Raw genomic sequence first — 113,355 nt, 5'->3', positions numbered from 1 at the left:
GGCAAGGCAGTGAGTGATGTGCTGGGGCCTCACTGAGCGCAGCCCTGTGTTGGGGCTCTTCACCTTAATGTGGTTGGAGTTTAAACCATCTCTTCACAGCCTGCTTTTCAAGCAACCCCATCACTTTTCCAAACTGTAGAAGTTTGCTTGAAATACTTGAAAAACACATTTGCAATTCATTTTGCCAGCTCCTGTGATAGCCCCATTGCTCTCTCACCTCCTGAGTATCCCTTGCATTCCCAGTGCTCTGAGTCCTGCTGGCGAGTGTCATTCCCTGCTGAAACACTCATTACATAAAAAACTATTTCTTGTTGAAAGGCCCAGGCTGCCTTAAATCTCCCTTTATATTCTGTGGTTAGAATGATTGTTTCTGCTTCAGCAACCCTGAGAACTTCCTGGTTTCTGCACAGCTCTCCCCTCTGCAGACAGCTGACTGCTTCAAACTCAGTTCTGTACTTGCTTTCCTGAAATATCAGATAAACGGTGGTGAAGCACTTCCACATGGTGTTAAACAGCAGTTTCTTTTCTGTAGCCCAGCTCTCCTGGGTCTGTGCTGTGTGGAGCAGGGTGGTTGCTGCCCATACCTGCAGTGGGTTTGCTGTGCCCTGTGGTTTGTGGCACAACATGCATTCCAACGGGAGGAAAGAGAGAGGTAGGTCCTCTAAAAACATCACCAGAAACATCCCAAAGCCCACAGCATGGTGCCTTAAAGCACCCAGCCTTTGTTTCCCCTCCCTGGTAACAGATTTCCACTCCACACAAGCAGAAGGGATCACAGCCATGAAGAATATGTGAGGAAGCCAAGAGTGGCACCACGGCAGCCTGGGACAGTCCTGGACGGGTGGGCTGAGGGCTGGGAGAACATTTGGTGGCCAGCAGCTCTCCTTGGGGACAGAAGGACAAGGCATAGATAAGGCACCTTTACCCTCCCACGGTACTTGGCCTCCACCCTCAGCAAGGCCCGAGCTGTTCTGGCTTAGCTGGTTTTTCCTGCCTCCTATTTTAGATGTAGAGTGTTATTAAATCACACCCAACAATCCCCACCACACCTCAAGCGATTAACCCATGGCAGCACTGCCTGGGGAAGCTCTGGACAATGTCCTGGGACTCCCATAAAGCTGAGAGCAATTTTGCCACCCGTTCAGTGGGAGGAAGGTTGGGCTTTTTGCGTTTATTTTTGGAGCAGTAAGTTATTTTCAAAGAGCCTTTCTGTCAGGCTTAGCCGTGTGTGAGCTGCCAAGTGAGCTCCTCCAGCTCTGTGGGCACCATTAGCAGGGCTGCCCTGTGCTGAAGTGATGTCAGCACTTCCATTACAGCACCTTTCCCCTGCTCCAGCCCCCTTATAAGTGGAACATAAAAATCCAGTTCTGGCAGAAACACTCGAGCCAACAAGGAAAACAGTCACCACTTTAACCTGATCCTTGCTAAGTGTATCTGGCTGGGCAGAGAAAGCATGGATCTAAAATATATTTCTCCCTCCCACGCCTAAATCATGAATTTTAAAATCCAGCTGTAGTGCACTCAAATTACTCACAGGGAATTTTTTTTAGGTTGGTTTCTTTTTCGTAACTTACCCGTGGTAAATGAGAAGTGATCCTTTCTCTCCTCTTCCTCTTTGCAAGGCACTTGATTAAAAGTTTCCATTGTCAGTCCTACTAATGAAGGCCACAGTTAATAGTCATTTTAATTGGGCACAAATCCATTGTAGTGCTAAGGGAAGGGACGGATGTCCTTCTCACCACCCTTGGTGACACACAGGATGATGGGGCAGGAATTAATTTAGCTGACGACTCACCAGGAGCTTCCAGCCAGCTCAGCCCTGGCTGAAAGCACCCGACAGCAGAGCAGAGGCACTGCTGGGTTGGGACACAGCACGTGGGGCTGGAGGGAAGCAGGAGTGCTCATGGAACATGTTCTTGAATAGCTGGCTTCTAAATCAGCTGCTGCTCAAGGACAAAGCAGCCCCTTCTCTTGTGGGGACACTTGCTGTCAGCCAGACTGATGGATTCATCCAGGCTCAAACTCCATCTTTTTCCTTTTTTCTTGACTTTTCAGCTGGATCAGTTCCATGAGCACAAGAGTGGAGATAAGGGACTGAGACAGAAGAGTGCAAGATGCCTGCAACCAGCAGCACCAAGGACTTGGGGGAGTTTGTCTCTGAATCCAGCACACAGTGTGTGTACCATGAAATCAGCAGGCAAAGAGAAAGAGCCCATGGCCTTCTCTGCATTGCCACCCCAGATGTGAGAGGAACTGCAGGAAGACCAGTAACAGGGAGCCTACCAACCCTTTCACTCTTACTCCACTTCTGGTTTCAATATTTACATTTTACATGTACATTTTCTAAGCCTAGCATGTATTCCCATACTACCCCAGAAAAGGCAAAGCCTGGAAGCAGATCAGGCTCCAGCCAACAGGAGCTTGTTCTGGTGTGACAACATCTGCAGCTCCAGACTTGCTGAGGATGTTTGGGAGATGCAGAAGGCAGAGGTTCTGTGGAGCCAGGCAAGACAGTCAGCATCCAGCCCAGCCCAGCCCTGCCATCCTGCTTTCCTGGGAAAGGAGTGCTGTGCTGCACGTTCTGGCACTGCCTGCTAAAACACTTTAAGCTCCAGTGGCACATCCTGAAAGACATGTTTTAGAACTGAAGAGAAGTTTCTCTGTGTCTCCTGCAAACTCCTTCTCCCACTGGACCTGCAGCAGTGGGGTAGGAAGGGTGTGAGCGTGGCCATCTGCCACCCTGCTGCCTTTCAGCCCTCTCGTTGGTGTGCGTGGCATCACACCACACACTCTGCTTGCCGTGGGCAGGGATTCTTTTCACAGTGGAGTCTAGTAATACAGGACACAGATCTACAGGAAATGAGGCTTTACTTCCTGCTCATGCAGAATCAAGTCCCATTTGTCTGATTAATTCTGTAGGAATATGCTAACGGGTGCACATTCCACCGCAGGACACACATAATGCCAAACTACCCTGAGAACATTTGAAAGGGGAAACTGGAATTTTGGCTGCTGTGCTCCATCTCAAGCCCCCAGCAGGCTGGGTACCCCAGTCTTACCCTGCTGTCAGCATGGCTGTGCTGGTGAAAGGTCCTTTTCCACCCAGGAGCTGCAGTTTTCCCTGTGCCACCTGCTACAGTGCATGGGGCATTTGGCAAGGCTTTGCTGTGACTTGCACCTGGCTAGAATTCTAGCTCTCCAGGGAAGAATGACATATTATCCCAAGTAAACAAAAACCCTTTCATGGAAAAATAAATGTCAATACCAAAGGTGGGTGAGAGGTTGAAGTAGTGCTCAGAGGACACTGGGTTTCCCTGGGGACTTTGATTTCACCTCTGATGCTGTGGTTTGGCTCAGCACTGGAATTTATTCCTGTTAAATATGTACCTAATGAGACCAGTGACCTCCTGGGAGAGTTGCACCAGTTTTCATCACAGCTGTTCCAGCTTCTGTTAGAGTTTCCATTAAAGTAGGAGGCCCACTGGTCCCATTTCCTTCTTCTAGCTGGGTCTGGGACTGCTCCAGCCCCTAAACCTTAACCTGCTGCTGGCTGGGGAGATTTGCACAGGCAGGTCCACAACTCAGTCCTGTTGTCACTGTGAAATGCTGAGGTCCCCTGTGTGCCTCATGGAAGTAACTATGAAATACAGAGAGATTAAATCACTCCTGAAATGTCATTTCTCTGCCATGAACTTTGTGCCCAGAGCTGAGGTGAATACAGCTCTGCTACACTGAGAAATAAAACAAACCCTATGGTTTTCCCCATCTGTTTATGAGATTGAAATGTAAGCCATGGCTTTAAGGTATGTATTGTAGGCTTTCTTCTTTAAACACATACATATTTTATCAGTGAATATTCTGTTTCAGCAGTCAGGCATGAGCTCACTCCAAAGGCTGTTGCAATTTCGAGTTGTTGCAATTTTGAGTTAAACAGTCATTTGGATTGTGCAATTTCCTAGTGTTTGAGAATATCCCAACAGAGAAGAAACAACAGAAAATGAAAAATGTTGTTTTTTTAAAATCAAATCGATACCAGTAGACTTAAATCCCTCCTGTTCTGAGCCAAGGATAAGGATTTTTTTCAAGGATTTTCTCCTTTTTAATGAGGAAAAAGAAGATCTGCTTGTCTGGTGATGTTTTCTGTCCAGGGCACAAACATCTGGTATATAGGGAGAGGTCAGACCTGAAACCCAGCCAAAACCAACACAGAGTGTGAAAAGGAAATACATCTTTGCCATGTACTGCTTTGTCCGCTGCAGTAAATTGGAAATGAGACTTTTCTATTGCCAAGGAAAAAAAGAAAAAACCTGTAAGAAAAATAAAGTAGTGAAAGGGCTGCTAAAATCTGCCTTATTCAGTGTGTTAACAGCCAGGAGAATTGAACTACATCAGATATTCAAATTAAACATTCAGGATGAAATAAAGCAAATATATGAGAGAAAACACAATTAAGCTCCCCCAGATCCATTTGGGGATCCCAGAGGACAAAGGTAGGAGGGCCCTGTTTTACCACCCAGCAGGATCAACATGAAGTCCTTAAATCTGGGGCCTGCTAATCAAACCCTAATCTATTTCAACACCCCTAAATCAAACCCTAATCCACTCTAATGACCCTAAATGAAACCCTAATCCATTTTAACACCCTGCCAGTTGCATGGCATTGCCTTTATCAGTGGCTGGAGCCAAATCCCACCTACACCCACACCCATTCCCAGCCAAGCACAGCCAAGGGAGCACATGGGGGGAGTGATAAAAAGGCACTTTTCTGGAGTGTACTGAGAGCAGCTCAGCCGAGAAGGATTTGGGGGTGCTGCTGGGTGTGAGACTGGACATCAGAGGCTGGACATGACCCAGTCATGTGTGCCAAAACACATCCCAGTCTGCATGCAGAGGAGCGTGGGCAGCAGGGGAGGGAGGGGATTCTGCCCCTCTGCCCCACTCAGGTGAAACCCCACCTGCAGAGCTGCTCCAGCCCTGGGGACACAGCACAGGAAGGACATGGAGCTGCTGGGGCAGGTCCAGAAGAGGCGACAGAGATGCTGACAGGGCTGAAATACCTCTGGGAGAGAGAGCTGGGGATGTTCATCCTGGGGGAGGCTTCAGGGACACCTTAGAGCCCTTCCAGTACCTAAAGAGGCTCACGAGAAGGATGGGGACCAACTTTTTAGCCTGTAGGGATAGGACTAGGGGGAATGGTTTACAGCTCTAGGAGAGTCTATTTACATTAATTATAAGGAAGGGTTTTTTTATAACGAGGGTGGAGAAACTGGCACAGGCTGCTCCTAGAGGTGGCTCACGCCCCATCCCTGGAAACATTAAAGGCCAGGCTGGATGGGGCTTTGAGCAGCCTGGTGTCGAGGAAGGTGTCCCAGCCCATGGAAGGTTCCTTCCAACGCAAACCATCCGTGATTCTGTGATTCGGAGCAGCGGCAGCTCCGTGGCGTTCCCGGCATCGCCGCCTCTCTCCGGGACCGATGGAAACCGGCAGCGGCTGCCCTCGCGCGGCGGGACCGGGACCGGGAACCGAGCATCCCTGCTCCGGGACCGGGAACCGAGCATCCCTGCTCCGGGACAGGGAACCGAGCATCCCTGCTCCGGGACAGGGAACCGAGCATCCCTGCTCCGGGACCGGGAACCGAGCATCCCTGCTCCGGGACAGGGACAGGGAACCGAGCATCCCTGCACCGGGACAGGGACAGGGAACCGAGCATCCCTGCTCCGGGACCGGGAACCGAGCATCCCTGCTCCGGGACCGGGACAGGGAACCGAGCATCCCTGCTCCGGGACCGGGAACCGAGCATCCCTGCTCCGGGACCGGGAACCGAGCATCCCTGCTCCGGGACAGGGACAGGGAACCGAGCATCCCTGCTCCGGGACCGGGAACCGAGCATCCCTGCTCCGGGACAGAGAACCGAGCATCCCTGCTCCGGGACAGGGACAGAGAACCGAGCATCCCTGCTCCGGGACAGAGAACCGAGCATCCCTGCTCCGGGACAGGGACAGAGAACCGAGCATCCCTGCTCCGGGACCGGGAACCGAGCATCCCTGCTCCGGGACCGGGAACCGAGCATCCCTGCTCCAGGACAGGGAACCGAGCATCCCTGCTCCGGGACAGGGACAGAGAACCGAGCATCCCTGCTCCGGGACAGGGACAGGGAACCGAGCATCCCTGCTCCGGGACAGAGAACCGAGCATCCCTGCTCCGGGACAGGGACAGGGAACCGAGCATCCCTGCTCCGGGACCGGGAGGGCCAAGAGCAGAGCCCAGTTCAGGGGGGCTGAGCCTGCCTGAAAGCTGTGTCTGTAAGCTCAGCCTAAGAGAGCTCAAGGGTGAAAGGATCTATCTATCTATCTATCTATCTATCTATCTATCTATCTATCTATCTATCCATCCAGCTATCTATCTGTTTCCTACCTCCATTACACCAGAGCGAGATGCCAGGTGGCATGAGCCTTCCCTTCCCTTCCCTTCCCTTCCCTTCCCTTCCCTTCCCTTCCCTTCCCTTCCCTTCCCTTCCCTTCCTTCCCTTCCCTTCCCTTCCCTTCCCTTCCCTTCCCTTCCCTTCCCTTCCCTTCCCTTCCCTTCCCTTCCCTTCCCTTCCCTTCCCTTCCCTTCCCTTCCCTTCCCTTCCCTTCCCTTCCCTTCCCTTCCCTTCCCTTCCCTTCCCTTCCCTTCCCTTCCCTTCCCTTCCCTTCCCTTCCCGTTTAGATCAGAAGGCCAACAAAATTTTCATCTGATCTAATTTTTAAATTTTTAATAGGAAATTTGGTATCACTGTGGCTCTGTCTTCACAGCTTTTAGCATTCTGTAAACTCCTTGAAATAAGGGAATTTTTCCCACCTTCAGCTCCCTATGGGATGTGACAAGTGTGCTCTCCCTGTCCATGCCAAGCCCCTCCAAAAGCTGTTGTGTTTAAACGGGTGTGTTATTTCTTCTTGGACCCAATCAACACACACCCCACATGGAAGCTCGTTTTGCTGTTAGATTTATAGAGTATCACCAGATATATAACCCCAAATCACTGCGGTTAAACAGCCTGTGAAATCCCTGCACGCAGAGGAGAGAACACATGAGGACAAAATGGTGAGCACAGCTTTTCCCTGGCGTTTCTAATGCCTGCAGCAAGCGCTGGTTCCTCAGCACTTGGTGCAGAGAGAGCTCCCTCTCCTGCTGGAAATTCTCTTTCGCCCCTGTCCACCCATGGGAGACATTCTATTACCCAGCATTTACAGGGATCAGGACCATGGCAATGTGAGATGCCATAAATAGGAACATTTAAATGGACACAACCACACAGCACTGATAATTTTGTTCATCTCCTGTATTATTTGCAAAAGAAAAGGTAATTTTAGATTTTTTTTCCTACTGCAGAAAGCCTATCCCTGTCAACAGAAATCATCCAGCATGCAAACAATTCACCTGAGAGCCTGTCACTCCACTAAAAAAGCCAAAATACCCTGGAATAATTGTATTTTCTGCTGCAAGGGATCAGTAACCTGGCAGTGTGAAGCAGGTGAGATGCTCCTGTCTGCAGGCAGGTGACCCCGTGCAGTGCTGAGGTTGGCACTGAGAACTGCAGCTGACGCAGGGAGGATTTTCCAGGAGCATCCACATCCAATCTCACCCAGAGTTTGCACTCTGTGTACAATGTCTCCTATAAACAGGGTAAATGCTGGCAATAGGTAGCAAAGGGAGTGGGATTTCAGAGCAGCTGGAGAAATAATTGAGCCTGCATGGAGTGGCTGTGTTTTACCAGGCTGCACCAGCAATTCCGACTGGCTATTTATATTCCTCTGAAGACTTTGCTATTTCCCACTTTTCTTTCTTTTCATTTGACCTGATTTGTAACTAATAATCCTGGCTTTATAAAACGGGAGGTGTTGACATATGGAACATTTTAAAAAGCTCTCTTTCCCAAGTGTCAGAAACAGCTTGCCAAAACGTGGCCATGGGTGTAAATCCTCCTCGATAGGAGGAGGAGTTCAGAACAGCAACGTGGGGGGAGCAACAGAACTGATTGTAACACAAGGTTTTCACTTCCTAGGGACATTCATAAGGGAAAGAAGGAGCCAGTGACAGTAACTGAATCAGGCTGGAAGGAAAATCGGTTGATTTTGGTGTGAATCAGCAATCCAAGAGGAGGATGCTCCAGGGCAGAGCTCTGCCTCCAGCATGCAGCTCAACCCTCCGGGCTGTCCCTGCTGCAATGCACAACAAAACACAGAGATCTGAGAGTCCTCGGGCAGGCTGAGTGCTCGGGGGTCAAACAGTGAGGGTCCCATTGCTGTAGTGCAGAGTGAGATGCAATCCCCCAGACCCCACCAGGGCTTCTATCCCAGATCATCTGAACCTCATCCAAAAAATCCAAATCTCCCAGCTCCCCCAAAGCCTCTGCTGCCCTGCTCTGTGACCAGAGCTGGCTTGCCCTCTGGGTGAATCCACGGATTTAACAGATGGGTGAGCTGAGATGGGGGATGAAGTGTGTCATTTGGGGCAGAGAGGAAAGGGAGGTTTGTCATCCCACTCCTCCTCCACTGTGACCACCCCCTCCATCTGTTGACACTTCAGCACACGATGCCAATTCCAGAGTGACTCTGATCAGTCTGCAGAGCGCTGCGTGTTGATGTTGTGGTTTGATACTTGGAGAGCTCTGTGAAGATATTTAATTAGACAAAATTAATTCCTTTGAGAGCAACCTTCTGGCATCATTTTGGAAAGTGCTAGGAAGCTTCTGTTGTTCTGACACTTGTCAAAAATTGGCATTACCCATTTCCTAATTTATTTTTGAGAGGACAATCAAGCCACATTGCCTCCCAGGTCAAATGGGAGTTGTGACTTGCCTGCCAGCAGCTCTATGAGAACATGAGGTGCCAGACCTCCCCAGAAGTCACTTCCCACAGCTGTTGTCACCCTGAAAAGTTTCCCTTCTGCCTGAGTGGTCGAGTCCTTTGACCTCCTTCTTCCTGTCCCTTTTTTTGACACCTTCACAGTGATTGTGAGGTCTGAGGATGATGAGACAGACACAGTAGGAAGGAGGAGCATCAGTGGTGACCTTGCTGGCCAGCTCTGCAAGGTGACATCACTCACAGCCACCCCACGGGGAATGGGAGGGCAGTGGGTGCCCCTCTCCCTCTCTGCCCTGTCCTGGAATTTCTTGTGGGACCATCTGCTGCTAATTCTGCAAACCTCCTACACATAAGGGCCCAGAAGGGCAAAGTCTTAATATGATTAAACTTGAGGAGATCAGAGGAGCTGTGGCTGCACCTGGTTTGGAGTGAGGAAGGAAATGGCACAGGCTGTAAGTACTGTGCAAAACACACTTTAACCTGCAACAATCCCTGGAAGCCTCTTTTCTTTCACTCTGCACCCATGGGGCTCTGGCTGCTTGGGCCCAGTGACATTGTGGAAGAGCCCTTTGGGCTCAGTGGTTGGCAGAAGGGTCGTGTCAAACTGTGTATCCTCTCACCAGAAACCACTTCTTGGAAACCCATTTTCTGTCCCAGCTGCCAGTCCCCTCCTCTTCTCCCTCCAGGCTTCCACATGGGTTTCTCAGCACCTTGTCAAAAATAAAATGGTCATTTTGAGTGTTTGCTGTGGGTCTGTGTGCTCACACTGGGACAGAACATTCCATGGCTGCCTTGTAAGGAGTGAAGGATTGCAGCAGCACCAATAGGGATGGTGTTTAGCCCTCTCCTGACATAGCCTGAGCAGTGCAGCAGCACAAATGATGCCCATTTTAGTCCCTCTCCTCACTTCCTTTAAAAAATCCACTCATCACACTATAAAGGAAGAAGGAATCTATAGTTAAACACTTAATTAAGGTATGTGTGCAGAGTGCTTTGAAATGGGATGGTACCAGAGTGTGCTGTGCATTTGCCATTTAAATATAGCTGTACACACACCCTCGGCCTCCTGAACGGCTGAAACCTCCTCCTAGCAGGTGATCACAAGCCTTTCTATAATTGAAATGAACTTAATCCTCACAAAAACGTAGCAGCAGCTGCTGTGAAAGCTGTGGCTGCTCTCCAAGTGTTTCTTACATTCCCCTGATCTGTATATTAAAGCGAGACTGATTGCTGCACAGTCCTGCCACAGAGTGTCTCTTGCAAGGGAGCTGCTGCGGTTCAGATTTAAGGGCTTTGTTGTGTTTTTCATAATAATGCTTTTCTCTTGTGTGATGATTGTCACATGAAGATCTGAGCTGCTCAGATATTAATTACTTAAGGCCTGCAACAGTACACTAAAATAAAAGGTAAATACAGATATTGCCTCTCCTCCTGTACACACTATAGAGATACAAGGGTGTTGCCTGAGTGGTGGGATGAAGAAGCAGAGTTGATTTTGGAGGTAAAGTGAGCTGCCAGCCCAGAGGATGTGTGCAGGATCCTGAGAGGAGACAGCATCCAGCTGGAACATATGAGAAATGACTGTAGCTGCCCTCCTAATCTAACCTTCATGCCACAAATCTCTGCCTGAATCCCAATGTGCTGAGGAGGAGCAGGACAAGGAGCAGCTCTTCCTGCAATTCCTGATTTCTCACTGTTGTTTTCACTGCCTGCCTCCTCTCCTTTGAGTCCTTCCTCCTCTCCTGTCCCTGCATCCCACTTTGCTGAGTGGCACCTGACATTCAACAGAAAAACAACGAGCAACCATCAGGCGACTTCTCTGGTAGGAGAGAATGTCATGAGCTCAAACCCAGCAAAAATCCAGGGAAAGGGTGGCTCAGCAAGGTGGATTGTGCCGAGCAGCACCGAGCTGCTGCTCCCCTGAAACCCTGGTAGTAGAGAGGGGGTCACAGTGACAAATCTCTGAGCAGCACAGGAATCGAGGGGGTCACAGTGACAAATCCTGTGAGCAGTGCAGCACAGGAATCGAGGGGGTCACAGGGATAAATCTCTGAGCAGCACAGCACTGGAATCGAGGGGGTCACAGTGACAAATCCTGTGAGCAGCACAGGAATCGAGGGGGTCACAGGGATAAATCCTGTGAGCAGCACAGGAATCGAGGGGGTCACAGGGATAAATCTCTGAGCAGTGCAGCCACTGGAATCGAGGGGGTCACAGGGATAAATCTCTGAGCAGCACAGCACAGGGCTCAAGGGGGTCACAGTGACAAATCTCTGAGCAGTGCAGCACAGGAATCGAGGGGGTCACAGGGATAAATCTCTGAGCAGTGCAGCCACTGGAATCGAGGGGGTCACAGGGATAAATCCTGTGAGCAGCACAGGAATCGAGGGGGTCACAGGGATAAATCCTGTGAGCAGCACAGGAATCGAGGGGGTCACAGGGATAAATCCTGTGAGCAGCACAGGAATCGAGGGGGTCACAGGGATAAATCCTCTGAACAGCACAGCACAGGAATCGAGGGGGTCACAGTGACAAATCCTCTGAACAGTACACCACTGGAATCCAGGTGCCCCTTGCCTGGGAGCGATTTTCCGCTGGATTCCAGGGCTGGCCGGTCCCTGCAGAGCTGGGCTCGGGTTTCCCATCTGTTGTGCTATTGCTGCTGTATGGCTTCGACTCCCAGCATGGAAAACAAGAACTCGATCTTATTCAAAGTGTTCTTCGCCCCAGCCAGCCAAGGCACACGCTCCGGTTCGCAGTGTGACATCCCAGGCTGTTTGAAGGACAGGACAGAAGATGGTGCTGCCGAGCCAACATATTTTAACAAGAAAACTTCCCGGAGCTGTTGGGGTTTTTGACAGCTCCTGTTCCAAAATAATCTTTGTTTAAACTAAAGAGTTGTCAAGGAGATAAGTTTAAGCAGCACATGAGCTACAGGGAAACATCCCACAGCAAGATCAGGAGCAGATGTGGTGAAATATTGATGGGCCAGGGTTCCTAATTACATCTCCTTCTGAGGAGCTGAAATCTGGAGCCTTCCTGCTTTGTATGCTTTGTATGTTGGGATAAAGCGATGGGATCCCTTGCAGAGCTCCATGGGCAATTGGGCTGGGATGTCTGTGCCTAATGAACAGGCATCAGCCTCGTGGGAGCTAATGAAATGTTCAGCACAGAATGTGTCACCTCCAGGAACCGTCTGTGCCTCGCTCCTGGAGTTTAATCCTCTTCCCGAACGCTGCCTGGGCAGCCACGCTCCCTCTTTGCTGAATCTTCTCTGTGTAAAACAACAGGGGCAGCAGGAAGAACAAAAAACACCTTTGATCATCAAACTGGGAGAAATGGTGTGAAGTTCTTAGGCTTTGCTTTTATTTTTATTCTTTTTTTATTTATTTTTTTTTATTAAGGCTTATGTTACCCAAAAAAAAGGAAAATAATTTCCATCCATAGTGTTGGCTGCTTATTTTTAATAGGGAAACTTTATCTCAAACTGAAAACAAGTATAGGAAACTGGTTTATGTTTCACATTCAGGGTACCCTCATGCTTCACAGTTCACCTGCCTGGGAATTTCAGTGCTTTGGTGGAAAGAAACATCCTAAATTCAGACATCTTTTCTAAAACAAATTTATTTGGGAGCTGTAAATAAAGTGGCTGTAAAAGAAGGGGCTGTCTCCCAGAATTTAATTTCTAACTCCCATTGTAAATACAACAGAGCACAGGGTGCTGAGCACCTAATGCTCAGTGGGACCATGTTCTGCTTTGTCCATGCTTGGTGAACCATGTGTGCAAATCAGAATTCATGCTGCACCTCAGCACATCTCAATGCTGTGGCCTGTGCTGTTAATTCCTCTAGAAAAGGTGCCACACACAGGCACAGATGATGATGGCCATCAACAGTCAGGAGCCTTCACTTCTGGCCTTGACACCAATTTTCTGGGTGAGCTCAGTGGAGCCACTGTGTCTTCTTGTTGTCACATCTCTGGCTCTAGAGCAAGAATAATATTTACCAATTTTACAGGCCACACTAGAAAGATTAATTAGCTAATGTTCATTGAGTATTTTGAAGACACAAAGCAAGAAATGCATATTATAAAATAAATAAGAGCAGTGAAACCCTCATGCATCTTTTTTCAATAAATGCTTATATGCCATTCTCCTACATCTTCTATCAATCCAAACTCTGGCACTCTCAATACAGAATGGTCTGGAATTGCCTCAGTTTCCCCACTGTGTCTCCAGAACAAGCATTAATTGGGATGATCACAAGCTTTTACTCATTATTTTGTCCCAGCACTCCTGAACAGTATGGGAATGTGTATATGCAGATCAAACACAGAGACACCAGGCTCAGGGGCTGGCCCTTGAGCCTGTAATCCAAAACCACTTAACAGGAGCCTACATTTGTTAAACGGGCCCATCAGTCTTCAGCTGTTCATAGAAGAGCTGAAAGCAGAGGAAAAGGCAGTGAATCTTTCAAAACATGACAGCGTTAGAGGCCATCTTTTCCTGCAGCTCCTGTATTTCTCTCAGCATTTTCTGTGCAGCAGGTCATTATGAATTACTAATTACCAGAGCAGGCCAGGCAGGTCTGTCGCTGACCTGCTGTGTAAGCTGGGAAAAAAAATGGGTCTGTCCCCTCTGCATTGACTCTGTGTAAAATACGTGCTCTGAAGAGGCTTGGAGCTTAATATAGGTCTTGTTAAGTGTTCATAAAAGATAGTGAAACCCTTAGATTAAGAGGTACACCAGAGGAGAATGACAGGGTTATAAAATCCATTCCTACACATAACTCATATTTATATAGGGTCTTTCAATCTAACAGATCCCCAAGTTTTTTTAGCATAACACCCTGATATATACTGTGTTCACTTCACCTACCAGTTCAAGGCAATCTCCTCTGAAGTGAAATGTGGCAGCTGTTTAAAAGCCCTGAGCAGTAGTAAGTTTAATAATAGGAAGGCATTTATATGGTCTTACAAACTTCAAAGAGTTAATTCTCTGCCCCTTCAGGAGGCAGACAAGGTTTATTATTCCCATTTCACAAAGGCAATATAACAAGAGTGGACAAGAGTGGAGGAAATCTGCACTCCCACAGATTTATAAAGCAAAATTCTGTGCATGAGCCTGAAGTGCTTTTAATCCCACATAGAGAAAACATATCAACATGTCTTATTAAAAAAAAAATTCCTTTTCTAAAAATAATGATGTGGAGAGAGCTCTGATCTGGATTCTAACACCTGCCACTTCTGGTGAAAAAAACCCTCCTCAAGCACGTGTTGACATAGAAACACCATGGTCCACAAATGCTTCTGTGCCATGAAACAAATTGGGCGCTCAAAATATACTGCTAAGGATCAGACAATCTGTTTTAAGAGGTCCCAAGAGTTACTAAAACCCTCTTGAAATAGAGCAGCAGAGAAAGCTGCAGCAGCCCCAGTCCCAGAGGTAGGCTGGCATTGTTCCCCCACCACATGCAGCTCCACTGTTCTCCCCAGCTGGCTCCATCACATGGCAATGGTGCTTCCAATGAGCAGGAAAAATCCCTTCTGTTATCCCCAGAGCTTCTGCAAGATGGTCCTGAACTTGGGGAAAGAAAGTTACAGAATTGCTTGGGTTTAACCACTTACTCATGGGGAACTGGAGTCCCATTCTCAGGTGATATCACTGTTCTCTATCATTTCTTGAGTGCAGTCCTGATGCAGGATGAAGCAGGAGCTAAAAGGAACATCGATCCCTGAGGTCCCAAACACCTTTTCACTTGGCAGCACAGAAGTCTCCAGCTTTCATTCCTCCTACTGTTTCCCAGCAAGGATTTGCCCTATTGCAATTTCCACTCTTATTTGCAGGTCAAAATGAGAACAACCCTCTTTTAGACCACTTTGATCCCTCAAAATCTGCTTGTCACCCCAGAGTGCATAGCCTGTGTCATGGTCTGTGCAGCCTCCCTGCAGCCCAGGGCAGCTTTCAGCTGGGGTTGTAAAGCTGTTTTCACCCAACAAATGCATCTGGAAAATCTTCCATCCAAAAGCCAATCCCCTGCAGATGCCTTGAATCGCCCCTGTGAGCGATGCTCAGGGCTGCTGGAGGGTGAGCTGTGGCTCTGTGTCTGGCAGGATCTAGGACAGGGAACTGGGAGAGATGAACTGACCCATGCCGAGCATCATCAATCCTCCAGCAAAGTGATTTCCATCAAGGAGCACATTTGCTACACGAATCACATCCCATTCATCACTGCTGCTGTCTGGATGTGACTCTGCCAGCCAGGGCTTGGCCTCTCTCTCTCCAAAAAGCCCCTGATGTGCTGTACAGCAGCTGGATCAGTGCTCCTGCCTGACTCATTGCCCCCTTCCTCACTTCTTGGGAGCTGTGGGAGCTGCTCCTTCTCATCCCTCATGTCCCTGGATAAAACTGTGCCTCCCCTGCAGCCTCTGCTGTGGAAGGGTGGCAGGGAAGGAAGGGAGGATAGTCAGGGAAAAAAGGGATAACTTTAGCACTGTTGGCACCATGCTGCAGGCAGGTCCTGTGCCCTCCGTGCCCTCCCTGGAGCTGTGCAGCCAAGGAAGCTGCTCTGAGAGCAGCATGTTCTGAAAAGCTGCTGCAGGGCTCTGCCAAACCACCTGGCCTGAACTCACTGCCTGAGGCTGACACTCCTTTAGGCACATGAAGGAGGATGTAGAGCCCAGACATCAAGTGTGGGCCTTTCTGACACGGTGAAACTCAAACCCAAGAGCAAAATCATTCCTTACTGCTGTGGCACTGAGCTCTCAGCACAGAGCTTCTCACCTTCAGCACCATGCAAGTCAAACATGCCACCAATCTAGATGATGGCCCAGGGGAGGAATCTCCTTGACATATTTGATGCCTTATGAGACAATGCAGATGTCATGGAGGAGATCCTGTGACTTTGATTCCTTGGCAACCTCGATGCCAGGAGCCTGAACGTGCCACTGGCTCTGGGCAGCATCCAGCCACGTTCATCCAGGGCTCCAGCCTGGAGAGGGATCAGCCCAGCTGTGCTGGTGGCCTTGCTGGTGACAGCAGCCCTGCATGAGCCCGTGCTCTCCCTGCCCCATGTGCTCTGTGATGTCCCAGCTCGCAGGCAGTGCTGGTTTTGCTCTGAGCCCTGAGGATTGAGTGTTATGAAATGTGTTCTGCCCGCTCTGGCTGACGACGTTGATTTCTGAGGCTGACAGGGAGATTTGCAAGCTTAAGATGGTTTACAGGTCCTTATTTACAGCTCACAAGATGAAGCCCAGACCTAGACACCCGTATATTTGTGCTCAGAGGTTGAGCAAGTAAAGGAAATGTTTAAATATCTCTCCCTCCTCTCGATTCCCTGCCTGTGGCATGACTATCCATCACAGGTACGAGTGTGATGATGGAGCTGGCTGTGTCTCCTTCACTGATGGCTCTGGGGAATCCCTCAATCCACATCATGGTGTGTGAGTCACTGTCCTGCCCATGGAGAAAGGCGTGGCACAGCCCTAGCTGGCTGAAATGAAGGCACAGAGGGAAGCCCAGGTTGTTCTGGCCACAATTTATGGGACAAGGCAGTGGGGCACAGGCACAGGATGCTCCAGTCTTCAGCTGGTGTTAAGGCAGCAGAACAACCTCCATCTGAGGAGCAAGATTTTTCCATTAAATAAATCCTGCAACTTGTTCTTTCTTTTTCTCCCCTTCCCTCTTTAAATCTGAAAGAATCCCATTTAATCTGTAGGGAGCTTTTCCTGAACAAAAATCCCCACCAGGCTTGACCCTGACCTTTGCAAATGGAAATATGAAGTAGTGAGAATTGAGAACTGAGAGTCAACTGGCATCTTTGCTTTTGCTGCTGAAATAGAGCAGGTCATTTCACATTTCTATTATGAGCCTCAGATAATGGGGAAGAAAATTAGGTAATTCCATTTTTTGGATTAGTTGGCTTTCTTGTCAGCTGGGAGATGAGATCTGATGTATGTGGAGAATGACTGGAGGCACAGGATGAACAGAACAGCTGGCCACAGATATTGTTTGAGATTCTGTTTCTGCATGACCTGCTCCAGAGATATCAAAAGAGATTGTGGCTGTCTCCCCTGACAGTCATACCTGTTTTCCAATGCTGACTTCAAAGCAGTTGCTCTGCATTTGCCCATATTTGAATGAGTTGAGAATCTGGACCATTGTTTAAACATAGTCTTGAAACTTACCTAAGCTTTGAAATGATTGAAAATGAGTTATGCATGGAGACATGAAAATTAAAGTACATCAGAGAACCCACAGGCAATAGCAAGATGTGCAGGACAGGGAGCCTTGCCAGAACTGGCAGGTATTTGTTTATGGGCAGAATTAGAAGCTCAGTTAGTTAGTTCAGAGTGCAAATTGCCCCATGAAAGCAGGGCCTCCTCATCACAGAGACTCAATTCTCCACACAGGCACATGTGAAAAGAAGAGTCTGAAAAATCAAGAGCAGTGTTAGTTTAAAAAAAACAGAAAACCCCCCCAAAGATCACTGCATGAAACATCAATAAGCACAGCTAGGAACAACAGGATACCAGGCAATCTTTAATCTGAGGGAGAAAAAAAAAAAGACACAACCAAATGTCTAGAAAGCAAAGCCTGATTAAATTTAACAATAAGTATTTTAAAAAAAGAAAAAAAAAGCAGTATGTGTGATTAATCAAGCAAAGTATTTGATTTTCCATCTCCTGGGGTCTTCCACTCTGGACATTCTGGAAGAGATGCTTTAGTGGCACCTTAGCAAGCTCACTCAAGGATTGAAAGGAACACATTTGATGTTCTCATGCTTCTTTCTGATCTTAAAAATCAGTGAGCCTTTTTGGATTTGGTAAAGCACTTGATAATATATCACAAAATTTAGCTCTTTGGATGATCTGAATACAATAATCCATGGACCAAATCACAGCTGAGTGGCAGCAAAGAATACTAAACAGGGAGTGATTCTGCTACAGAATTATGTTTATTAGAGCATCACAGAGATCAGGTCTTTGGTTTCTACTGACATTTTTATTGATGACTCTAAGGAGGGATTAAACAAAAGGATGACAGGCATTCACACAGTGACATTAAGTTGAAAGGGATCACAAACACCAGGCTTAGCTGAAATATAATGCAAAGGAATCTGGATACCAGACACTTGGGGCAAAAATACCCCAGTGCAGTGAATGTGAGACCTGGGCAGATTGAAAGTTTCATCTCTGCTGATACCTATAGGCTTTAAAGGTGATGCTCATTAGGATCATGCCATGGGGTGAAAATCCTAGGAAGTGCAGTGTGTGGGGAGATGTTCCATGAGAAGCCCTAGAGATGTGATAAACAACAGAGACCTTCAGCATTTCTGGCAGGCAGGTCATTTAATAAACATGTCTACCAAGAATCTTCTCTAATAAAACTCGATGTATCATTTCCGTTCACCGAGCTGGTGTCATGTCTGCAAGCTGCACACGGCTTTGTCTCCTCCATGCATTAATTTCCATCCAAATGCCCAGGCTGAGCCTCTATTAGCCACCTCTGTAGACAAGAGTGGATTATTCAGGGAAGCGTAACTAACTCTCTCTTATTTCCCTGAAATCTACACTCGGCTCCTCTGCTGGCAGATGAGAATTTAGAAGTGAAAAAGACTACTGTGTTTCCTTTGGTTTAGGTGTTTGGAGCTGGATTTAAGGAGGGATTCTAAAGATTCTAAACAAGGTTTTGTGGGCAGTGTGCAGGCAGTCTTGAGTTCCCTGAAACCATCTCCCAGCACCTCTTGGTTGGAAGAGAAGGGGGCTAGGACAGGGAGAGGACTCCTTGGGACACTTTCAAATGAAATTTGAAATGAATCATTGATCTGTAAGCGAAATGAATTATTGATCTGGGGAAACTGGGCAAATTTAGCTGGTTGGAGCCGCTCTTCTGTGCAGTATCCCTGCCATGCTGTGGCATCCTTCCCTTCATGACACTGCCAGCAGCCAGGGAAGGAGAGTCCAGGAGAGGATGGAGCAGTGCAGCCAGGGAACCGAGACAAGAAAATCCAATGGCAGATTGCTTTAGATGTCTCCAGAGCACCCAGTGCTGAAGGATTTGGGAGCAGAGGAATGATGTTTGCCTGGCACTAGCTAAAGCCCTCCTGCCTGTGGAAATGCTGTCTGCATGTTTCACTGTTCTGTGACCTACAGTCCTCTCCCACCTCACCTCTGACTGAATCTGATACAAACCCATGTGCAGAGCATCCTGTGCCACCACTCCATCCTCACAGGCTGGCACTGCTGCCCAGTGTGGCTTTATCTCTCTGTGAAATAAAGGTCATTTTGGTGTTCTGCAGGTAGTGAAGCCTTTGAAGAGAGGCTTTGAAGTACACTATAGAAGTAGACATTATTACTCACTGCCCAGGGATTTGGAGAATGTTTAGTCTGATTAAAAAGGCTTTGCATTCTGCTGGCAGGAAGCATGACATAAAGTGGAAAATTTTTCTGAGCTGAATTCAAATGAGTTGATTTTTCTATCAGCCCTTCTCCTAGAGAATGGGTACGCTGTTCCCTGCACTCGATGAGGCTTCATGCTCTAGCAAGGTTCACTCTACCAGTAAGGATTTGAATTTAGGGCTGAAGTTTTCAGGGGTTTGATCTGAAATGGAGTTTATGGTACACTGGAAGACAGTAAGTACATCTGGCTCGGGAGAAGGGCTCACAGGGTTTTTGGTGCTCAGGATTTAGAGGCATGGCAGATTTGGCAGGGACAGGAGTTGGAGTAGGGACTAAATTAGCAAATTTTCATAGCTAAACCCACTGTGCATCCATAGGGAGGATTGTATGTTATGTTTGGCTCCAAATAGTGCTATCAGACTCCAACTTCATAAACACCACATTCTTTCACAGGTGTTTGGGTTGGGGAAAGAAAATTGTGAGAAACAGGATAGGTTTATGGACTAGACATCTTTCATCTGAACTGCTCTAAACCTATTATCATCCCACAGGTGAGGAAGGGTTTGTGGCACTCTGCTGATAACAGCACTGACAGCAGATGTTTAGTGCCAGGCAAATTCTTCACAACCAACCTCATTTGAGGTGCTGTTTCCAAAAATCATCAGCTGTATTTGGGGTGATGCTGAAAATATTGTAAATGGTGTTTCAGGAAGCAAAAACAAGAGATGGGTAGAAATTGCATCTCACAAAGGCTGCCTTAAGTGACAATTTGTGTGGTAGCAACCAACATTTATTTAGTTGATTTGAAAGGAAACAAATACATTTTACACCCACTCCTCTTGTGTCAAAATTTAGTTAAAAAACAGGTTTGCTGCTGAAGAACAATCAAGACATTTTCCCTTTCTGCTTTGCTTTTTAAAGGGAATGGAAAATAGGTTGAGGTTTTCTCACAGTTATGAGAAACCTGAATCTTCTCAGCAGCTTGATTCCTTCCCCAGGTGTCTTTCTGATATTTGAATTAAATACATGATAACAAGCAACAGCAAATTTTTGGCAATTTAAGAAATAATCCCTCCTTTTCTGATTGCTTATCTTTTATTTTTTGATCTATTAAGGTTATAATCATACAAATTCTCCCCTCATCCATACAGACCCTCCAGCCACACAAAGATAAAGCTTCGTGATGCTAAAGTAAAACCAGAAAAATCCTTCTCTGGAAATCACAAGGACAACCAAACAAAAACTCCACTAACAAACCACAGGGTTCAGCCCTTTTAGAAAGCAACAAACTGCAGTGAGAGCTCACGGATTTCCTGCTGTCAGCACACCTTTTGGTCAGCACACCCTCCTCCTGATACTCATCTTGCCACGAGACACTCTTAGGGCTGCTTCCCACTGGGGATTTGGAAGCCTGGCTGCAGATGTTAACAGATGTTTCCCCACTTTCCCCAGAGAGCAGGTGCCACTTGCACATCCATAATCCCCTGTGAGCTGATCCCTGTAACAAGATGCCACAAGGATTTAATCTCACAGCTTCCAGGGGAGCTGCTTCACACTGAGAATTATTCCAGGCAGCTCAAGATCACTGTCCTTCCAGGGAGAAGGGGCTGGTGCTGGGATGACAGTTACAGGCTCAGCTCAGTTAAACCAGGATTAAACTGCTGCTGCTGAAAGGGGCAGTGTGCCTCACCCCTGCTCTCTGCTCAACTGGGTGCTGGGATTCCTGGGAGCTGCAAACAGATGTTTGGCCAGGTGTGTGACTCCAAACAACTCCCTCTCTGGTAGCCCTTTGGGGTGGTTCATGATGTACAGAAGAGCACCCAGGGGCAGCAGCTCCAAACCTCAGGCACGGTGTGGGACAGGGAGAGTGCATCACCAGTCCAGAGGCACTGCCAGGGTGAGGGGCTCCACATGGGATGGACACAGGAGTGACAGGGCCCCTCTGTGCCCCTCAGCCTTTTGGAGACTCCAGAGGGAGTCTGCTGGTGAGGGCTGCACAGACACCCCGAGCTGCTCTCACAGCAGCAGTGACCACGACGTGTTAGAGCAGCATCCTACAAGGGCTCAGCTGCTTCTTCTGCCTCTGCAGGACTTCTAAGACATGGGTAAGGAGGTACTGATGGATGAGAAGCACTATCACAGCACAGATATTTCCCCTTTGAGCCGGTCTGACTTATTCTCCTGCAATGACAAAATAAGTGCCATGTCTGACGATGCTTCAGCTGCACTGGGAGATAGTGTAGAGGTTAAATCCAATTCTGTTTATTCCTTATCCCGGTCACTTGCAATTCTGGATGGAGTCCTGCTACTTGGCAATCACTTGAACATCATCAATGAACCTCTAAAACTATCTGAGGCTGCAAGATTAGCTACTACCAACCCAATGAGTTTATTTAATGCAGCTGAAATGAAGAAAACCAGTCCAAGGACACAATTTGCAAATTATCTTTAAAATAAATAAATAAAAAAAAATCCAAAAAAAGGCTTGAATTATTTGTCAGTTTGCCTTCAGGTTGCACTTCAGCAGGCCAGTCAGGACACACTGCATGAATAGGCAGTGCAGCAGTGGGAGGCAAAGTCATAATCGGCTTTTGTGTTCTTTGATTATTGTTATCCAAACTAAACAAAGATTTGTGGTTTACTGCTGTCCTTCCTTTCCCTGTTTTCTTTAGATTAACTGCTACACTGCAACATTGGGTATATTAGCAATATTGTAGAACCTACTCAAGAGATAATCTCTGTACCCCAGCTTAATGACTGCACCAACCTCGTTTAAAAGGAATCTGCTGCTTATCACAGACTTAAATTACAAGCCTTTTGCAGCAGTAGCACTGGCTTTTAATGTCTGCAAAAAGCCATAAATGTTTTAGAGGGTTATAGAAATAACAGGCTAATGTAATGTGCTAACTAGGAATGTGCAAAGACTTGTCCAAGTATATCAGGAGCTCCTGTTTGCTCTACACCACTGGTCTTTACTTAGCAACAGGACATCTTTGCAGCCCTTGGACCACTCGTGATAGATGAGGCATTGCAGTTTTACTGCACTGCTGGCTGAGGTTATCTAGCAATAGTCACTGGAAGAATGATTAAATCTTGCAATTACCCTGTGCTCTCTTGTCTAACATCCAAGCTCAAACACCCTCTGATGGAGAGGTGATTGCTCCTTGAATTTGGGTGTCTGCTAGCAGCCTGGCTTTTTGGGTTTGAGATGTCAGAGGTGGGCTCATGGAGCACAGATACCTTACCAGCTCCATTTTATTCCCTTCCTTACTGGACCCTAGTCTTTTCCAGAAGGTGTACTACTTCTGCAGCAAATCCTTGGGCATGTAGTTTTCCTCATTTTGTACACATTTCATTTCTCTCACAGAAACGCTTATTTATTCCTGCAAATCCAGCCTGCCTAAATCTGACGACTGAGCTAGCTTCAACTCCTTCGCTTATTCCTTCTCTGCACAATTTCTTGCAAATTTTCCTCTATTCTGAGAGCTAAAAATACATCTGGGTGCTGCCTGGAGGCCATCTGAGAGCACAAAGGAAGGGGCAGCCCGAGCTTCATATGCATTGCTAAGCAGTGCATGAAGAGCCTTCCCCACAAACAGGGTTGCTCCTCTATCAGACATCCATAAATACAGAAATCTGCCATTCCCAGAAGCAATTGCATACAGAAATATGCTCACTCCTTCTATTCAGCCAGTACAGACTCTTCTACAGAAAAGGCAATTGCTACTGAGAGCTCCAACTTGTAATGACACCGAACAGGTGTAACTGGGAAGAAAACTCAGCAGGGAGAAAAGCTGCACCAACTCTACCCCTGCAGCCCACAGAGCCTTCTCCTCCAGCAGCGTGTTTGTGTCAGGAATGAAACTCAGGCTCCATCAGAGGGGAAACCAAATACTTTCTGCATTTTTCACTGTCTGAATTTCCTCTCGATTTCTCAAAGTCGTGTTCTTCTAACAAAGCTCTTGGGAGCACTGGCTTTCACAGCCACCACTGCTAAGGAGGAGATGAAACCAAGATGTTGCTTCCTTGTTATCCAAGTGGGACTCTTTGTCCTACATACATGGAAAACATGACTTACTAGGTAAAATCCAAACCCCACAAATTAATTCAGATCCCCCAAAGATGACTGTTCAGATAAAATGTTTATTGTAGAAGGGCTGGTAAACTCCCTTTGCTCTCATTTATTATTGCTGTATTCAGAACAAACCACATGATGTCATTGAAGAACAGGGTTGCGAAATCCCACATTCCAGACCAGGACCCAGGAATGATTCCCAAATTAGGCAAATGACATGTGAAATATCAGTAAAGCATCTGAGGAGGAAAAAAAAAATAAACCTACAAAAAAGCCAAACCAAAACAAGAAATCCTGAAGCCACTTGAATCAAATTATGCTCTCCAAAACTGTTGTGTTAATGGCTCTTCACCTCCGATATATTCACTCAAACTGCGGGAGGTGATTCTTGTTTTGGAAGTCCTTCACACGTCTTCCCTCATCCTATGGGGAAGCACTGCTCTGCCAGAAGGATCTGCCAGAGGCTGGGTAGCAGCTGGCAAACATCTCAGAACAGGCAGGGCCAGCAACAGGGTCAGTGTTTACAAATGATAACTCATGTGAGCAGCGCTCACACCACTGTTTGGGAAATAGCCCGCACCACCAATCTGACCTCCTGCCCAGATGGAATTTTTACTGATTTATTTATTTTATTTTTTTTTCCTGAACAGAAATAAACCAAGCCCCACGTTGGAAACTGGGAAACTGCACAAAAGTCAGCAATGAAATAAAGTCGGAACAATGCCCAATTCAGACGGACTAGGGGCCTTCTGCACAGTGTCCATGTCAAAATTTCCTCATCCCAAGGAACTTCCTGCAAAACACACAGGATGCTTTTATTACTGAGTGGGTGGCATTTGATACAGCATCCCAACTGGCCAGGGAGGCCAACGAACCAGGCATTATTTCACTGCTACCTCTCCAGAGGGACCCTGCCCTGCACATCTTAGTCACACATATAATATAGATTATACCCTGCCATGCCAGCCGTGAAGTGCAGACTTTAATAGGACAGAAATCAGCTCTTTCATCCTTCCCCTTTGTTTTCTGTCATTTCAGTGGCAAGGTGCCCCTCTCCCCACATACAATTATTTAGCAGCAATGAAGCTCTTGCTAAAACTGAACACTGAAAGCAAAAATAAGTTGTGTTTGGCAGTATCGAGGCACAGGCACTTTGCTCCCTCATTTATTCCTCACTTTGAACAGTGTGCAGTTTTGGGTTCTACAATATAAGAAGGATATTAAGCATTAGAGAGTGTTCAAGGGAGGGCTATGAAGATGTTGGAGGGTCTACAGAAGGGTGGTTGGTCATTGGAACAAGACAGGTCACAGCACCGAGCCTGACAGAGTTCAAGCAGCATTTAGACAATGCTCTCAGGCACCAGGTGGGATTTTGGGGGCTGTTCTCTGCAGGGCCAGGAGTTGGATGATCCTTGTGATTCCCTTCCAGCCCAGGGTGTTCTATGATTCCTATAATTCTATGATTTATGCTCCCTGTCTGGCTTGGCTGATGGTACCACTCACATGCTCAGTGCCGCAGGACAGTCTGTAGAACCATGCCTGTGGTTTTCTCGCATCTTACATTTTCAAAGATGTGAAAGATCTGTGAATACACTACCCTGGAAGCAGAGCCCTGGTAATCAGCAAAAAAGCAAAAAGGCATAAATCTGATGCAGGAATTGTTGACGTAGCAGCTGGGCCGTGCTGACCCAGCAGCTCGGGAGGTCTGTGCCCTGTTTGATGGCAGTGTGACCCCTGTCATTGTTCTGCAGCTGGGCCGATGCTGTGTGTTGCAATTAAAAGTGGCCACAGGAGAACAGAAACAGAGAGTTTTGTGGAGGGGACCCACTACGACCATTGAAGCCCAACTCCTGGCTGTGCAGAGGTGACTCGAACGATCCCACCCTGTGCCTGTTGTCCAAATGCTGCTGGAGCTCTGTCAGCCTCGGTGCAGTCTGTTCCAGGGCTCACCATCCTCTGCTGAAGAACCTTTTCCCAAAATCCATCCCAGGCCTCCCCTGCCCCAGCTCCAGCGGTCCCTCGGGTCCTGTCTCTGGTCACACAGAGCACAGATCGGAGCTGCCCCTCCTGGCAAAGCTGCAGCTCTGCCCTCACTCTGCTCTCCTCCAGGCTGAACAACCAAGCGCCCTCAGCCGCTCCTCGTACGGCCCCTCCAGGCCCTTCCCCACCGTGGAATCGCACTTGGACCCTCTCTAATAAGAGCTGTTCGTGCTGAGCGAGGGAGCAGCGGGGCAGAGCAGGGCCTGAGGCAGCGGGGAGCTCCGGGGGCAGAGGTTGCGGAGGCTGCGGCGGTGCCTGGCCCCGGCTGTGCCCATCCCCGGCGGTGCCCATCTCCATTTGTGCCCATCCCCGGTTGTGCCCATCTCCATTTATGCCCATCCCCGTTGTGCCCATCCTCATTTGTGCCCATCCCCGGCTGTGTCCATCCCCGCAGTGCCCATCCCCGGCTGTGCCCATCCCCGGCCGTGCCCGGCCGCGGGCCCCGGCGGCAGCGGGAGGCGGCGCCTCTCGGGGGGCGGGGGCCGGGCCGGGCCGGCCGGCGCTGCCTTCCGGGGCTCAGCGCGGCACGGCCGGAGCCGGGGCAGCCGGAGCGGGCAGGATGCGCCCCGCCGCCGCCCCGCTGCCGCTGCTGGCGGCCTCGCTGCTGCTGCCGCTGCTGCTGCCCGCCGCGCCCGCCGCCCGCGGCAGCCTGGAGCCGCCGGCGGGCAATGGCAGCCGCCCGCCCGCCGCGCCGGGGCCCGGCAACCACAGCGGGGCCCGGCTCAGCCCCGTGCCCGCGATGCTCCGCGATCTGTCCGCGCTCAAAGCCGCCGTCATCGGGGCCTGCGCGCTCACGGCCGCGCTCATCGCCTGCCTCCTGCTCCGCGTCTTCAGGTGGGGACCGCCCGCGGCAGCCCGGGCCCGGCGGGGCAGGGGGACACCCGCCCTCGGGGCCGGAGCGGGGGAAATCCCTCCTGTGTGATTGTTTCATTATTTATGTATCAATATCTCGCTTATAATAATGCATTATGTAACCTGCTGCTGATGTGTTCAAAGCCCGGCCTCAAGCACGGCGTGTGCGGCTGGCCCAGCAGCCCTGAGGAGCCGTGCGGGGCTCCCGGCCTGGCACGGAAATCAGGGCAGGAGCTGCGCTCCAAGCGGCATTTCCAGCGCTGGGCACGGTGGGCACGGAGCGAAACGCGTGTTGGAACAGCGGGGATAGCTTCTGGTGGTGGTGGGCCGGTGGCATGGGTGCCCAAGCACCAGGCACAGCCGGAGATGCTGCCCAGATGGCGAAGTGTCACAGCTCCGTGCCCGGCTGCTGGGCAGGGCAGGAACCAGACGGGAACAGCTGGCGCTCGGCGCAGGAGGAGGCGAAGCCATGGCTCAGGTGACAGAAGCAGTTAAACAAGTGGAGTTGGCGAATTCTTCCTTGTTCTGTCTTCAGGCAGCTCTTTGTGCATGGCTGAATGCTCTGCTTGTCCTGCTTTGAGCTAATTCCATGGAGGAAGGGCAGTGTTCACCGTGGTAGTATTCCATAGTGTGGTCCATAAACCGAATTGATTGGGGCTGATACTTTCTGAAGAAGTTGACATTTAACTTACTCTACTTAAGTGCGTGCAGCAGCTGGCAAAGGCAATGCAAATAAATGTGCTCATAAAGTGATGTGGTTTGGGAGAGCCCAATAAAATGTTGAAGATTTTTTTTTTTAATCAATATGTTTCCTTTTTAGCTGTACAATGTTGTCACGGACAAACAGCAGAATTGGTAGAGTTTATATGAGCTAGGATAAGGAAGTCCATAACTAAGGCTTTTCATTCTACACTAAGTTTCTATTCCTAGTTCTGTGTGATCTTGGCGAGTTTATTTTCTTTACCACAATTTCTTCTGGGTATAAAGCAATGTCTTGTGTCAAGGAGACCTGGCTGAACATTGGTAGCCAAAGAAGGCAAACTGGTAACCTTTAAAGGCTTCCCTATACCATTATCAGCAAAACCAGGTCCAAGTTAAAGTCACCTTGGAAAGATGGATTTATTCTCCCATGCCAAAGTGGTCATTATACAGCTGACCAGAGTTAATGCAGCATTAAAGATATGTTAAAATAAACACCCTCTGAGATGTCTTGTATATCTTTGGTAGAGCCTGCTGGGGAAGTGGAAAATGAGCTGTTGGCTTCTGAATATGTTTCTTTATCTGACAGAGCACTTGTTTGTAAACAGTTGTCCCAGTTGCAAACGAGACAAGAATACCAACAGGTATGTTTGTACAGCGTCACACTTGTAGCTGACAGCACAGATCAGTGGAGATTCTGTTGCAGAAGAGATAAGGGATTTACCCTCAATAAATGTAAAGCTTTTCTCCATCTGAATACGAGCTTTGTTCACACTTAGTCAAAAACATTGAGATTTTTTTTCTGAAGAGTCATGGATTCCTATTAAAGAGATTTTGCTGAAATCCAATCTTTGATTAAACTTTCACTGTGAAATTGTTCTGTGTTGCTGGAAGTAAATTATCCTTTTATATAGGTTGTAGCAATGAAATAAACCAGTGATTAGCCAGATACTGTCAGAGGCATCGGATTAATATTTTATACATTTTATTTTTTTACATAAACTCATTTTTACATGTTTTTCTGTTGATATTATTTTCCTTTTTTGTTTGAGTAGGAGTAGATATATTTCTCTAGCTTTCAGCTCAGTTCTTAAGGCAACACTCAGAGATTCCTCTTCATTCCTTTTGGAAACCTTATGCTCTGAATTCATCTGATGGTCGTGTGGTTCAGAGTGTGGTATCACCCCAAGGGGTCTGAATTTCCTTTCTGTCTGTGGCTGCTGGGGTCTGTGAAGGCCAGCCAAGACTTTGCTATTTGTCTGCATGTGGCAAGATCTAATTTGCTATCGTATTTATTTATTTATTCTTTTTTTGCAAGCTCAGTCCTGGGTTTGCTTTCATTCCTAGACCTGTGGGCTCTGCATGCTCCCAACTCAAAACCATTTCCACAACAAACCAAATTCCATGTTATTCTCAGTCAAATAGTTGGGTAGTTTGCATTACCAAGAAACACAGTGTCTTGCAGCAGAATGTGTGAGGCTAAACTGACTCTTTGATCTGTGTTTTGGGTTTTGCCTTTTTACCTCAGTGTTCTGCCCTGTTTCCTTCCCCTGGTGCAGCTCAGTTCATTCCACTGCAATGCAATTCTTGGGATCAGCTCACAGGAAACAAGTTTTTCAGATGTGGCCAACTGTGCTGGTAGACCATGTGCCTTCTAGGGAAATCTGATAAGTTACTTTTGCTCCATTGGGCCAGCTGAGAGCGACCCAAAGCTTTAGTTGCAGAAAACTGCTCTGTAAGTGTTTGCATCATGTCTTGCCCTGCTCTTTAACAAACAGAATCCGGGCTAGAAAGGCTGTTGTATATCCAGATTTTTAGAGAAAAGCTTCCTGCTTATTTTGCATCTCATTGCTTTTTTCTTCTTCTTCAATTCTGATTTCTTTCTCAAATACCACTTTAAGCTTAGTTTTCCAGTAATAGCAAAACTGGTATAAATGAGACTGAGCAGAGGTTCAAGCATATGATCATAAGATACAAGACCCTTTGTTCTATGAGTTGGACAGTTGCTCCAGGCCAACCAAGGCTTAACCCCAGAGAGCTGTACTGATTTAAAATTAAAGAATCACAGACCAGTTATAGCACTCCAGCAAAGACAAGGCTTCTGCCAACAACAGGAAAGAAAAACTTTGATAAATTACATTAAATGAAGAAGAAAAAACACCAAACAAAATAAACCAAACATCCAACCTCAAAATGTATATCTGTGACCTATGTTGAAAGCCATGGGCAGTCAGCAGCATTGATCATGGAATCATAGAATCACAGTTGGGGTTGGAAGGGATCTCAAAGATCACCTCATTTCAGCCCCCCTGTGTGGGCAGGGACACTTTTGCTCCAAGCCCCATCCAGCCTGGCTTTGAATACTTCCAGGGATGGGGCAGCCACAGATTGTTATGGCAGCCTGTGCCAGGGCCTCACCACCACCCTGACAGTGAAGAATTTCTTCCTAATATCTAATTTAAATCTGCTGTCTTTTAATTGGAAACCATTCTTCCTTGTCCTGCCACTATGTCCCCCATCTCCAGAAAACACAAGGACTTGGCTTAGTGCTTCAACTTTGTTGTATACAGCACAATCCAGAGAGCAGAGATACCAGAGAGATCAACAGTAATGAAATATTGCTGGTCTAATTCATCAGCTGGTTGGAAGCCTGGAGTTTCCTGAGGTTTATATTTCCTTTTTTATTTTTAACTGCTAAGGGAGGCCATTAACAGGAAATAAACTGATCCTAATTCCATTCTGCATTTAACATTGCTGCAGTTCTAGGAGGGACTGGCTTAATCAGACTTCCAGTAAGTACCCTATTTAGAAGGGATAAAGGGTTTTGTTTAGCTGTTGTTTTTTTTTTTTTTCTTTCCAGGGGATGGTCCTCTCCCTCTACATCTCTTAGCAGGAGGTAAAAAATGTGGAGACCTCACTCTCTCTGGGTCAGGAAAAGAATAATCTTTGAATGTCAGGGTTGTGGACTAAAATAGATTAGAGGCGTAAATAATACAATGAACCAGTGAGTTGATTGAGCACTTAGCCCACCACATGATGCCTCAGAAAGGAGGATGAAGTGCTGCATATGACTGGTGCTTGATCAAAATAGCCCCCGGTCAAAGTACAGGCACAAAGTCAGCGTTCTGCTCTCGGAGAGGGATGTACGGCTGATTTTGGGCGGACCAGGCAGGCCCTGATGTGGTGTCTCAGCACTGGGTCTGCAGTGAAAGGTTAATGTCCCTGCCCCCAGTTAACCTGGGTTTTCTTTCCTCATAATTCTGGGCAAGACCTGTAGCATTCCCTTCTAATTACAGGGGGTGGCTATATCAGCAGAAGCAACAGGATTTTTTTAAATGGGAGATGTTTTTTCTGTGCTGAACTACCCAGAACTACTTCTATTCTGGCTAAACCACTTAGGGAGTGCATTGTCATTGTGCAAGGGCCACACTGTGACCACAGCTTCCAGCGTGCTTCTTGTTTGCTTTTAAAAAACCCCACAAAATGAATGTGGCTGGAAAGGAGATGCTGTGTTTGTCCATGAGGTCTGATGTGTCCTGATCCTGTCCAGGAGGTCTCCAAAGTTCATGAAACATTTGTATTCTGTAGTTCCTGCCTGTGCTGCTCTGCTGATTCTGCTGCCTGGTCCTACCTGCTGAATAAATTTAGAGCTTTTCCTTTCTGTCATTTTTCTGCTGATGGTTACAGGGATCCCACTGAGGTTCAGGAGTTTTAATGTGAAAGTTTCCTGACAGGCAGCCTTATTCAGTGTGCATGTAGGGAAACTCCAAGGCTTTCCTGCAAAGTTAGCTCAGATAAGCCTTCTGCTATTTATGAAGCCTGGGGGAGCTGTGCAAATGAGCAAATGAGACTGCTGGAAAGCAGATTAATGACAAATTAGTTAGATAATCTGGGGTGGAATAGATGGAGAAAGGGGGGGCAGGGGAAGACCTTTTTGCCTTATCAATGGCAAACAACTGGTTGTAGCAGCTTAGCCAAAAACCAGCAGCAAAATGAACTTCCTCCCTATCCTAGATGAACACCATCATTAAGTCAGGTTGTGGGGATTAACAGGTCACTGTGCAGTGAGTACTGCACCAGGTCCTCTTGAAAGTGTAGCCCAAATAGACGAATTAATGGCTGGAAGCAAAAAGATTCTAGTTTCCTGTTTCTAAAAATATCTGTTCTGCAGTAATTTCTTCAACCACTCCATTATTAACAGTTTTAAGATGAGCTCTGTGGAATAAGGTACATTTTCTAATGGAGGGAATGAGGGAGGAGGGGTCTCAGTAGAGTGGGTCTGTTACTTGGGCAGGAATTTAAATGGAACCCGTGGTATCCCCTTGTAGCCTGGATATGTATGTGTGTAAAGTGGTAAAGCTGTGCTTGGTTAGTTCTGACAGGTTAGTCTTGGTCTATGTTTAGGCTTTCCAGCATTAGTAAATATTTATTGTAAAAACAATGTTTTGCTTGCAAGAGGAGACTTCTCTGCATCACTTTGCTGCTAGATTTTAGCAGGGAAGCAGAGTAACAGAGAAGTGGTTTCAAAAGGATTTTCAAGTGTTTGGGTTAAGAGTCCTACTGTACTGGTTATAAAATCACTTTTTTCAACAAAAGCAGTAAGAGAACAAACCACTCCGTGCCCAGCAGCACAGATAGCTCTAAAGATTGGAGGTGACTTTCTCCTCACTCCTGATGCAGCCTCAGCCTTCAGAAGAGGGAGGAAATGCAAACTTGCTTTATCCCAGTGGCTGGGACCTGTTTGTTCAGCCTTGGACTACTGCCCAAAAGCAGTGCTTGGCAGAGGTACTTACTGAGATTTCCACATCAGAGCTGGTCACTGATTTAAATTTCCTTCACTTTAAGCTTGGAAGGGACCACTGTGGTGGAGGTGCATACTCAGGGCTGGAGTCCCAGTGTCTGCAGGGCTCACACCCCAGTTCCTGTTGCTGTGTAACTCTTTAAAAGACTTTTTGAGGCAAAAGCTGTGCTTTTGAATCCGGCACACCTCACATGATGTGCCAGGGTAAGGTTTCTTGTTGGTGAAAGTGCTCTTGGGATGTGCTGACTGCTCAGAACACTACCTGTGCTTACCAGAGATCTGCTGGGCTGCTGGCTTGTGCCTGCACCAGCTCCCTTGTCATGCTTGGCAGGTAGCAGTTTTATTTGCTGAAAGGTGTAGGGGAAAGTTCTGCATTTTGTTAACCAAAACCATCCACTTTTCTCCCTGAAAAACTTCTCACTTTTTTCTCCATCTCCACTTTTCTCGGCCCTGCTGGCTGAGTACACATCAACATGTTCTTGAATGTATAATCACAAAAATGCATTCATGCATGAACAGTGTGACCTTCCTAGTATGCATGAAAACAGTAGGTGAAATAAAAAAAATGGACCCACACAATTCAAGCTAGAGAAAAAATAAGAAAAATAAGTTGAAAAGCTTTATTAGTTGAAAGTATGTTAGAAAATAGATCTCTCAGAACTGTGAGATGTGCAGGTGTGTGAGTATCTCTGTTTCCAAAGGAAGGTAAGGCTGGTGTCTGTGGGAGGAGAGGTGGTAGGTAGGCTAGCTTTAAACAATGGTTGATTATTTTTCATGGCACTTGCACAGAAATTGAAACACTGAAACAGCTTCAGATGAGACTCAAGGTTGTTGCTGTGGGAGTCCTGAGCTTGGCCTGACTGCAAGGAAAGCGAGCAGGCAATTTTGTACCCAGACAGCATCACCTCCTTGCTCCTAATCCTGCCTAGAACATTCCCATGGCTCAGCAGGGCTTAACCTGTGCTTTCTCATCTGAACATGTTCACTAAACCAGTGGCTGCTTCAGCTGATTAGGGGCATGTCTCACTGAGTGAGTGTGGCAGCAGGAGCACGTGGGGCTGCCGTGTTCGTGTGCCTGCCCTGGTGCCAGAGCATCTCTGGTTTGTCAGCAGTGGGAAGACTGACGTTGGTCTGGATTGCAGCTGATGGGAAACTGCTCCACACACACAGGCACCAACAGTGGCCTTGCAAAGGCAGCAGGAGGGGACAGAGGCTGGTTCTGCAGTGTTCCTGTTAGGGGGGTCTGAATCCAGCAGTCAGGGCTGGTGGGAACAGCCTCAGCCTCTCCAAGGAACACTGTATAAAGGCAGTCTGTCCCACCTCTGTGTTTCAGGTCTGGCAAGAGGATTAAGAAGACCAGGAAGTACGACATAATCACCACCCCGGCCGAGCGGGTAGAAATGGCTCCTCTGAACGAAGAAGATGACGAGGACGAAGACTCAACAGTGTTTGATGTGAAATACAGGTACTGCTGCCATGCATCCAGTTAGACTTGCTCACTGACCTCTTGTTAGTGAAGACAGCTCTTTTATTTCTCTGCTGGCCTAACTTGGCAGGGATGAGGCAGTCACAGTCTCTCTTTGCCCAAGCGTTTTCCCTTTGTTTTACACTCCTCAGCCTATTCCCAGCACATGCTGCTCTGTCCTTCCCTGCTCCTGCAATAACCCAGTCACTGCCCCGGGCTGTCTGCACTCCTGTTTCCCCTGCAGAGCAGCACAACGGGATACACGTGTCCCAAATAGCTGACAGGGTTTGACAGGCTGAACTTCCCCTCTCTGGGCAGCTGCTGGCAGTCGTTCCTGTGTGCTCACACTGCATGGAGGGCTGTGGATCAACGGTTGGGATCCAGGGCTGCTTTCCCAGGCACTGAGCCTGGGAGGGAAATCAGAGTGAATCTCCACAAGATTTGTACCAGAGTGCTCCTGTGTTGGTCTATGACACAGAGAGGACTGTGGGCCGTCACTGATGCTGTTAGCAGTTATCCCTTAGCAACAAACTTTCCTTAAATACGTCTGTCTTTTTGAGATGGAAGTGGTGTGACAACCCAAAACTTCTGCTGCCTATTCTGGACCTGAAGATTTATGGCAGCAACTCAGCACATAAAGATGCTGCTTGTTGATTTATGGCACCAGGATATCTGCATCTCTTATTTTTATTTGCATCAAACCATCCACACTATTCGAGTTGTGTTCTAATCCAAATAAGGCCTACTCTAAAATCTGTCCTACTTTGGCTGAAAAAAGCTCTCCTAATTATAAAAATGCAGATCTTGAGAACTTCTAACTGGAGAGTTTACAGACTTTACTCACATTGCCCATCTTCTAACTTTGGAAAAGGGGGAGCACCACATCAGCTCTGTGCCAACATCTGAACCACACACCACCATATGCTCCACTGGTAGTTTCCCAATCACTGCATTAGTTCTCCGTAAAAAATCAGGAAATAGTTGGGAACCATGAAACAATGGAGCGTGTGAGTCAAACCTTTATGTGTAAACAATTAGTTCTTGGTTTAGAAGATCCTATCAGTCCTTACCTGACTTTTGCTGTTCCCTGTAGGTGCCCTGTGTTTGCTCTAATAATTTCAGTTTGTGCAGTTTGTACTTTGGGATTGAGCTTTGTTAAACCCAGAGTGCAGAGATCTGAGTGGCCATGGCTGTTTAAACACCCACCATGTCCCACCCTTTTTCTTTAAACTCTAAACTTTCTCTGTGAACTTTTGGAAATGGGATCTGAGGGCTTTTTCCCCAAAGAGTAAGAACAGAAAAATCTCAATCATGGCAGTGCTTCAGGGTGAGATGTCTAATAGTGAAATAGTGGATGAACAGAGAGAGCTTGCTGGAGACCATTTGTCTCCTGAGAGCTGTGTTCGTGTTATCTGGCATTGCTTCCCTGGAGCAGGAGCTCTGCTGCTGTCACTGAAGGTATCAGCTCCTCCTGGGTCCCTGTTCTTGGCCAGTCAGTCATCTTTTCAGCTGTGGGAATTTCTCCTTTCTGCAACAGCTATTAAATTGTACATTTTCTGCAGTCCTTGATGTTTCAGGCATTCTTTTGTTTAGCTCAAACACAGCTGCTCTGGAGGGGGAGATGATCTTACAGACAACCCTTAGCAGTGCTGGTTTTGGGAAAGCTGCTTTGAGGATACATTTGCTGCAGAAGGTGTCAAGCTCTCTGGTTCCTTTGTGCAGGCTGGAGAGTATATCCCAAACAGTTCACAAATCCTGGCACCAGTAAAGAGACTCCTTTGCAAATTGGAGTTGCTGAGTTTGACCATTGACAACCCCATTAAACTAGTCAGGACTCTTTTCATGGTGCTTGTGTTCAGATGGGAAGAGAGGGCTAGAGCTGCAGAAAGGGCAGCTCAGACTTGCCCACAGGGAGTCAGGGAACAGACTTGGAACAGGTCTTCTCTTGGGGTATCTGCTCCAGTCCACCCCGACGCCCCAAGCTGGTATTCATGGTGTGGGAACCTCTGAGCTGGTTTATTTGAGGTCCCCTCCCATTGATGAAAGATCTGTGCTGGCACTTGCATCTGTATTTGGGGGAGTAATTGAGATTCTGTGCTCTCTCCCCGTGTAATGCAAACAGTTCTCTAATTAAAAGGCAGTTGGTGTGGAGCAGCAACAGGGGAGAAGCGACATTTACCTCTCCAATTGGTTCTTGTGCAGTTAATTTTCTTTCCTTTAATGCTTTGTCCTTGTGCAGATTTGTTTCCAGTCTTACATGAGGCATCAAAGAACAGCAGACAGTGTAAATTGGGCTGTTGGATGAAGGTCGTTGCTATTTTTTTTCCATTTTTTTTCAGGAGTCTTTAAGGTTTTAGTCTCCCAGTAAAGCCCCCCCTGGCTTCCCTTGGGCAGTGGAGCAACAAGAAATAACCACCTTCATCCAGTAAGGCAGACTAATGAGACCACTTCAAAATCTTACCCAAACAGTCCTTTCTGTGGATGCAAAAAGACACCCACTGCTGCCTCTGTCGAATGTATGCTGGATCAGATCCCCTCTTTGCAACCTCATTTCAGCAGCAGGGAAGCAGCTCCCTCAGTAGCCTCTAATTCTGCAGGCACAATTTCTGTGTGAGAAGAGGTGGAAAGTATAAAACAAAGATTGTCACAGAGTAAAAGTGCCAGATCACTTGGACATGGACACCTCCTTTAAAAGCTTATTGGAAACCACTGTTTTAATGTGTATGTTTCTGTGTGCATTTGCTCAGGTGTTGGGAGAGGCATTTGGATAAAAAGTTCAGGAATTATTCTGGAATTATTACAGAGCTACACAAAGAAAGCAAACTGAGCAGTGGAAGGAGTGTTTGTTTCTTGATCACCAATTCAATCTCTGCTGAAGGCCATAAAGCATTCTTGTCCAGTTGGTTCCTGGACCATATTGAACTGTATCCTGAACTATATTGGTCATCATTTCCCAGCTGTCAGATGTTTTTTTCAAGTTTTATGATGGGATTTGCTGCACATCTTCAAAAATGAGTTAGTGGAAAGCTAAATCCCATCCTCCATATGTGCTTTTTCTCATCCCACAAATAGATTTTGATTTGAAGATTTCCTTCTCCTCTTTGCTCCTTTAGCACTTTCTTTCAGGAAGGCAAGGGGAATTTGCTGGGGTTCTGTGATCTCTGTGATGGAGCTAAGCCATTGATTCATCAGGCATTTGGCACTCAGGGATACTTGAGTAGAGAGCTGGGAAGTAAAGTAGGTTACAGGCAAACATCTCCAACAAACTGGTATCCATCCCCCACCACAGAGCATTCTGCTTGCTTTGTGTAATAAGAGAAAAGAGATTAAAACAGCTGCAAAAAGAACCAGTTTCTGAAAAGGTAAATAAAATTGTTAGCTTGTTAAGCTTATTAACTCTAGCGATGCTCGTTGGGGGATTTCTTGTCAGCTTCAATAGGAAACTGAAAACAAGTTCTGAATAAATTCCGTGGCGCCTTGCACATGAAAGGCTTTGAAAGCACTTCAGTAATCTGGGATATCAGCAGTGACTCCTCTCCCTGCTGACTTGCAGCTGTTGGAGGCAGCGAGTTCTGCTCCTGCTCCTCTTGCTGAGCCCAGCTGGGGGAATTTCACAACTGTCCAGGGCGGTATGTGCCATGTGAGAGCCCAGAGCTGGGGAAGGAACTTGGGATTTAAATGCTAGTCCTGATGTCAGACTCCTAAATAGATACTGATAGAAAGTTTTTCTTGGGGCAGATTGAAGCCTCTGTCCTTCCTGTCGGCTGGGTAAAATTCCTCAGTTTGTTTTCCCTATGGATTGTCATTTTTCCCTCTAACAGCAGCGGCACCAGCAGAACACAGAAGCAGTTTAGGAATGCATCTTATAAAGTGCTCTTGAGAGGAGAAAGATTTATGTGTAAGGAGCAGTGGCAGGCTGAAGGAAGAGGGCAGGAGTATTTATTCAACCACTGTGGGTCTAAAGGGCTTTTGAGAGCTTGCAGGATATTTCAGAGGAAAGACGCACCCACGTGTAAGGCTGGATTCTGTATTCATCCCTTTTTCAGGCACTGGTAGCACTGAACTACCAGAAGAATAGAAACAGATAGAGAAACATCTTCAGCACAGTTGCAGGGCTCAGCCTTTGATGTACTGGAGTCTTGGGAGTCTCTGTGAAATATGGGTTACAGTACTGGTGCCTTCTCTAGGACTACATCCTTTCCAGATCCTGACTGCATGTGCAGCTCTGAGTGGAGCATGGAATTGTTCTGTTTGTTACTGTGAGGTGTTCACTCTCAAGGGAGCAGCTCTAATGGATTTTTTTTTCCAGTGAAAGCTGCAGGCAATTCTGGATGATGCTAGCTGAATTGTACTGGGGTTTATAGCAGCTTATTTTTTTTTCCCCAGCAGGCAGCAGTGACAAGTTGTGTGTAAATGGAGGGGTATCATTTATCCTCATCTGAAGGGGGTGCAAATCACCAACACAGGCAGCAGCTCACTATAAATACAACAAATTGCCAAAGCTTTGGTGCTGCTGTTAAGGATTTCCCATAGGCCCACAGCAGGAGAGAAAAAGAGATAGTCAAAAAGCAATTTTTGCTGGGTTTTGAAGGCCAGTTCTTTCCCAACTCTGACAGTTGTTTCGGAGCACACCGTGTTCTGCTGCTGTTGCAGTCCTGTGGGAGGGCTCTTGCCTCCTTCCTGGAGTGTAACAAGTTCCTGTTGAGGTTTTTCTTGAACCCTGAAGCAGTTAAGGCAGTAGGGTGTCAGAAGGAGTGTCCACAGCAAGGAGGATGGTCCATGTGTGTTGATGGGTGAGGGGTGCACTGGTGTGGAAAAGCTGTGAGGTGCAGTGTGATTTCATGTGCCTTCCTGTGCACATTCCCTTCTCTGCTCTGCACAGTGACTGACCACAGGATCTTCCAACATCTGGGCTTTGTCTCATCTAACTCTGCTTTTGTCTTCCCTTGGGATCTCTTCTCCTGGCACGGCACTAACATCCCATCACTGCCACCAGATGCACAAACCGCTGGAGGGGACTGGTGGCAATCCCAGTGAATGATGCTGCCTTTTCCTTTGTGGCCATTGGGATTTTTATTTTCCACTTTGCACGTGGGTTTTCATCTCTGCCTGTGAGTAATTTTAATTGCAAATCTCCAGCTGTGCTCATTCTTCTGCTTTCCAGGTAAAGCAGCTCCGTGGAGCCTCGGTGCCCTGCAAGACGTCATTCTGCTGTCGAGGGACCTGCTGAACCCATAACTGTGAAAGGGGAGGCTTTCATCTCTGCAGCATTACAGCCAAACCAAGCCTCACCTCCTCGAGGTGCTGTTTGTGCAGCAGGCTGTGGATCTTCTGACTAAAACAGCACCATTTGGTTCCCTGGTGTCCCGACTCCTGCGTTGGAATGGCCAGAGTTCCTCTTTGCAAACTGGGCTCTCTTGCTTTAGGGGGGCTGCAGTGTCTTCAAAGCATGACAAGGTGCAGCTCCTTACAATCTAAATAAATTCTGCAGAACGAGGAAGACAAGGAAGATTAAACTGAGCTACTCCAAGGACTCATCTTCTAAAATCCTAATTCAACACTTCAGTCTCTGTTACGGTCATTGTTAAACGGATCATGTGTTTAAAAAAAAAATCAAGAAGTATTTTTGGGCCTTACAGAGGTGACTTAGGACTTAAGATGGTAAAAATGTAAGCCATGCTGAAATGCCACACTATGTTTGGTGTAGGGTTTTGGGTGGGAAAGGGGTTGGGAGGTTGACTCATGTAGGAAATTTTCTTGACTTGCTACTGATATTTTTTTTAAACAACAATTGCACTAAGTTTTCATGATGACACTCTCATTGTCCCAAGGAGCTCTGATCAGATCAACTTCAGTAAGTGAGACCACAGGGAAATAGGATGAATCAGGCATGCTCTAAACTACAACAATCTTGGATTAAAGAAGATATATTTTTGTAATTTTCTGCCCTTCCACTGGGAGTAACACCAGTGTTTTGTACTGTCCTGTGCTGACTGTAACTTGTCTACAATTCATTACCTTTTTCTAAGCAAAGTAAGTCCTCATGTGGAATGATTGGATTGCAGAGAGAACATGTCTTATTTTTCATGGAAGCTTCATGTAAGTGATCTTATTTTCTGTCAAACTGGAAGTTTTCCCTTACTACCTGCTTGACAAAGCTCATTTAACTCAAGGACACATTTTTAGCTGTTGCTCCCTGCTGTGCTTTGTGCTGCAGAGGTCAGAGCTGTGGGATGACACTGTGGGAATTAGATTGCTGCATCTGGAAAGGTCGGGTTTGGGAGACCACAGGCATCCAGGCATTCCAGGCCAGTGGTAGGAAGGGCAAACCTAACTGGGTTAGTTTCTTTACTTTGTGGTTTTCCTTCAGAGTAACCACAGATGAAGTTAAGACGTTACTGTTTACTGCACTCCTTAACACCTTCAATTTTGGGTTTTTAAGCTGGCCGGAACCTTGTTTTTCTTGGGGAGCACATATTTTCCAATTGTTTTAGGATTGTCCCACTGTTTGCTTGACTCTGTCCCAGCCTTGCAGTTGAAATCCCTCAAGGAGACTGCAGTTTCTGGCAAAGCACCAGCCTTGCAGCAGGCTGCTACTTTTGGGATTTTTATCTTTTTTATTTAAAGCCCTATTGAGATTTGAGGCTTGTTGAGAAACCAAACTGCGTTGTCATCATACTGTGACCTGCGCCAGTTCTGTGTGGTTCCCCTTGGCCCTTCAGTCAGTAAAAGGAGGTGAGAGGGATTTTTTTTCCTTTCCAGCAGCCTTGTGCATTCATCCCAGCAGCTGCCATACCACAGCTTGCTTTCCCTAGCTGTGACTCAGCAAAGGCTTTGCAGACAGCCAACTCAGCCTGGGTGGAAAAATCCCAAAGCAGACTGTTGTGTTAATATTAGTCATCAAGGCAATATAAAATGCTCTGTTATTTTCATTCATGGAACAGTTTGAGTCATTCAGTGCCACTGTTACCAAGCCATGTTTGACATGTCAGAGGTGAGGGTGGGCTGGGCAGGTTGCTCTGGCTGGTAGGAACCACAGGGAGCAGGGAGTGAACAGTGCTGCATTGCAGGGTGAGGTGAGGTCTGGAGCTCCTTCCTCACCTCGGTAAAACAGGTTTCAGGCTGGATGCTCCAGAAGGAAATACTGAGTTGCTTCTGCAAAACTTTGAAGGCTGGGAATTGAACCTCTTGGGCAGACCAAACCCTTTTGAAGTCAGAGAAGTGGCGATGCTGAGAGGAGAGAGGGAGGTTAAAAGCTTTGTTGGCATTTGTGGAAGGAGGGGACAGGATGAGGTGGCTGCCCTGTCTGCGCAGGCACCATGGCAATGAGTTCATGCCCACTGTCCTGCCACGCTCATTAAGCTGAGCATCAGGCACTCTCAGGGTGGGGGACAGGGAGTGAAACCATCTCTTTGCACAAACAAAAGCCAAGACCAAGTTATGTAGGAGAGAGATGAGAAGAAAAGATGCATGAAGGGCACTTCTCCCTTCTGAGTGCAAGTGGGTTTTTGAAATCTTTGAAAAACTTTGAAAGTTTTTCTAGCAGCTTCAGGTCACTTGCTGAGTCAGGCTGACAAAGCCTTTCTGCACGCCTTGCTTGTAGCTTAGAAAACAAAAAAAATCCCACTATTTTCACAACATGTGCAAATCTCAATGGTGGACAGGGACCAGATATTTAAGATGTTGAAGGTGGAGGTGGTCAGTGGCAGCTGGGATTTCCTGGCTCCTTGGGAAAGTTCCAAACTGTGCCATAAGCTAAAAAGTGCTTATAGGGAAGCAGCAGCTGCTTGGTAGAAATAAAAGTTTAACTTGACCAGTTGCTCACAGTCATGAAAATAATCCCAGTGCTCTGTCTGATACTCAGTTGCTGTTGCAAATGTGAGGCAATGTTTACCTCTACAAAACTTGCTGTATGTGATTTAAAGTGTCTGGTTAAATATTCTATAGCTATATTTAGTTAAGATTTTAAGAGCACTTGATGTGACTCATCTAATAGTATATATATATGAATATTTTTTTAATTGTAGAAATCAGTTTAAAACATAGTTTTAATAATTTGAACTGTTTGGTTCAGGTAGTTCTAGGAGTTCATCAGAGAAGAAATAGCCATTAACCACTACATGAGTTTTTTACCTTAATGTTCTGTGTATCTTACACTGCAGATTAAATCTGATTGTGACTGTAACGTGTCTTAGTATCTGCTGCTATTTTCTGTTGCGTAGTCAGACTTGCTTTGTTCAAGAGCATTTTAAAAGGCATATTTTTTTGTTACAGAAATGAAAACAGAAATGTTATTACAGCTGTCTGCCTGCAGCTCACTTACTGCTTACAGAATCCACTGACTCCTGGCTGAGGCAGAGTATGTGAGTCAGAGGCTTTTCCCTTTGTGCAGGTGGAGGGAAAACCCTGCACAGAATTGCAGCTCTTTACTCCAGCCACAGCCCTGTCACCAGAGATAACACTTGAGAAGCAGAAATCAGTGTGCCGTGCTTACCTGCAGAACTAAGCACACAGATAGCTTTGTTATTTGCATTTCCCCCCCTTTTGTTCCCTGGAAGTTGCAGAGATGACTGCAAAGCTCGTTTAGCACACTGACACTGTGATCCCCCAGTGTTTATCTTAAGGCCAGACTTACTTGTAAGAGTCTACAGGCACTAATGAAGCTTGAACACACAGACACTAATTAACTCACTTTGTTTATGACTGTTCCCTCTAATTCCATGTACATGGTATAATCTCTGCAGGGTGGTGGGCTGTGGTTTTTGTTAAAGATTTTTCCTTGTTAGATGAGTTTCTGCTGCTGCAGTTTGTGTGTGAGGAGATATCAGGACCATGTGTTCAGTTTTGTGCAATTGCTTTGAAGTTTTTTAAAAAGAATTTGTCATTGTGACCAAAGCTTCTTTTTAAGGAAAAATTGGTTGTGTTTGAATGGACTTCATGTGTTTCAGCAGAAACTGCCATCATTAAACATGTTCTTGAAATCCCTGTGCTGTGTGTTATGTTTAAGGCAGGAATGGGAAGGGGGTGAGGTGGATATCAGAGCGCCTGTGTGCTCCATTATTAGAGGGTTGCAAGTCCCTTTGTCCTGTGACTCAGAATCAGAGCCTGACAAGGGGAAAAATCTGTTTTAGCAGCATGGTAGAGGAATATATTTAATCACACAAGGTCCCCATCAACTATCAGGAAGCTGGGCTTACTTCTGGGATCAAAAGGCAGAATCCTCTGCAGTAGGGAAGGGATCTCAGTGCCTTTGACTTTATAACCATGTTTGGTTCCTCAGCTGTAGCCCTGTTGTCCCAGACTCTGAGCGACACTGGGCCAAGCCCTGTCCCCTCTCTGGGGTGGCCAGGTCACACCTCAGCTCTTCAGCAGATTTCCTTCCCCTCCAGACTTGCTTGATGAAGTTGCCCATCTGAAGCAATTTTGCCTTGTGGCTTTCAGGGCATGGCAAGATGATGAAGTGCTGGAGATAAAGATCAGGGCAGTCCACACTTGTTCCACACTTTTGGCAGCTCTCAGAGAATGTTTTCCTCCTGGATATGGACAGCAGGCACTCCTGGGCTCTGGAGCAGCCACAGGACAGAGTGGTCCAGCACCCTGTGCATAGATTAGCTGTGCCTCTCTCCTCTGCCATGTACCACAGGCTTTTTCTGCCTTGATGTCTTCATCTCTTCAGGATCAGGCTAAGAGTAATTCAGTGCTGCAGACAAGAGGCAGCTGCCGTCCCACCTCTGCCTTTTGAATTATATCCTGCCAACAAAGTGAAGCTCAATCTAATTCAAAGTACCCAAAAGAATCCTGTCAGCCTTGAGCCAGCTGTTGAGCAGCTGAGCTGGTTTGTGTAGGAAGCTGTAAGACCCCTCAAGGTAAGCTCTAGCCTAACTTTGGCTAAGCAGGACAGGCTGCAGGAGTGAGGATGTGACAGAACAAAAGGAAGAGGCTGCCATGGCTGATGTACTTACCTTTGTGATGGGATCTCAAGTGAAAGATGAGCAAATGACTTGTGGAAATTATTACCTAAGTAAGAGCTGAAGAGCTGAGTTTGATGAAGGTGATTTCAGCTGAGGCTCAGCTTAGCCCTTTCTGAATTTTGACATGGGGAAGCCAAAGCTGCAACAAAGATTTTCTCAGGTAAGTCTTAATACATATATTTTTTTTCTAAATGGATCCCATTAAGGGGATGTTTCTGCAGTTATCTAGAAGAGTTTTGCATGGACTGGAGTACAGCACAGCTTCCCCTCCCCGTGGGTGGCTGTTACCACCCTCGTACAAGCTGCTGCTCTTATTAGCAAGTCTGTGTGCAGGAGAGGGGTTAAGTGAACAGAGCTAATTCACATTTACAGCCCTGGCAAAGGCAGGGGGGTGTCTTCCTTGTGTCTCAGTGTCAGTGATCTCTGGATGCCTTGATACTGATAACTACAAAATTGTCAGCCATGTGTGGCAAATGCTATCAGGGACAGGAGCTGAACACGGAGATGATTGGAATCATGCCTGACAACGAGCTCTGTTAAGAGTATGAAACAGGAACAGCTCTAATTGCTTAAGATGAGTATTCTGCAACTAGGCTGCACAGAAACACTGAGGATAGTTAATCTCCCTATCAGCTGTCAATTACCAATTTTGAAGAGGCCAGAAACTCTCCTAGCTATGGTTCAAAACAGACACCCACTCTAGGTTGGCTCACTTCTGCCGTGGCCATTTGCTCACAGCATGTTAGATGAGCCAAATATGTTTCAAAACAGTACTTCTAATTCATGGCAAACAACTCTTCAGCTCAAGAAAGCAGCATGGAAGGCGTGGCTATTGCTTTTAAAGCTGAGAAGCAAAGGGTGTTAAAAGTCCAGATGCAGTTTTTGATGGCTTAGGAGACATAAAGCTGATTTCATGCTGGTGTCTCCAGCCACCTTGTTCCTTCACTCACCTCCACGATGGGGACCAGCACAGGGGAGCCCAGCTCCCTCCAGCTCCATGGGGAGAGCCCGCTTAGTCTGCAGATGGACAAGGAAGGAGAAGGCAGGTCCTGAGGAGCTCGAGCAGCTGCTTCAAAGCTTCAACCAGCATGTTTAATCTCTGTCTTGGAAGATGTTACAATCCTAATTGCCAGGTTTCAAAGGCTGCCAGCCCTGGCTTGAGAACACACTCCTGGTTGCTGCCTGTCTCTGCCCAATCCATCCTGCCCAGTGATGGAAGGAGCCCACTGATCTGAGTGTGAAACAAGGACAAGGACTCAGGTTCCCTGGGCAGGGTTTCAGCTCTGTCCTGTGTAGATGGGGACTGTTGGGTTGAAGGATGAGGAGGGATAAGGATTAGATGACCTTCTGCACCACCTCAGCCAGGGTGATTTATTTTAAGGATTTTCTGTGAAGGGTTACACATCATCTGCTGAAAGCTCATCCTGACTCCTCTGAGCTTCTTGCAGTGGTTCTTTCTAGATAATTTAATTCAATGTGTGTGTTGTAATTCTGTCCTATCAACAGTCTAGCACCAGATACCTGCCCAGGACCTTTGCCAATTCCAAAAGCCAAATGATACAGTCAAAACATCTTCTGTGACCTGTGCTGAGCAGCACAGAACACCCTTGGGGACTTCTCTGCCAAGTCTAAATGCCACTGAAATAACTGTGGCACAATTCTCTCTTGCATCCAGATTGGAAAGAGATCCTCTCTGGCCTGTAGGATCACAGAAGCCAACCTCCCCTCCAGACTGGCTGGCCCTGCTCACAGTGAATCCTCAGCTGTGAGTTTCAGATGTGTATTTCTTGCCAGGGAACAAGTCTGTTAGAGGGGCCTCTGTTGTTGTGGCTGGTCCTCATCAGCTCTTATGCCAGCCCAGAATAACCACTGCACTGCTGCTGAGCAAAAATAAACTCTTTGTCATCAATTCCTTGAAGCATCACTTCCAAATCCTTTGCCTCCCCCAGCTGTTTCCTCTCCACAGATTTCCAGACTGTCTGTGCCTTGATACAAATATATTTATCTGAAGAAAAGCTCTTCTTTACAGACACACTTCTCTCCCTCTGCCCTCAATTCATAAAGGTTTAAGCTCAGGTCAAGAACATTTGACATTTCCCCACTTCATTTTGCCTGGCTGTCAGCAGAGTTGTCTCAGGAGTGCCTTTTGGACTGTGTCTGAAATTACCTGGTTCTCTCCATCTCCTTGCATAAGGACTCATACAGCACAGCTCCCAGTGGCACTGAGATGATTCTCAGGTAAACAGAAAAAACCCTCAGTCCATTTAGGCAATGTCTCCTGTTTCTTTTACTGTGTGTAACTTTCTTTGGGTCAGACCAGTTCCTCTTGCTGATGGTACAGCAATGCTTTCAGAGCTCAGCAGTGAATGCAGTGGTCCCTGCCCTTCTTATCCTCCTGCCCCTTTTTCCATCCAGCTTCCCATGGTATTTCTGCCACCAAATTCCCAGTTTCCTGACTCCCACCCCCATCTGCTGTGTGTTACCTGCAATACAGATTAGCAATGCCCTTGTGGACAAAGGAAAAATAAATCTCTTCATTTGGGGCTGAAGAGGAAGAACTTTACTGCAGCAACCTTCTGATGAGGATGGGTCTTGCTGGAAAGGCAGGGGTTACCCAGAGCAATGCTGAGATGCTCAGGAGCTGCCATTTCCATGTCTGACACAGATCTGGAACTGGATCATCTTCAGGGTCCCTTTCAATCCAAACCACTCTGTGATTCCATGATTCAAGGTTCCAATCTGACCTCCTTTAGTTGAGGCAGGAATATTTAGGTGCTGCTAGCACTCCTGAAGCTTGCTAAACTTAAATAAAAGAATGGTCCTGCTCAGGGGGCTCACACACAGGGCAAGGCTCTTGCTGAAGAGCTTCTATTTAATGAGCTGTTCAAATGAAGGACACACTCTGTCCCTCTGCTCGTGCATAATATTTTTAAAATCACATATTTGCAGTGCATTGTTCATTGCTGTTCAAGGAAACAAATGATTTGCTTTTAACATAATCACTATCAGAAATAAGTTATTCAGCGTTTACTGCTTGGAAGTTAAAAAGGGAATCTGAATTTCTTTTTGTTCCTTCCCCTTTTTTTATAATAGATATACAAGCTGCAGGGCACACTTTTATGCTCCTGTAGCCAAGATTTTATAGAATTGACTAATAATCTATTTTGCATATTTATAAACACTTTATTATTTATTAATGGTGCATTTCAGGAGTAAATTTATAATCCTGCCATGTGATCTCAGCCTTTTAGAGAAAAATGGTTGCTCGTGTCAAAGAGCTGGAAATTAGAGCTGGCATAACAAAGAAATGAGTGAGAATTTCTCATTAGTGTGAGAGCAAACAGGCAGGAGGATGAATACACCAACACGAGGTGCACGCACGGAGATGTCAAATGCAGAGCACAGCACTCAAGATGTATCAATTCCTGCTGTGTTTGCTCTAAACCCACAGGAGCACAGCACAGCCCTTCAGCCATGGAAAAGCACAGGCTCACTGTGCCCAGTGCTCACTCTCCAAGCTGGCATTGCTGCCCTTGGCCACGCCACCTCTGCGCATTTTAACCTTCAGGATTTTGAAGAGTCCTGATGTCCACCTTGGTGGGTTCAAGAATATCAGATGCAGGTGACCAATCTCCTCACTACTCCTGGAAGTCACAGATCCTTTCTTCCATTTCCAGTGTCAAATCTGGATGTCTCAGGCATCCCCTCTCCACCCTGGGCATCATCAAACTGCTCAGAGAGGGGTGCCAGGAGCAAACAAGCACATGTACAAATGTAATTTCTGATACCAGCATTATTTCACTTAAAACCAAAACACCTTCTGTGTACCCAAAACAAATCCTCTGAGCTACTTTTTCTGGCTTACCTGTCTCTGGGAATCCCCTGGAGATCTCTGTGGTCAGCTGTGGAGCTCTGCTGGTCTCATAGCTGACAAAACACTTCCCAACCACCTTGTACCACTTGCAGTGATTGTTCCACTTGTGCCCTTTATCATTTTCTGGTCCTGACCCTTCCTCCCTCCAGTCTCATCAGGCAACAAACACCTGCCAAGTGCTGTCCTTCCTAGAGCTGCTCCTCACTCCCCAGTCACTCTCCATGAGGTGCAGGTGGAGGAGGAAGCCTGGTGAAGAAGGCACAAGATCCAAACAGAGCTTGTTTAAAGACATAGCATTGGGCTGAAAGTTTCTTGGTTATTCAGATTCACCAAATCACATCCCTTTATGTGCAAGGATGCTGAGGCTGCCCCAGTGCCTGGCCCATGGATGTGCTTCTGGGGAAACATATCATTTTTGGAACCCCTGTGTCCAGAACTTCACAATACAAAATCCTCCAACAGCTTCAGTGGCACTTTTCTTACCCCAGAAGATGTTTTCTCCTGGCTCCTTCCAGCCATGAAATGAATGGCACTTCCTTCCTCAGTGCCAGGGCAGGGTTATTCAGCCGTTTAACTGCGTGGCTGGCCTTGGAATCGCTGCATGGATGGCTGGCTTCCCACCAGGCTGGGCTTGCAGCTTGTGCCAACCTGGGCAGCCTGAGCCACAGCAAAGACCTCTCAGAGCTCCATCCTTTAAGCTGGGCTTCCCAGGTCAGCCAGGGCATCACCACTGTGCACAGAGGGCTGCAGAACCTAAAGCTCCCACAGCCTCGGGTCAAAAGCCTGGGAACCACATGTGTCTGTGTTTGCTCCAAAGCTGGCAAGCAGGGAGTGTGTAGTGAGGTCTCTCTTGGTAAGGGAGAGGTGATTAATGAGCCTGGCTCATAAAAGCTGGGAAGGAGAACTGAGGAGACCTGCCAGGCTCTTCATCAGCAGAACAGGCAGCCGGGCACAAGGTGGGTCTGCTCCTGTCACGGGGAGCTGCTGTGCAATTTGCCCTGTGCCAGAGGCATCAAGGTGCTGCTGCTGCTCTGGGGCTAAAGCCTCTGAAAGGAGATGTTTCCTCTGCTCATTTTATTTTATTTTTCTGAAAGGAGCTCGGAGCGTTTGGAGTTTTCTTTGATAGGATTTTCAGAGGAAGCAGAGCGAGCGGCTGTGCCTCGCCTTCTGATGGGGAGCAGGTGGGGAAGAACAGAAGCAGAGGGGAGAAGGTGAATGGAGCCTCAGTTTGGCAGATCCGAGTGTAGCAACATGTCATTAATGCCACCTAATTGCTCCCTGCACCTCGAAGAGTGTGAAAAACATTAGCAGTAATAGCAGCTCTGTTATGTTCCTCTTTCGATGTGCTGTCTAAAAAGGTGAAATCTGAGGAAGAACACGAGGAGTTTTAGGTTTCCTTTGGTATTTCATTTTTGTGCAGGACCTCAGAATACTTCATTTCAGCCTATTAAGGGCTAATAAAAATGTGTGCAAACAGAGGAAACATATATAGAGCTCACAAATATTGAGGGTTCGGCAGGTGCACTGAGCTTTTTTACACCATGTGTGCGACTCTCCCAAAAAAACATGAACTGCTAGGTCAGAGACCAAGAGCAGAACTAATTCTGCTGTCTTAGAAGCCTTGTGGGGATGGAGGTGGAAGGTGCAGGGGAAACAGCCTGGCTTGAAGCACTGGGGAAGGGTCTGCTCCTGCTGTTGAGGTCAGCTCAGCCCCTGCTGATGTGTGTGTGACACAACCAATGCATTAAATCATCTCTCCATCACCTCCAGCTCTCTCCCCGTCACACTCCACTGCCTGGCTCTCGTCACTGGGGTGTTTGGAAATGTGGTGTGGCACCTCCAAGCACCCAGAGGATGTCACAGCTTGGTGTCATTCAGCCTGCATTAGGCTTTGGTGCAGTGGGGGTGGTGGGTGGGTGGGTGCACAGAAGATATTCAGGTGAGATGCTGGAGTTGGTCACACCTCACCCTCTTTTCCTGCCCGGGGCAGCCTGCAGCCTGCAATGTTCCCCCTGTCACAGGGCATTTGCCATTGCTGCTGCCAGGAGATTCCTGGCACTGGCTGGGGAGCAGGGACTCGCTGAGAAGGAAGAACTTGGTGTGGCAGCAGCCCGGAGCAATGGGAGGTGAGAAAATCCTCTTGCACTTAAGGCAAGATGCCAAGCTGAGGTTTCACAGTTTGCTGAGAGTGGTCTTAGCAATGACCTACATTTGTGCATGATATATGGGATGCAAACATGCCCAGGACATGATGGAGGAGCTGGGGAAGGGCAGGGAAGGCTCTGGGAGGCTGTGCTGGTCAGAGCCAGACCCTCAGGTTGGGATCAGTGCTGCACCAAGCTGGGATCCCTGACCTGTTTTCCATCAGCCAACAGCAGCATGGAACCAGTGCCAGATTTGGCTCTCCCTGGGCAGCCTCAGAAAGCTGTGGGAGGCAGGAAGAGGACATCAATAGTGATTTGTCCAAAGCACCTCAGTCTTGAAATAAACAGTTCAGGAGAGAGTGTGGGCTATTTCTGTTCCCCCAGCTGTTCAAGCTGTGCTGTATCCTTGATGCCAGGCTGTCCAGGATTTGGAGACATTCCCAGGGTGAACATCATCGCCCTTTCAGATGTTTTTGTGTCACTGAAAGGCCACCAAGCACAGCTAGGTGACCTGGGTGGCTGCTGTGAGCCCAGGGTATGAAGGCACCAGGAATGATGCTTTTTTTCCATGCCTTATCTCCAGAGTGTACAAGGATGCTGCTTCTTCTTCTTTCCCTCTTTTCTCATGCCATTCCTCCTCCTTCCAATTTGTCTTTCATCTTTAGCTTGTGAAAGGAATTGCTAATAATAATCTAGGACCATTTAAAATATCCTCCCAAACTTACAGAAAGTAACAGGCATGTGAGAGCTTTTCCTTTCTCTCTGTGCACAAAATCCAGTCAGTGTGACTCATATTTTCTGGGTTTCCTAGGTGTGGAGGTGATGTGATGGATGGTGACAAGGTCTGAAAGGATCAGTGAAAGTGGCACTTTCATAAAAGACAGATGAAGCATATGAAGGATTCCCTTATGCACAAAAAGCACCTAGCAGGTTTTTTTTTCCTCACCTGTGTGAAGAAAGAAGAAACCTGGAGTGAAAAACTTGCCTCCAGTGAAGAAACAGCAGAAGTGCTGCCAGTGGCAACCAAGGCAGGACATTTTTGGGTGCACAAAGATGATCTGAGGGTGGGAGCAACTCTGCTATGAATGCAGGCTGAGAGCACTGGGGTTATTCAGCTTGGAGAAGAGAAGGCTCCATGGAGACCTTATTGTGACTTTCCATACCTAACAGGGGCTTTTATTAAAGAGACTGGGTTTTACAGAAGCAGATACTGATAGGAAAAGGGGCAACAGCTTTAAACTGTAAGAGAAGCGCTATAGATTAGATATTAGGAACAAATTCTTTATTGTGAGGCTGCTGAGGCCCTGGCACAGGGCTGTCCCATCCCTGGAAGGGTTCAAGGCCAGGTTGGATGGGGTCTGGGTGACCTGGTGTGGTGGAATGTGTCCCTGCCCATGGCAGGGGGCTGGAATGAGATGATCTTTAAGGTCCTTCCCAATCCAAACCATCCTGTGATTCTGGGATTCCACAATCACTGCTGGAGCTGCTGCCTGCCCATGCCAGGGGTGCCCTGTGTGGGTGCCCTCTGCTCCTGCCAGCCTCATCCAACACACTGGAAAGACAGCAGGAGTGCTAAAATCCCTTTTACTGTCCATCCTTCTCCTGCATAGCAGATGAGGGCATGAGTACAGCTAGTGCTGAGTGAGGAGATGCTTTTAGAGAGCATTTTTGGCTCGGGCAGGGCCTCTCTGCAGCCATGCAGGACATGCCTGGGCTGGCAGCATCTGCTTGGGCACGGCCAGGACTGCCCTCCTTGGACACCCAGGCAGAGCAGGGCACTCGTGTGTGCATTCCAGATTCAACTGGAGGCTGGAAAGCATCAGCACTGGCAAAAGGGGCTCATTTGGAGCTGTGAATGTAGGTCATGCTGAAGATCAGGACCCACATTTCCCAGGTTTGAAACTGCAGAATTGAGGAAGTCACAGACATGGAGCAGTGTCCTGCTGCTGTCCCTGCCATGGGGGAAACCAACCTGCAAGGTCCAGAACAGGAGGGACATGGCCTGTTCCAGGGAAAGCTGAGGTGCTCTGGGCTGGTTTGAAAGAATTCCAGTTTGTAAGGCAGTGCTGTGTTCGTGCTGAAAGGGCTGTGAGCACCTGGAGCAGCCATGGGATGGGGAGCCCAGGGTGTTGGTGGAGTTGTCTCATTGTTTCAACAACAAGCAAACCTCACTTCTGTGAGAAAAGTTAAAAGTCTTGCCCTAGGCCAAGCTGGTTGTATTTATCACAACAAAGAAGTGAACCAGGATCTCTCCCCATGAACTGCTGAGTCCTGCTCCTCTTTCTGAATCACAGCTCTGTGTCTCTCCCCACCTACTCCTTCCAGGCCCATGTTCTGCCCTGCTGCTGCTTCTGCCACTCCTCAGGCTCTCAGGCATCCAAAAGTCAAAACACTGGCTTGAAGGGGTTTGAAAAGATCTCAAATGAGGCTTGTTTATTTTTTCATTAGTCCTTATTGTGTTTTATATAATGTTGACTCCTAATTAGCATGAGGATCTCATTCTCTGCACATCCTGCAACCTGCAAGGTCTTCTGGTTTGGGTTTGGAAGCGAAAAATGAGTGTGGACTCAGACTCAGGATCTGGAGCTGCAGGAAAAAACACTCTTTGAAGGCATATGAGGCTCAGAGGAGGATCACAGCATCTGAAGAGATGTGCTCAGGTTGTAAGGGCATCACATGAGAGCCAGAGCTATCCTGCCTGCTCCAAATGCATCCTCCTGGGGTGTGTTTGATGCTGGAGAACCAGAGCATGCTGGACTTCAGGCTGTGTGGAGGTCAGGAGCCAGGGCACAAACAGTGTTCTGGCAGATTTGGGTAATTATCAGCCCTTTGTGAGCCCCCAGCAACTTGAGCTGCTACCTCTGTGCAACCTGTGTGGTGTCATCAGGCTTTTCAGCATTTGCAATTACCAAAGCCTTAGCAGGGGATCAAGTGTTAGATCCCCTGTTCACCTGCCTTGACGTTAACTGAAGAATTATTATTATAATAAACATTTAACTTGTTTTTTAAGCCTTTGGTGCAGAACATTTTGTAGAATTTGACTGCAAATCCAGACCCTGTGGCTTCTGTCAAAATACTAAATACTGAATTCTCTGCTTGCCTCCCTTCTGACATCATTAATGATAATAATCATCCCCCACAGCTGCTAATCCTCTTTGCAGAATGCTCTGCTGAGAGCCGAGCTGAATCTCTTCTGCCCTGCATATTCTGCAGTCATTTGTATCAATTTGATATGACCATGGAAACGACCTGGTGGGACTCCAGACTGATGGGAATGACCATGGGAGATGCAGGGCAGCAGAGAGGAGCACTCTCTGCTCAGGGATGGCTTAACCAGGCTGCTGTCCCCCAGTGTTGGGTGTCCTGTCCCCTCTGTGCTGGTCACTCAAACCAAGCCACCCCAACCCTGCAATGCCCAAATTGTTGTTGGCCAATGCTGTGAGGGGATGGCACAGCCACATCCTGCTCTCCATGTGAGGAACACCATGGCAGAAGGCCATGAGCAAGGATTTCCCTGAATCCCACCTCAAAGTTCCACATGTCCTAACTTCTTTTATTTTTAACACGGGCAAAAATCGAGTCCGGTTGCTGTGTCAGAAACACACCCAGGCAAACAGAACCTGCAGGTGATTAGCCTGACCCCCTGCCTGAGAAACCCATTTATTTTTCACATCTATCTCCTCTTGATGTGCGGGTGTTATGTCTCAGCTCGTTTCATGCTCCCCTTTAAAACCACCTCTGGAGTGATGGGCGCCTCAGACTCACACTTGAAGAGGGATTGCAGCATCTCTGGGACAGCCTTTGCCACATTCATCAAGCACCAGTTTTGGTGCAAATTCAGACCTCAAATACTCCCCTGTACAGTGGTAACAGAGATTTTTTATTTAATGTTCTACAAGAGCTTTAACAAGGTGGGCTACTGTTCCTCCCTCCCTTTGGAAAATCAAGAGCTGCAGCAGATACTGAGTTATGTCCTCGAGTTCACACATTTTTAAGGGCTGCCCAGCACCACCAGGGAAATAATTCCCATTACATATACTTCTGATGAAACTTCAGTTCTGCGTGCCTGACATTTTCCATGGGAATTATATGATTTCTGCAGATGTTCTTGACTGGGAAAAAAATTAAGAGGACCCAACCTGCACATTTCAGGCATATTTATCCAATCTGTGAGATGTCTTGTGGACCCCACAGCCCCACAGAGAAGGAGAGGAGCACCAGGATATGTTGGATCCAAACTGTGGTGCCAGTGGGGATCTTCTCCAACACGTGGGTGGATGTTGAACAAACTGGAACGTTTCCAGCCAGTTCAAAATCCCCTTTCCTTATTGTATTTGTGTCACTTTCTCATCTTTGAAATGTGTGGTTTTTGTCTCCATTCCCCAAAAGGCAAATGCTGAGACACTGCAGTGGAAATGCTCTCCTGCCTGGTGGGTGGGATGGGATCAAATTGTCAAAGGGATGGAGCACAAGGATTTTCCTGCTCACAGGTCTGCTGCCTGCTGCAACAAATCTGTGCTCTAAAAGATTGTAAATTTGTGCCCTGTCTCTAAGTTTTGAACTGCCCACTCACTCAGCTTTATAATTACTGAGGTGTCCAAAGAGAAATAGCTTTTCCTTGTGGTCTGTAGAAGATTCCCAGTGTTAGTCCTCTGGCATAGCCTTTCCCCACTTCTCCCTCCTGGTTTATCACAGCCCTGAGATAAATTCTACAAGGCTCATTCTTTCTTTGTTTTGCTTTTTTTTCTTTATGAAATGCCTCGTGGTTCTTTCACCAGCACACTGTAAAACCTAATCATAAATAATTAAAACTACAGCTGTCAAAATAAACTGCTGAAGCCCATTTTGGCAATGCTATGGAATATTATCCTAGCAGGCTTTGCGGGGGCAGTTGGATTTTTGTGTGCTGGCAACCAGAGCCTGGCAGTGCCCTGCAATCAGCCATGAGTTCCCCAGTCATTAGTTCAAATTAGAGCAGCTCTGATGACAAGTCGATGGCAACTCCAAAGGCTGAGCAAGGTGCAGAGTGCCTCTCCTCGTGAGCAGAGCAGAATGGTTTATTTTGTCCCAATTTCTGAGCAGAGGAAGGGCACAAAGCACTTGTGTAACGCTGTGTTCAGATGGGCTGGCAGCCTGGAGAGGGACAGCAGCGAGCACGTGGCTTTGGCCAGAGCAGCAGAAATTCCAGCAGGAGCCAGCAAACTCCTGGCATCTGCACAGGGCTGGAGCTCCCTCGTGTTCTGCACACCATGGTCCCACAGTGCCCTTTCTTTGGGCTTCACTTCAGATCCACCTTTTCCTCATCTTCTCCTTCCAAAACAAAGCTAGGGAGACTTTTTCCCTACAGATATACACACGCTGACTTGGACAGGTCCAGTGGTGTGATGTGTGCAGCAGAGTTTGCAATGGGAGCATCCACCTCAGAGACCACAGGGTGGGGCAGAAGTTTCCATTTGGAAATGGAAATTTCCATTTTCCATTTGATTAAATCTGCTGTGGGAGGCTCTGGCTGTCAGGGTCTCTGCTCCCACCAGTACAGCAGCAGGAACAAGCCCTTAAGACCTCCTGGACCTCTGGTTTCCATCCCAGCTGTCAGACTTACTCCCTGGCTTCTACCAGGAGCTGCAGCCATGCAGAAGATGAAAATAAGCTGTGAGTGAGAGAGGGATGTGAGCTCCAGGTAAAGCTGAGCTTTGCAAAAATGGGGGAAAGGGGTGCTGTGAGCTTGAACTACTTTTTTTTTTTTTTTACAGGGCATGCTATTTGTGAGGGTTTTGAAGTCACAGCTCTTGAACCTGAGATTATTTAGGTTGCTCAGCTTTCATTAATGCAGCAAAAGCTGTGAGTTTCTAGACCTCATGGTTGCAGGGGAAAAACTTGAAAGGAGACCCTGAGAACCAGAAAAAAAGCATAGTAAAATAAAAAATAGATGGCATACAGGAAGATTCTCACAGGTATTACTCCAAAAGCATTCCCTGCCACTGCCTTGCTGCCTGATCTGTGTCAGGTCACTCAAGCCAAGCCACCCCAACCCTGTAATACCCAAAATGTTGTGTGACAGGCTTTGGCCAAACTACAGAGCAGCTGCTATCACTGGACTACAAGCTGCATTTTTAAATGCCTGGATTTGGCTGTGGAGATGACAGCACCCCCTCCATGGCTCTGTTTTCCTTCTGTGTGGAGTGAGGATAACAGCATTGGCTCATTGTCACAAATCACATGGAGCCCTTCGTCTGAGGTGGGAGGGGGTGTTTCTCAAAGAACCTCAGGTATTTTGGAAGCATAAGTCCTGGTGAAAATCAGTTTGCAATTAGTCTTAGATGATTTTTGAAATTATTGTTTCTCTGCTGGAGGGTGAGGTCTCATCCCTTACACAGAGTTATTGCTTTCACTCCAGAACAGGAGCTTTTCTTGCAAAGGTTTTCCCCAGCTCCCACCCAGTTAAACAAGCCTTTCTCCAGGTCCTGCAGACCTGAGGCTGGACACACATTTCATGGGAGTGACCTCTGGGCACTGCTGATGCTGCTGCCTCCTCAGCCAGGAGCTTTCCAATCACTGCTGCTCTTGGATTTCTCTCCCTTCAGAGATCTGGCTGAGCCCTTTGAGTGGCTTTTAAATGCCACCTCCCCTGGGACTTGTTAAATGCTTTGTCAGTGCCCATCTCCCTCTGCAGGGATGACCTTTAACTCGTCCCTGCTGTTGCTACCTGACTCAGATCACCTTGGAAGAAAGGTTGCCATGGCGATTTCATATTCAGCTCAGCCAAAAAACCACAGCTTCTGTATCTTATTAAATGCTGCCTTTTGAGGACCCTGCACATGGAGAGCCAAGGCCAGGGGTTGCCTGCATTCACTGCAGCCAGGACTTTGGTCACCAGGAGTTTCCCTGCCAGTCAGCCTGGCTGTTCCTTACCCCTTTGCCAAGCCAAATGGTTTTTTTTTTTTTTTTTTTTCCATGCTAAGATACAAACTGAGAGTTTGAAGCCATTAGTATTACTATGAAAACACTCCTCTGCAAAATGTCAGTCTGCCTTTTCAAGGGGATTTTTCACTGCTCTAATCTAAACCGCTCTGTCAAATGTCAGGAACGGATGTTTAATGAGGATCAGTTGGAAGCCTTAATTGGATGGGTATTCAATGGGCTTCCTTTTTTGTTTTGGTTGTTGTTTTATCCTTGGGACGCTGTTTTCACAGAGATCCTCGTTAAATTTTAGAAGCTAATCTCCATTTAAACTGCAAGCTCAGGGAACCGTGGTCCTTGGGGGCTACTGGGAGCCACGGCTGTTGTGGGCTTTCATTGAATTTGTGTGGAAGACAGAGAGAAAACCATCCAGAGTGCTTCTGTGGGAGCAGTGAGGACCATCTGGTGGCACAGGCAGTTCTCTTGCAAAAAACCTAAGTAACACACATAGAGAAAACAGCCTAAAGGCACCAAGGTCATGGAGGAGGTGGAGAAAGAGCCCAGGAGTGTTGTGGTGGCTGGCCCAGGGTTCCCTTCTCCAATGAGAACAAGAACATAGAGACACAAGGAAGGGAACCAGCTCACAGACATATCCAGAGGCATCCATCTCCAGAGGGACTGGCACCCCAGCAGTAGGCAGCAAACCCTTGATCCTATCCAAGGCCATGGACAAACCCAAACCCTCACAATCCCTTAAAACCAGCCAGAGATGATGCCTGCATTGCCTGCAGCCACCTCTCCAGGCCTCATTAACTCCCTTCCATCCTGTTCCAGTGTTTCCCTGCTGTCACCTCTGTTGGAGGCAACAGGTGCTGCACAAAATCATTTTAGTGTGCCTGTCACCAAGCACCAAATGCATCATGCTCTGTCATCTCAGAAATTACAGCTGAAACTCCTCTGAGCCATCCAAAGATCGTCCCAGCCCAAATCCAGCATTCTCATCCCACCTCCTGGCGTGTGATCCTCTCCCAAACCTCTGGCATGTGCCGTGTTTCTGGCAGACAGATGTACCTGATGGGGAAACAGGCACTTGGCAGATCCCAGAGCAGCATGGAACCCCCTGCACTTTATTGTCAGTGCAGCACGTGCTTCCTGACAGGAAACCTTTCCCAGAGGGTTTATTTCTCCATGTGAACTTAGTGTCCTGAGCTCCTTTACACGAACAATTGTTCTTTGATTTTCTCCCCCCTCTTACAGAACAATTTATAACAGATGATTGTTAAAACATCCTGGTTTCCTCTCGTTGTGCTTTTATTGCGTTTTTAATTAAAACCTTGGGAAGACCATAAAAGACACATCACAGATGTGAGTGTTTCCATGCCCTGTTTCACATTAAACACCCATAAAAACCCACACCCCCCTCCAGCCTCTCCCTGCCCCCTTTGGCCCGTGGCACATTCTGGGCTCCACTTTTTTCACAGGCCCTTTGGCTTGCAACTGGCTCCTGTTCCAGCACACATGCAACACCTTCCCTCCATCCCTAATTGCCTTTCATTTAACGCTTGCAATTACCAAAATTGCTTCTTCCAAAAATAAACCACAGAATGCTCAGAGCTGCCTGGCTTCTCAGGCGGTTTTCGGCCAAGAAATTCGTGCCCTCCTGGTCTCTCCTGGGAGGCCCAGGAGGAGGCTGGCGTGCTTGTAAATCTGCCCTTTCCATAAAATCTGAGAAAAGGTGCAGTGAAAGCCGTGCTGGAGGCAGGTGAGATGCTCAGGTTACAAATCACAACGCCTGCCCGGCCATTCCGAGCCATTTGTTATGGTGTCTTAAGTCAGCAACCTCGACAACTCCCCTGGTCTCCAGCCAGGAATAAAAGTGCTGAAGGAAATCAGGCCACGGTAATTTCCCCAAACCCCAGAGCTAACATGCATGGCAATTAATTAATTTAGTGGAGAGAGGTTTTTTCTCCTGCTATGAGCTCTCCCAGGGGCTGCCACAATAGCCCATCCCCTTGGCGGTCATCCCATGGCTTTAATCTTGTGTCCCGCGCAGTTCTGCAGGAAAATTCAGCAGAAATATTTCCAGCATGGTGCCTGAAATCCAGCCTCTGAGGCCCATCTTTCAAAGCAGGAATGTGACCTGAAGAAGGGGATGGAGTTGTGGTGCTGCTGGGCTGCAAGAACCTCTTGATTTCAGCAAGGTCAGGACAAGTCCCACCACTGCTCAACATGCTAGGACTTGGAGCCTTTTGGGGCTAATTATTTGTTTTAAAAGAACAGAAAACATCCAAGTCTGGTGTTTGTGGTTAATAAAGAGCTTGTAGGAGCAAAGTTCATTTTCCCTAGAGTTGTTTTAGTCATGGAAGAACTTCAAGAGTTCTTTCTCCAGCTTCCTTGAATTTGTCATTGAAAGTTGCCTGAATTATGCCTGCAAACATCTTTAAATCTGATCACAGATGGAGCATAAATGCCATGTTATTGATGTTGAAGGACACAGCTTACTTTCTGGGGAATAATACATGGGAGGAGGCTGACACAGAATTACTAGGATGATTCTTGTTTTGTTTTCTTTTAACCATGTTTCCTTCAAAGCTTCCATCCACAGCACAATACTCACCCACCCCCATAACTAATTCATTATTTTACAGCAAGTAAAATCAAACAGGAGACAAATGATTGTTGTTTAGTGCCATTAGTTTCAATGGCTTTGCACAATATTTGAGTCATTGGCTCTCATCTTGCTTTGGAGGAATCCCAAATCTGGATGAATCTACGCACATTATAAACCATCCATGGGGCCAGGCCAGGCCTGCCTGACAGATGGAGGTCCATATGCTTTGGCTCTGCACCCATATGGAACACTAATGTGCAGTCCAGGAATAGAGCATGCCTCCTCTCCTCTTCCCAGTAATCTCCAACCTAAAGAGTTTCCAGACACAGGCTGAGTTAAGCAAGTTCATCTGGAAATGGTGCAGCAAGACACGACAAGACTGATGCTCCAAGCATAACATTTTCCTTGCTCTGTGGCTCCTGCTGAAGCCTAAATTACAACATTTTCTAGAAAGCAGTGCGTGAGGCTTTCCAGAGCACTGGTTAAAAAGCTCATTACACTGCTCTAATGTGCTTTAACCTTTGCTGCCTGGGTCGTGTGAGAACACCGAGTGCTCCATCAGCCCAACACGGAGCAGCTTCTCCAGGCAACCAAGCCAGCAAACAGCTGAGGGTATTTCACAATGCCTGCGAGGATTTATTTGCTGGAGGCTCAGGATTAGTGTCAGATGGCCTGCCACCATCTCAGCACAGGGGGACTTAACTTTTATTGCTCCAGCAGAGCCATGGGTTTGTCCCAGCTGCTTTTTGGGGTTCAAGGACAGTGTTTTTTCCTAATCCATGCTCAAACTCTGTTCTTTTCTCCTGGATACAATCAACAGATACTGCTCCCTTCTATTTTGAGCAGGAGAGCATTAATTCAGTGCCTGCACTGGGCAGCCTTCAAGGAGTTTAGGATGACATCTTCCTGACCATTCCTGGGGTCTGTTCTCCTCCTGCCTCTGTGCCTTCTTCAGGGGGTTGGAGATAGCTGAGGATTCCCTCATTAACCAAGCAGCAGATATTTCCATCCATGTTGACATGATTTGCTAGCTCAGAGGTGCTCAGTTGTTTCCACAGAGAAAAATAAGATTAAGTAGCAGTGAAGAAGAGGAAGGCTAGAAAGCATTTGATGTGGTTAAATTCTGCTGTCTGGTGCTGAGGGTGATAGAGAAATGCAGAGAGATAAAAATACATGCTAATAAACCATTCATAAATGTGAGAAACCTAAAAATTAAAGCAACCAAAAGACCAAAAGAAAAATGTAGGGTTTGACAAGGCATTATATTGGAAACCATGGCTATGTGCCTGGTTTTACCTTCCTGACATTGTGGGACACTCTGGAGGAAACCAAACCACTTCCCTGCTGTCCCCTGTGGGTCTCTCAAAGCTTTAAGCTTTAATCTCTCTAGCATGAAATTGGGTTGTTTAAATTTTGAAAAGGAGTGGTGGATTAAAAAACCCAACAATATCTATGTCATGATTTGTAGATGGTGCAACCTTTTTGAGACTCTTTTGCACAAAATTAAAAATGTATTTGTTTTGGGATCAACTGAAATAATTTGTATCATTTAAGTGAGACTGAAGTGCTCAGTGTTATTCCCAAGAAGTATCCAAAATGCCATGGAAAAATGTAAATAACTTTCATTATGCCCTGAATACAAAATAGTGTGTCTTCCTGGTTTGCAAGATTGGTGTCTGAAAAAGAGAAAATCAGTTTTTTTCATAGGACTAAAGAAACCCCTTAGGCAGCTTGAGTAGAAATTAAAAGGTAATTTGAATCACAGTGACTATTTGCACTTTGCTCCCTAATTATCTGGGCTGTGACTGAAGCAGAGGGTTGGTTATTGACCTGCAGCAAGTCCTGGCTGGTGGAGAGTTTGGGAGAAAGGGACAAACTCTGTTCCTGTCCTGTGGGGCTGGAAGGGAGGTGGTGCCCCGGGCAGTCCTGCCTGGCAGTGTGGGAAGCAGGCAGGAGCTGCTGCCACTCAAATCACCCCAGCCAGCTTTAAACGAGGCACTGAAGGTGTTAATGATGAAGGATGGTGGCAGTGGAGCCTGCAGACTCTGCAGTTTGACCAGAGATGTGCTCGGTGTCAGGAGCAGATATGGGCATGATCTCCCCCAGGAGAGCAAGAGCCATGTCACTATATGTATATATATTTTTATATATACATGCCAAAGCTGTGGCAGACTCCAAGGCTGGGATGTAACCCAGCAAACCATGGATAAAATGAAAAGACAGCTAGGCTTCCCACTGTGGTGTGGGGAGCAGGCAGCACCCAGCCCTTATCCCCAGGCTGTTGTCCCCAGGGGCACACAGTGAGGAGAACACTCTGTTTGGCCAGAAGCAGCTTTCAGAGCATTGCCTCAAAAAGCCACGCTGGGCTTAGCCACTTGGAGACTCAAACTTGCCTCTATTTTTCAAGTTCAGGTCACTTTTTACCATCCAAAGGCTTTCTGGCACAAATGTGCCTTAGCCATGGGAGGGAGCTCCCCATCCCAGAGCCACCAGCATCCCCAGTTTGGACCAGCCTCACTGACGGGGGAGAGAAGAGCCAGGGGAGCTGCTGCTGCCATTCAAGGCAGTTAATTCGTGGTGCAACACTGAGCACCTGCATCTCTGCCTAAGTAGCATCAATAGTCTCCTTTGTTCCACTCTTGATGACAGAAGAGCCTTAATTGGGCATGAAGAAATCCATCAAGCAGCAGCTTGGTGCAGCCGGGTCCCCACAGCATCTGGCAGCTGCTGTGCTGCCCCAAAATAGCCCAAATATCATCCACCCACCCCCAGCAGTGCTGCAGGAGGTGAATCTGAACCTCTGCTCGTGAGCAGCACAAGGGCTTGATGGCTCACTGGGGCTTGGTGGAGCCAGGTCCCAGCTATTTGCTGGAAACTGAGATGATAAATTGTGCTTCCAACCTGAGGAGCTGCTCAGAGAACCAGACCAGAGGGCTTGACACAAAACACTAAAGCAAGGGGAAATTATTGGTTGTTTTTTGTGCATATAAACACAGCAGAGACCAGCCTGCATGGCAGCAAGGTGAAATGGGAGCTCAGCCAGGGATTTCAATAGCTGCAGGGTCTTGCTCATGGTTTAATGCATTTTTACAACGGGGGTGGAACAGGACCCATTCTGGGAATAGAAACATCACCAGCAATTTCATCTCCCTGAATAATTTGCTTATAACTTGCCTGCGCTTTGATGCAGCAGCTGCTTCAAGGGCACCAGAAACACAAAAATCCCTTCTCCCATCCTCTTTTCACCCCCTGGCACACCCCTGTTGTGCTGCTGGAGCTCCAGCTCAATAATCTCTGTAGGCACAGCGAGAACATCCTGCTGGCTTTGGATGCCTCCCTGGCACAGCACTGACATCCACCCCACGAGGGCAAACAAACCCAGCCTTCCCCTCTCCTCCAGCAGCACAAGGGGCTCCAGGGTCCCCCCATTTAATCCATGGCACTTCATGGTCTTGCCTCCCCTCTTGCCCTTCTATTCGATGAAAATGCAGAATAAAAATAAAACCCCCGCACGTTTATTTTATTTCCTCTATTTTTTATTTAAAAAGAAGGTTTGCTAACAGCAATCAGTACCATGGCCCAGGCCCCTCCATACATCAGTTGGCTTCAGCAGTCCCTGCAGCTCCAGCCCTGCTCTGTCCCTCCCTCGTGCTGGGGACAAACCTGGGAATTATCTGGCTTTAAGAACCACTCCTAAATCATGAGAAGCTCCCTGGGATTGCAGATTACTTCCATCCTGCAGTTTTACTCTCTGTCTCTTTGTGTCTCAGCTTAAACTGAGGTTCACAGCCAGGTTTAGCTTTATTGTGAAACTAAATTCAAGTAAAAATAATACACAAAAAAAAAAAAAGAAAAAGAAAAAAGGCACCAGGTTAAAAAAAAAAAAAAAAGAAGACATGAAAGAAATAATTTTCTGGTGCTGGAAAGAAACATCCCCTCAGTGGCAGATTAGCCCACATTTATCCACTATAATGTTGCTTATACCTTAATCTTAGCCATCTTCATCTGACACTAATTAGCAGGCTGGAGGCTCCTATGGGTACAGTAGCTTCTATGGCCCAAAACATGAAAGTGAGCTCTTCTCTTTACCACTTGAAGCACTCAGAGACAATGTCAAGTATTTCAGCCCCAAACTGTACACTTTTTAACTTAAAAAACACAGCAGCAGGAGGAGGCCCAAAGGTGATGCTACCCAGCCATGGCAGCAGTGAAGTGCATGCCTGAGGTCTGCCTGTGCAGTGTTATTTACTCTCCCACAAATTAAACCCAAACAGTCCTTGCTGAACCCTGCACTCACCTCCATTCTGGCACTGAGTGCTAATTAGGAGACAAACAGGATAGGCTGCAGAGGCAGAAAATGAAACAGAATCATCAGATCAATCTAGTTACTTCCTTCAAAATCCCCAAAATCAGAGAAAAGCAAATGTGGTTATAAAAAATTCTTTATATTTTGGGTTCTGTCTGGAAGAAAAAAAAAAAAAAGGAAAAGGTTATTTCTATGATGTTCATCACTAGGCAAGCATCCCATCAAGATCCATCTGACATCCTATTTAACTGTTGGGAGTGAGAGATAATTAGGGCTTGAAAGCACTGACAGAGTGGGACTCCAGGAATTCAGCGCTGTGTGCTGGTTCTTCAGGGAGAAACTGAAAATAAATTATTTACACTTGAAAAAATTCCTTGAAGTCCTGTGGTCTTTCTGCTTGGCTGGGTCTAGGCCTATCACCCATATTTTGGCAGTTTTTGGAGGGGGAAAGAAGGCAGGCTGCTTAGCAGGTAACAGTTGGGAATTAGAGGAATTAGAGCTGGATATACTTATGTTTTTCACATGCCCTGACAGATGTTGAGTGTCTTTGTGACCCTACTCAATACCAGTGGTGCTGGTGTGTGGCAGCAAAGCTCCTTCCTGCCACGTTCCAGCATCTCTGCTCCTCCCTACACTGCTCCTTAAAAAAGGAAGAGAAATACACATTCAGCATCCTCCTCACCATCCCCCTGGCCCAACGCTGATGCTCTCATTCTCTGGATGCCCTCACATGTGTGAGTGTCACTGGGATCAGCTCAGCTCTGCTCCCTGCACCTCCTGGAGCGCCAGCTGCAGCCCCAGAGGCTCCTCCTGCTCCCAAGGCTGTGCCCAGCCTGGCACTCTGTGCTGGGATGGATCTGGGCACTGCTACCTGCAGGTCCTGCTCGGTGCCTTGGGCTGTGAGAGCCACCAACAAACCTTCCCTGCCCACCCCGCTCCCTGCCCCTTCCCCTCCCCGCCACGAGCACGGGGCCAAGGACGCCTCGCTGCCCTTGGCCAAACAAACTAACTACCAACCTCGGACCAGTCACGACAAACGGCTCACGTTACCCCTCACCTAACATACCCTCAAAAACCACCTTCACACCTCTGTGTGTCAGGCAAGCACCCTCCGAGTCCAGCAAGCCCCACAGCAAGGGGTCTTGCCCAGGCCAGTCCTGTGAGATGCTCGTGCACCTCTCCTGCCCCTCCCTTGGTGAACACCGAACAGTTATAATACTCAGGTCAATATATATAGGTACCACGTAGATATATTTGTGTCGCCGTCCTGCGCCTCAACGAACCCCGCCAGGCACCACTGTCCTTTCCTCCCCCTCCCCTTCCTCCCGTGGCTGTGCAGGAACGTGGCCAGGGACCCACCCTACGTGGCCCCATCGCACTCCCCCACTGTCAGCTTCAAGGCTCCTTGCTGGTGCAGCGTCTTTAAGGCTTTGAACTCCAAGGGCATGGTGTGCGGGCTGGCCTGCGAGGTGTAGCCGTACTTGAGGCTGTCGTAGTAGTGGTACTTGACAGGGTTCTGGTTCTGGTCCAGGGGGAAGGGCCAGAAGCCATAGAGATAGATCTGGTTGCAGAAGCGGGTGGCCAGGGTGTACATGAGGAGGCCGGTGGTGGGTCGCTTGATGTGCACCTTGTTGGTCAGCCAGTACCTGCAAAGGGACAGTGCAGCCTGTTATCCACCCTGCACACCCAGCACGTTTTCTCTCTCCAGCCTCTGACTGAGATGTATTGGTGATTCAAAGTGAGAGGATTCTGACTAGCAGAGCTCTCCATGCCAAGAAAAGCCTCTCTAGGGACTGCATCCTCCTGCTCTCTGTCTGCTGGCTACATCACACTTGTTGCCATGGCATTGAAGCATCTCATGCCTCGACAATCCTTTATGAAAAACAAATTGCTTGCAACAGTGGCCTTCGGTACTTCAGCCTACAATTATCTTCCAATCAACCCTGGAGATCAATACCACAGACCAAAGCATCCCCATGTCAAGTAGACTCCAACAACCCCTCGAAGCAGACACAGTCAAACACATGCTGATGACTTTCATTGATGAATGAAGATTTTACTCTGACAGCAAACACGACAGGGCTGGAAAAACATCTGCCTTGGAACAAAGGGTCACCAGGCTGAAAGAGCTAAAATGCACTGCTGAGTTCCCATTACACCCAGCGACTGCTGCTGTGATCCTGGCCCAAGATACATCACCACACTCAGCAGCACGAGTCCATCAGACACACAATATGGCACATTGCAATATAAAATGTGAGATATGGAGGTCAGCTGTGCCTGCTGCTGGGAAGCACGTTAGTTTTTATGAGAGATGGCAAAAAGAACAGGGGAAGGACGTAGGGATGTAGTAATGCAACAGCAGAAACTATATCAGCTGTGGTATTTTGGGCTGCTGATAAAAGTTATTGCAGCATCAACATCCTGTAAGAAGATGTTTCCAGTGCCCCATATTTATTGCAAAGGCAACTTATCTGGTTTGCTCAGCAGGAAAACACTGTCAGAAGAGCAAAATCAGAAAGCAAAACGTTTGGGGAGGTAAAAGATATCCCCATCAGGCACACTCCCTCCTCCTCCAGCATGTCTGATGCCCCAGAGCAGGCAGAGCTGTTGCAGCAGCACATCCCACTGTGCCACAGCTTGTCTGAGCCCTTGGACTATTTTTTACAGGTATTTCCAAGGGCCTGAGCTCAGGTGAGTGACTGGCAGGAGCTTGGATTAAAAGGCAGGAGGAAGGAGAGCAGAGCACGTGGCATTTGTGCTCTCAGCAGATGTTTGGGATCCTGAGCCGGGTCCTGCAGTCACAGTGGAGCCCCAGGAAGTGTCTCACTCCTCATTCCCACTTTCTGCTGGCTCCTGAGGGTCTGGTGCTCAGACAGCAGGAACCCTTGGGACAGCTGAGCCTTAATCCTGCAAATTAGCTTTTCATGAAAGCCATTAAAATTTAGCAACCAAGGCACAAAACGTGCTTGCTTGTTCTCAGCCAGATAAGAGAAAAAATTGACTTTTCTGGTGAATCAAATTCTGGAAGCAGAGTGGCTGCCTTGGCATGTGCAGGAAGGGCACAGGGACAGTTTTTTGGGGTGTCACATCCAGGGGTGTTCAAGGGGGTTTAGCAAAGGATGAATATGATATTTTGGGAAGGAGGTCTATGCCTGACTCATGCTGGCATCCAGCATGAAAAAAAGAGAAAGAAACAGGGGGAAAAGCAGTAACTCAGTGGCACAGTATCAGCATTTTCTGTGCTTGCCCAGCCATAGGGCTGAGCTGTGGGGACCAGCAGAGCTCTCTGCAGTGCCACAGCAACCTGCTCACACAGGTAGCCATAAAGCATCCTCCTTGATGAGTTTATGGGTAAGCACATTAGACCCCCTGTGTGCAGAGGGAAATGGGAGATTATCACAACCACTTAACACTGTGAATTAGGGTATCCTCATGCAGCAGGGAAGCCACCTGGGAAGAACTGTCAAGCCATATTAACCAGCTGGCTTTGAGGGAGGACTGTCTGGGTTTGTCCTGTAGATGCTTTAGCCCTTAAACTCTCCTTTCTATCAATTTACCAGCTGGAGTACACAGAAAAATACTGGTGACCTTTTGTCCTCCCAAAATACTAACTTTTGTGTTTTGTTGGGAGGCTGTAAATACTCTATGAACATCCAAGGACCCTGACAGCAAGATGAAGTGATTCTTGCACAGGCCATTCGTGTGACCACCAGTTCAATGCATATTAACAATGAAACAATGTCTGGGTCAGACACTGAAGCATCCTGCAGACACATGCTGTCCTCTGCAAGCCAGCACACACAGAATCCTTACCAATTCCAACAAGTGTGCACAAGCCACCACCCAAAGTGTATCCACCCCCCCAAATGCAGCTAGTGAGCACTCACTTGGTAACACTGGGGTAGGCAACACTGACAGTTCATTTTTTATAATGAAAGTTTAAAACCTGGCTCTTTTATCTGTATTTCCCTTTGTTGCAGGGCAGGGTACTGCAAAATCCTCACTCATGCAGCATTGTAAATTCTAAGTGCAGCTTTGAGAGGGGGTGATGGACTCCAGGCTGTTCCAAACCACCCACATGGATGACAAAACACATAATGCCCAATCCATAAAACAGGCCATGCCACAGCTCCTCCAATTTGTTTACTGGACAGTGAAGGTGGGAAATCCTCTGGTGAGGTCTGGGAAATACTTTGTAATGACTGGTTTGTGATGGGACTGTCAGAGCTGTGCAAACCTTCCTCTTATCTCTCCCACCACTGTCCAGCTGAGACAGCAGCCACAACCCTGGCGCAGGAGAGAACAGCTGGGGATGGAAATAAAACCTAATTAATTCTGTAAATCCAAATGAGGTTGTCTGGGCGCACATGGGATGCTGTGTCAACAGCACACCTTTAATATGCAGGGTCCAGGATTTTAATTAGGAGGAAAGATAATCTCGAAGCAGGCAGTAATTATTTTTCGAATTGGCTACACCAATCACCATAACTATTAACTGCAACATTTTACAGAGAGAGACAGCAATTAAAAGAGAAGAGCAAAGAGCAGTCCTGAAACCCAATACCTCTGTTCTCAGAGCTGTTGTCCCAGTGAGGACCTCCTTCAGAAGCTGGTGCTGTGTCTGTAAATAAACCCCCAGACATGGATGCAGCTCCTGAGATAGGCAGGAGCCTGAGCAGGATGTGGCTCAGAACAGGAACCACGATGCTGCCAGGGAAAAACTGCCTCAGACAGCTCTGGTTTCAGATCATGATAGTGACAGATGGAAAATGCCATCAGATCTTCAAGGCCATCTTTTGTAAGGAGGCAGCCTAGACACAAGCCCTAACACCTTCTTGAACTGAGACTTCAGAAGAGCAGCTCAGAGAGTCTCACCCTACAGCTGGGAGGTGGTTCTGGTTGCTCCTGATCTCCTAATCCTCAACTGGAGATGATCAGAAGTCTCCTAAGCAGAACTGCTGCCAGTTCTGACCATCAGTGAATACCTCTTGTGAGGAGGCTGCTCTGCAGCCACAGGGAAAGAAAATGCTCTACTGGAAATTAAAGCCCAGTGGGAATCAGGAAGGAACACTCTGAAGCTGCCCCTAGGAAGCCACAGCTGCCACCCCAGCCAGGGAAGGTGGCAGCCTCCCCACTGCACACCTGGAGCATGTGCCCACCACACTGAGAGTGCTCATCCTCCCCCAGCATCACTGCACTTGGGAAGAAGAGCCTGGCTTGGATTCAGGCTGGAATGCTGGGTGCAAAACTCCTCCCTGCAGACAGCATCCAAGGACTGCTAGAGAGGGCAGGGTCCTGCTCTGGGCTTCCCAAGCACCTCCTGACACGCCTGAGAAAAACCTACAATAACTTGTACCCTCCAGGTAAGGGTTAACCCACAGGATAAAATTAACAGAAAATCAATTGCCCTTATGAAATGAATAAAAGACATAGGTCAATGAAGAAATCAAATTTCAGCAGTATCAGCTGCATTATTTCATGATACAAATCAGAATAGCTGAAATAATGCAATTTCAGACTCTTTCAAAGGAGCTAATTCATAAAGTGTGATATAAACACAAGCTGTTGTGGAGGTGCTAGTCCTTGACTGGCAGCAGTGCATTATCAGTCTGCCACACACATCCTGCTCCAGTAATACCCAGGAAAAGCAGGCACAGATAACCAGAGCAGTGCCCTGGCTGATGCTGGTGCAGGAGGGGACAGGATCTGCTGGGGCAGGAGGGGACAGGACAAATCCCAGTGCTGGGTGGATGGAGATGAAGTGCTGGAGCCCAGAGAGCAACTGGTATCTCCCCATTCAGCTTCTTCCAGCCCTCTTCTGCCCAGGTATTGAGTTTCCTCTCCACCAGAACAGCCAAGAGCCATATTCAGTGATGAGAGCTGTGCAGGACAAGCAGGAATGGGCATGTCCCCATCCAGATGCTAACACTGACTCCAAAAAGTGCATCCAGTGTCAGCTGGGCTTTATCCACAGGCTGGACAAAGCACAGACACCAAACTCAGCCTCCTTGTCCAGACTGGATCCAGACCATGAAGCCCAGTTCTGGTTTTGGTGACTTGGCACAAGCAAACCAACTCTGAGCCACAGATTAAAAACTCTCTTTTCCTCCAGATCTTGAGCTCTGTGATGCCTTTTCAAACACATATGGTGCTCAACACTCTCAAGTTAAACAGACAAAAAAGGAAAATAATTGAGAATAACCTTATTTCTTTCACCTTTCCTTTCTATGCCCCTTCACTTCTTTTGAAAAAGAAAAGACTAAATCTTCCAGATTAACAGGAACAAATTAACTCTCTTGGGCCCCCTGTGCTGACACACCACAGCTCAGGTTCAGTGTGCCTCAAGTGCAGAAGATGTGAGGATAATAACTCACACAAAGGTTTTATTTTTTTTTTTGCAGGATAACCACTGATATAACCCACACATGGCTTTATGGGGTGTTCAGAGCTCTCCTTCACATCCCACTCCAGTCACACACTTGTGAATGGTTGTTTTCCTTCCCTACACCCTCCTTTCCCTCACCTGAGTGCAGGACCACAGTCCTTAAACCATTTATTTTATGTTTAGGGGAAGAGCTTTAAGGCACAAGACCCCAGGGCAGGTATTTCAGAGAAGCCCTGTGAGGCTGAAACTCCATAAGGGAGGAAGCACAAATTAGCTGGTTTAGAAAACCCACAAGTGGGTGATGCTGGCCTGACACTGCTGGACACAGCAGACCCAATCTTGAGACAGAGGGTGAGAAAAGCTGTGAAAAGGAAAAGCAGGAACTTAGGTTTGATGTGTTAGAGAAAAGCAGAGGTTGTGGAGGGATGCAAGAGAATCCAACAGGTCAAGAGAACCATCTGCACACGTCCTGTGTGGCTGCAAGTGAGGCAAAGGATGTTGGAATGGATGTGGCACAATGGGGACATGAGGTGAGGGGCTCCAGGTGTGGGTTCCCACCACAGCTGATGCTTGGGAAAGGCACTGTGCCCTGAACTCAGCTGAAGGCTCAGCCCCTTTTTGGGTGAGAGGACCCAGGCAGACACCCAAGGCAAAGGTGAATGCACCCAGTGCCTGTCAGGCTGCAGCCCTGAGTGCTTGTGGCACCCTGTCCTGAAGAGCCAGCTGTCACAGCTCTTTGGATGTTAAACCTAATGGGACACCTAGCCAAGGAGCTGGAAGGTTTATTGATTTTTAATTTTTTTTTCCTCTCAAGAAGCCCTTAACAAAATCTTATGGGACTGGAATTGGTTACTGCCAAGAGATGCTTGTGATGGACACAGTGAGAAATGCTGGACCAGATCAGCAAAGTGAAACGTGTCCCTGAATTTGCTGCAAGGAGTGACAGACAAACCTCCAGACACAATTATTTTCCCTCTCTTCCAGCACTTCATGTTATTTCTCTAACAAAAGCTGCCTGGCAATAGGGATTACAAGGCTTTCTGGAGACACTAACAGGCAACTTATAAGGGGCTTGCTTGCTCCCCAGCCAGGCGAGGAGCAGAGGAATTCCCCAGGGGATGTTTTATGGAATTGCTGCGAAGTAAGGCACGCACACACCCTGCAGCACACAGCACTGTCCCCAGGAGCTGGCTCCCTGCCACCAAACTGCCCCCTCCTCAGCCCTGGGGGTCACCTGGCTTCCTTCTGAGCTCCTCCACTGGAATGCTGAAGGCTCTGTCCCCTCCTGGTGTGAGCTGAACTGACTCTATCCAACTGCACAGATTATCCAGAGCAGCAACACAAAAAGCTATCAGCAAACATTTAAAGCACCCTCACAGCTAGAAAGGTGATGTCTCAAATGATGCTGTTAAGGACAACAAAACAAAATGCTTTTTACTTATCTCAGCAATGCACCCTCTACAAATGCCCCAAAATACACCGAAAATTATAGGAAAAACGCTCAATTGCCAATGAAATGTGTTTTGGTTTGAGGGAAAGCAGAGCAGGACAATAAATACCGTGGTTCAAGGAGGAGTCAAGGGCTCACAAATGTGTTTTACTGGTAGCAGAGGAAGAAAAGGCAACACTTTCGTGGCCAAATTGAAGTTGGCTGAGATGTCAGTCTTTGTAGAAAGTGCTATTCCTTGGGAAAAAAAAATATAAAGAGGTGGCTGGCTGAAAAACCTACCCCATTTCTCATTTCTTTGTGACTTCCAAATCAACTCAGGGTAGGTGATAAAAGGTATTTTATCCAAAAAGGGAGAAGAAGGGACCTCTCTGCAGCAGCACCCCACTGCAGCACAGAGGGATGAGCTGTGGGGCTTTGTGGATTATCCATTCTCTGCTGCACACCACATGCCACAAAATGTATTTGTTTCACAAATCTCAGATCTGTCAAACAAAAGCACAGTGCTATGAACCAGCACAGAGAGAGCTGGAGAGACAGAGGATGTTGTTGGAGACCATATCCCTCACAAGCAAAAGTCTGGGATGATCATAGGAATTGGACAGTGACACAGAAGATGAATAAATTCCTATAAAACCCAAGTGATTCTGGTCAGCTTGAGCTGAGGAAGGACTCCCCACCCCAAACCACATCATATCAATTACCCTGAGCAGATGGTCAAGACAACCCTGAGAGACTTCCCACACAGCACTGAGAGCATCAGCCACCTCCCTCAGCTCATTCAGCTCTGCCTGAGCCACTCTCAAATCCACCCAGGTCCAAACCTGAGGAGGCTGTACCAAGGAAAGGGTTAACACTGACTCCAGCCTTCCCCCAGAACCACACAGCTTTTTGCCCCCCAGCCCTGGGTGACCCCTCTGTGAGCTCCTGGGCCAGGCCACAACACAATGGGTCAGTGTTGAAGTGCTCCCATCAGTTCTGGCTTTCTGAGGGGGCTGCAGTTTTCATTAGATTAATTGCTAATCAGTAGGCATCCTTGTTTTCCTGCTGATGTGTGAGAGCAGGAGGGCAGGTCAGGCAGCAGCTCCCTTGGCTTAGAGGGCAATCCCTGATGAGGATTAGCACTGGCCTCTGTGGTTATAATTGAATTAGTGCTGCCTCTGTGCTGCCAGGAGCCACCTTCTCCATTCCCCAGCACAGTGAGCAGCCCAAGGGACAGGACTGAGGTCCTGCCTGTATTTCCAGCCAGGACCTTGGAGTTTGCCATCAGCAAACTGTCCAGCCACGTGCTGGTGCCATGTTCATCCCCAGCACCCCCAGCTCACTCCATGTGCTTGCTGGTCTGACTGGCTGCACCCCTATGAGCCCCAGGAGGGTTCGAGAAGCCCAAACTCACACTCCTTGCACGAGACCCCAGTAAAGTCCATGGTTACACTAAAATGTGCAAAAGGAAGACAGAGCTCCAAGCCACAGGGAGAGCAGGTGCACTGCTCCCAAAATCCCTGACCCCCTCCAGCCAGGCAGGTCCTGCCAGCCACAGGTGGTGGCTCCAGCACTGCTCTGCTGGAGCTGCACAGGGACAGCCAGCGTGCCAGCCAGCCCAGCTGGAGTGCAGGGCTGTGGCACAGAGAGGCCAGGAAGATGTTGGGAGTTGGAAGATAAGCTCAGCAGCTGAGCTTGTGGAGGCATCCTCGTCTCCCATAGGAAAGCGATGCCTAACCCTTGCCAACTCCTCTGCAAAGCTTCCTATGGGAAGTTTCTGGCACTAGGAGTGGTTGCCAGCACAGGATTAGCAGCCTGTTGATTTAGAGGGCTTATTACAGGAGCTTAATTCTATTTTGACAGATGAAAGTAAGTCAATTATAGCTAGAAATAGCTCCGAATTTGGGTTGTGGGATTTTTTTCCTTCCTCTCTTCCTCTTCTGTGAGTTGTGGTATCATTTCCTTCCCTTTCTTTTCCTCAAAGCCAGTGTTTTCTGTGAGATGCCTCTCTGGCCCAGGGAAGCCTCCAACACAGGCACTTGGGGCAGATGTGGTGCTTGCTCATTATTGCTGCCTGTGAGGCACCATGGCACCACTCCACTCCTTCCAGCTCCCCCAGGCTGCCCTGGAGCCCCTCCTTGGGCTTGCTCCTGGCAGAAATGACCCCAAAACCTGTCCCCACCCCCAGCACTGACACACCACCTGAGCTGGGACAGAAACACCCAGCAGGGACCAGCTGACCTGCAGAGATCAGACTCAGAGGTGTGCAGAAGTGCTCACAGAAATCAGGAACATTAATGCTGAGGCTTAGATGTGGGAGCACCAGCTACATAAGGAAATTCCCATCCTGTGAGATTAACGGGGTCTAGTCAGGATCAGAGGACAACTACTGCCATAAGTCATCTCCAGCAAAAGTCACTGTCTGCCTGAACTCCCTAAATGCCTAAGGAATCATGATCTTCCCAGAGAAATATAACACAAAAGCCAGAGCCTGCCCCATTCCCAAGTCATTTATATGAAAATCTCACCCCTGGGGCTCTCTTTCTTTTATAACCTCCTCATCTCCACCATAACTGTGTCTCCTGCACACCCCAAGATGCAAGCAGAGAACAGAAAGACCCTTTCCTTCCCTCAGAGTAAACCCAGTCACCACCAATTTATCTGATCAGCAGGACCAGACCATGTCACTCCCTCCCACCCAGCCTCACACAAGAGCTCCTTGACTTGAGCTGTGTCAGACTTGTCCATGTCACTGAAGCACAAGGTGACAAATCTCACTGCTAGCTCAGTGCACACATTTCTCCAAGAAAAGCCCTAAATGGGGAGTTGTGGTGACACCCCAGGAGAGCACTGGAGGTTTGGATATTGCTGAAAGCCCTCAAAGAGCACAGCCCCTGTTTAAGGTGGTCTCCAGCTCTTATCTAGAGCCCATCCACCACCCCACCCTCAAGGTCTGCAGAAGGAAACAACCTGTGTTTTCCTTCAGCACAAGCCCAGAGATCACTCTCCCAAACTCCTGGAACTCCTGGGAATCAGGAAATCCTGGAGCACAGCAGAGAGGCACTCACCCTCGCACAGCGTGCAGCAGGCGCAGAGAGGGGTAGGCAGTCCTGACGTTGATGTGGTGCTTCAGGATGAGCTCATTCACCCACTCCACTCTCTCCTTGCCCCCCTTGGCCATGAAGGCTGGGATCCAGAGGATGCTGCCGTTGAGGCTGTGCAGGCGCTGCAGCAGCTTCTCCCTCCAGGTCTCGTTCACCAGGTCCTCGAAGGCGCGCTGGATCACCGAGGGGTTCATGGTCACCAGGTCTGTCTTCATGCCCACGTCCTGGGAGTACTCCTGGACAGGGGCCAGGTTGCACCTGCAAGGGGAAACACCCAACAGTTCAATGGGCTGAGAGAGGGCAGTGAGAGGCAGGAGGGGGCTGTGATGCCAAAAGCCAGGGCTGGTGACAATGTGCCCATTCGCCCGCGCTTTTGGGAGGAAGAGGAGGGAGAATGACCCTCTGCAATAAATTACTGATGATGAGCCAAGCCAGCATCCCTCAGCATGATGCCACATGCACACATGTCCCCCTGGGACAAAGCTGATGTCACCCACAACTGTGGTGTATCATGGATGGTTTAAGGGAGTGGTGGGGCTTCTGGTGCCACCCAAAAATAACATCAGCAACAAAGCTCCCATGGCAGATTTTAGACAAAACAGCCTTTGCTACTCAAGGAAAGCATTTGTCTCTTAATTCCAGCCCTGCTGGAGTAACATTATCCCAAAGGCCTTTTCCCCTCCTAGTGAGTCTCTGCAAACAGCAGACCTGGTGGCACCAGTGGTGATACTGACACCAGCAGGAGGGGGATGCCAGGACATGGTCTCATCTCCACAGGGCCTGCCTGTCTGGAGGCTGTGACCCTCTGAAAACACCTTTTCCTGTAGTGTTCATTGGTGCCTCCTCTCAGATTGTACATGTGGGCACAGGATGTGTACTTGGAGCTCTTGTGTCACACCAACATGAGGGCTGAGGGCAGAGGGACAAACTGCCAACAAATCACCCTGGTTGAGTGGTTTCCTGTGGTTTCTGTGTCTGTGCTGTGCACATGGCACAGGGGAAATTGGCAGAGGGAACCAGCTGATGGGGGATGCAGAGAGATGCTCCCTCAGCATCCTAAAAACCAGAGGGTACCCATGTGTTTGCACACTGAGTGTGTGCTGTGGTGTTTGACAGTGAAGTTACAGTATTGACTGAGCAGGAAATGCATCCTAACCATCTGCCTCAGTAATCAGCCATTATTGCTGTTTTCCCTACTTACAGATGGGGAAACTAAAGGAATGGTGGAAAGAAAATCCAGCTACTGGAATGGGGGCCCTTAGATTGACTCATGACAGGAGTGAATTTAGTAAAAATAAACATTGGACCTGTATCCTGGACACAGACCCAGTCACTGGTCACTGCCAGCCCTGCTGAAAAGGGGTTGCCTGAATGGAGCAAATCTTCCTCAGGAAGATGCAATTTCCAGCAGTGGCTCAGACAACCTACACTGGGAAGTGTGGTCGGTGCTGTGCCAGACCTGCACTAGCACCCGGCAGGGGAGAACTTGCTGAAAATCCCCATCCTCACATCCAGAAAAGCTTTTCTCCTGCAATTTTCCTGCCTGACATGAATGCCCCTCACTGAACTTTGCCAGAACCACAATAAGCAGTTTTTCCCTCTGCTCACTTGTGCTGCAGTTAAGGATAATGCTCTATCCCCTGTGGATAGGCTGGAACTTCCAGCAGCCAGGCAGCTGGAGCAGCAGGGTTTGAGTGGGGGACAGAGGTGACATTATCCTCATTCCCACGTCACGCCAGCACCGCCTCTGTGAGCTGCTGATGGATTGGGCTGTCCTCGTAATAGACTCACCAGAAAACAAATGTCTGCATGTACATAAATCATCTGTGGATTCCACAGCCTCACAACTAACTGGGGCTTCGGGCTGGGAGGGCAGGAGCTCCTCCTCTCCACTTCAGACACCTCCAGCAGTGAATTTGGTGTGTCCCAGAGGGGCTCAGGGTGTGCAGCTGCAGGGACAATGGCACAGGGGACAAAGGGGACACAGGGGAGTGTCAGACCTGGGCATGCACAAATGTGGTGCCAGGGCATCGTGTGGTGCATCCTCTGCTACAGGGAAGAAGTGATTTGGGGAGGAATCATTTGTGAGAGGTTTGTTTGCAAGAGGACAAACCTGAGAGGAGGTTGAGGGGGGTTAATGGTGCCCCATGAGAAGAGACAAGGTACACTTGCAAGAACTGGGGAGCACCTGGAGATGAGTGGAACATTTTCAGCAGGATATTTGCATGGGTGAGCTCTGTGTGTGCGTGTGGGGCTGTGAGGCTGTGCTGCCCCAGCTAACCAGGATCCCTGCCCTGCCCCACAGCCCCTGGCTGCACTGGGAGCAGTCCCTACCTTATGACAAAGCTGTGAGCATCGATCTCAGGGCCACAGCCACTGCTGAGCAGCACCCCTGAGTTGCCCACGATGGCACAGGTGGGGAACTGCTTGCCCTTGAGGGGAGAGGTGCGGGGCAGCAGCTCGTACAGGTTCTGCGAGACGTTCATGGTGCTGTCCCTGTCAAACACGTAGTGGATGATGTCCCCCGGCTTCAGCGTCCCCTTCAGCACTGAAATGTCCTTCTCTGCATCCAGGAACTTCAAGATCTGTTTCCTGAGCACAAGGAGGAAAACAGCCTTATCAGGTGAGGTACAGAGATAATCTGGCTGCCCTCACTCTCTGGCCAGTCCATCTGGCCACGCTCTCCAGGCACAGCTTACAAAAGGATATCTCCATCTCAATCCCTGTTCCCTCTCCACTCATCCCTGCCTGGGGCAGGCTACCACTCAGGCCACCATTAGTGAGGGTCTCTCTGAGTTTACCCAGGCAAGAAGGTCTCCTTCTCTCTGTGACCCATCACTTGCACACACAAAATCCCCTTGGCCTGAAAAACAGGGGCTCGAGTGCTCTTTGTTTTGTCATTTCCAGGCCAGCTGGCTCAGCTGGGAATTCATTTCCAAGCAATTGCTTATAGATATGAAGACTAGCTCAGCAGGAGATAACTCTTTTTATTTCTTCCTTGACTTCTTTAGATGATACAATTTGCCAGCTTGCACTGGAGAGGACCAAATCTGTCTCTTGTCCTATAGGTAATTACCAGTACCTGATCTTCAAAGAGAGTGTCTGGTTGTGTCTCCATTTGGATGAGGCTGGTTTAATGTTGTGCTTAATGCTTTCATTACTTCTGTCAACAACAGCTGGAGACGAGGAGTCATTTATTACTACTTCAGCTCTAGAGAAAAGAAAGTCGGGGAGAGGGAGACAGAATCCGTTAGCATCCCAATGGCACTTCTAATCACAGTCTTCAGCTCTGGCTGCTGGAATTCAAACTTCATCAGAAAAGCAAAATTGTAGTTATTAGCTAAACAAGAAGTGAAAGCCTGCTGGTATTCTGCTGCACTCAGAGATCCTTAAATACCCGCTCACTCCATGAACACAGACTGACAGGCACAGCTCCACACAAAACACACCACTGCACACTGAGCTGCAGGAAGCACGCACAAAAAACACACAGTGACAGGCTGGCAGATGGGTACCTGCAGAAAGACACCCCAAAGCCCCCAAAATTCACTAAGAAACTTCCTAGCCAAAGTGGCTGCTCCATTGCCTTGTGGTCACACATGAACATCCCAAAGTGGATCCAGCTCAGCTACTGGAGAAGATTAAAATCCTCACCAGAGAGGAGTAACTCTCTCTTCACACAATGGAGAAACTAATTCTGAGCTGTTGAGTGCTACCTGTGAGACTGGGCTGTGAGTATCCTCTACTAAAGAGGGGCAGGTTGGCTCACTGGAAACTTTTTCCCTGCTTAGAATTGAACTCAAGGATTTCAGCACCCATATCACCTGCTCCAGACCAAGAAATGAGCAGCAGACAGATGCTGGAGATCACTGGAGACCCCAGTGTTTAATCCCTGCTCAAAGGAGCAAATCAGCCCCAGCACTTCTGTGACATTTAAATCAAACTCCATGAATTGAAGGACCCTCTAAACATTTGGTTCCAGCCAGCTGCCCTCCAAAAAGAAAAGCCAAGCATCTCATCAAGAAGCTGCATGTGTATCTGCAGACCCAAAAAAGCCTTCACACTTCAGAGCACTCTGAAAACTACACAGCCAAAGCACTCACTATCAGCTAAAGGGAATCTCCCTCTCCACTCCAAAGGGCTTTTCCCAGCTGGGAAATGCTTTGTAAATAAATACATTTATATAAAGCATGTAGACCCCAAGGAGTGAGCAGGGTGAGAGATGGGTCAGAGGTGGTGGCTCAGGTTCATGGACAAACATCCAGCTCCTGGGAATGCATCTCCAGCTCAGGGAAAGAGCTCCCCAGGACACACTGTGGCTCACACTGTATAATGCTTCAAAAAGGCAAGGAAATGTGTTTATAAATGCTGGCTGCCAGTGTCCTGATGTGTGTGTATACAGTACCTCTCCAGAGGCTGCCAGTCTGTTGGATTTGTTTGCTTCTTGCATTTTGCTGCATCACTCATGTCTTGGAAACCTTACCGAGAAGGTGTCAAAAATCATAATGGAAGTAGGGTAAAGCAATCCTGGGAATAACTATATTTTTTTTGGTTCTGTCCATTTTCTGTGCTGTGGTCACAGGGGCTGACATCATCACAGAATGATGGTATCACTCTTCCTTGCATGCCACCACGAAGCTTTTCAAATGTGCCACTTGGCAATGCTGGGCTGACAGGGAATCATTGTAAAAATAACCCAGAGAGACACTGAATGGGGCTGGGATGCCAGGGAATGACTGCCACAGAGGGATGTTACTGGAGTGCACTGCAATAAAACTGGAGCTCTGATCCCAAACACTGTGATCTCTCCTCTAATAGCACTTAAAACTATGGAAAATAGCATCTCTATCACTGACTTATTTTCACAATAAGTAACTCATTCTCTCAATCACCACAACTTCCAGATCCTTGGTTATTTGCAAATGATTATTGCACTGAGCTGGAAGAAGGAGGGGGAGAAATGATTAAGAAAATGCAAAGCAGAAGTGAAAAGGAACAGATACATTTGCTAAATAAGAACAGCACTATCCAGCGAAGAGGAGAAGCAGATTAATAGCTGCCTTACAGCAAAAACAAATGAACACAAAATCTAATTTACAAACCTATTAGATTTGCTATGTAAGCTGTTCACAGCTGATCTGATTGTACCTCTGCCTCCAGAACTCCTGCAAGACAAAGGAAATGCATTATTTATAAATCCAACTCCTTTCTGCCAAGCATTGTTCAACAGTCAGGAGATCCTGCTCTGCAGGACTCTGAGCAGAGACACTGCCACACCGCCCTGTCCCACCCATCCAGAAGGGAGATGTCCTGATCCCTCTGAAGGGCATCCCTCATCACTGCTGCCTGGCTGTGACTGTGAAACCATTCTGGCAAAGAACACCCCGAGCCACCCCAATTAATGCTAGCTGTGTGATTTAACCAGCCAGCACTCACACCTGGTCTCGCAGCCCTACAGCTGCACTAAACACAGCTCTGCTTCTCCTCATGAGCCAGGTGTTAGCAGGGCACAGAGCAGCTCTCCTCCATCTCCAGGCTGCCCATGGACTTTCCCTGTCCTTTCCAGGCAGGGACTGAATGATCTGGACAGGATTCCCACCACTCTCTTCACCTGGGTTTTTAGCTGAGAACACCCAATATTTCTATTTTATGCAGATTGAATGACCAGCCTCCTTGACTTGTGAGACCTCATAGTCATAGTGCACCTTCTCCCAGCTCCCAGAGACCCAGGCCAGACTCAGAGCTCCATTCCAGCCCACTCCAATCCTGTGGGTGCCTTCAAGCCCCTTCTCCCCACCTCTGGTGTAACCTGGCTGAAGCTACAAGGCCAACTCACCACACGCTGGAGCTGAGACCTGAAGTGACAGCAGTGTCACTGCCATGGCCTGACAGCACACACAAGGACAGATGCCAGACCAGTCTGACCAAAACCAGCCAAAGTTTCCAGCACCTCTATGATTCTATATTGAAGAAGAGGTTGGACCAAGCCCTTCAGAAAGCCACACCATTCACACGAGCTGTGAATCCTCACTTAAATACACACAAATATTAGTCTGCATCTGCAGAGCTCCTTCTTGCTTTAGCTTGCTGTTTTCAAAGGGGTTACAAAGAACAAGTCACCCACCTTGTGATGCTCAAGGGAGGTGGGCTCCCATTCAGACACATCTTAACCACCATGTACTCACTGCTCTGTTTTATTGTCCCCACTGAACAGATATCCCAATGAGCATACTCATAAAGAGAACCCAATTCTCTTCCAGCAGAAATATTGCTGCTGAAAAATATATAATGAAAATGAATCTTAATGAAAATGTATCTCAGGAGAATGTATATTTCTAAAAAATCTCAAATGCATTAGACAAAAACGAAAGAGAAAAAGCGCGGGTGAGTGTTTGGTGCCATTAAAAAGGATTTTCAGACTTGCAGGGTGTGACATAAATCCCCTCATTAGGCTGAGCACAGCCCTCAGCACCACGTAACATCAAACCCTTGGAAATGCCACCATGGTTTTCCCCTCCCTCCCTCCTGCCACAGACCATCCACAGCTGAGTCAGAGCGACTCCTGCTCCTCTGTCCTTTGACACCCCTGAGAGCCTGTGAGCTGTTTCATTTTTTGGTGCATCAAGGGAACAGCAGGACTGGCTCATTGCTGGAGCCCAGTGGCACTGAACGAGGCTCCACATTAATGGGGTGCACAGCAGGGTGTGGGAGCAGACTGGGTTAGTGTGCAAACCACACACCTCCTCAGAAACAGCTCCTCTGAAGGAGCCTTCCAAATGGGATTCACACTCCTTCACACTTGCTGTAGGACAGGAAAAGCTTAGAGAAAGAAATGCTTTTTTCCCTTGAATACATGCTGGTTCACATGTGAAAGGAAAAAAGGTAAATTAGGAAATAGAGATTATTCCCTAGGTGTTAGCTCATACCTCATCTGGTTTTGTGGCTACAGCAGGAAGGATTCAGAGCACCACAAGGTATCATTCAAATGCATTTATCCAGTCTGGCTCTACCTGCCACCAGGGACAGGTCTGTGTGTCTCCTCCTGGAATCAAGGCAGGGGCTGGGGCTGGAGATGCTGGATGTGAGGAAGACAAGTTGAGAGCACCTCTCCCAGCTGCCTGTGTGCAGCCTGGTGGGGAAGGGGACTGGCTGCCAGCTCAGAACCCCCTCCAGGACAGCGTCAAGGGCTCCTCTTTCCCCCTCACACACTGTGAAAGCAAAAATATTGCAATGCAGAGAGAGGCACAAAGGGTTCTGCTGCCATAAATGAACAGGGAGGGGGCAGCTTTCTGGTGGAGGAGAGCAAGGCTGTGCTAACCATCTTCCCATGGCACTGGGTCACTGCTCTGCTGGCCAGCAGCAGACACCATGCTCTCCTGGACACCTGAGATGCTGGCAAAGACACTGCTCCCTGTGCCAGGCTTGGTTTCTCTCTCCAAGACAGGGAGACAGCCCAAAGCTGGGATATGATACTTGGCTGAAGGTCTGAGCTGGTTTAGTGGATCTTAAAATGCTCAAAACTGTCAGTCTTTTGGTGTTTGGTGTGTCACACTACAACTCCAGGAAGTTTTCCCTACAATAGCTCATCACCAACAGACAAGCCAGTACCCCTGTACACCTTCACTTCCCCCACCTGGGAAGAGGAAAACATTTAGAAATGGAGGGTACTAATTAAGGATCAGATGTTAAAAAAAGCCCAAACAAACAAGCAAACAAAAACTCCAGTCCATTTTATTAAACCTTCCTGACCTGGAGTTTCAAATCTCTTTGCTTCAAAAGGCAAAGACCAACCTCGATTAAAATAGCACAGATAGCATTGATTTTGAAAAGCTTTCTAGTGCTACACTGTGTTTGGACTGAATTGCCTTATTAATCTGGTTGTTATCAGTTTCATTGTATAGCCAGCTCCACAAAGTAACAACCTGCTTCCTAATCCTATTATTTACAAAACATTTTTCTTTGGGCTTCTGTTGGGATGTTTTCCAGTGATAAGTTGCACCTATATGTGCTAATGCCATCTTACTGACTTATGCCATCTTTTTTCATTTTCACTGAGATTTTCAAGCTGCATTGCCACTAAGATATTATATAGGTCAAAACGTTCTGTGCTCAGATGTAAAGTGACACTGATCTGTATATCAGACAATGTAAAAGAAAAATTGTCTTATGGTTCAGGTCCAAATTTTCTTGGATGAATAATTTGTGACAAATCAGGTATGCAAAGACTCTTCTATTCACTGCCTGTGAATGGGCCTGTTTAGGGGTTTTGCTTCTCTTTTCATCATTTCCTGCTTCTTAAATGCTTCTCTTAATTGTTGCTAGGTGAGTTCGGTCTCGCTTCGAGCCACTTTGACACGTGAAATCAAAGCTGCTTTGACTGAACAAGTAGGTCACAGAGCCTCCTTGGGTGAGCAGATCTCTGCACACTTCACATGTCCACGTTCCCAGGCTCACAAACTAGAAAATGTGTTTTCCATGGGTGTTTCACAGTGCCCACCCCAAGCCCTGCTTCCCCCAGCAGTGGTGGCAGGTGAGACACATGGGAAGCAGGCATGATAAACAGGAACTGGAAACTCCTGCCACACCCAACCACCCATTCCACAGCTCACAGAATGATTTGGGTTGAAAAGGACCTTAAAGATCATCTCTTCCCAACCCTCCTGCATTCAACCACATTTGTGAAGCTCATTCCTGGTGGAACAAAACCTCTTCCTGACCTTGGGAAACCCAAGTCCTCCTCTTCTCCCTCCTCCACACAAAAGTTATAGTCCTTTGGGGGATTATTAAACTGAATTCATCCACCTGAATTCCCCAGGAAGAGAGTTCAGAGTGCCACAATTTTTACCTGAGGGTTCAAAAGACTAACATCTACTAATTAGGTTTTCACAACCTGCTTTTATATTAGGTGCATTTTATGATCCTTGTTTTACAGCTGGGACACTGGGAATGAAGTGACTTGGCCCTTAACACCAAAAAATGAGTTCCACAAGCCAGAAGCAGGAACTGTGAGCTTCCAGCAGACCTGTCCTCTTGAAAATGCTGCTCTTTACTTGCTGAAAGTGGGTATGGCTATTGCTGGGTGAGAGGGCTCAGATGACCATGGGAATTGATGTGCAAAAAGCAGAAGCAACAATCTCCTGAGATGCTTGCAGACTGTGCCCATTGAGGCATTCTGTATCTATTTTTAAAAAATAATAAATCACCACCTATATTTGCTTTGCTTTTTAAGGACTGCTCTGATGTTTTCCTCTACACCAGAACTGCTATTTTCTATCTGAAGAGCACGATGCCAGGCTTGGCTAGAGACCACCCACCCACAATCACCATCCTCCCACCCCAGGGGCTTTCCCTGAGGCAGCCAAGAGTGGAGGGGATGTGGAGTGGGATGCTCACAGCCCCTCTGCAGGTTCCTGTGTTGTGGCCAGAGACCCTGTAATTAACAGTTCTGGGGAAAAGGATACACTGCCCAGCCACTGGAAATGAAGGATATAGATGGCCCTCCTCCTCCCAAACTTTAAAGATTTGCTCCTGCTGAAGCTCACAGCGCTGTGAAATGTGGATTAGGACACAGGCTTCAACCTTTCCTTCCCCTTCCCTGAAATTCAGGGTTTGTGTTGAGAGCAGCAGGACAGCAAGCACTTCAGGGCTTTTGGGGAAAAATGTTACATTTCCAAGTTGTCTATGAAAGAGAAATAATTGGCTTCCAAATGCCAACCTGTCCAGCCCTGCAGGGGGGACAAGCAAAAGGCATCCCAGGAGGCAAAAGTGAGAAGAAACTGAGCACAGAATCCAACCTGGATTCCTTGGAGATTGTGTCCTGGTTTTCCATCAGCACATCAGAGTATGGCTGAAAATATGGAAAAAGGACATATTCATTGATAAGTCTCTTTGTGGGCTTCTGACTAGACACTCCAGCGGATACTGTGGAGTTCAGGTCAAAATCCACCCATATCCATCAAATGCTCTGCTGTCCCAGGAGAGACAAATTCGAAGAGGAAGAGCTGGATAGCCCCACATGTAAATAAATGTGCAAATCAGAAACAAAAGCCAAAGATGAGATGTGATTGGGATCAGAGATGCATTTCTGAACCTTGAGATCCTGCACTCAAACACTCCACTGTGCACTCTCCTGGCACTGTCCCCCCTCCAGGAATGCTGCTCTTCCAGGCTGCAGCACCATCTCACCTTCCTGCATCCCATCTCATAACACACTGGGGGAAGCTGGGACATCAGACCCTTGCAGGCCATTCCTGTGACATTTCACCAGTTGTTTTGGAGGCTCTCTCACCCTGGGATGTGGAGGAGACTGTGATGAAGAGATCTGGTGATTGCTGGTGGTAGCTGTGGTACCCACACTCCCCAGGCAAAGCAGGGGATTAACTGGGAAGACATTTCTGAAGCAGTTTGCTAGGACAGAAGATCCTGCAATATATCTTGGTGAGATGCTCAAAATTGTGCTTCAGTGTGTTTAAAAAATCTCACTTGATTATATTGTCAGAGCTTGGCAGCTCAAGTGTCAAAAACTTCCTAAATATCAGGTGCTACTTTTAGTGTGCCAAGCTTAATTCTAGCAAGTCATACAATTGCATTTGGGAAAGTGTGTCCATATTATGGCTTTCAGAAACATCAGCTGGCCCAGCTGGGGTCCCAGTGCAGGTCTGGTACACGAGGAGCAGCCAGGCTGGCAGTGCAGCATCCTCCAGCAAGCACCAGTGGGGCACCAGCCAGTGGCCTCACTGCTGCTCATGGCACTTGTCATGGCAAGTGCAGCTCTGTCAGTCCCACACAAAGCAGCCTTGTTCATTTGGTCACCTCTTTCCACACCCCAATCCCACCTCCACAACATCACCCATCCTGCAGGCTCCTTCCCAGGGACCACAGGAGGGTGGGACAGTGGGGGGTGCTCAGCATCTCAGGTGGTGACAGTGGCTCCACCTCAGCTCCTGAGTAAATGTGAGCAGGGTTTGACCCTGACACCTCTGTCTGGCTGCAGTCACAGTGTGTGATCACTGCAAGGGTCTGCTGAGGACACCATGGAATAAGAGTTTGCAACACAGGCATCTATTGCTTAATGAGGAACATGCCAATTAGTCTGAAACACTTCTGAGACAAAGCCAGTGACAAATCAGCAGGAATGGTGCAGCTCTGACAACAAATGGACACGAGGCAGTGGCAGAGATGCCTGTGGCAGCCTGTCACCAGGACACTGCTGGGGACCACCCTGCACTGGGGTGACCAAACCCCTGTCCCTGCCTTGAGTTTGGGCCAACCCAGTGTGAGCTTTTCCTGAGCCAGAAAAGTGTCTGTCACACCCGTGGAGTGTCAGCTCTCACATCCTCATGCATTTGCCATCATGTCAGCAGGGCCTGACTCAATCACCTCAAGATGTTCTTGTTCTATCACTGCTCTAAAGACAAAATACCCACAGGGCTCAAACATCAGACACTTCCCCCCTCCTTGTCCTGCCTACTGGTAGGACCTTATTCCCTCCTTCATCTTTAAAACATTATTCCTGGCATCAGCTCTTTTTCTCTGGCTGTGTTAATGAAATAGCCAGTGAAGACACAGACATAGAAGCAGGCAAAAACGATCCAGTGAAGAGCTTGGATTGGGCAGTGTGTGTGTTTGTGTGTTTTGTATAATTTATTTTCTTTCTCTTCTTTCCCTTCTGGAAGAGAGAAGGTAAAAACCCCAAAAGTCCAGGGAAGATCTAGAAAGTAGTGAGACAAAAGCCTCACTGCTTACAAAACACGTCTACACTATACATTTGTCCTGAGATCATTTTTTTCTGCTAGCAGAGCAGAGCTCTCAGGGAGCACAAACAGCAGAGCATCAGGCTTGCAGCAGAACCTGTCACCCTGAGCATCCACGTCCCAGAAGCCAAAAATCCCAGTGGCTCCTGCAGCATCTTGGGTGTCACATGCCTTGGGAAATGGTACAACATGAAACATTGTCATATGGGGCTGTGGGCCCTTGGGCTCATCCTCCCACACCCCTCTCATCTCTCTTCCCAGTGCTCTGTGCAGCACACTGGAATACTGAAGGTCTCGTGTGGTTTCTTCTTCCACTGTTGATGTTGAAGCTGAGGACCTGTCCTGGGCAGAGACACCCTCCTGGGGCAGTTCTGCTGCATGAGCAGCCTCAAAACAACACCTGGTGCCTACACACAGAGGGCTGGGAGTGCTTGGGAGAGCTGCACCCCACAACCAGCAAAGGAGCCAACCCAGGACCTTCACAGGGATGTGGATCCCAGATCACAACACTGAAAAGACCATGGTGGCTTCAGAGCTCAACCTCCTCTCTCTTCCCCTGCTCACAAAGCTTACCACTGCCTGGATTTCCATGGTGTAGAAGTTTAATTACCCACTGAGCAGCTGCTGGCTGCCAGCTGAGTGTGCCTCTGGGTGACTGAAAAGGTGCTGGACATGCCTCACAACCATGCCTAGCCCTTGCAGGGGAAACATGGCCCTGCTGTAGCTGCTGGCTGGGAGGTGAGTGACTCCTGAAGGTGCTGGCAAAGCCTGGCTGTAAGAACCATCCATGTATTCAGAGCTGTCAGACACATGGGTGATACCTGGGATGCTGTTTGGCTGAGGATGCCTTGAGAGAGCACTCCAAAACTGTGACAAAATGTGCTGTAAAGCAGCTCTCTATGGAGAGCACTGCACGGGCAGGGACAGAGTGCTCAGTGTGAAGGTGAGCCTGGGGTGGGCTTTGTGTTTGTTTGGGATATTCCCAGGGGATTTCTGCATGCAATAACAAGGACCTGATTTGCAATAGCAAGAAGCATTCAGACATAAGTTTGGAGAGAGATCTCACCCCACACCACTGCCTCTGCTCAGCAGGTTTCAGCAGAGCTGTGCCCGTTTCCTGAGATCAGTTCTTTCCCTTCCCAATCAGAGCCAATTCTGCTGCTGCTGATGAAGATGCATCTCCCAAGGCCACCACCACCATCAAGGCTGCTGCCAGCCAAGACAGGATTTACAGTGGAAACATGAAGAAAAAGGAGCTGTAAAGATACTCTCCTTTATTCCTTTCACTTTTTCTTTTTTCTTTCTTTTTATATTGCATTGCAAGGGATTGCTCTGCAGTGGTGTTTGTTGAAGGACACCTCAAACCCTGCACCTTCAGAGAATTTACTTTGCCAGGGAACTTCCTTGTTTCCTGAGGCAACTGGGGATGGAAGCCAGAGAAACGGCAAAATAATTATTGTCAAAAGTTGTACTTTGGGCTTATTTCTTGCTACTGAGGATGACCCAGGCCCAGGGAAAACAAATGTGGGAGGGAATTGGAAGAAGTCTAATTTTGGTTTGGAGCAACTGGTTTTCACAGCAACTGTGCCTGATGTATTTAAGTAGTGCTATTGTCAAGGATGAAAAAGCAAAACAGAATCACAGAATCATACAGATTAAAAATATCCTTTAAGATCACTTAGTCCAACAATCAACCCAAGACTGCCAAGTCCAGTATGAAACTATGTTCCTGAGAGCCACATCTACACATCTTTTAAATGCCTCCAGGGATCATGACTCCACCACTTCCCTGGACAGCCTGTGCCAATGCTTGTCAGACCTCTCAGTGAAGAACTTTTTCCTACTATCCAATCTAAACGTCCCCTGGTGCTAGATGAGGCCATTTCCTCTTCTCTTATCATCAGGACAGCCTGAAAGCCCAAGGAAAGATAAAGGTGCTCCCGTTAAATGCTTTTCCTGGAAGATCAAAAGCCCATCTGCCACGAGAGAGAAAACCAACCCCTTGAGTCCATCTGTGCCTGGGGAAGGATGGGGGAGCTGGTGATGCCTGGGGAAGGCTGGAGGGGCTGGTGATGCCTGGGGAAGGCTGGGAGGGGTGGTGATGCCTGGGGAAGGCTGGGGGAGCTGGTGATGCCTGGGGAAGGCTGGAAGGGTGGGCTGGTGATGCCTGGGGAAGGCTGGTGATGCCTGGGGAAGGATGGGAGGGGTGGTGATGCCTGGGGAAGGCTGGGGGAGCTGGTGATGCCTGGGGAAGGCTGGGGGAGCTGGTGATGCCTGGGGAAGGCTGGGAGGGGTGGTGACAGCAGCAGGGTCTGCTGTGTCACTGCTGGCCCTGGTCCCAGGGGATGTTGAATCACTTAACTCACCGTTTAGCTGCTCAACAAGCCTTCGCTAAATGAGCCAACACTCCAACTCCTTGCTCTCTGCTGGGACAGAAAGGTTTCCTTTGCCTTCCCGACTGGAATTCTGCACTTGCAGGGTTAGAGGTGGGACACAAAAAGCCCATCTGGGTGAAACTTGAAACCCTTCAGGGATCTGCTTTGTTGTCTTCATTGCTCACATGAACTGGCCTGGCTACAGCAATAGTGCATCCAAGAAGGGCTGGCTGATTTGCATCCTCCTCACCAGCAAGGTCAGAAACTTCCTCCTTGGGGGTGTTGCAAGCTGCTGACAACCAGTACTGAACTGTGGAGTAACTTCTCAACTGACCTGCTGGAAATCCCTTAGCTCTGGCTTTTCTTTTTTTTGTTCCACTGCCTTGCTTGGGGGTCTGTGAGTGCTCTCCATGCTGCTGCTCCCAGCCCTCCCCCCAGGTACCACTGCTCCCACCACTCCCTCAGAGCTCAGCTTAAGGAAACAAGCTGTGGGTATTCATCTCCCTCAGCCTGCTCCAGGCAGGAGCACAGGGGTTTGGGTTTGGTTTTGTGGCAGCCCACCCTGCAGGGCTGCAGGAGGTGAGGCAGTGCTTCATGGGGAGCAGAGGGAGCTCTGCAGCCACCCTGAAATCAGCTGCTCAGGTTATTGTCAGAAGAGCTGCAATCAAAGTCTACCCTGAGTATTTTCCTACTCAAATCAGTGCTCCAACGTTGCTTTTATTTTCCAGCCTGATGTGTTACGGAGCTTTTATCAGAGCCCTGCCATACCCAAGGAGTACAAAGGTCTCCTCTGGCTCCATTTACTTGAATACTTCCAGGACTGGGGAATATTGTGGGCTCCTGTCCTGCCGAGAGCTATTCCTCCTCCAGCCCAACCTGGATAATTGTTGGCTTGTGCACACCCACTGTGAGAGCACACAAAAGCACTTCTTGGTAGAATGCAGCACTTTCTCCAGCACAACTTTCTGGTGGAGAGCAAGTCTTAGACTAACTCTGGGCTGGGGGCAGTAAATCACAGCCTGGCAGATATAAGCAGGACATTTACACCCCATGGACCAACCCTGACAAGGAGCATTACGACTACAGCCCGCTCATAGCAAGCACAGCAGCCTCCACAAAGGACATAAAATCTCTCTTCCCCAGCCTTTGAAAGGCAGGCACATGAGAAAAAGGGCACATGAGGAAAAAGTGGCAATTTACTGACAAGCTCCCAGGCAGGCAGGCCAGCAATACAGAGACTCCTATTCATCACTTGGAGAACAGAATTCCTCTTGTAATCAGGATGGAAAGGCATATGGTCTGGGCTGGCCGGGAAAAGGTTGACTCATATTAAGACCAACCCATTACCAAGTGTCAAGTGCTCCCTAAGATGGCTCAGACGCTAATTCCAGGAGTCACCTGGTGGCAGCGGGTCACCAGCTCCCTCTACAGACAACCGGGACACAGCCGGACCCTGCAGAACCGCAACAGCAGGCGCGGAGTAACAAAGACAGTCCCCTTACACCGGAGCAGAATTCTCCTCCTCATCAGCGGCAATAATCGCCCCACTCGATGCCAGTCCTTTGTTTGGCTGTGCCGGGTCCGTCCCATCCCGGCGCGGATGAAGGAATGGCTGCGATGGCATCAGCGCTCCCCAGGCAGGCGGGAGCGCGTCTTTTGTTTCCTGCCAGCCAAACAAAGAGCGGGAGCGGAGCATGGAAACACAGGCGCCACCGGGCTGCAGGAAAAGTTCAGCAGCCCGGAACTAGCTGGCTGCTCGGAAACAAAGTGCCAAGACCACTCGCCACGGCAATGCTTCACGGAGCAGCACACGCGGCGAACAGGGCGAGTGTGTCCCTGCCCACCAGCATCCCACCAGTATCCCAGCATCATCCCACCAGAATCACACCAGCATCCCAGCATCATCCCATCTGCATCCCAGCATCATCACACCAGAATCACACCAGAATCACACCAGCATCCCAGCATCATCCCAGCATCATCCCAGCAGCATCCCAGCATCATCCCAGCATCATCCCAGCATCATCCCAGCAGCATCCCAGCAGCATCCTGCCAGCATCCCACCAGCATCCCAGCATCATCACACCAGAATCACACCAGCATCCCAGCATCATCCCATCTGCATCCCAGCATCATCCCAGCATCATCCCAGCAGCATCCCGCCAGCATCCCATCTGCATCCCAGCAGCATCCCAGCATCATCCCAGCATCATCCCAGCAGCATCCCACTGAGATCCCACCGACCCAAGCCACACACCCATAGGTGACACATCCAGACGGTGATGAGGATGCAGCAGGGGGAAAACCCGCACACAGGGATGGCTGTAGGGTGGGAGGAATGGGCTAAGCAAGAGCAACACAGCATCAGGAGAGAGGAGCTGCTGGATTTCCATCCTTGCCCCAACACCTCTTTGTTTCAGCATCTCCTGGCTGTGGCAGGTGTGTCTAGAGGAGTGAGATGGGACTGCTTAAGGCACAAACATCTTTCTTAGAAGCCTCTGGCAGGCAGAGCAGCTCCAGCTGCCCTCAGCTCCTACCTCCCTTCACCTGCGATGTGGGGAACTTATTGTCCAGAGAAACAGCACGGGTTTGGGTTTTTTGTCCTTTTGCCAGCAGCATTATATTCTCTTTTACTTTTTACCTAATGAACGTTTTGCATTTTCTTTCTGAAATGTGTTTGTAGGTGAGAGAAATCTGTTCCCCCCTACTCCCACCTGTACGAGGCACGTTTTTCCAAAGACAATCCAAATCACAGGCAGGGGGCAGGGTACGTGTAAAAGTGGGCAAGCTGTTCGCTCCTCACAATAATTAGAGAGTGTTTCGATGCCAAGGAAAAAGAAGAAAAGAGTGGCACCTGCATTTCCCAGCCCCTCTCAGTGCCACGAGCCTGCCAGGGGACAGCTGGGCAGCTCCTTCCTTCCCTGCTGCACTGACCAAAGCCAGGGTGGTCTGGGGGTGTGAAGGAGGATGCTGAGCCACACCATACAGCAGCCAAATACTCCTGATGTGGGGGAAAGCTGCACAAATGTACAGCATCTCTCAAACCTCTCACAGAGACGAGCTGTTCCCTCCTGGACACAAAGAGAGCTCCTGGAAAACTTTGGAAGGATCTCTTCTCTACACTGCTGTGCACTTTTGCTGTCACACACCTCCTTTACCTACAGCACCTGTTAACAAAAAATGCTGTGATGTGGCTCCCACAGTTGAAACCCCTCTATCATCCCCTGACCTGCTGCAGACCAGGCACTCTGCTTTTCCATGTCACCACAGCAATACATTTCAGCCAGGTCAGAGCACTCTGCTCACCATTCCTGGCACCATGGCAGCATGAAGTGCTCATTGTGCCAGGCTTCTGTGTAAGGTGAGCAGTGTTTGGTCCCTTGCTGTGTTTGGGATACAAAAGCTCATCAAACCCAAAACACTCCAGAGATACAATGGAGAAAAGTGGGTGGGAGAGAACAAAGCAAGAGAAAGGTTCAGTTTGCCCGACTTCATGACTGGATGCTAATAATTAATACAGCACCTTTGCTCTGTTTATCCCTGTAGGGGAAGCACAGCTGATGTGGGCACTGATCTGTGAAAGGTTTGGTGATCAGGTGTATCACAGGGGACACAGCACTCTCCTTCACCCTCTGGGTGCAGGGTGCTCCTCTCCCCTGCCAGCTCCCTCCTGCACTGCCATTTCTGATGCTGTGTGGAACAAGCTGCTCGCTGTTCCTACAGAACTCATCTGACCCTGCTGCCGTCCCTGCCACCGCACTGCTTGGCAGTACTTCCTTGGAGGAACTACAGCAACAAACTCAGATGCCAGGGTTTGGAGATAAGCAGCCAGCAAACAGCCAATTTCCATACAATGTACAGAAAAGAGAGAAGAAAAAAGACACAATACTGGGAATCCCTAATGAACCAGGGTGAAAAACAGGACAAGTAAGGAACAAAACAGAATAGATTTTCAATAAGGGCACAGCAAGTTCTAGTGGGTAGATCCAGCAGATAGGGGAGGAGAGAGAAGAAAGAACAGAAGCCGGAAAAGGAGATGGGAAGAAAGCAAGGGGATCAGAGCAGCCTGTCCAATGGGGAGGATGCATCAGAAGATTTTAATTTCCTTTATTATTATATAGATAGTGCCAGCTCATTGCAGAGCAACAATTCATTTACCCTGGTAACCCACAGCCTGGTGCTGGATGCTTCTGGACAAGGCTACTGACCTTTAAGCACTTACTGCCTGTGGCACCCAGCATAACATAACAATGAAACAATAAACAAACATCATTGCATTTAATTTATCATCTCATAAAAGTGTTTGTTTTGGTGTAACACAGCGGACAAAGCCAGCTGGTCCCAAACAGAAAAACCTTTGTGTCATTTAGGTGCCCTGAGTACACACCACATTACTAAAATTATTTGGTTTTCCACATTGCTGTAGCAAGTTCCTCAAGTTAAAGCAAACCCTCCTCTCTGCATTTGTTCCTTTCATCCCCTAAATTTCCAAGCTCAGAGATGGGGTTTATGGGGTGGGAAGGGTGTTGCTCCTCAGACTGAGGGGCTGCTTTATCCCTGCCACACATGGTACCTGCAGGTAAACACCAACCACGACAGTGATCAGTAAGGGCTGATCACGAAGCCCCTAACGCATCCCACAGTGGGTTAAGGCTCTTAAACCCCACACCAGTGGGTTAAGCTCTCTGCTCCATCACCCCTGCCCAACTGATCCCTGCTCCATCTCTCCTGTCCCACAGACTGGTCCCTTATCCACCTGCAGATTGGTCTGTTATCCATCCCTCCCATCTCCACCACACCCATCTGGACCAGCAGTGATACCTAAGCCCCTTGGGCTAAAACTTGCCCCAGTAACCCTGTCCAGCAGACCACTCACACCAACATCCCACTCACGGACCTGTTCCATCCATCCATCAGCACCTGAGCACTGCCTGTGCCAAAATCCCTCTCTCCAAACCAGGATCTGCTCCAACATTCCTGATCAGGCTGGTACCCACTCCAGCATCCTTATCCAGACCTGGAGCATCCCTGGACTGGTACCTCAGCCTCTCTAAAACGACCTCCACATCTCTAATGGGAGCAGTACCTGCTCCAGCATCTCTGCCCGGACCGGCACCTCTGTGTCTGTAAAGGGAGTGGTACCTGCTCCAGCATCCCCACCCGGACCGGTACCTCAGCGTCTGTAACGGGGCGGTACCAGCTCCGGCATCCCAATCCGGACAGGTATCTCAGCATCCCTAAAGGGACCGGTACCTGCTCCAGCATCCCTGCTCGGACCGGTACCGCCGCGTCTCTAGCGGGAGAGGCACCAGCTCCCGCAGCCCTGCCCGGCCCGGCGTGGCTGCTCCCCGGCCCCGTGCCCCATCCCGGTCCGTGCCCCATCCCGGTCCGTGTCCCGTGCCATGTCCTGCCCGGCTGCGGGCCGGTCCCGCCCGGGGCTCCAGCGGCGCCGCCGAGCTGCGCCGGAGCGCAGCGCGCTCCCTTCCCACTTGGGCACGGCAAAACCCGGGAGAGCCGGAGACAAAGAAACTGTCCGGGCGCCCGCCCCCTCCGCCGCCGCCGCCTCCTCCCCGGCCCCGGCCCCGCTCCGCTGCGCGCCCCTTCCTCCGCGCGGGGCCGGGGCATTTACCCGCTCTCCTCCTCGATCTCCGAGATATCGGCGAAGATGAGGAAACCGACGAGCAGCGTGAGCAGCGCCAGCGTCCAGCCCCGGCACGGCAGCGGCATGGCTCCGGGGCTGGGCCGGGCTGGGCCGCTCCGCGCCGCTCCGCGGGGTGCGGAGCCCGGCGCCGCGTCCCGGCTCGGCGCCGCCGCCGCCCGGCGGGGCCGCTCCGCCCCTCGGCGCCCCCGGCCCGCCCCGCCGGCGCGGGGAGGGAGCGCAGGGGGCGGGGAGGGGGCGCTCGGGGCGGGCCTGGCCCCGCCGCCCCCCGCCGCTAAAGTTTGCGGCGCGTCCCCGCGGCCCGCGCGTCCCGGGGGGAGCGAGGAGCCGCCGCCTCCGCCGCGCCCTGCGAGCCCTCTGAGCCTGCTGCCAGCCCCTGCCAGCCCCTCCTAGCCCCTGCCAGCCCCTGCCAGCCCTGCCAGCCCCGTTAGCGGGCTCGCTCCTCGCCGCTGTGCCGCCGCTCCCCTGCGCCCACCGCGCGGTGCGGCGGGGTCGGTCCTGGCCGGGGAGGGGGTGGCACCGCGCAGGCGGGGCGGCTTCTCCCCGAAAGGACAAAAAACTGGGATAAAATCAGACAGCGGGAAGTCCCGCGCGCGGTGCGGTGGGTGTACCTTCTCCTCCCTTGCGAGGGACGGGCAAGAACAGAGCCTTGGCATGGAAAACACTCCGCTAAAACAAAACAACAAAAAAAAGCTGAATAACTCATCACACCCCGTTCTATTACTATCAATTGCTATTTTAGCAACAATTCTATTTTAACATTTCCTTGCAGTCCTATAAATACTGACTGTCATAACCCCACTGGTCCTGCCATGACTCTAGATCCCGTTGGAGTTTGTGCAGGTAGAATTTATTTGAGGACAAAACTGCAAGGTAGGTGTTCTGCTTCGGAGATGCTTGGCTGCATCTCAAGCACATTGCAACCCCTGCAAACATCCTCCTGCAGACTACAGGCACCCTTGGGTTTTGTTATGGAGAGAAGAAACTGCAGTTTCTACACAAAGTGTGTGAAAGCTGGAAAAAACACAAAAGTACTGGCTGGACTTAAAAACCGCCAAAAAATCAAAGAGCGGCTTTCCCTATATCCCTGTTATCTGTTAATCCAGCGACAGACCTGGAGAGGAGAGGCTCACTGTCAGGGTTTAGGCAAGGCCAGCCTTGCAGAGCATCACCAGATCCAAGCACAACTCTTTCAGACCAAAAAGTTGCTGCAAATCAGAATATCTGGTGATATATGCACTGCCGAGCTGGAGAGGCACACGATAGATTTATAATGCAGCAGAGAGAAGCAGCACAGATGTGTTGAGAGCGAGAGATACTAATTGCTTACATATTTAAAACAGCATCTTTAGTCTGAATGGGAGGCACCATTAAGCAAAACAGAGCTATTAACTGGGGCCACTTGGAAAGCTGCCATTTTCCCTTCTGTGCACGGCTTTTTGCATCAATTCAGAAGTACAGTGTGATACACTGTCGGTGTTGTGTGATTCCTGCCGAGGTGCCTTGCACCAGGATGAAGCTGTCCCTGTGTACAGGGATGTCTAACAGCAGCATTGTGTATGGGAAGGCACACTCAGCCCGAGACTTTTCTCTTTATCTGGATTAAATGGTGGAAGGAGCGCGTTATGGCCCGTGTGCTTTCCTGGGGATTCTGAAACTCTTGTAGAAAGAGGAGACAAACAAATCACCATTACATTTATAGGTAAAAAATACAGCACAGGTGAGTCTGGTACAATTATACTGTGGTATATATGGCAAATTTACACTCCAGTATACAGCTTTCCTAATAGAGCATATTCAGGACCCTGGGGAGAAAGCGATTTTAGGTGGCGTAAGTAGCCCCATAATTTACCTAATGCGTAAATCTGAGAAAAGCCTAATTTTCCTCCTGCTTTATTCATCTTGGACTCCTTTTACCCATCATGTTCTGGAGTTTCTCAGCAGTGTGACTGGCCTGAGGATGAGGGGATGGGATTTGAGGTGACCTTGCAGGTGCAGGGACTGACATTGGGGTTTCCCGAGATGCAGCGGGGCACAATCAGTCCCCTGTGATTCGGGAGCACCACACCGCAGCTGGCTTCTCCTCATACACATCCTCAGGAATACAGATGGAGATATCTGCTCCTGCATCTTTTTTCAGCTCCATCCCAGGTGGTGTCTCAGCCTCTTTTGTCTGATCTTTGTGTTTCAGTTGCCAATCACAGTGTCAATGTGCAAGAGCAGAAATCTCGATGGAGGCTGAGGAATAAGAGGGGGATTGTTCAGTGTATGGTGGGAGTTGGTTTGTCTGGACAAGGACTCGCAGGGGCAAGGGCATCCTATCTGCCGAGATGCTGCTTCTGCTGAGGAGTAGATTTTCTTAAAAGACACGCTGGGATTTGGCTCTGCTCCTGTGTAAGTCAATGGAAATGCTGCTATTAACTGAAATGGAAAAAAAAAAATCCTTGCAGGGTGAGCTGAGAGTTAAGCTTGATGCCCTTCACTGGAGAGCTCCATTGCTAAGGGCTCGCACAAAGAGCTCTGTGAATCCTCTACTTGGTGTCATCTGTTGCTTTATTCCTCTGAAACATGTAGGTCAAAAAAAAAGGTCATTCTTTGGCTGATTGGGCTTCTGACACAGGGACCAGGACCTTGAAGTGCAGCTGGTTTGAGGTGAGGAGGCAGCAAGCTGGATAGAAGATGTAGGAGCAGTGCAGCTTGCTGAATTATTTTGTAATCAATTAACAAAGCTGTGTAACACCACCAAGTGTGACTCTGCGACGAAAACCTTGAGATCTCATTGCACTGCTGAGGACTAAATTCTGCACGGTCAGGAGTCTCACTGCAGTGATAAGGGGAAATTAATATAATAATACTGACTACAGAGAGGACAGTTCACTCTGCATTCACTCCAAGTCCACCCTTTACAGCGTCCTGGCCAGATTTGGGGGAGGAGCAGATAATCCACCCTGATAATGCACCAGTTTCATGCATTGCTCATTATCCTGAAGAACTGCAGACTGCTTTGGAGCAATTGCCATAGTTCCTCAAGTGTTAGTCATTCTGCACATTCAATTCACCATGAATCTTTACATGATTCAGCTTAAACAGGTGCATAAATGTTGCAGGATTGGGTCCATAAGCATCCACAACCTCAATTTTGTGTCTCATTTGTAAGATGGGTTGCAGGAAGATGAGAGAAAACTGTCGCAAATAGACTGTTGTGGTAGAGTAATATGTTCTAAAACAGAATAAAAGCTGATTATATCTTCTAGTTCCTAATAATTTGAGGAAGTAATTCTGTATCTGGAACATTTGCAGTAAATACAATAAGGTCTATTTAAAAAAAAATAAAATGTTAGCATTGCAGCTAAAGTAACTGCACCAGAACAATATTGCATTTTCTGCTTTGTAAGGAGAAGAGAAAAGAAATGGCATTTTTACATTTTCTTTTGACCTTTGAGAAATATCAGGAATATGTAATAGCCACACTCACCGGCAATAGCTCAGAGGATTCAGAGAATAAGAGTTAAACACCTGGGGACATTTACAAACAACTGGCAGAGAGGTGATGAATTTAAGATGTGGGTATGAAAGGCACAGATACACAGAGAGTGCAAAAATAATACATATTTAAAGTGCTTTTAATCTGTGGGAGAAGCATCAGTGAGGTGGGGAGTGACTCCTGAACAAGGCAGGGAGGGGCAGGGAGGATGACCCACGAGGTCCCTGCTGCCCTGTGGCAAACGCTAGGACCTGGTGCAGCGAGGGGTCTCAGGGGACATTCCTCCATCAAATTCATAATGCTGTAAAGCACACATAACCTTTATCGTAGCTGCCAGCCAAAATGAGCAAAGTTTACAGCCCATTTTATACAGCTGAGCACTGCTGTGATGTGAGGAACGGGCACAGGAGCCTGAGTTACCCAGGGCTGTCGTGTTCCATCGCGTCACCCAGCCTGCCTCCCACTGCTTTCCCCAGCCAAACCCTCCCACGAGAGAGAGCTCCCTCCCAAGGGCCGTGGAGTGTCTTTTCCTCCCACCAGGTTCACTGGCAGCAAGGAAGGATGCTGATTCAGTAGGTTTGATGCCCTTCATCTTCTCCTGGATGCTCTTGCTGGTCTCCATGCTGAGCAAGGGATTGGAGAGCACCGACAGCCCATGGATGGAGGGTGCTGGTAACAACCCAGCAGCTTCCAGAGCCACCAGTCTCCTCACCTGGCTTCATCTACCCTTGGGTAAATATTTTCCATCTGGATCCTGAAGTGGCAATGTCCATTAATGAGATGCATTTACCTGGCTCCTGTAGGATCTCCCAGACACTGGACAAGTTGTTTGTCCCAGGCTGGGCAATATGAATAGGGCTCTTTTTTATTTTAATCAGCAGAGAGCTCTGAGTTGCAACCCAAACTGCAACTAAAGTCAGTGAGTCTGAATTTTGCCACATTACAAGGGTCCATAACTTTCTGTGATCCATCCCCTACTGAAATAGGTAAAGAAGCATCCCCTGCTCATCTTCTAGACAGGAAGGGAGAGGCTTTACATCCTTGGATAAAGAGCCAAAACACTCTTGATTTTCTCTTTTCAGGGATTTTTGCCATTGGAAGGAGGATGCCAAGTCTGTCATCTTCTTTGTACCCAGTCTGGTGTAGCAGCAATAAGAAAGCTTTGTTGGTTCGTAAGAAAGGGAGAAGAAAATTAAACTGTATTAATTTCAAGCTCTATTAGGATTTTAAGAAAGTAAAATCAATAGAAAAGGATGGACTCAGTAGGGAACGTGACCTTATTTTCCCAGTGTCTGAAGGGGAAGTGCACACAATAGAGAGATAAAAATACATCTATAAAACCAGATCAGCTTCTTTGATGTTGAAGAAAAGAAGTTAAAATGCTTATGTGAACTTGCATCACTTGACTGGCGTTTAGGAGAAGTGTCTTAAAGATAGAAAGAGCAAAGCCAAAAAATTCCAACCTCAAATCCATCAAAAAATCCCCAAACCCCACCCCATCCATTAGTCCTTTCTATTTCTTTCTCTCTTGCACTAAATTGTAAAAATGGTGTGATCCATGCAATATTTCATCAAATATGACTCGCTGTTGTCAGAGTAAAATGTTTGATATAAAATAAGAATGATATTTCTTTTCTTTTTGGTCAGATAAGCTGGTTTGGATTAATAAAAATGCCACATTCACAATGATATCGATAATTTGCATGTGAAAAGCCTTCCACCTGGTAATGAAAACAATTTTTCAGTTTTGCCACCACTAGTCAGGAGAGATAAGGTCTGCCGTCCTCCCCCTTGCAATTAACCACAGACACACAAAAAATGGAAAAGGGAGAAAAAAGGGAAAAGGGAGAATATGTGTGACAATTGCAAATTGCCTGTTACCTGAACCTGATGCCAAGGAATTGATATTTCCACCTGCAGCTGCACAGCTGGCTCACAAATACAGCCTGGCCCTGTGTGCCTGCCAAGCCAGGCGCCTCCAGGTTGGGAAGGCAGAGCTGGGTGTGTGTTTCTATTGAATTTGTACCCCATGTGAATGGCATTTAGGGGAGAAAACCCCACCCAAAGCCAAGTTTGCACCCCTCCTTTGTGGTTAGCAAGCCACTGGGTGGCAGTGCTGTGTGTTTATGTACACACAAATAATGGGGGCCCCTTTTTGGGGGTATTGTGAACCTGGGTGTGCTTTGCTCCATCTGTGAAGCCACTGTGATGCTCAGGGCAGAAGGCAGGAGAAGAAAGGTGTTTCAGCTTTGAAGAAGGTGGGGAATTGCTGTATCTCCATGGACCTGTGTGAAGCTCTGCAGCCAAGGAGGGTGAGTGCCCAAATGTCACTCCCAGCACTGGAATTCCACACTGTCCAAGCTGTCACAGCCTTTTCTGTGTTTGTCTTGCATGGTCACCAGAGGAACAAAGAAGCCTTTTGCTGATAGTCATGGAACAGAAATGACACAAGACTCCTCCCTGCTCCCTGCTTCTACCCTAACCCAATGCTTCACCCTTTTTTTCTCACCTCACAGAGAAATAATTAACCCAACAAGGCTGTGTTTTCAGTGACAGAAGATGCCCATGCTCTCAGTGTGTACAAAGGATGCACATTTCTTGCACACAACCAGCAATGATTTAACAACACATCCCCCTGAAATAAGGCCAAACTGATATGTAATTCTCACTTGTAATTGTAGATTTGAAGTGGCTGATAAACAGATGTAGGGTTCAGATGCCAAACTGTGACCTCAGCCAGTCTCGAATTTTGTCTTTTATCTCTGATTAAAGCTGCTAAGACATGGCATTTCTTTCAGGTCTGTTTCTGCAGCACCTCCAGCGTGGTATTCCTGCATTTCATGGCCCTGGAAGCACAGGTCATATTTGACTCTAGTTTTGACCTGTTTCAGACTGACAGGTTGGATTAGTCTATACTTGACAGAAAACCAATTACTCTCCAGAGCCATGTTGAGGGGGTAAATGTACCTAGTTTGGGTAAACAATCTCACATGTTGGATGAAAGAACAAGCTGTGTACGGGCACTGCAAGGTGTGAGAGGGGATTTCTAGCAAGAATAATTTGAGATTTCAGATTGTTCCTACCTGTGAGAAGTCAGAGTGAAAGAGAGAGCTCCAGGTGACAATATAGGAATATATAAAGAAGGGAAAATCTTTATAACCCTCCTTTGGGCCATCCCAGACAGCACTGTTAACCACTCAAAAATCTATCACCTTAGTGATGAGCACACCTGAAAAAAACTGCAGGAAGGCTCTCTTGCTTTTTCCTCTTAGGGTGCTTTGGAAAATCTGGATTGAAATATTTGCAAAATGTGCAGGTTACAACAGCAATTAAAACAAGCAAAAAAAGAGAAAAGGAACAAAAAAATTCGCATGCACACATGGTCCTTTGCAAATGGGAACTTTTCTGCCAGGAAAACACGAGATCTGACAATATGTTCCATTTAGCAAAGATGACAAAACCTAAAAGGATAGCATTAAGAATGTAACTTTTTCTTCTCTTCACCTCTTGCTAACAGCTAAAAAACTGCTGTGCAAAAGTTCTTTAATGTGAAGCCTCATTTCAGCTCTAGAAAGGAGCTTGATTTCTGTAACTACAGTGGCTGTCATTCTGCCCCCTATCAATAATAAATGCCTTTTTTTCCTTCTCTTTTTTTTCTACTAATATTTCTCATCCTTCATGTCCTTTGTGGTGGGCAGAGCTGCTGAGGGAATTGCTTAGGCTTTGAAATAAAGGGAATTTTGAAAAGTAAAGTAGGGCAAAAGGATTTCTCCTGAAGAGCTCTAGCCAGAAGGGGCAGGGAGAGCATGGCCCCCAGGTTAGGTCCTCCTGCAAAGCAAGAACAGAATTTCTTGGCTAGAAACTCACCTCTTGGTGGCCAACACCAAGAAAGAATCACCTATATCGATCCAAAAAACTCTTAAGAAATTGCAAGCACCCCAGTCACATCAGGAACAGCCAGGACAGGATATTTTCAAGATCATACTTCCCTTCTGGGTTCCAGAATTGAATTTTTGAGTACCTGCTCCTGGCTGTGCAGCACCACACGCTAAAAACTCACTGCTGTGGGAATCTGATTTGTCAGCTCAGCGAGCACGTTCCCTGGGAGGGAAAACTTCAGGGCAGCTTGTGCCAAAATGCGATTTTTGCTCTGATCTGGGATCATTAGTGTCCTGTGTGGTGAGGAATACGAATGATGTGCTGCCAGACCCCACCTAGCCCAGAACACCCGTGGGAGGGGGGCTGCCTGGAACACTCCCTGCAGGTTGAAGTGCTCTGCACAAAGGGGAAGGAGAAGCAGAAGGAGGAAACAGAGGGAAAAAGAGCCAGTGTGGGGGAGAGAGAGACCACAGGCATGTAACAGCCTCCCTGACCTAGTGGTTTATTTATGGCAGTCCTAGAGGGGAAGAAGCCATGCAAAGATCATGAGCCTGCATGCTGCAGTAAGTGGTGTATATGTGCTGGCATATATTTAGAGAGCAAGAGTACAAAGCACAAAATCTACAGAGGATGGGGAAATGCTTCCACTCCTTGCAGGGTTTTTGAATTATTTGAGTCAAGCCAGGGGAGAGGTTTATTTGGAGGAACACGAATGATTTCCCTTGTTTCTTCCTATGAATAAATTGCAGGGGGATTCTTGGGTTTGCTTCCTTGAAAGCCAGGATGTTTCCCAGCACACAGCTCACTGTGCCTCACTCTTGGGCTGGCAGCAACTTCAAGGGCCTCTGCAGGGAGTTTTGGGTGCTGATAGCCCTCTCAGGTCTGTATGAGAAAAGGCTGTGTCTGGGATGAGGTGCCCGAGAGATATTTCATGACAAAAGGAGCATTGGAGGGAATAGGCCTCCAGTACAGCAGAAAAAAAGCAAATGTGGCAGCTGAAACCAGTTGCAAAGTTCACCTGACAAAGACCTGCTCTGGAAGGTTAATAAAGCACAGCATCACACCAGGGGACTGCGCCAAGGTTTGCTCTGCACTCACTGATGCTGCCTGGGGAAGAGCCCATCACTGTGGCCACCATAAATAGATGTTATCAAAGGGGTTCTCCTTCACTTCTCACTGGAGTGAGCCCTGGTTCCCCCAGGCTGGTGCAGTCAGCAGTGGGACCTGGGGCTGCACAGGGGCTGCACTGTGCATGGGGAGAGCAGGGGCAGCACGAGGGGTTTGGCAGCGTTCATCAGACCTTGCACATCACAAAATATTAAACCCTAAATGAGAACACAGTGCCACTTCAGAGCTCCTGACTCTGTTGTCTAAATTAAACCTCACCAGAAATAGGATCTTAAACAAAAACCTGTGACACTCTCTTTGGTTTCTGGATTTAGCTCCTTCAGCCTCGGGGATTTCAGAACCCTGGAGATCTGGGGACACACAGAGCACCAAGTGTCCCAGCTGCCTCTCCAGCTCTGTAAAACTGAGGGTCTGATGACTTGGGGAAGGCTCAGAAGCACCACTGGACTTTTCCTGTGCAGGACCAGGACTTTGATAATCCCTGTGGGTTCCTCCCCACTCAGCATATTCTATGATTCCATCAGCATTGCCTTGATTTGAGGAGCTGGACTTGATTACTCCAGGAGTGGACTTAATGCTTGGACTTGCATCTCAATCAAACTTGTCTGTCATTCATAGATTCTAATGGAAAAAAATAATCTCCGTTTATATATGGGAATATAACAATCAATCAAACTTTATAGCTCCTTTTTCCATTCTAGCAGCTTATAACCACATAATAAAAGCATATAATGAAAACATCATAAAAACACACAGTGAAAACACATTCACCATGCAAGTATTGCCATCTTAGCACATCCTGGATAGAAATGCTGGAGAATTCTTGAGGCTTCTGGTATGTACTAATAGCCACTATAACACTACATCACACTCACCCTTCCCACTTGAGAAGTGCTCTCTATTTTAACAGCAGTGGTTATAGAAGATGCATGTAAATGTTTGGGTTCAGCAAATTAAGGACATGAAAGATCTCCAGAAGAATTTTGCTTTCCTGGCTTTACAACATTAGTTAAAAGATTCTATGAGAAAAGCCTCTTCAGCTGCTTTTGTTGTATTGTAGCCCTTATTGGAAAAGCTGCATGAGGTGGGTGTTGCATTAACACTCTTCTTGCCTGTGGTTTAAATTAAAGTTCATCTTCACAGGCAGTCCTCTGCTTCACTCGAAGGATGCAAGCAGCTCGTTCTGCCTCCCTGCTTTTCTTCATTTCCCAGACAATTTTCCATAAATCCTTGCTCCAGCAGAGCCTGGTTTGCTCAGTGTGGAGGAACCAACACCCTGATCCTGCCACAGGGAGATGATTCTGCACCCTGATAAAAGATATTGGTCCCTGCTAGCTCTGCTTTGAACCCAAACTCGTGTGATTCATCTCAGCTGACTCTCTGTGTGGCATTGAGGCACCAGTGGCAGGGCAGCAGCACTCCTGGAATTCTTCTCCCACCCCACATAGCTGCAACTCCTTCATGTGGGGAAAGCTGCTGAGGTCAGAGCCTTGTGTGGCTGGCCAAGGACTTGCCCACTTGTCCCTTCACATATTTTCCAAGTTTCTCACCAAGTTGTTTCAGTAAGTGAATAAACCAGAGATTAGTCATTAAATCTGTCACAGTGACTTTCTCCTTCACTTCAATAGTGCCAGAATAGTCACCTCTCACTTTTATAGGGGCCTCTTGAAATCTTCTCACTTTCAAAGATTTTCATTTCGGTTTGAAACGAGCATTACAGTGACACTGTGGACCTAGTGGCTCAGCTACAGGTTGATTTTTGTATTTTTTTTAAAAGCCACAGATGTTACTGTAATATCTAAAATGACTGAACCTGTTTATCTTAGAGATTAAAGGCAATATAGCTCCCAGCTTTCCCCAGCTGCTTATTTTGTGTCTTTGGGAAGCACTTTTTGCTCACATGGCCGTGCTTTTTTTCTCCATTACTTCCCTCTCCACTGTTTGCTTGACACTTTCATGCAGAGAAAGGGCAGAATCCTAAACTGGGCAAATGTGATTTGATCACAGAGCTGGTGGGGGGCAGTGCAGTCAATCACGCTGCCATGAGCGCTCCTGTGTGCTTGTCTGGGGAGAAATGGTGCTGTGCAAAGATGCCAATCCGAGGCCTGTGATCCAGGGATGCCTTTGCATGGGCTCTGGATCTGGTGCACTGTGTCACTGTTCTCCCCTCTAGTTTGCAGGGGTGTTAAAGCTGGAGGTTGCTTTGCCAAAAACTGCAGATTGATTCCACCGCAGAGCAGAATTTCCTGACCCGAGCCCTTCAGTTCCTCTCATGAAACACAAAACCACCTTCAGAGGATTTATTTTTTTTTTCAAGTTCTCAGCCTCTTCAGAGACACAATAAATTAACCTGAACTCCCTTGGCTTCCCTTAATCTTACAAAAACCCGAGATGCAGAGTAACTGCATTCCAGATGAAGGCAGCAGAGCTGCCCCCCTTACCTCGGCTCGGAAGTTGGTCCCTGGGATTTTAACTGTTCCTTTATCTACTGAAAAGGAATGTTGAAAAGTTTAATTGGCATGTAATGAGATAACTGTAACAAGTTAATTAGTTCTCAATTAAATTGCGTTTACCATACGTTCTGAATATGTTGTTAGCAATTAACGACACCTAATGAACTTGCAGCAGCGACTGAGTTTACTGTGATAAGGAAAATAATAATAATAATAATAGTAATAATAATAATAATAATAATGCTCACACGTGGTTTCATAGAGCATTAGAAGCAACAAATGGTTTAATAAATACATTAAATCATCATATCTTGTGCAGCCACTGGAAGGGAAACATCCAGGAAATTTATTCTGGCACATCCAGCAGGGTCTGGGAGGAAACAATTGGCTTTTAGCATAGGTCATCTTGGGGAAAAGATTCCCTGAGAGCCATAGAAGAGCTGCAGAGGAAAAGGGAAAGCAGAGCTGCAGGAAAAGGTGAATCAGTTTGGATATAAGAAAGCATGACATTTCCAGGTTGGGCAGGGTTTTGAGCAGCCTGGTTTAGTGGAAGGTGTCCCTGACCATGGCAGGGGGCTGGAATGAGATGATCCTTAACGTCCTTTCCAGTCCAAACCATTTTGTCATTTTGTGATGATTTTATGACAAAGAAAGATTGTAGCAAACATCCCAAAATTGGGATAAGGTAGAAACCCCCGTGGGTGAGAGAAAAGGGTTAAATTATTTTCCAAAATCACTTAAGCAGGTGAGTATATGGAGAGCAATTTGTCTCTGTGCTGCCAGTTAACCTCCCCTTAATGCTTTATGCCATTAGAGTGTCACACTGAACAGGCATTAGAAGGAAAAAACCCTACAAAGTAATTTACATTTTAATGAATTTTTAATTGAACCAAAATCTGTTGTTTCTGTTTAAAGATGCAGTGTTGACTTTGTGGTCTGTGCTGCTGAGAGCCAAGTGGGATCTTAATGTGATAAAAACAATGATAACGCTAAGCTTAATTAGGTTTGAAAGCATCCCTGGTAAAGTGGTGGGGAATAAAAACGTTACCTTCCCACATGGAAGCCAAGCAGCCAGCCTAGGGACAGCCTGGACCTCTTGGCCAGCCTGGCTGCCATGAAGCAAGAGCCAGAGCTGATACTTCTTGCTTGTGTAAAGCTCAGCCTATGGCCCAAGTGGGTTCCTGACACAATAATGCTGGTTCCATCCTTTCCTGCCATTAGATCCAGATTTAATGACAGGCAGGACCACCTGGGGTTTCTCTGCTCACTTCCCTCTTTATAAGAGGGTATTTCAAGATTCCAGAGCCTGGCAATCCCACTTTCCATGGCTGGGACTTGCAGGCATGGGCTCTCATGCCCATCTCTGTCCTGGAGCATTTCTCCTGCACAATAAACATCTCCTCCTGTGTGCACCCAGCCTGCCGAGAGCTTGGAGACAAGGGAACTCACTGCACTTGGATTTAACCAGAAATGCTCCCTGGTATTGAGGTGCACATTTGCTCTCTCTCTGGGGTACCTGTAGTCCTGATCAGACATTATAAAGCATTTTGTCCTGTTTTTAGTGTCTTGTATGGAGTGATTTGCTGAGTTGTGACACACACATACCCAAGGAGCTCAAAGAAATGGCAGCAAAGCAGCTTTTTAACACCAGTTGCACATCCTCTGCTTCCATCTTTGCTCTGGCTGCCTCTGCTCCTGGGAGGATTGCTCTGTTCCTAACATGCTCACGGTTTTGCATAATTAAACCGTGGTTTTTTATTAGTTATCATTTATTAGGTTATTGTTGATTTGGTTGTAGCATGAGCATAAGCTGAATACACCCCTTACCTCCACAGAGAGCCCGAGCATCTGACACTCTAACGAGCCCAAATAAAATCACAGCAATTGAAAACAAGCTATGGCAGCAGGTTTCAAAACCTGTTAAAATCACTTTGTGAGCTTTGTCTTCAATATCCTGCTGCTACTTACCAGGTCCTGCATTTTGCAGCAATTTGCTTCACTCTTGCTCTGTTATGACACTAAATTTATGCTGCAGAGGAGTCCCTAGCCTCAATGTTCAACTTTGAACTTTACATTATATACCATGTTATTTTTGGCTTTTAAAAGCAAGGTTTCCCTTGACCAATTTATTTCATACCTTCTCCTGCTATCATGGGCAGTAATTTGGTCCCTTGTTACATGGGCTGGAAGTATATTCCTTTCTAAAGTAAGTTTGTCATTAAAAACATCTTTGCATGCATGGTGGGTGCAGAAGAGTTAAGACAGAGACCTCATCACATGCCTGAAAAACTCCTTATTTTTATCTGGAAGCAAGGAACTTTTCATTGCTACATCAGTTTTTCAACTGCTGCTGTTTTTGCCTTCAGAGGCATTAAACTCCAAACTCACTTTCCCTACCTTGTTGCTGTATCTGAGCTGCTTCTCTCTGGAGCTGCACCATGTGAACAGAGAGAGCCACAGCGCTCCTCACGTTCCTTTGGCTTGGGAAATTATTCCTGCCTGCCTTTCTGTGCCTTGGAACAGCAGGAGCTGTCAGTGCAGCCTGCCCTTGCTGGGTGTGAGCAGCAGAGTGGTCCAAGAATAGCCCTTGGTCCTGACAGGGCACAATCCCAGAATAGCTGGGATGTTAGAAAGTTAGCAGAAGGGGAAAGAAGTCACTGAGAATTTTGACTTTCAGGCAGGGCTCCCAAAAACACGTGTACTGAGAGAGTTGAGGAATTGAGAGCACAGGACTCAGCAGCTCTTGCCCTCACACATCACACGGGGGCTTCACCTGCCTCAGGGAGGTTATGAGGACCTCTTGGGCAGGGGGGTGTGATGCACATTACCTCCCCAAGAGCAGCTCTGGAAAGGGTCAGAGTGTTTCCAGTGGTCTCTAAACTCTATTTTCATCTTGGCCACTGAGCAAGAGCAGCCCCAGAGCTGGAAGGCTGGGTGCAAACCCAGGCAGCTGGGAAGCTCTCAGGGGGCAGAGGGATGGAGGAGAGGCATTTTCACTTGTCTTTCTGCTGTACTTGTACAGGAGCTGTCACCCTCTAGCCCATAAGAACTAACTATCTTGAGATCCAGGAAACAGCTGCTAAATGACAGAGATGTCTTTGCATTTATACGATGATCATTACTGAAGGGTGGGAACTCAGCTCCTGCAGATAAGCTCTAAGTGTGGGAGGGTGCCACATCATTTTGCTTCTTCCTTCAGAAAGGGGCTTTCAACAAATTCCCTCTCCTCTCCTCTCCTCTCCTCTCCTCTCCTCTCCTCTCCTCTCCTCTCCTCTCCTCTCCTCTCCTCTCCTCTCCTCTCCTCTCCTCTCCTCTCCTCTCCTCTCCTCTCCTCTCCTCTCCTCTCCTCTCCTCTCCTCTCCTCTCCTCTCCTCTCCTCTCCTCTCCTCTCCTCTCCTCTCCTCTCCTCTCCTCTCCTCTCCTCTCCTCTCCTCTCCTCTCCTCTCCTCTCCTCTCCTCTCCTCTCCTCTCCTCTCCTCTCCTCTCCTCTCCTCTCCCTTGCTGTTGGACATTAAATGTCAAGTCGATTTAAAGATTTTCCATTTTCCCCTGACAGCTACAGACACTTGAGGCCATCTGGAGATCCTGTGGCCCCAAGTGATGAACCAAGGGCTCAGTGTCTCCTCTCAGATGAGTCTCAGTGTGTACCTGGCAGGTCCTGGTGAGTGCCACAGCAAAGTCTCTGCTTTTGTGATGAGATGAAAAATAAATAATAATAAAAAAGCTGGATAATTGCCTTTTTGCATATTTAGGTGACTATGGCCCTGCTCTACAGAAAAGGCTTTTCTGAAGTGAAGCATCTCTCTGAGATTGTTTTTTTTACCATAGCTTTATGTAAAATCTCTCTGCTTCTTCCCCACAGTTGAATCAGATCATTGATCTTACCCTGCAAGCTTTGCCTCTCCCTTTTCACCTGTTCCTCCCTCTGTTCCACACAGCCTGGTAATGATTCCCAGATACAAAAGCTCACTGCCTTCCTCATAATGAGTCCACTTCTGTCACAAAGCCTAATCTTGGGTACCTGGATGGAAAATATTGTCTAGATCCCATTTATGAAAATGCCTGTAATTCTGAAAGAAGGGTGATTTTGCAGTTCTCTTTGGGAAAAATGAGGACAACAAAGGGAATTTAGTGCAGAAGAGCCTAGAAAAGATCCATTCCACATGCTGCAGGCCACAAAATCTCTCCATCTTCTTTATCTGACTTAATGTCTAGAGGAAAGAATAAGCTCACAATGAATGCACTGTGCTGCAGGAGGTCTCCCACCCTCTGAAGTCAGCATGTCTGGGAGGGAAAGCTGCCTGAAGGATGGGTTTATGGGGATGTTTCTGTGGTGGTTTAGGATGTTTCTCCCTCCTCAGAAGGGCACAAGGACCTGGACCTCAGTTTTACCCAGGCAGGCTCTGGCATCCTTCTTCAAAGCCACCATGTGTGAGACAGACCTGTTGAGAAGAGCTGAGGTGCTGAGCTTTGGCAGAGTCACAGCACAACAGGCAGGGCTGTGATGTCTCAGCAGGAATTCACCTGGCAGTGCTCTGTATCCAGGAGTCCTGGTGAGTAGGTACAAACACCCATGTCCAGCAAGGCTTAGGTCAATTGTGATAATTTTCTTGCCCAGCTCTGTAATGTGGTTAGGGATAGAAAAACTGTCTTTCTAAGTGGATTGATATAATTGACAGAAGTAGACATCAAAAATTCCTAGGAGACTGTGAGTATGATCTTCTTTGAATGCAAATAATTCCTAGCACAGCAGCCCTGACTTGGGTTAGGCCTAATGCAAATTAATAAGCAAAATAAATTATATAATGGATGGAAGAACTTGAAAAAAACACTTCACTCAAGAAAGTAGAAGTGATTTTTCAATAGCACACTGTCCAGGTTTTCACCAGGCTTCAGCTGCATTTTGAATAATGAAAGAGATGAACAAGTGAAATACATATGCTTAAACCACAATCCTAATTGAAATACATTATGGTCCAACAGGGCATGTTCTACAGAGGCGGAGATCAGTGTGATAAAACCAGGAACAAGATGGAATAGTGCTTCAGAGGTGTTTAAAAGCTCTTCCCATTCCGAAGGAGTGGCTCACATTTGCAAAACATTTATTCAAGTCTCAGCTGAAAATAAATCCTTGAAGGTAGCTATGCTACTGAGAGGTTGCACAGTGGCAGTGGCCTCTTTAATCATTGTCCCATTCAAGCCCTAATCAGGGCAGCATATGCAGGAATGAGTGGTAGGAGCTGAGAATTCACCTCCTCAGCAGGGTGAGATTGTCTGTGTGTCTTCTTCCTAATTAGAAGCTCTATTCAAATGTTAATCAGCAACACCATGATTAAGGAGGATTAAAGAGAACACTTGGCCATCACTTCGCTGATGTGGCTAAAGAGGTTTTTTTTTTTCCTTTCTTGTAACAAATAAGGATTTTCTGCTCCTGGTGGAAGTCAGTGTTGTTTGCTTTCACCTCAGCATTGAGGATACCACCCCTTGTCCTGGATGCTGCCAGGATGGAGGACAAGTGTTTTACTTCCAAGACCTTCTGCCAATCATCTGAGCCACACTGCTCCTTGGTAAACACTGCTGATGTTTGAGGAGTGACAAGGGACTCACCCATCACAGCTGGAGAGGAATTTGGGAAGTATTCAAAACAAAAATGGCCTGAGAGAAGGTCACAGGAATAATCTCTGCTCCCCTGATATTAGCTTTGAGTTCTCTCCTCGGTTGTTCCAGGGCTTTAATACCTTCCTTATCCCATCTTCTCTGCCAGTATGGGCTCCTAAATGGTTCTGTTTGGATTTTTCTTTAGAGGAAAGAAGAAAAATAATCACTGTCAGGTTAAGATGAAATCAAATGAATCTGAGACAAATGGGAGAAGTCAATGAAGGAATAGTGTTATACCTGATGGAAATGGGCATAACCCTGCAATGGGAGGGACAAAACCATTACAGATTACACCAGCATGAATCCAGACAGAATAAGATGAACCACAGAAACAACAGGCACTTCTCCACTCACAATTTCTCTGCTCTATTCAAGGGAAGAAGGTGCTACATGATTTGAGACCCTGCTCTTCTCCAGCACCCTCTCCCTGGGTGCCTGCCTCACATGCCATGCCTTGCCCAGTGATGCCACGTCATGCCCAATGCCTTCCCATGCCCATTATTAGGAGAAACAAAAAGCTCTCTTGTGTTTGTTTCTTCTGAGGAATAAGCTCAGCTAGCATAAAATCAAGCCATTTGTCTAATGGTCTTGTATTTGGAAAAAATCCCTTCAAAGAGAGTGTACTGGAACTGGCTATTCCTCCAAATACATGAAATGATTTAATTAAAGGTGACAAGTTAAACAGAAAGTTTGGTGCATAGTGACCTCATTGTAAGTCTGTATTTTGCCTTTACAAAAAGTTAGCATCAGGTGAGGCTGCCCTCCCAAATAAAATGTCATAACCAAGGTCCCCACACAAAAACCTTTCTCAGAACTCTGAGGCTGGGGAAACTCCATTTGCATATTTCAAGAGAAAAAACAAACAAACAAGAATGAAAAATTGAAAGCAATCAGCTCATTTCTGGTGGAGAATTTGGATGCTGCCTCCTGCATCCATGCATAATCCTCAGCACAGCATTCATTAAGCCCTGATGATTCATGACTGGCTTCTCCAGCTGAGACACAGGATAGGTTCAGCCCTGAATTGCCCTCACTGTCTGGAGGCATTTAGTTCCAGGGGTGACAACACACATTGCTGTGAGTATTTTGAGGCTGGCTCTGCTCTGTGGCAAATTTAGGTGTTGACTTCAGCTGTGTTTCTAACAATACCAAAGCAGGCGAGCAGAAATTCAATCCTGCACTATATATTACATATGATACATGATTGATTGGGGCAAAAAACACCTACCAGGGTCTTTAATTCTTCTTGGTATTGTACAGGAAGGGAAAGTGGTGGCAACAATGGGCTGTGTGCAGAGTCCTTCCAGGCTGGATTCATTTTTAAAGTAAGCTGGAGGTTAGCTCAGAGTCGTCAGGGACTTCTGAAAATTAGGGGTTTTCAAAGCATCCAATTCCCATGTTGAGATGCTGTTTGCAGTCAATATCCAGCCCAAGTGTTCAAATATCAGCTGGGCCTTCAGCACACCCTTAGTCACACTAATTGACATTCTCAGCCCAGACACCACCACTGAGAGGGCGACTCCTTGAACTGGAATGCTGTCCCATCTAAGGTAGGCTGTAATCTTGGGAGGCACATCTGTGCCAGATTTAATGTCCCCACCACATAAAACAGCAATAGGGGAGATCCCATGGAATAGAGAGCTGTGTAAGTGGCACAAACTCACAGTCTATTGACCCATGGCAACATCCACATCCCTCCACTGTCACAGCTCACTGGGACCTGCTCTGGGTAGATTAAGCACAGCTAAATCAACCTGCTCACATGACAGCACAGCTACACCGAAAAATCTGGGGAGAACTGGAATTGTAGCAGAGTGTGCCAGAGGGAAGGTGAGTAGGAAACAATTATTTGCTGTTCTTGCAGCAGAAGAACAAGGGATCATTACATGAAACTCTGAAATTGCAGAGTCAAGCAAATGAGCATTTTGCACACATAGTTGAACTGAAATATACTGCCACAGGATAATGTGGGGGCCGAAAATATTCATGGCCAGAAAACCCTGTCAAGAGTCATTAAAAAGAAGGGCTTAAATATTGCCTGAAGAAGTGCATACAGTAGTACAGCCTGAAGGTGAAAGGACACAGAGAGATGTTTCCTCTCTTCCAATACAAAAAGCTTCTCCTGCTGTTCACTATGAGACAGAAACCAGAGTAAAGCTGATGTTTGCTTCAGATGAGTACAGCCATTTTTATATCCTTATATTTAAAAAAAAAAAAAAGTTCTGTTGATGGATTTGTCCTTTCCAGGGAAGGTCAGGATCTCTAGATATCTTTTTTGACAAAATTTTGGAAATTAATCAGATAATCAAATATGTCTTTGACTGATGCTGGACAAGGAGCATCTTCTTCCCTGACAGCAATTAATGCCAAGAGTCCCTCCACAGCCTAATGGATTAGCAGGACTCCCACAGGTCATCTCCCAGCAGCAGAGCTCTCCCAGGATAGATGAGCCCCACGTTAGCAATGGGGACAGTGCCTGCTCCTCCTCAGGCTCAGGTCCCTGTTCCTGTCCCTCAGCTCGAGCCAGCAGACTGAGAGGAGCCTGGCTCAGCCTTGCAGCTGCCCAGGTCCCTGACATTTTGCTGCTGTCACCGTGGCTGTGTCTGGGCAGCATAATTCAGCACTGTGCAGAGCTGTGTGAGCCAGCCCCAGCCAGGCAGCAGCTGCACTGTTGGCATCTGAGCTGCAGGCACGTGGAGCTCCCTGGCACTTCCCACCACTGCTTCTACCCACAGGGCTGCTCTGGTGTCTCTAGCACCTTTGCTTAATTTTAATCTCATGGTGATGAGCCTAACATCCCCTTTGTCATCTCAGGACTGCAAGGGACAGCAAGGTGGGTCTGTGCCATCCCTGCCCATCTCACTGCTCTCCTGCCAGCCTTGGTGAGGTGAGGAGCTGGCAGCACACCAGGAGGGCACACTTACAGCTCCAGTGGCTGCCACAGCACCAGCCAGCTCAGGGATCCCTCAGCAGGATCCCCAGCAGCCTGCAGGAGCCCTGCCAGCCTGTCTGCTGCCACGCTGGCCCCAGGTAGCCCAGTGGGCATTTTCTGGCCACATCTA

General features: G+C 47.8%; 2 protein-coding genes across 2 annotated transcripts; one reads left to right on the top strand and one right to left on the bottom strand.

The window, feature by feature from the left end:
• Positions 1-25,919: 25,919 nt before the first annotated feature.
• Positions 25,920-42,158, top strand: FAM174B (family with sequence similarity 174 member B). The gene is made up of 3 exons (XM_033070784.2): positions 25,920-26,194; positions 33,046-33,177; positions 38,342-42,158. Exons 1-3 carry the CDS (start codon positions 25,920-25,922, stop codon positions 38,343-38,345), a joined length of 411 nt encoding a protein of 136 aa, XP_032926675.1. The 3' UTR covers positions 38,346-42,158.
• Positions 42,159-62,199: 20,041 nt separating this feature from the next.
• On the bottom strand, positions 62,200-93,835 carry ST8SIA2 (ST8 alpha-N-acetyl-neuraminide alpha-2,8-sialyltransferase 2). Its single transcript, XM_033070770.1, has 6 exons — positions 93,662-93,835; positions 79,007-79,069; positions 76,987-77,115; positions 76,239-76,496; positions 73,869-74,162; positions 62,200-64,629 (listed from the first exon to the last, which is right to left on the bottom strand). The coding sequence occupies exons 1-6, from the start codon at positions 93,757-93,759 to the stop codon at positions 64,344-64,346; spliced, it is 1,128 nt and encodes a 375-aa protein (XP_032926661.1). The 5' UTR covers positions 93,760-93,835; the 3' UTR covers positions 62,200-64,343.
• Between the last annotated feature and the right edge of the window lie 19,520 nt (positions 93,836-113,355).

This window comes from Catharus ustulatus, chromosome 12 (assembly GCF_009819885.2).
Source record: "Catharus ustulatus isolate bCatUst1 chromosome 12, bCatUst1.pri.v2, whole genome shotgun sequence".
NCBI classification, from domain to species: Eukaryota; Metazoa; Chordata; class Aves; order Passeriformes; family Turdidae; genus Catharus; species Catharus ustulatus.
Note: the sequence above shows the minus strand (reverse complement) of the source record. Positions and strands in the feature narration are given on the sequence as shown.

Coding starts and splice junctions, on each gene's coding strand:
- FAM174B (XM_033070784.2), top strand. CDS start 25,920: ATGCGCCCCGCCGCCGCCCCGCTGCCGCTGCTGGCGGCCTCGCTGCTG. Junction 26,195..33,045: donor CTCCTGCTCCGCGTCTTCAG/GTGGGGACCGCC, acceptor TCTGTGTTTCAG/GTCTGGCAAGAGGATTAAGA.
- ST8SIA2 (XM_033070770.1), bottom strand. CDS start 93,759: ATGCCGCTGCCGTGCCGGGGCTGGACGCTGGCGCTGCTCACGCTGCTC. Junction 79,070..93,661: donor GAGATCGAGGAGGAGAGCGG/GTAAATGCCCCG, acceptor TTTGTCTTGCAG/GAGTTCTGGAGGCAGAGGTA. Junction 64,630..73,868: donor CTGCTGCACGCTGTGCGAGG/GTGAGTGCCTCT, acceptor GTCCCTTTGCAG/GTACTGGCTGACCAACAAGG.